General features: G+C 43.7%; 1 protein-coding gene across 6 annotated transcripts; it reads left to right on the forward strand.

The window, feature by feature from the left end:
• Positions 1–29,238: 29,238 nt before the first annotated feature.
• Positions 29,239–105,532, forward strand: HYCC1 (hyccin PI4KA lipid kinase complex subunit 1). 6 transcript variants are annotated; one of them, XM_090046782.1, is made up of 12 exons: positions 54,079–54,097; positions 71,958–72,037; positions 73,843–73,944; positions 75,561–75,740; positions 80,269–80,349; positions 81,411–81,526; positions 81,976–82,071; positions 88,345–88,461; positions 89,296–89,383; positions 89,906–90,065; positions 101,281–101,576; positions 102,471–102,606. In XM_090046782.1, exons 2-11 carry the CDS (start codon positions 71,987–71,989, stop codon positions 101,547–101,549), a joined length of 1,260 nt encoding a protein of 419 aa, XP_089902908.1. In that variant the 5' UTR covers positions 54,079–54,097; positions 71,958–71,986; the 3' UTR covers positions 101,550–101,576; positions 102,471–102,606. The 6 variants fall into 6 exon arrangements, with proteins under 6 accessions (XP_089902904.1, XP_089902905.1, XP_089902907.1 ...); XM_090046778.1 differs by lacking the exons at positions 54,079–54,097; positions 101,281–101,576 and adding an exon at positions 29,239–29,426 and having other exon boundaries at positions 102,471–105,532; XM_090046779.1 differs by lacking the exons at positions 54,079–54,097; positions 101,281–101,576 and adding an exon at positions 29,241–29,397 and having other exon boundaries at positions 102,471–105,532.
• The last annotated feature ends 35,688 nt before the right edge of the window (positions 105,533–141,220 follow it).

The following is a 141,220-nucleotide window of genomic DNA, read 5'->3' on the forward strand; positions in this document are numbered from 1 at the left end:
GTGCATCCCAGCAGCCTCCTACCAAGTTAGCTGCGCAAAGCAACACGTTTTATTTACCCTCGTGAGCAGTGCCGGATTTAGGCACAAGCTAAGCAAGCTACAGTTTAGGGCCTCACATTTTGAGGGGCCTTTAAGTGTCAGCTGCCGGACCGGAAGTGATCACGGATCAACAAACAGGAGCCCTGCAGAGCTGGGCAGAGAGGCCATGACTGACTCCTTCCGCGGGGCTCGCGGTTGAGGTTTGGCCTACCCCCTGCCCAGGGGGTGGAAGTACCTTTACCTGTGCGTAGTGGTCCGCAGTTTGCTGGGCGGCAGCATGGAAAGATTGGGAGCTTCTAGTTTAGGACCCTGCCCCATCATAATCCAGCCTGACTCATGAGATGACTGTCCATTTCATTATAAAACAGGAACTCTCTGGCATCATTGGGTGCATGGAGAGAACTGGGTCTGATTCGTCTTGACCATACAACTGCACTTCCCCCTCAGTTTTACCTTCCTGATATAGCACACCATCTAGTCTGCCTTAATAATGCAGATTCCAAATGGTAGAGCCACAAAGCAGCTGGTTCCAAGTTTTGCTGTTCCTTGGGGCCAAGATGTGGCCAGGTCTAGGATTTTCATTTTCTGGTCAGTGAAAACTCGGGTTAATGCCGGCAGCATGCAGTTTTTATCTACTTACATCTCACTTTTATCTGTCAGTATAAAGGACTGTATGCATAACTCATTTTTCAGTCTGGCCACCAAATGAAAAGACAGAAAAAGGATTCAGATCAAATGGAATTCCCCCCACCCTCCTGCCCAATAATTGAAACCTATCAAATATTTTTTTTGTTCGATACAATATATTTCTTTCAACTTGAAACAAAATGTTTCATTTTGGGCCTTGTAAGAAAAGTAAATAAAATAAAGAGACAGGTTCACAAAACCTCTGGGAAAAAAGTCTAAGTAGCAGTGATCTCAACCAGGGGGCTGTGACACCCTGGGGTGTTGTGAGATCATTTTCAGCGTGCTACGGTGTGCTGTTCGATATTAGTTCTGTTGGGTGTGCAGACCCCTACACAGGATAAACCCAGAGAGCACGTCCACACATGCAGGCATGTGTGCTTGCAGCAGCTCAAATAGCAGCAGCACTAATTTGTGCCAGAGATTTGTGCCTCAGCATGCCTGAACATGTATTTTGGTGTGGGTCAAGTTGTGCCACTTGGAAGAAACTGACCGTGCCCAGCTCCTCCTGGATCTTCAGCCAGGAGGAGCTAGAGCCTGGGGCCAGCACCAGTATAAAAAGTTGCCCTAGGGAGTAGCTTATGTCTACTTATTCTCAGGACCTTCTAGGTGAGGAGCTTCTGGGAGGAAGTTGGCCATGCCCCTTCCTGTCCCAGGCTGCTGCTGTTGCTGCAAGCTTGGTCTCAGGAGTTTCTGGGAAGAGGATAGCCAGACTCTTTCCTGCCTCTGGCTACTGCTGGCTTGGTCTCACAGCTTTTGGGAGTAAGTTGGCTGTATCGCTGCTGCTGCCCTCCATGTGGCTGCACGCTGTTGCCTCCCCTTAGGGAGGGTCCACTGCACTGCACCCTATCTTCTGCACCTCTGTTCTGGCCTGCTGCCTAGTCTACCACCAAGCTGTGGTCAGGGGACAGCCTGGGGAGGGAGCGTGTGCTGCCTGTGGACCTCTCCCCTACTCTCACTGCCAGAGCCTAAAGGTGCCTTGCCTGCCCCAGCTGCCTTGGCAGGCCACCCCTACCTTCACCTCCAGTCTCACCAGAAGCACACCCTGAGTGGCTGAACTGAATGGCTCTTACCATCACTGTTGGTGCCGTCTTGTTTGCTGCTGCCCCCTCTCAGGAGACGGGGAGATTCCCTGCTGCACCACCTTGTACCACTCAATACCACACCTGCAGTGGACTACTGCCCAGTTTACTGATTGCTCCTGCCCTCCCTCACAGCTGCCTCACTGCATTTGATCCTGCTCTGTTTCCCTACCTGCTGCACTGCTGCTAAGTGACTAGCTGGAGGCCCAAGGGGCTTCCGAACTGTTCTCCAACAAACAAAGCCACTCCACCGCTCCAGCCATCTTTTACATCTGCCTCAGCACCCTTCCCTGTGTGGTAAGTCCTGTGGTCCACTCCCCCTGCCCTGGTGTTTGTGTGGCTGAGTAAGTCAGCTCAAGTCTCCCAAGCCCTTGTTTGTATGTGTTCCCCCTCCCCTACATTCCCCAAGCATAGCCGTCCTAGCTCTTTTCCTGTAGGGAAGTAGCTCAGTGGGCAGTCCCTTTACCCAGCCTGCCCCTACTAGATTCGCCAGCCCCATGGTATTTTTTTTGGGTTTCTTTTTTGGTTTCCCCTTCCTGATGTGAAACAATGCCAGGGCAGGAAACTTCGGGGGGGAGGAGATTCCTCCATAGAACTTCCTTCAGCCCCCACTATGGGGGCAGATCCCAGCCAAGCCCCCAAGGGGATGCAGCCCACACCCAGTGGCAGAGTCCAAAACAACTCCTCCAGGGGTAGAGAAGCCTAAGACCTCTGCTGTGGGGGCAGGTGAGACTCCAGCAGGCCCCCAAAGGAGTTCCCAAGCTCCCTTCCCCACCATCAGGGGCAAGGGCAGTAGGAAGGGCTCCACAGCTGGGGGTGAGAAGGGCAAGGGCCCTGCCCCCAAGCCTAGACCTGAGGGGACTAGGTGCACCACACCAGGTGGTGCACCCACTCAGCCTGTCCCTGACCCTAGCCCCGGCCCCACCAATGGAGCCCCACAATGGGGGAACCACAGCTACGCACAGGTGGCTGCGGGGTGACCCACAGCTGTGGGGCCTCCACCCTGCTGCTGAAGCTGGAAAGGCTAGCAGTGGAGGGTCAAGTGCTAACTGCCCAGGCGGGAGACCCTGCATTTTGCAACCTGAGTGAAGGCCCTGGCTCGGGTAGTGGGGGGTCCCCCAAGATTGTGGTGGCCTCTAGCTTTCATGGCAAAGGGGTCTTTTTCCTCACCTCGGAGGCTGCTTGCACAAAAGGTGGTGAAGAGGGACAGCATGGTGGAGGGCGAATATTTCTCCTTCAAACCCCTAGAAGAGCTGAGGACCAGAGTGGTCCTCAGCTCTGTCCCACCTTGTATCCCCAATTGGGCCCTGCTCCCCCATCTCCAAACCCTGGGGAGAGTTGTCTCCCTGGTGGTGGCCAAGACCCCGGCCTCTGCCACCTGTATTCATTCCATCATCGGGTCATGATCCAGCTGATGGCAGGAGCACAGCTGGAGACTGAGGGCAGCCTTGTAATTACTTTTCAGGGGGGCCCTAGTGAGGATTTCTATACACTGGGGAACCTGGGGTGCTTTCAGTGCCATGCCCCAGTGCACTTGCATCATGAGTGCCCCATGGGTCAGGTGGGGAGTGTGTCCATAGGTCCCACTGGCAAAAGGGGTGCCCCTACCACCAGCCCCCCTCCATGAGCTCAGGGGACCCTGTCCCCCAACCAAGTTATGGCAGAGTCCTGGGGAGGGGGGCAGTGGCCAGGGGAAGAGGGAGAGGGCCCCCCCACCCCTGACCATCTCCCACTGTAACTGCCCCCCAACTCCAGCCCCTTCTACTGGAGCCTGTCCACCTGAGGACTGCCCATGGCTGAATGGGTGCAGGTCTCCTTCAGGTGCAAAGCCAAGAGTGGCCTGGATGCAGCTGGAGCCCTCTGACGTAGAGGACCACCCCCTCGCCCCCCAAGACCATCACATGGGGAGAAGGAGTGATTCAGCTTCTGGGGGCTTCCCCATCTGTGCCTGACACCCCACCCCCAGGGAATATTAAATGGGTTATCCCAGTAAAGGGGGCTTTGGGACTGCTGAACACTCCTGAATAGGGGCCCATGCAGGAAGGCTCTTGCTCCACTAGCCAGGGCCTACCCACTTTGATTGAGTGCTGAGGCTGACCCAGAGGAAGGTTTGGCAGCAGAACCCTCCCCCTCTGATGTGGGGGGGAAATGGGGGGGGGGGGAGGGGCCCTGGAGCTCACCCCCAGTGAGCCCTGAGGAGGGTCCCCTTTCCCAGGACCCCAAGGTAGACACCAAAGCCACCCCACTGCTTCATGGGTCTTTTTCCTCCCCCTCCCAGAAAACCTCCCCACCGGGCTACAGCTCTACACCACCATCTTGTCAAGGAGTCCCACCCCCACCGCTGTCCTAAGGGGCTGCAGAGCTCTCCCAATCCCAACCAGAGTCTGGGTTTGTAGCAGACCGGGGGGTTCAGATGGTGCCAAAGGAGCCCGTTGAGCCCTAGGACCAGGAGGCGGATGCCCAAGAACAAGCAGGCTCCATGGAGCCTGCAGATCTTTTGGTCCCAGCAGTCCCCAGGGGTGAACTACTTGCATTTCTTGACTGTGACTGCACAGGGCTGAGTTTTCAGCCACCCTCCACCTGATGCCTGGCAACAAGGTGCCAGGCATCGACGGGCTGACCATAGAGTTCTACCAGGCCTTCTGGGACGTCTTCAACCTGGACCTTGCTGTGGTCTGGGCTGAATCTGTTGTGCTGGACAGCCGTGCTGACCCTCTTGCTGAAGAAGCAGGATGCCCACAACCTGAGGTACTGGTGTTTCGTGTCCCTCCTCTTCACAGACTACAAGGTGGCAGTGAAGGCCATCTCGCTGCTCCTGCGGTCTGTGCTGACAGATGTGATCCATCCTGACCAGACATACACGGTGCTTGGATGTTCTATCTTCAACAACCTGTACCTGGTTTGGGACCTCCTGGAGCTAGCGCACTGGGAGGGCTTGTCTTTTGCCCTCCTGTCCCTGGACCAGGAGAAGGCATTTGACAGAGTGGATCACGGGTACCTCACAGGTATGCTGCAGGCCTTTGGCTTTGGGCCCTGCTTCATGCGGGCTCTCCAGATACTATACACCTCTGCAGAATGTTTGGTCTAGCTCAACTGGGCCCTGATGGAGCCATCCTGTTCAAGACAGGGGTGCGTCAAGGCTGCCTGCTGTCCTGCCAGCTGTACACTTTGGCCCTGGAGGCCTTCCTTGTTCTCCTGCAGAAGTGGGTGGCAGGGTTGATGCTTCGGGAGCCGGAGGTGTGGCTGGTCCTGTCAGCATATACTGACAATGTACCCCTCATGGTCCAGGACTTGAGTGACCTGGCACAGGTTGAGGCCTGCCAGACATTGTATTTGGTGGTCTTCTCTGCCTGGGTCAACTGGGTCAAGAGCTCTGCCCTGAGTGGTGCACGGGGCTGGTGGAGAACGGCTGGGACTGCAGCAGCTGCGCGAGGCAGCACAGGTCCCTCACCCTGCTGGGCCCTCTGCGCACAGAGCTATAGAGCTGACGAGTTGACGGGGCTGCATGAGGCAATGCCGGTCCACGTTCCTGCCCTAGGCAGGTTCCTCTTCAGTGCACAGGGGGGCTGAGAGAGCTGATAGGCCTCAGTGGCTGCATGAAGCAGTTGGGACCTTCCTGCCACGGGCAATGACCAGACAGGTCAACCACCCCTGCAAGGGAGGATGCTAGGAGTTATGAGTTACCCAGGGAAAAGGATTCCCACGGGGAGGAGGGGCCTTCCTCCCTGTGGGCAATCATTGGGAGGCTCTTGAGGAGAGAGGATGATTTGCTCCTGGACACAGAGGGGAGTCTAGAGCCCCTGTTCTGTTAGAAGGGGCCTGTAATCCTGGAACCACCTTTAACTGAGTGACCAGGGAGAGAGTAACAATGTTTTATTAGGTTAACAGGATCCTTCCACAGGTTGTCATTTCTTTGGGCCCAGCTCCTAGGCCATTGTTGTGTTCTGGTCCCTCATGCCATTAGGACTCTTGCTGTAACTCTGTGTCCTTATTGTTGTATTAAGAAAGGGGTTGTAAGCTGTTTTATATTTGAATCTATTGTATTCAAATGGTTATCTATATATGATGGTGAGTCTACTGGTGTAACCTGATTGTGTATGATCAGTTATTGTTCCATCACTGCTAGCTGTTACTTTCATTGATTTGTTCATTAACCTGTGTTTTGCCCTTAAGTCCTCCTTTGCAGGCTGCTAGAGGGCCCAGTCAAAGGTCAGGGGTTGTAGTTTAATCAGAAGGCCACAGGGGATAGGCCAGTGCCTGAGTTCAAGGTTGAAAAGAGCCTGTGTAAGTCTATGTAAATAACCTGTGTGTGTAATCTTACATGCATGCAAGATTATGGTTATAAATGTTATATTATTTTGGTATCATTAAACATGTACATAATTAAATATCATTGGGTGTCCTGGATCTCCTGCTCTGCTCTGTAGGGAAAGGGGTGAACTGGCCTACAGCTAGGCAACCATGTTCCCATGCACCCACTCTCACATCCCTTTGATTGGAGAGGGGGTACCTCTCCACATACCACCCAGGTTACACATGTATGACTTTTATAGTTCACATAAAATCTAGATAGGGACTACCCCAGAGTAAAATATTTAATTTTATATTTTAATCTCTATCTCTTTTTTGTTTTGTTTTTTACTGAAGTATAGATGTTTGCACACTGATAAGATACTGACAGAGATATTAGCTGGCTTTTCTCCAGAATAGATAAATCGGTGCATAACAGCATTGCCCTGGTAAGTCTGCCACCTCAAATCTTCGTAGTTACTATTATTGTTTTAGGAACAAGCCAAAACTGTGACTTGGAGTCAGATCATTTTTAACCCCAGGGTGTTTAGACCCAAACCTAGAGTCTAATTTTACATGTAAAACAACACCAAGAGAAACCTACCTTTTGGCTGGGTTTCAAAAGAACGGCAGTTCTTCCATATTTTGGTCCTAGATGGTAGAAATCTTACAACAGCATATGTTTTTGCATGATATTGATCACTCTTGGTAGAGCAGAGGTTTCCAACTTATCCAGCCCTGTGGTTGAGTGGCTTGGGGCTGTTTGCAAGCCAGATTGGGTCCCCAGACCAGTCCTTCATGCCAGATCCAGCACATGTCCCAGAAAGGGTGCCACATGTATTAGAGCAGCTAATCCAGGATCATCCTGCACATAGTGCCTCCTCCAGCACTCTGGACCTCTGCCACTTGTGATTCCCATTTCAGGACAGACCCACTCTATGCTGAATCCACTGCATATCCCATAGTGGCTGGAGCAGGTGCTGCACATATGGCTTTCTCTGGGACCATGCTACCTGCTCTGGGATTTGTCCTGGATCAGCATGGAGCACATGCAGAGAGGCTGGACTGGGTAACCCACAGGGCTATCCAGTGCCTGCTACCTGTGGGTCAACTCTAGAACCCATGGGCAGCACTGGGGGCTAGACGATAGGGTTCCATGGGACAGATCCAGCCTGAGGGCCATATCTTTGACACCTGTGTGGTAGAGGATCTAGTAAGACTGCTGTTTTGTGCTAAAATCTTATTGAAATAGCTCACAAGATTTGGCTATTGTTGAACTCCAACCTTTACTTTTGACCTGTGAATGTCAAATGTGAATCCTATATGGATATGAATAACATATTCTCTGAATATCTCAAAATATTATAGACACTTCCTTGATGATTTATTGTTTCTATACCATGACTAATATTCATAAGGACTACAAAATTGTCTGGCATACCTCACCTAATCTCATGAACTAAATTCAGTTCTTTTCTACTGGACTATTCATCTAAGTTCTTGTTTGGCCCTTCCCACCATAGTATCTGAGTGCCTTACACGTATTTGAAAACAGATATAAAAGTGTCTTTCTCAGTCCTTTTCAGAAACCATATAATTTAGATTGATTCTGCCTCAGGCTTTTTGAATGTCTTTAGACTAAGATTTCTTTTCAAAGCAGTTTAAAGAAAAGTATCACACTGGCTTTTAACACATTAAAAATATTTCTGTTACACTGGTATTTATGGCTGGTTGATACAAGTATTGCAATGTAATATTGGACAGTGCAGACAGAAGAGCAGCTCCCCGTTGTAACTCATGGTGCTTCAGTTCTAAAAAAAAACTCTCTCTCTTGAATTTGCACAGTTCTTATTCTACAGATTAAAAGTAATGTAAATGAGAAGATGTATCATATATAAAACAATCAAATGATACTAGGATAATATACATATCAGATGAAAGAATGTCAACATTATTCTATATTTTAATGTCAAAATGTGAATGGGGTTGTCTTTTTATAAAGGCAAGATTTTGAGTGTGCATAACTAGTAGAAGGTGGACAAGTGGCAAGAGAGCCTCCTAGTTTTTAATTTTTTTGGTAAGAGTTTTCCATTATTAACACATCTCAACTGTTTGAAAATTCACAATGATCTGATGGAAACTCTTTTTCTACTGGCTTAGCTCTATTGTGGCAACTACAGTGGCAATTTTTACTACCATTATATTTATTTTAGTATAATGGAAAGGCTGGGGTTGAGAAATTATTCCAGTGTGTCCAGAGGTGAAGGACATGGGTGAAGGCTCCACCTTTCCCCTAAAGGTAAGCGTGTGTTCTCTTCTAAGTTGGCGGACCTCCTCCAGCGGGCTTTAAACTAGGCTCGTCGGGGGAAGGGGAAGATGAGGGCGAAGGAAACATCAGACTGCCAGACCAAACAGCACCCACAACTACAGCCCAGCCCAGCCCAACGAGCGAAGCGAATAAACAGGTAAGAGATGGGGGCCAGGGTAACGCTGGGACTAGGGGGTCAGTACACATATCCACAGGAGGCCTCAAATGCCTCTACACAAACGCTCGTAGTATGGGCAACAAGCAGGAGGAACTCACCCTCCTGCTGGCTGACACTAGCCCGGACATAGTGGGGATTACAGAAACGTGGTGGGACTCGACACATGATTGGGTGGTGAATGTCAAGGGCTATAGGCTGTACAGGAGGGACAGGATAGGAAAAAGAGGTGGGGGCGTGGCACTCTATATTAAGGAGGAATACACATCTTCGTCAATTAGCAAGGAGTCAGGGGAGGGACACTCTGAAGTGCTTTGGGTTAGAGTACAAGGCAGTCAAGGGGAAAGAGACTTAACGGTGGGAGTCTACTACAGACCTCCCAACCAGGGAGAAGAGCTTGACCAGGAATTCTTGGGTCAGCTCACGGAGGTAGTGAAGGCTAAGGATGTGGTAGTCATGGGGGACCTGCACTTCCCGGGCATCTGCTGGGAAGAACAGTGAGCCAGGTCTGAACGCTCACGTAGGTTCTTGGCCAGAGTGCAGGACCTCCATCTAACCCAGGAGGTGCACAGCCCCACCAGGGGAGATGCCTTGTTGGACCTAGTGCTGGCCACGGGTGATGATCTGGTGAGGGGGCTGCGGGTGCTCGACCACCTGGGCAACAGCGATCATCGCCTGCTGGAATTCACCATCCAGCGCAAGGTGGCAAAGGCATGCAGTAAGGCAGCGGCCCTAGATTTTAGGAGGGCAAACATCAATGAGCTAAGGAGGATAGTTGGAGAAACCCTGAGGTCCCGGAGGGGAGGGGAGCCAGGTGTCCAGGGAGAGTAGTGGTTCCTTAAGGAGACGATCCTCCAAGCCCAAAGGAAGGTAATCCCAATGAGGATCAAAGGGAGCAGGAGAGCACACAAGCCTCTGTGGCTCACCAAAAGCATCCGGGAATGTCTCCTTGCTAAAAAGGAGGCTTACACCCAATGGAAAGAAGGGGTCATCACCAGGGAGGACTATTCTGTAGTTGCTCGGGGATGTAGGGGGGTAGTTAGGAAGGCCAAGGCAGAGATGGAACTGGGACTAGCTTCCCAGATTAAGGACAATAACAAGTCCTTTTTTAAATACATAGGGGGTAAAAAGAAGGTCCCGGGTAATGTGGGGCCCTTGCAAGATGCGTTGGGAAATTTGGTCGTCACACCAGACGGCAAAGCTAACATGTTTAACGATTTCTTTGCCTCCGTCTTCCTAAGTAGGGACCAGAACAGCCACCTCTCTGCTGGGCCCCCTTCGGGCCCTGGGGGGAGGCACACTTGGGCCATGGGTTAGCGAGGATTTAGTTAGGGAGCTTCTGGAGGGGTTGGACGTACTCAAGTCAGCCGGTCCGGATGATCTCCACCCTAGAGTTCTAAAGGAACTGGCCGAAGTCATTGCAAGTCCCCTGGCATGGCTTTACGAGCACTCGTGGTGCTCTGGTGAGGTACTGGAGGACTGGAAGAGGGCCAATGTGGTTCCCATCTTCAAAAAAAGGCAGGAAGGAGGACCCGGGAAACTATAGGCCGGTTAGTCTTACCTCGATCCTAGGCAAGCTGTTTGAGAAAATTATGCTGGCACACATCCAGGAGGGGCCAGCAGGGGACTGCGTGCTTAGGGGCAACCAACACAGGTTCATCAGTGGCAGGTTCTGTCAGACCAACTTGGTGGCCTTTTACGATCAGATCACCAGATCATTAGATGCAGGGGTAGCGGTGGATATAGTCTTCCTGGACTTTCGGAAGGCTTTTGACACTGTCTCTCACCCCATTCTGATTAAGAAACTGGGGGGCTGTGGTGTAGACACCCACACAGTCAAATGGGTTGCCAGCTGGCTGGAGGGCTGCACCCAGAGGGTGGTAGTGGATGGGTCCTTCTCAACCTGGAAGGACGTGGGCAGTGGGGTTCTGCAGGGCTCAGTCCTCGCGCCCGCACTGTTCAACATCTTCATCAGTGACTTGGACAACGGGGTAAAAAGCACCCTCTTCAAATTTGCTGATGACACTAAGATGTGGGGGGACGTGGGCACACAGGAAGGATGCAACAGGTTACAATCAGACTTAGACAGGTTACAAGGGTGGGTGGATGAGAATACGATGGGTTTCAACACAGACAGGTGCAAGGTGATGCACCTTGGGAGGAACAACCGGCACCATACCTACAGGTTAGGGAAGTCCCTTCTTGTCAGCACCGAGGCGGAAAAAGATCTTGGGGTCATCACTGACTCCAAGATGAACATGGGCCGGCAATGTGGGGAGGCAGTTAGGAAGGCCAGTCGTACCTTGTCATGCATCTACAGATGCATCTCGAGCAGGTCCAAAGAGGTGATCCTCCCCCTCTATGTGGCACTGGTCAGGCCGCAGTTGTAGTACTGCGTCCAGTTCTGGGCGCCGCACTTCAAGAGGGATGTGGACAGCGTGGAGAGGGTCCAGAGGAGGGCCACTCGTATGATCAGGGGACAACAGGGCAGGCCCTATGAGGAGAGGCTACAGGACCTGAACCTGTTCAGCCTCCAAAAGAGAAGGCTGAGGGGGGATCTTGTGGCCTGTTATAAACTAGTCAGGGGGGATCAGCAGGCACTGGGGGAGTCACCGTTCCCCTGAGCACCGCCAGGAGTGACCAGGAATAACGGTCACAAGCTGGCAGAGGGTAGGTTTAGGTTAGATATCAGGAGGCGCTACTTCACGGTCAGGGTGGCTAGGGTCTGGAACCAACTTCCAAGAGAAGTGGTGCAGGCTCCTACCCTGGGGGTGTTTAAGAGGAGGTTAGATGCCAATCTTGCTGGGGTCGTTTGACCCCAGTAGTCTTTCCTGCCATGGCAGGGGGTCGGACTAGATGATCTGCTCAGGTCCCTTCTGACCCTAGAAATTATGGAACTGTAAGAAACACCAGACTGCAGACACAGAGTTTAGCTGAATATGTTTGTTTATAACATCCTTGTCTCAGCATGTCCTGCTGCTTTCAGGTGTTTTATATACAGGAAGTGAGGTGAGGAAAAACTCTACCACACCATATTATTGTGTGCAGGGACAGTTAAAGTCTCTGTATGTAAGGCATGGTATCCTGACAGGTGCAATCCTCCAGTGGGGTCAGAGAATGGATGGGGCTCCATGGGGCAAAGATGGTTTAAAGCATTAAAAGAAGCAGGTGACCTATTGCCATTGCATTCCCTACTGTGCATCAGCAAAGTCTGGGAGCAATTCCCATTCTGGAAATCAAAACTCCACCTTTGCTTGTTATATTTTAGAATGTTGTAAAAAATTGCACAGAGGTCTTCTCTGGAGCTGGTTCTTGATGCATACCAGCTGTCCCTTCCTGTGAAAGAATGTTTTGCCCTACCTTTCTTGATCCTTTATGAGCCATGCCAAGATAGGACAGGAATTTTATTCAGATAATTCATTGGGTTCACACAACTATATTCCTTCATGAACAATATGTTATTTGAAAACTTACTGATTTCTTGATTTGACTTGGTGTTTTGTTAACTTGAATGGATGACTTGCTTATTATTTCTGTTTCTGGTACTGTGCCTTTTACCATTTTATTTTTTGATGACTTTTCTTCTGTCACAATTAAGCTTTAGGATCCCAATATCAATGACAAAAATGAAACTGCTGTTACAGCTCTGTGAGCAGCAGTTTGCAACGTAAGGTTGGTGCTAATATTATCTCTATCCCTAAGAGCTGTTCAATTAACTTTGGAGACTGAAGGATTTAACTGGAGGACAAAGTGGATTCATACTTTCCTAGCATTCCTTAGGGAAGGGATGGCTTGGTTCTTTGGTTTGGTTACGCTAGAAGAAAACCTGAATTCAACGTTTTTCTCTTTTTGCTTTTTATGTTAAAAATTCAGGATTTGTTTTCCCTGCTTTTTCCAAGAAGACTTCACAGTAAACAAGAAAACTACTGAGTTTGTGATGATAATGAGATACCATGTAAGTGACACTTGATGGACTGAGATATGAAGTGATTTTTATGTAGGCCCTATAAAGGCCTTTGTTTGCTGGTTGTTTGTACTCTCTTTGAATTCAAGTGCATGATTAGGAGCTGAAAGAAACATTCTTATTACATTTCAAGAATCCCTTTGCTTTTGGAGAGAAGGCATGTTTATGCCGTGGCAGCAGCACGTCCTGGCCTGGCTGTTCTCAAACAGGTCCTGCCAGCCTGTCATCTAGCACTTTCCTAACCAGAAGTTGTATTGGTGAGGTCATGCTGGGGTCCTTCCCAGCAGCTTCTCTCAGACACATAGAGGACTTGACAGCAGCTTCAGACAGATGCCTTGGAACAGCATCTGTGGTGTATTTCCAGGTCCTGAGTATGGGGTGAGGGGCATGTTTAGGAAAGCTAGGGACAGAAATTGCACATAAATCAGTTTAAGTGATCAGAAACTGGTTTAAACCTGTAACAGAATAGAAGTTCAGTGCACGTAAACCAATTTCAAAATGGCTGAAACTGGTTTAAGATAAACCTGGTTGAATGTCATATCAGACTTAACTGATTTTAGGTCACGCTGGTTTATGAAACTTTTGTCCCTGACTCAACAGTCCAGTTGGGACAAGGTGCTGCTGCAGTACAGACCCCAAGAGAGCTCTTATTCTATGTATGTAGCTCTGTCAGTAAGTCGCTTACCATTCCTGATATTTCTAAGATTAGGAAAAAAAAAATCAGGCAGGCTTTTATATACCATACAGAATGATGAAAGAAAACAGCCTAGCACCCATTCACTAATACAGTTTGGAACTAGCAAGTCTCCTCTTTCAAGTCCCTGGGCCTCAGTTTGTCTCAGGCTGGACATGCATCATCAGTGACTGCTGCTTCTTGATGAATGTAGAAACATCCATATTTTCTTTTATCTCATGGCACCATTTTGTATTGCACTCCTCTGCATTCTGCTGGTAGTAGTTGGGAGGCAGTTGAATGACTGACAGCAGCTTTCCTGTAACTGCCCAGTTCAGTATGTGCATTCTGTCAGGTAACGCTTTTATTTTCGTTGACTTCACTTCTGTTCTAGTTTGTGGTCCTGAAAAGAAATTATTCCACAACCCTGGGGTGGTAGCTGTGACAAATCCATGTAAATACTCTTAAAATAATCTCCTTTTGGGAATAGATATACAATACGGAAGAGAGAAAATCTGAATGCTGTTTGGCTGACCTCTTGGTCAACCAGCTACTGAGTGGGATGAAGTTATTGTTGCAAGAGTACATGTATACATTCTCTGCTCTGATCAAGAGTTTTAACTTGCATTAAATATTTTTGTTTAGTTTAGTTAGCCCCTAAGCTAGCCTGGGACCTTCCCTTTTTAAATTAGTTTGTTCACTCCCAGAGGAAGAACAAACATCATTGTCGGCTACCAGATTCCTAATCCAATTCCTTTCTGTGCATTCATCACAAGCAGAAAGATAACACATTAGTGGCTCTAAACCACTACAATAGTTATTCCTAGTTGTGTGTTTTAGTCTTATCTAATTAGCTGCAGCCAAATAAATGAAACAAATCTGCAATGTAAAGATTCTAAACCAGCCTAGCAGTCTACTGACAATACAACACAGAAGACTAATATGCAGGGTCAGTGTCAATTTTTTGCTTGCTGGACCAGTAGGATCAGGGTGGCCAACCACAACAATTTTTTTTTTTTCATATATTTTTTTCCTTACTGATAATTTGCTAACTCTTACTGGCAACCAAACATTTTTACTGACATATTTTTATTGGCACATATCTTACATAATGTAACTGCAACCCTTCTGCTAGACTCTGAACAAGAGCTGGGTTCAGATTTAGGGGTTTAACACCAAACACATTAAAAGTATTTGCTCATTGGTAAAAAAATTTGCAGATAATCAGTTAAAAAAAGTTTGACTTCAGAAACCCTGCTTGACTGCAAGTGATTCTATACCATGTTCCCCCATCCTCCAGAGGTCTCATATTTACCCCCAGACCTTGAAACCCCCTGACCACACCCTCCACCATGCTACTCACCCAGCCTACCCTCCACCTTTCCTCCTGTCGGTCCCACTCCCCTGTCTCTGCACAGAGCCCCAGTGAAGGACCACTGGTTGCCTACCTGTGAGATTAGTGGTATTACAGGTAAAAAGGATGCAGCAGCACACAGTTTAGGAGGGGGGCAGGGACCTAGAGAGCTACAGAGAGTCCTATAAGCTACAGAGCCCTAAAAAGAGCTCCCTTCAGAGCACTGCATTCTTGGATGGACAGCAGGTGGTGGTGTCGTGCTCTGTCTGTACTTCAACAGTGTGTCCAGCTTTTTTCCAGCTATAAAGCTTGACTGAAGCTCTAGTAGCTTTCTGTTTTTACAGATGGTAGTACAAACTATTTCACTAATCCACTGTAGCTTTAAGTGACTAAACCAAAGTAAGCTAATTTGCATCTAATTAGGTCCCAGGTGGGTATAACTGCCCCAAATGCATTTGAACTTGAGGAGATAAACATTAATAGACTCATCCTTCAAACAGAGATATTGAAGTACCATGTTTTTAAGAGGCTTGTTGAAGTTCACAATGGGCAGAACTACAAACAGGAATAGAGTACTGTAATGATGCTGAGGTCTGCACTGCAATCAATAGATTAAAGTGCATCATTACATTATAGACAGTGCCAGTCTCTCCAGAGTTAAGACTGCAATGTTTTCCATTATTTTCATCACAAAGACTGTTTTCATGCTTCCCTCTAGAAGCAAATCTATTTGAATTTCAAAGCTCATTAATTTTCCAAATGTTGAGGTTAATAATTCTCATGTTGAAGTACGTATTTTCCTGAACATTTGGAAGAAACTGAACAAATACTATTTCAGTGAATTGACTTTTAAAATAGATTTTAGTAATTTTTATGCAGTATATGATAGTTCTTTGTGTTCTTACCCATTGCAGATGGTGTTACATTTGTAACTCATTATTCACCTGATCATTAATTACCATCCTAATCCTACGTATAAACCTATTTTCAACCAGATAAATCTCATTAACTGAGCACTTTGGTCGGTGAATATTTTCTCCATGAATATGTAATCCTCAAGTCTTATGCTGTAGCATTTTTTCTAAGTCAGTAGAAAGGTATGTTCATAGAAATGAGAGATGATGATGTCTGAATCATCTGTTTGTGCTATCAGCAGCAAGGAACATGGAGAGGACTTCTGTGGCAGTTATTAAGTATGCTCAGCAGATTTTCTTGAAGCACACAACCTAGTGAAGTAAGGTATATACATTTTTATCTGATCTGGTTGGGTCTATGGTAATATGGTAACACTGTTCTACTACATGAGGAGTTTATAGAAATCAAAAAAATTGTTATTGTGTAAACTGATGTCTCAAAACCTGTGACACTCAGGCTAACGACAGATTCCCTAGCTAACCATATACAACATGAGACCAAGTCATTGTTAGCCAAGGGCTTGAATATGGCTAATTAAAAAGAACCACTACTACACTGTTTTCACTAAGACGACAAAAAAGTTTGTCTTTGGACAGAGATGTTGTCCCTTCAGAAGCTGAAGAAACTATCGCACACTCAATTGTTTCTGCAACAGATCAGAAGGAGAAAAATACGTTTCTAAGTGTACACTAAAGTATGCAACTGTAATTGTTATGCTAAATCTTTCCATTGTAATGCAAACAACAAACCCTTCTTTCACAATTGTGCATGGAATTGGAGCTGCAGAAAGCCAGTATAGGAAGAATGATAGTTTAATATTACTTTTTGTTTGAAAAGTTACTTAAATGTATTTCAAATGCTGTTTAAAATGTTTTATTTAATTTAAACAGAAATGTTTGTTTACCTAAATTCAGGAGGGTGGGACACAGAAGTCATGGATTTAACTCAGTGGAATGCTTGCTGACAAAGCTTGCAAAGACAGGATTCTGGACCGTGCTTCAACAGAGCTAAGTGACATGCAGGAAAGGAATGTAATAAGAGTTGCACTTAATTTGTAAAGCGAGATAGGATTATATTAACTCTAGCAAACATCAGATGTCAGCAAAAAAAAAGTGTGTACTGAACAGTTCCAGCTCTGTCCTCATGTTTATATTGCTCTCCTTAGATTTTAAAACCAGATGCATCCCTGAACTATATTTCCTTCTACCTGACCCATATCACAGGACAGTTCTTATTAAAAAAATTAAATAAAAAGGAAAAGAAATTTTAAGATGAAAATCTTAACTTTATTAGTTTCTCACAGAATAAGGATCAATTTATGTAAAGTCAAAGAAGATTCAGATAACATCTCTACTGACTATAAAGGTGTCATATTTCCATACCTATTGAAACCTCAGGCTAAATTAATTTTCTGCAGGTTCTTCATGAGCTTGGTGGGTAGACAATGCACATCATTCATTATTTCTCTGCCTTCCCAGAGAACATTTTTTGGATCTGAGACTGGTAATATGTGCTGTGAACTGGAGCTGACCTGCTTTTCTGGAAGAGCAAGGAGATCTGTGCATAGAAGGAACTTTCCATATGTCCTCCCCTCCTCCACAGATTGTTAGTATTGTATTCCTGCCAATCTGGCAAAGCTTTTCTTATTTTCCACTGCTGCTTACGAGGATAACTATGACTGGGCTGGGCAGTACAGATCACATCTGCCTGACTCTGCCCCTTCCTCCTGCAGGGCTGTTTTGGATCCAGCACATGCTAGTGCTGTGTGCACGATGGTAGAGGACTATGTGGCAGGGGTGCAGTGGTATGGCAGCAGTGGTTGCCAGCCCAGTTTTGGGGAGGCTAAGCCCCTTTAGCCCCAGCCTTCTGCTGCTTATGGTCATCCCTATAATAATTTATCTTATCTGTATTTATAAAGTATACCCTATGATCACAATTTCTAGAACAGTACCAGACTGCCAGTAAGTGGTATAAAGGGGAGGGGAGTTCAGGATGAGTGGCTGCTCCTCAAGGGAGTGATCCTGAATGCACAAGCAAAGTCTAGCCCACCTCAGAGGAAAGGCAGCAAAAGGGCATAGCAGCCCTCTTGGTTCTGCAGGGAACTAGCAGATCACCTGCTTCTAAAAAGAAAGACCTACAAAGGATGGAGGACTGGATCCACCTCCAAGGAGGAATGCTTTGCGCTGCTCTGGACCTGCAAGGAGCAAACCAGGAAAGCCAAGGCTGTTACTGAACTGTAACTAGCTATGAGTATCGAGGAGAAAAAAAAGTCCTTTTTTAGATATGTGAGGAAATGCAAGGGCAACATTGGACCTCTGCTAAACCAGATGGGAGAATGCAAGGAGATGGCGAGCATCATGGCTCAACTCCTGGCGCTCTGGTGAAGTGCCCGAATATTGGAAGAAGGCCAATGTGGTGCCTATCTTCAAGAAGGGGAGGAAAGTGGATCCTGCAAACTATAGGTCCATCAGCCTGACCTCTATCCCAGGGAAGATCTTAGAAAAGATTATCAAAGAGGCCGTTCTTAACAGACTGGCCAATAGCAGCATCCTGAGGGATTAGTCATCACAGGTAGGTCTTGCTTGACCAACCTAATTTCTTTTCATGACCAGCTGACTTATCCTGGACAAGGGAGAAGAGATTGGTGTTGTATATCTTGACTTTAAAAAAAGCCTTGATCTGGTATCCCATATGTTTTAAGTAAAACTGGCTAACTGCAGCCTTGGCCTCACCATGATCCATTTGCTAGGGAATTGGCTCCGTGGTAGGACTCAGAGGGTGGTGGTTGATAGAAGTCAATCATCATGGTGTGCTGTGACCAGTGGGGTCCCTCAAGGCTCTGTTTTTGGGCCTATACTATTCAACATCTTCATTAATGATGTGACATTGGTATCAGAAGCAGACTAGCCAAGTTTGCCAATAACACCGAACTTTGGGGTAAAGCATCCATACCTGAGGACAGGAGGGCAATCCAGGCTGACCTTGACAGGCTCAGGAAATGGATGGATGAGAACCTGACGGTGTTTAACACCAAAAAATGCAAGGTTCTCCACCTTGGGAAGAAAAATCTGCAGCATCCTTATCGGCTTGGCAGTGCTACGCTAGCTAGCGCTACGGATGAAAGGGACTTGGGGGGTCATGATTGACCGCAAGATGAACATGACCCATTAACTGCAGCTAGTAAAGCCAGCAAAACACTGGCTTGCCTCCATAGATGCTTCTCAAGCAAATCCCAGGACATCATCCTCACGTTGTACTTGGCCTCGGTGAGGCCGCATCTGGAGTACTGTGTCCAGCTTTGGGCTCCACAATTCAAAAAGGATGTGGAGAAGCTTGAGAGAGCCCAGGGAAGAACCACACGCATGATCAGAGGTCAGGAAAACCTTATGATGAGAGGCTGAGAGGTATGGGACTATTCAGCCTGGAAAAACAAGGATCAGGGGGATCTGGTGGCCACCTATAAGTTCATCAGGGGTGCTCACCAGGATCTGGGGGAATGCCTGTTCACCAGAGTGCTCCAAGGGATGACAAGATTGAATGGTCACAAACTCCTCCAATGACCGTTTCAGGCTGGACATAAGGAAGAACTTCTTTACTGTCCGAGCCTCCAAGGTTTGGAATAGACTGCTGCCAAAGGTTGTTCAAGCACCTACTTTGAATACCTTCAAGAGACATTTGCATGTTTATCTTGCTGGAATCCTATAACCCCTGCTGACTTCCTGCCCCTGGGGCAGGGGGCTGGACTCTATGATCTTCCGAAGTCCCTTCCAGCCCTCATGTCTATGAAAATGGAAAATCTTCATATTAATCATGGAAAACTACCATTACCATTATTTAAAGGTACATGTACATACTATCCCTCCTTTAATAAGACCCAGTGATATTTTTATATGTTTTAAACAAACCATGTTTTCCATAAAAAATGCTCTCTGTAATGGGAGGCCTCCAAGGAAACAATGATTGAGTCATTTCCATGGCACATACAAATGAGGTACCTACCTTGGAACAAAGTCATGTATATGAAACTAAAATATAACACTGATTTATTATTTAGATATTGCTGATGTGGTCGGTCAGTGGTCTAAAAAGTAGATGTATTCTTTATATTACAAAACTATTGCTGATGTATTTTTGAAGTTGAAGGTGAGGCTGACAACAAAACTACAGAATTGAGATTCAAATACAGATTGAAATATAAATTTTTGTAAATTTTCCTACTAGAAAAATCACTGAGGCATTAGCATTAGCTTGTGACCTGTCACATCAAGTATTACTCTAGTTTCCTGTCCAGGATGTCCTGCTTTAGTGCCTGTACATAAAGATGCAGTTTTTTGGGAGGGTAATTTTAGTTGGGAGCATCCAAATAGAAAATCATTCAGTGTGGTTTTGAGTAGGTAGGATGTATGGAATTTCAGCTATTGCCTTAAATCTTCCTTTTTAGCCTATGTCCCTTATTTGTATAATGAGCATGAAACTCAAGTCCAGTTAAATAAGCTTAATGCAAGAAACTCAGGCAGTAAGAGACTATGGAATTCTCACCTCCAAATTTCTGAGCAGGTTTTGTGGCTGCAGTGATGCTCTGCTACTGCTCACCTGGGACCTAACAAATCATGACTTTTTGTATTCCTAATGTAAGGTTTTGGATATCATACCAACATAAAGACAGAGCGAGCACATTGGGTGGCTTCTGCACAATCCACTTCATAGGTGATGCCTGCCTCCAGAGGTTGAGGGGCCACAGCAACCACCCACAGGCAGCAGTGGCAGTGTTGGTGGCAAGGGCATGGTGGTGGCAGGCAGTCCCCACTGGTGCAGGCATGGTGGTGGCGACAGCAGGCTGAATGGGGACCATCAGTGACCGCAGCGGTCCTCCATGGCACTTCTTGGTGGGAGGAAGGACACCAGTGCTCCACCTGTTCCCCTCTTCCTTCCCAGCCCATCGCTTAAGCTGAGAGAGCTTGCTCTTAGGGGGCACATATCCATCCCTACATGTCACCTATGATCCATTTAATAGTTCACTGGAGCTCATGTTTTGCCCAGGACCTTGTAAAGGTTCTCTGCTTCTGAGTGAATTTCATCTTGGACGTAGAAATACAGTGGAGTTGCAGAACTGGAGAATACTGTATGAGATGAACAGAGTAATTTGTACTTGTATCAAAGTTGTGTGATGGATAGTCTTGTCAGACAGTATCTAGTATCCACTTTTTCTAGAATCCCAGGATAAGTGTGGCTTTATGTTTGTAGCTAGAACCATTTTACCTGATGAGATGGAACTTTAGGTATCTGCACAGTTGGCATACATACAGCCTCTTGCTTTATTTTAGTCCCAGTAATTTAATTGGAGAACGTTTTTGGTTTCTCCTGCAGGGGTATCATATAAAGATATTCTGCATGGATATATTCCTGCCAAGGGTCCTAATACATTTTAATGCACAATGGAAAACTCCAGGGCCAAGTACAGTCAGTCAAAAAGCCCAAGGCTGATTTGATTCAATCTTTGCAGGTTAGTCTAAGCTGCAAAGATTGAACCAATAGTCAAATGAACAGACATTTACTAGTGATTCAGGAAATGTGGCTCAAGTCAGAAGCTGGGGGACATTAAAGCCAGCATGAGCTGTGTGTGTGTTTCCTCTTCCAGCTGTCCATGAGGTCTTTGGGATTTGCATTCCACACTCACAGCAGCAGGACTCTGAAGGGTTGCTCATCACGTCCTCCTCCTGCTTCTAGGTGCCTCCTGGATTTCTAGTCCACAGTCGTAGTCAGCACTAAGTAAGCTAGCAAGGCAGGGCAACTCTGCACTCAGGGAAAGGTGAATTTAACCCCATTCTCTGGTCCCAGCCCTCAGCCAGGTTTTGCCTGGGCAGCCAGGAGCTGGCCAGTGAGCCCAGTCCTCGCTGCTCCGGCTAGGGAGCAGAGGGGCGGGACTACCCCTGCTCTCTGGAGCAGACAGCACAGCCCAGCCCAGCCCAGCCCAGGGCTGAAAAGCTTGCTGGGAGACTGATTTAACTTGAATCAGGAAGGTATCTAGGACAGCAGTTTCATAAACTGGTTTGACCTAAATCAGTTAAGTCTGATACTACATTCGACCAGGTTTATCTTAAACCAGTTTTGGCCATTTTTAAACTGGTTTATATGCACTGAACTTATGTTCTGGTACATGTTTAAACTAGTTTCTGATCATTTAAACTGGTTTATGTGTAACTTCTGTCCCTAGCCCTGTAGTCTTGATAAAACTATGACAGTGTCAAGAAGAACCTGAGGGGCATGGTGAATCACAGACAAATGAATTGGCCATTCATGCAGTCACCAAAGGAAGAAAAAAAGGCAAATTCAGTTTTGGTTTGCATTAACAGGAATATTATATGTGAGACATGGAATTTGATAGTGCCACTCTATTTGGTGCTTGTTAAACCTCAGCTGAATTATCGAGTTCAATTCTGGGCTCTACATTTTAGGAAGGATGTAAAGTAACTGGAGAGGATCTAGAGGCAACTGACAAATACAGGCATGGGAATTAACTAGTTTAAAAAAAGTTAAAGAAATGGCTAACTTTTAACTTTAACTAGTTAACTATAGTGGACCCTACCCGTCTTAAAAAAGGTTAAAGTTAAGTTAAAAGTTTAAAAAAATTGAAATCTGGCTTTCCCAGAATTTTTCCTGACACAGCCAATTTCTTTATTGAAACTAGGACTTCTTGTTTGAGAGAGAGTAGTGTGCCTTCCTATGAGATATGGTCTCTTAAGAACTACAAGCTCCAGAGTTCCTTAGTTCTGCAAATGCACAGAAAATGCCAGCATGAAATCAACAGGGCAGCCAGCTGGCTGCAGGAGAGGAAACAAGCACAAGCAAGCAGAGACACTGATCCCAGTAGAAGTGGGAACAATTAGTGAGGGTGAAGCAGATGATGACTTTAAATGTTAATGAAGATCAGAACCAGCAGCCCAGGGCCCAAGAAATTGAGCATTACTTCTCATCTGTGAGAAACTTATCTGAGATGTCATCTACTATGAAAAAGCTATTCATCTGTTATAACACAAGTGTTCCCCCATCTGCCCATGTAGAGTAATTGTTCAGCAGTGGGGGCTTAATTTTGCAAGCCAAGAGGGAAATTGTCAGATGTAAAATTCTGAAATGCAGCTTTTGCTGAAGTTCAATTAGTAAGTTTAAACAGCTTCTGCTATGCAACTGAACATTCTTTTTCTCATTTAAACTGATTTTCTCACTTCAGTCCAATTTTGATTTTTAGACTCTCATTATTTCTAAATTCAGATGCATTTCATACCCTTTTGAGCAATAAAAATTGTAGCAACAGAAGTTTCATTTGTCACCTGGCTATGAATATCTCCTTTGTTATTCTTGTATACCTATGTGATGCATTGACTTTTATGAAGTACTTCACATGGAGAGGGTGAGAAGGATCTAACATTACATAGGTATTGGTAACTTGTTATTCCGAAGACTGTGTGACAAGTATAACATTGTTTTCAGATAAACCAGGGTAAGTTCCAAGTAAATTAGTGTGCTTCTGTGGGCTTATGGAAAAGAAACACGTGCATTGCATTTGAAAATGAAAAATGATGCTAAGAGGCAATTCACTGTGTTTCATACACTTCTCACAAATTAATTTAACTTTTAACTAGTTACTCTTTTTTTAACTTACCTTTTAACTACTTAAAAAAGTTAAATATTTCCACTTACGTTATGTTAAAAGTTAGCAGCCTTTAAAATTAACTAGTTACATTGTTCATAAACTTTTCCCATGACTGGACAAATATGAGAGAGGGGTTAGAATGCAAGTTGTATGAGGAAAGGTTGAGAGAACTAGGCATGAATGTTGCATGCCTCCTGAGGCTGGGGAGGCGTAGCAACCATCCACAGGCAGTGGTGGCAGGGGCATGGCAGTGGCAAGCTGGGAGCTTTTGCAGGTAGCCGTGGCAGTGTTGGCAGTGAAGGGGGGCATGTGGTGAGCACAACTGGCAACCACCCACAGGCGCTTCTGGCAGCAGCCAATCTTGAGGGGGGGTGGGGGGGCAGGAGAGCGGAGGGTGCGCGTGCCAGTGGAACTAGGCATGTTTAGTTTTGAGAAAAGTAGATTAAAGGTGGGCCATAATAGCAGTTTTCAAATATCTGAAAGCCTCCCATAAACAAGTGGAGCCATTTTGGCAATCCTTTGATAAAAATGACAACCCCCACCCCACAAACCTTGCCTTCTCACCGACTGGTCTGAGTCCCATGGCCTTTAGAAAGCAGCATGAAACTGCTTTATAAGTACTAAGCCCAGGGACAGACCAGCAGGAGTTTGGAGAAATCTGCACTCTGAGTTGCTATTAAGGAAACCATGCTTTTGTATTATGAGCATGATTGATATTGCATTCTATACAGCATGCAGAAGTAATACCAATGGTACATAAAAGGTCATGTTATGCTCTCATATCCGATGCAAATCTAGAATAATTCTGTTGCAGTCTATGAAATTCTCTGGATTGACACTAATGTAACTGAGACCATTATCTGGGTAACGTTTATTTTGAAAGAAACAGTCTTTAAAGCTTTCCAACATCCACATTAAATATTTTTGCATAGCAGCTAACTTCTTTGAAAAGTTGCCAAAGACATTGCTGTGGACATGTCAGAATAACAACATTTTCTTTCTTTCATCTCTTTGTCAGTCTATCAGCAGATATGCCTGCAGAGGAAAAAGTATTTTTTCCTCTTGGATGATCTTTGATACAAGCAAATTCATAGTGAACTTTGCAAATATGTAAGGTCCAGACAGTATCTGTCCACTATTGTCCTGCACTGGGGACACATGGAGCTGCTTCATCTGAGCTTTACCTCCTGGAACAGTTTTGTATGCAGAGAGCACATACTTGTCTATGCCCTGACCTGTGTCAGGGTACTCTGTGTGTACCCTTCCACCGATATGGAAAAAATGTGTGGTCATGGAAAATCCACATGCTTCAGGAAACAGTATAGATGATTATTCCTTGAGAGTAAACAACAAAGATACTGTTTATAGTTTGTTCAAGTTTGTAAGAGGCGGCATGATGAAACAGAAAACAAAGGTCTTTAGCTCTCCTGATAGATAAAGATGTATTTAAAACAAAACAAAACAGGGCTGTTAGACCTGAGGCCAAATTCATGTTGTAAACAAATGCAAATCCATTGACATTAACAGGGCTGCAGCTACTTGCATAAGATATTAATTTTGCTCCTGGTTTTTTGGCCAGATTGCAAGGGAGTGATTACATTCTGCTGGTCTAAAATTCCTCTGAGGTTTTATTTAGATGGACATGCTTTTCTCACTGTCTTAAAATGCTGCATAGCATAGCTGTGTACCGTCAAGCAGTTGTGTTATTTTAGTGGTATGTAAATGATTCCCTTCTATGTTAAACTTAGGAAGCAATTTAGAATATGTCTTGGGAAAAATGACTAGAGCATGGGAATATAAGATTGCAAAATGATGGGACTCATTGGAGACAGGATCTATGAGAAATGTGACAGCCTTAAATAGGAATAGTCCCTGCAAGGGCTTAAAGGAAGCTGCTTACAGTGATGTTGCAAAGAGCAGAAAAAGCTCCAGCCCTGATCAGATACTTAAAGTTAAGCATGTGCATAAGTGTGTATCATCTTGCTGTGCGGAGCTCAGTAATAGACTCATGTTCTTTGCATGCTGGGGAATCTACTTGTTTCTATTGGCCCAAGGGGAGCTGGACAGTATAAAAGGGAAGGGATGAGGCTGATGCCATCTGTACTGGCTTGGAGAAGGGTTTCACTGTGTTGGAGAAGCAGTGGAACAAACAAAGAAGATAGATTGTGGCTATGTGTGATTAAATTATCTGTGTACCTACTGTTCAAGGCTTCTCTACAAAAGCCACATTCTAGCTCTTAGGGTTTAGACCATAGGTATCTAAGGAGTTTGCATATTCTTTGTTGATCTGATAATTAGATACCATAGATAGATAAAGATAAATGGCCAAAACAATTGTTCCTTTAATTTACCATCAGATTAATGCGCTGATATTTATACATATATAATAAACATTTAGTAATGTCTTTATAAACTAAACCATGGAGCTCAAAACCCAGTAAGCCTGATGGTCTGAAGCAAGTAAATGGAAATCAGAGAGCGCTAGTAGGATTTTGACAGTTCTAATCCTCATTTAGATTATAGGGTGAAGAAGCATTTAAGGATTATGATGGCTGATTTTTCTAGATAAGCATAATACAGCATAAAAGAAGAAAGCACATTAAAAATGTTCTTTCATGTGGTCATAGTCACACACAGTCTGTTCTTTTATCTAAGGCAGTGGTTCTCAAACTTTTTTGCACCAGGACCCATTTGTAAATCAATGGCCAGTCCAGACGATGAACAGTTTATGTAGAAAAAAGCCCCCTGGCCCTGCTGGTGCCCCTCACTCCCAACCCACAGCCCCTCACCACCCAGCCCTGCTGGTGCCCCTCACTCCTGACACACTGTCCCCTGCCCCCAGGCCCCAACCCCCCCAGGGCATGGGGTGGGTGTGTTGGGCAAGTGAGGTTAGCATGCTCCCCTCCCCCCCAGTCTGTTATTTCTTGCACTGCTGGTGGTGCAGGGGTCCCAGTAGTAGCAACAGCAACAATGAGTGTCGCTGTTTCCACTCTCCCGTGCCAGGTCCTCCCTGATGATGAACCACAGATGCTGCTTCTGCCCATGCCAATCCAGCCAGACTATAGCCCTGTGCCAGCTGTGGGAAGTGCTCCCATTTCTCTCCTGATGTGTGCCCCCCTCCCCGATGCATCATCTGAGCTGCACTGTCTGTTCCATAGACTTACCTATGGGGAGTTGTGGGAGCTGCTCTCCATGCTGCCTGGCTGCCATGTGCATGTATGATAATCACCTTCCTCCCACTGCTCCCAGTAGCCTTGCAGGCTGGAACTCTACCAGCCTGTAAAGGGAAACCCCCAGTTGCTCTCAGCAGGGTGCTGAGATGTTCCTGGTCCTTTAAGGGAGCAAGCAGCCTGAGAGGCTGCTTGCAGGTGGCAAAGGTAGGTAATTAAGGACTCACCTGACTGGCAGCTGTATAAGCCCTGAGCCAGAGCAACCTAGGCAGTCCAGTCCTAGGAACCATACGGTGAAGAAGTTGTAGCAGCAGAGTTCCTGAATGCTGAAAGAAAACCACTCTGCAAGCTGGGGAATAAGGGAAGGTATCTGGGGTAGGGAGGGGCTTGGTTATATAGGCAGGTGGCCCTGGTTTATGTTAAGTCTAGAGAGGGCTTGAATGCCTGCAGATGGCAGACGTTTGTTATTAGGTTGTACTAGCAGTTTAGCCTGGAGCCCTGTAAGGGCAGGCAAGGCTTACTTAAAGGTCCAACAGCCCAGGAGAGGATAAAAGTGGAACCCGGCAGTGGGTGCAGGGGTCTAGAGAGTAGGGATCCATGAGCCCCAGTCCCATAAAGGGCTGGAATATGAGACCCAAGGAGGTCCTAAGGCAAGGAGTACCTGAGTTTGGGACCTGGAAGTTCAGGAGCCGATGGTTCACTGGCAATCAGATCAGAGGGTCCACAGGCCTAGTGACAAGGCAAGAGCTGGATGAGGGTCCACAAGTCTGGAGAGAGGGGCTGTGAGCCAGACCAGGGGCCTGGGAGGCAAGGCAGGGGCTGAATATGAGACCAGGGGTCTAGAGCCCAGAGAGAGAGGGGCTGTGCATGGAACTGAGGGTCCAGGAATCTAGAGGGACTGGGATGGCTGAAAGCTCTGAAGAAAGGCTGAGTTAAGGGTCTGGGGGTCCAAGGGCCCAAGGGGGACTGAGTGTGAATATAACATGCTTGGGGAACACCTGTGAAGCTTGGGGTGTAGTATAGGGAAAGAATGGAGCCATGCAATTTGCTTTTAAGGCTATAGGTGCCCTACGAAGTTGGGCCAAGAGGAACCTATCAGGCCTGAGGGCTGGATTAGGACAAGTGGGGTCCAGGAGAGACATGGTGTGGGAAGTGTTGGCATTAAGGCCTCTGGGCAGCCTCCCTTACTCAACTTGCAAAAGAACAGGACTTGGTGAGGGAGCAATCTAGGGAGAGCAACATTAGAGTTGGAGCAGGGCAGGAGCTACACAGGAGGCATCACAGATGCGTCTGTAAGCCTGCTGCATTTCTCAAGTTTTTTTCCTTTAAGGGAGAAAAACACATGTTTTTCCCCATGGCAAATGGAAAACCTAGATCCCTGTTTATTAGTAGGCACAGTGTTAACATATGGTGAAGCACAAGCAGCGTGCAAAATGATCCACTTTTAAAGTTTGTTCATGACCCTTTCATATATTCTTGTGACCCACGTTTGGGTCATGACCTGTAGTTGAGAGGCTGATCTAAGGGATGTGACCATAATGTTTTGCAATAATATTAGGAATGGGGGATAACCATAACAAGAATTAATTTTATGTTATGTATGAGTGCCAAATTGTAACAGCTTTATGAAAACTGTAAATGATTGGGCCAGTGAGGGGAAGTGATCATTGTATGGATATTAGATTATAAGAATTTCCTGTATTGATCTAACTTGCTCTGGGGAAAAAGAAACAGGAAACATGCACTTACTTTCCAGATGAGAGCCCAAGCACACATTAAAAAGACAGTATGCAAAGCTATCAGCTGCAAGGATGTTATGTGTAGTTTCCAAGAAAGATGCAAACTTCAGGCTGCAACTTGGAGATTAAGAGGTTGCCAAACACTTAAAAACATCTGAGAGTGGGTGGGGGAGATTCGTTAAGAGATGACCATGGAGAGAGGGTTTCTATAGGTAAAATAGTATATTTATATAATTTATCTACTGGTAAATATGCTCTATGCTCTACTATAGGTATTTCCTAGCCTCTGGGCTTGGCTAGTTGCCAAATGGGGCTTGAAAGGACTTCTTTTCTCTCCTGCTTCTATATGCTGCTTTTTTTGTTGTTGTTGTTGCCTTCCTCAGGAGTACTGTATATTGGCTGCAGGCAGGGCTAAGGATTTTGACTGTGGTGTGCCAGTGCTGCTGCTGGGGCTTAAACCTGGATAGAGGGTCTTGCCACCTCTCTCAGGGTCAGAGTAACTGCCATGCTCGGGATCCAGAGAATTTTACTCCGTGGTCAGACTGGGGTGGGGCCTTCTGTCACTTATGCACTGTGTAACGTAATTGCATGGTGTGAATTGGAAATGTATTATGAATGTGAACTAGAAGGGGAGACATGGTTCTTTGGGTAAATCTGGTATCTTTCATTACTCCAACTCAAATAGTTGGAGGGGGAAAAATTCTTCTCTGCTAGCTTTTGGGTACAAACACCCTCCTCGAGGCTGAGGGAGTCTGTGCTCTTCCTGGATGGAATCGAAGCGAGACCAGAGAACAGCGTTCTGTTCTGTTCTGTTCTCTTCCATCCCATCCAGGAAGAGCATATCCCACTGCAGACTTCCTCAGCCTGAAGAAGGGTGTTTGTACCCAAAAGCTTGCAGAGAAGAATTTCTCCCCCCCCCCGCAACTATTTGAATTGGTCTAATAAAAGATATCGGATTTACCCAAAGACCCTTGTGTGCCTGTGTCCCTAGACCAACACCTATGCTTCCCCATCTGTTAGGGGTAATCTCGCGGAGTCCTGCTGCTGTAAATCTGGACTACAAATCCCAGAGGCCTCTGGAAGCAGGAAGAGGAAGTGGTGACAGGCGATGAGCGGCGGAGTGCCGCCGGCTGTGATTGTGGACTACGAGTCCCAGAGGCCTCTGGGCGGAGAGAGGAAGTGAGCGGACGGTTCCGACCTGGCTACGTGCCTGGGAGCGGGAGAGAGCGGGGAGAGGGGAAGCGAGGTAGCGGCACAGCTGGAGCCACGGGCTGGATGCGTGTGATCCCCGACTTGGAGACCTGTGCAGAGTGACTCTGGACTGAAGGCTGGTTCCCGGGCACACCTCCAGAGGTGGGGAGAGGGAACTTTATGTGCTGAATGTATGTATTCTAGTGGCACTGACTGCTACCTGTTACTTACCCTTTGCCTGCACGGTGTTACACTGTGAGTGTCTTTTTACCTGCATTTGTTTCTCTCTCTTGGCCCGTTGGCTTGTGACCCTCGTCCCTAGGACTCTCCATATAGACGTGAGAGAACCCCTTTAGGCTGTAGTGCTCGTGCCGGACGCGGACGCCGCACTCGTGTCTCTCTTATAGTATGGGGAGTGGCCCTCTTCCTTGGATCTCTCGTGTGGATTTTAATAACCCTTGCAGCAGCAGGACGTTGGCCACTGTTGTTTACCTGTGGCAGGTGTTGTGCCTTGTGGTTGTGTCGGGGTTGATTCTGTAGTTTGACTAATAGGTTAGACAAGGGATTTGTATGGGATGGCTTGGATAAAGATGATCCTGTGGAGGGGGTGGGTGGAACTAGATGACCTCTGAAGGTCCCTTCCAACCTTGCTTTTCTGTGATTGCATGGAAATAAAGCCTTCCCAGATTTAGAAAGCGGTAAGCCTTAGGGGGGAAAAAAGATCTGAGTACAGTTTGTTTAACTCTCTTAAAATATAGTTTCCCTGAAGTACTACTGTTTGAAATAAATAACACCATGCTGTGAGGAAGTTGGTTGCTGTTTACTACTGCATTTGCTACCAGAGAGAACAGAACTTCAGCATCTGAGCCTGTCACATGAACGGAGGAAATCGCAACTGATAGTACCGTGGCCACAGCCTGGCTTGCAAGTGAAGGAATCGTGTGATTCCATCAGGAGGAACAAGTGATGGCTAGAGGCCTGGGGTACGGGCAGGAGTGTGCTCAGGGAGTCACAGGAGATGAGGTGCAGTTTGCATGATTACTGTGACAGTAACAACCTGTTGTTGTTTTCCTGCTACTGTAAAATGGCCATGTCTGTCTTTAACTGTTCTCCTCAGTGTTCTTGTTCCCTATTCACTGCTCCTTTTTTGTGCATATGAACCTCTACAGTGTGATCTCTAATATATGGCAGACATCCATCTGAACTGTAGTAGTTCCTTGTTGCTCCAGTTTATTAACATCTGTCTGAGAAACAGTGCTAGCATTTGCTAAAAGTGTTGCTTATTTAATTTTGCTTTCAGAAAAGAGGAGTTATGTGACTCTACTTTTGTAGAATACTTTGTAATAGGTTAAAAAATATTGCAGTAAGTAATGCAAAAAAAAAAGTTCTAGTGTATTGGGATGTATTTAAAAGGAGCATTTTGTGCAGATCATGGGAAATCTGTTTTGGTACTGGGAGAAAACTATATTGCAGTGGCAGCAGCAAGTGGGGTCTGAATAAGATTCCTGCACTCCCCCAAACTCCCACTCTCCTGCAGGATTTACTCAAGATATGAACCACTGGTGTAAACAGTAGGGTTTCTTCATATTCACCTTCCATTCTGAAAAGTGTCTGGTCTACACACACAGCTGCAGTATAGTAGTAGAACCTCTTTTTCTGCAGAAAACTAATACCACTTCACTGACCAAAAGAAGGCTTGACAAGAAGCTGGGTGTGGACATCTCCAGCTTTCTGCTGATTGCTTTGGGCCCTCCAGCAGCTGGTAGCTTCTTGAGCTGTACTGCATGTCCTGACATACTGCAGATTGGAGCTGTATGAAGCACTTGCTTGGCTTCTGCACAGCTGCTGCCCTGTGGTGCTAGAAGTTCTGCAGGCAACAGAACCAAGTATAGATGGCCTTTCATGTGTTGCCTATGCATGGAATAACTCCAGGGCCTTGTGCACTAAGCCTTACTCTCTGGCAACTGCAATTTCTCCCAATGATTCGTCTCCAGTATCTGATATCAGCCACATCCACCTGTTACTCCTCACAAATGGTTGTTTTATGTTGAAGCCTTCTTCTAAGGTTTCCAGTGAGTCTTGCCTCACCTGCCATTTAGACTGGGACCTTCTTCAACCACCAGGATTGTTTTATGTCTGTCTTGTTCAATGGCAGAATTTAGCCTTGTTTTCCCACTGTTTTCTCCCCTAAAAAAACAAATGCATAAGTTCATTCTGCAGTAATAACCAGGATCTAAATGGACCCTTTCTGCCTTCCCCCAAATTCATGTACTGACAGTTCCAGCAGGTGCAAATTTCCTTTGCCACCACATGCCAGTTGCTTCCAGGACACTAATCCCTGTTTCTCTGAACTCCCCAAAGGCCTTTCTAAGGGTTTGCGTGGAGGACGGAGGATGGACTGGGAACATCATCCCAGTAGTGTAAGCAGAGGTGGGTAGGGGGACACCAGCCCCAGGTGCCAGCTTGGAGGGGGTGCTCCCTGGGGATTCTTTGCCATAGTAGTAGCAGCTGAGTGCAGAAGCAGTGTGCACAGCTGGGGTGGGCAAAGAGTGACACAGCGGCAGCAGATGGAGTCTTTGAGTCCCCAGGGCAGGGAAAATAACAACCCTGACCATTTCCACCCTACTCTCCAGCAGGGTTTTGCCCAGGGCACAAAACTTGTTAGTTATGTCTCTTTTTTTTGTCTTCACTCCAGTCATTGGATCCCCTTAAGCATGGGACTAAAATATTTTCTTTTTGGAGCCACCAGGTACAATGAGTAAAGAAAGACAGCCTGTTAAGTGTTTCCAAGATGCATTCACATTCCTACAATGGCAAAAAAAATTAAGGAAAATCAGTAAAGACACAGAACAGTATTTTCCTTTAGAAATGTTTATTTCCAGATAACTTGTTCCACATGGATACATATTTCAGTACACTAATTTTACCCCAAACAAACTCCAGAAATACTCCACAGCCAACTCGGCAAAACATGTCTACAACACTGGGCCGAGAAGAAGATGCTAAAGTTTAACTGAGAACAACCAAAGATGTACTTGCATTCACCTTCCAAAACTATATATTTTTTCCTACAGTTAAAAACCACTGATTCTCATTAAATTATTAAATAAATAAAAACACCTTCAAGCTAGGATCTGTATAAACAATTTCTGGATTCTTGTTTCTTTTGAAAAAATCTACAGTTTGGTCTTATTGAAAAGATGTGTAACAGACACTTTTATAATACCAGTTTTATGTTGTGCTTTACTCTTAGATGAAATGGATGTTAATTGCTTTGACATGCTTGTTTCTTCATCAGCTAATAATTTTAAAAGACCTTACTGGGTAATTGGCACTTCATGTACCTGGTATTTCAACTGTTATTGAAATCTATTATTAATAAGTGACCCTGTGCCAAGAATAAGCAGGTTAGGGTGGTCCATTAGAAACTAACTGGCTCAGGGAGACATGAGGTCTTGTCGACAAAGTAGGCTGTTGCCTGATGCCAAACATACTGATGCAAAATGTTTGAAGCTAACAAAGAAATCTTCAGGTGTTTAACCCTGTCCCCACCAGTAGATGTCATTGTGGCAATGGAAAATGCTGTAAAGGATATAAATTACAGAAACATCATTTGTCCAAGGGAAGAAGAAGAAAAACTTACAATATGCATGTTTTTTTTCCCCTCACGATACCTAGCAGGGTTAAAGATTTTCTATTTTTTAGCTCTAATGAATTGGGCTGAATATTAAGTTTCTAGTCAATGTATGCATGCTTCAGTTTTTGCCAATAAATTGCTTTGTTCATGTAGGGCAATACATGCATGTATGCATTCCCTTTGCCACCTTCCTGCCTTCTCAGCTGTGAACTTTCATTCACATGGCCCCCTATGTGTAGCTTGGAACAGTCTCCTAAGTTTGTCCAGCATTCTCTTTTTCCCTTTAAAACTGTTTCTTCCAGAATATCCTACTTTTTCATAACAAGCAATCTCTCTACACTTTCTATAAACTAAGCTGTTCTCATGTATTTGTTAATCTTAAGATACTGATGGTTTGGAATAGGAAACATGTATTTCTACGGTTATTAAATGCCAATCCGCAGCCTCAGCTGGGAGTTTTCTGTGTGCAGGTAGTAAGAGATTTGTCCTGCATGTCTATAAAAAGAAGCCATCAGTATTTTGATATTGCTCAGTAAAATGGAGCTTAGTTGGCTGTAAAGGAGGTGTTCAAGTTCATGCATTTCCACCTGAAAAAAAGAATCAGAATTTTTTTTGGCTTGATTCTTTTAAAAATGCTGAATTGATACCTGATACAAGTATGAATAGTTGGTTGGGATTATCTGCTTTACATTTTGGTTAGTGCCACACATGTAAAAGAATGAATTCTGGCAGCACACGATCACACGGACTGTAGCACAAAGCAAGCCATATCCGTAAGGAAGCTGCTAAGCTAAAATATAAATGGCTTTTAAAAATCAACAGGGTGCTCACTACATCAATTTATAACCCCACATTTGAATTTTTTCTTTTTTGTAGAGTACAGCCCAGTGAATAATAAGGCTTTCTTCTCTGAAATGTCAGGCTTTGCGGGAAGTGAATGCTGAGAAAGCAGCTGGCCTGATAAAGCTAAGAGTCTGCTTCTCCTCCTTTGCATGGTCTTGCAGGCTGAAATCAATCCCTGTGCTCAAAATTAAAAACTCATAGATGGCCAAATGATCAGGTTCATGACCTTCCACAGTGAGGAAAGCAATTTTTTTAGGCAAGTCTTTTTATAAACTAAAAACAATGGGGGGAAATGTTGGCTGAGGTTTCATCCTTCAGCAAATGGAAAAGAGCTCTGTTGGAAGATAAAACAAAGAATCAAATCAAAGCAGCCGATGCTTTTCATAGAGGAAAAACAGACACCTGGTTGCTCATCAGTGTGTTCTGCATCAGTTTGTTTACCTCAGAGCTGGATATTTTTTTCTCTTATATTAGTCACAAGCATTTATTTAACTGGAGAGATGAATGGGGTGAGTGGAAGATGCTCACTTACATTATTACCACTTCTGCAAGACTCTTTCAAAGTTTCTGAGGCCTAAAAGCATGAAGAAAGGCTATATCTATCCTTGGCAAGTGCATGCTGTTTTATTACAGTTCATTTAAAAAAAAACAGGACATGAAGTCTGTAAGAGCTGGAAAAATCCATATATTGACTCCAAAACCAACTTCATAATAATGACTTAGAAAAGGTAAAAGTGTCAGTCATGCTTTTAATTTCCCATGTGTATTTTTTTTTTCTGTATCTATTTTCTCATAAGAACAGCAGTCTTGCTTCAGAATATGTCTAAACCCATTAAGACTGTTTCTATAGTTATTCTAAAAGCATTTCATGACAGTGATGTAGTGCTTTTGGTTTCATGTAGTTTTAAACTACTTAAAACACTTCCCATATACTTTTAATGTCACAACTAAAAAACAAATATAGTAACCCACAAAAATTAACTATTACCCCTCAAGTGATGCACCCCTTATGAAAAACAGGGCTGTCCCTATGGCTGGAAGCATGCAAAGGCTAGAAGCTGTGAACCACTGATAGTCCTTGTATGCCAGCAGACCTGATTAATGTATGGAGCTAACTGTAGCAAGATGATTAGCCAGCTGTGGGCCTGTTTGGAGCCCTGGTGTAGGTAATACACTAGTTAATACCTACTCCTACCTACCCCTAGGTACTTTAGCTCTGTGTTTGCTGTCTTGGCTTTTTGGGTTGTATCTGATACCGAGATATCTGCCTGACTTGTCAGCACACCTCAGACATAGCTCTGAGAGATGTAAACTCCAGGACCAAATGGGGTCCTAAGCTCAGCAGAGGAACTGAAGAGTGTAAGTAATCTGACCTGTCCACGTAAATACCTATACCCAAATGCTGGCAAAAGTATCGCAGAGCCATCTCATTGTTGCCCTTGAGCTGCTGCTCCTGGAATAGGAAAAAAAGGAACTCTCATGTGACCACCTCAGAGTTTTCTCCCAGATCATGTCAACTTGTTTTGCACTCCTGTGGGTGACATGTAATAGTTAATTTGCATATTTGTAGTTACTTTGCACATGACTGTGAACTTCACCTTAAAAACAGTATTTAAGGTCTGGTAAAATTGTCACCCTGTTTCCCAGTCCTGGCAAATGAAGACCCCTGTTTTTCCTATAGATAGCAGCCAGCCAACAATAGTATGACTCTGAAGTTGAGAGAGCAGTGAAACCTGAGAACCTTTGCAGATTTGTGACCTGAGCCGGTCTCCTCCATGTTTCCTCTCCCCAAATGAACTTTTCCCATTCTTGTTCCATCCCTTCTCTGTTCCTTATCTAGCAGCTCCTTTCCTCTGCTTCTGTTTGCTTTAACTGGTGGCTGCCACACAGTCACTGCTAACAATAGAGGTCATCAGAAGTTCCAGATTTTGTCTGTAGCTCAGCTGGATTTGTAAAACTCCAACTGACTTACAGCCAAGTATGAAAGGGCTGTCAAATGTAGGAGTATTGTGTGAAATGCTCGATGCCTGACAGCCCTGTTCTTCGTACTTCCTGGATAAGGTGATGGGGGTCCTTGTATTAGAGTGTGTCTGCTGCCCCAGATTTCTTTAATCCATTCATGCTTTCTAATGCAATCTTGAATGCTACAAGTTTTGCAGCACTGCTGCATAGATGCACTAGGTAGAAGAAGCACCTCTGTGTATACAATACACATTCATCACTCCCCTGTCCTATGTTCATCATGGGAGACAACACAGATTCTTACATGTTCAATTTCATGATCCAGATTAATCCTTTACAATTTGCTATGTGAATTGTTAACCTTGTAAAAATACTAGGGGTACACTGATAAAAGATTTTGTTTGGCCAGTCTGCCAATACTGATCCGGTAGCTGATATGCAGTGTGGCAGCTTGGAGAACAGCATCTGACTAGTAAGTCGGGAGGAGGGAGGGGGTAGGGGAGGAGTCTTGTGGGGCAGATCAAAGCCTCCATGGTGAGGGAGGGAGTGGGGCAGGGTCAGGGACATATGCTGTTTAGCTGAGCAGGGCAGTGCTGTGGGCAGCTCATCCTGGGAATGTGGGAGGGTGGGGCAACTCCCTGCCTCTGTACCCCCGGGGGAGGCATGGGGGGGCATGTATCCCCTAGTTTTGTGTGTGAGGTGGGGGCAGGCTGCCCAGTACAGGCTCAGGGCCAGGGGCTACACTGGCTTTTTCCCAGTGGGGGGCTGGGCAGGGGCTGCACTCAGGGTGGGTGGGGGTAGGGTGGATGATAGAGGTGCTGGGAGAGAAGGCTACAGGGTGGCTATAGTGGCTGTAGCCACCCCTGCCAACACCACAATCACCTGCCCTGCCCCCACCTGCCCCAAGCCCAGCTCCCCTGCTGAGAAGAGGCTGGCGCAGGCCCTGGCCCCCAGCCCTCAGCAGATAGCCTGACTTCACCCCATGCACAAATCTGGGGGGCACATGCTCCCATGCCTCCCCTGGGGGTGTGTGCAGCAACTGGGAGCTGCTCCCTGGACAAGCTGCCCATGGCTCTGTCTTGCGCCCTGCCCCTCCCCAGCTGGGCAGCCCCTGCCTCTGCCCCAGCCCTATTCCTTCCCTCACCCTGAGGGCCTCTATCTGACCCCCTTCACGCTTCTTCCTCCCCCCAGACTTACTGGCTGGACGCTGCTCTTTAAGCTGCTGGGCTGCATTCATGGCTGTGTGCATGCTGTGTCTGCATGCATGCACGTGGCATTTATCGTGACATTATCAGCTAGACCAGCCAAAATAAGCCAATTGACTATAATGTCAATTTTGCTTTTATCACTGCCGATCCAATATGGATCAGTATATCAGTGCACCTCTTTTTAAAAGTACATTTTTAATCTCACTCTGGCTCTATAATTTGTCCCAGTGCATTCTCTGAAAAGTTGGAGAGAGAGGCACCAATGGATTCTGTTGCCCTCATGAGATTATTCTTAATTTAAATATGTTGTTTTGGTTGCTGTACTCTTTGCCTTGTCACATAATTGTAGTAACATTAATAGCTTTTGAATTAAAAGCTTTTTTTTCTGCTATCAGATGCTTTATAATAGCTTCTCTTCAGTATTAAATCAAAATCAGAAGAGTTATTGCTTCCTGTCCTCTGCTGTTATGAACATTATCCCTTAATCACATTAATGTGAGACTGATATTGAGCATCTTGTTTAGACAACTGCGCTTTGGCATACTGCCAGGTCAAATTCAGCACATAATTTGGGTATGTGAAAAATAATGTTAGCAAAATCTCAGATCAATAGAAAAGCTTCTATTATTTTTTTTTAAATTTTACTAAATATTTATAAAAAAATATATAGTCCTCTGCAGCACTTATTGCTCAAGATATTCCAGCATCGTGCTTACATATGACATGGACAGAGAAACTGAATGCAAAAATTATATTTTCTTTTTCTTGGCCAAGAGAACTGCAAAAACTGGGCAAGAAAATAAGCATAAAAATCCAATTCCATTATTTGCAAAAATAATTTATTTTTTATTATATAATGTTATTAATTTTAAAGTTAAGGAAATGTCTTTCATACTGTTTTTTTAAGAAGTGCTCGATCACCAGTCAGATGACCATTACATTTTTGTAGCCATTTTCTTTGTTCAACCATTGTAATCTAAATATTTGATGACATTATAAAAAGTATAACTCATACTCTCTAATCTTAAACATATAAAGAACAAGAAACTGTTTATAAAGATAAGATTCTTCACTTTTCTGGAAGAGCTACTTTGAAATGTTTTTGATGGAACATTTTTCTGTCAAAATATACAATAGGAAATTGTTGAAACCTTTTGTTTAGCGTTAAGAAAGTTATTTTATAATCAATAAGTAAAAACAATGTTTTAATCTTATCCAGATACTTTCTTCCGATACAGCAGTTTCCCAAATTAAAATGCACAATGCTTGTTTTGCAGTAAATGATATTTCATTGCAGTTTGGGATGAAAACTGTGGGGCCTAGGGGTCTGGGAGCTCAGGTGGTGTTTTCGTCGATCCTCCCAGTCTCGGGCTATGGGCTGAGGAGGGAGAGGAGGATCCACGCGGTGAACCAAAGACTGCGGCGCTAGTGTTATCGGGAAGGTTTTGGCTTCCATAACCACAGCCCGCTCTTTGGAGAGAGAGGCAGCGAGCTGCTGGGAAGAGATGGCCTCCACCTCTCTCCCCTGGGGAGGAGGCTCTTCTCAGCCAGGCTGGCTGACCTGCTCCACCGGGCTTTAAACTAAGCCCGCTGGCGGATGGGGGGACTACCGCCCCTGCTGGCCCGCTGAACAGCCCTTGCAAAGCCAGCGGACCAAGGCACTTAAGGGAGCCCACCCCTGCCCCAGCCCTGGCACAATCTGTGGGCAAGGCAAGAGCCCCCAAGGGCACACTTGCCTGCCTGTACACTAATGCCAGGAGCCTGGGCAACAAGCAGGAGGAGCTCGTCCTCCTGCTCAGTGCAAAGAAATATGATGTCATTGGGATAACGGAGACCTGGTGGGACTCCACCCATGACTGGACCACGGGTATAGAGGGCTATACCCTATACAGGAGGGATCGTGTTGGCAAAAGGGGCGGGGATGTAGCTCTCTATGTGAAGGAAAGCTGCATGTCCCTGCAAGCTGATGTTGGCGACGAGCATGGACAGCTAGAGACCCTCTGGGTAAAAATTCGTGGGGAATTCGGCACAGGGGACACAACGGTGGGAGTTTACTACAGACCTCCCACTCAAAGTCCTGAGCTTGACCAGGAGTTCGCCCGGGAACTGACTGAGGCCGCTTGCTCCAGGACCTTGGTTGTCATGGGTGACTTCAATTACCCGGACATCTCGTGGGAAGATCACTCAGCTAAATCTGAGCGGGCGCAAAGCTTTCTCTCGTGCGTGGATGACCTCTACCTGACTCAAGAAGTCTATGGGCCAACGAGAGGCAAAGCACTGCTCGACGTACTGGCTACGGGGGACGACCTAATCGGCGACCTAGTGATGGATGGGAAGTTGGGTGACAGCGACCACGAGCTGATCACCTTCACCATCCGCTGTAAAGCTGGCAAGTCAGTCAGCAACACAGAAGTCCTTGACTTCAGAAAAGCCGACTTTGATAAGCTCAAGAGGCTAGTCGGTCAGGCCCTCAGGGACCGTGACCCCAGGGAGATGGGAGTTCAAGAAGAGTGGTTGCTTCTCAAGGAAGCGATCCTCAGTGCACAAGCTAAATCTATTCCAACACAGAGGAAAGGCAGCAAGAAGGCACAGCAGCCCCCCTGGCTCTCCAGAGACCTAGTGGACCTACTGTGGCTAAAAAGGAAAGCCTACAAAGGATGGAGGACGGGATTCACCTCCAAGGAGGATTACTCCGCGCTGGTCCGGTCCTGCAGGGACCAAACCAGGAAAGCCAAGGCTGCAACTGAACTCCAACTAGCTTCAAGCATCAAGGACAACAAAAAGTCCTTTTTCAGATATGTGGGGAGCCGGAGGAAAAGCAAGGGCAATGTTGGACCCCTGCTAAACCAGATGGGGCAACTGACAACTGACGCCCAGGAAAAAGCCAGCCTATTAAATAGGTACTTTGTGTCAGTCTTTCATCAGTCACACGGGATGCCCATGCCTGCTATGGGACAGGGAAATCTGGGTGAGGGGGATCCCCTACCCTCCATCAATGCTGACCTCGTGAAGGAACACCTTGAGAAGCTGGATACCTTCAAGTCAGCTGGCCCCGACAACCTGCACCCCAGGGTACTCAAGGAGCTGGCGAGCGTCATAGCCCAGCCCCTGGCACGGATCTTTGAAAACTCCTGGCGCTCTGGTGTAGTGCCCGAAGACTGGAAGAAGGCCAATGTGGTGCCGATCTTCAAGAAAGGGAGGAGAGTGGATCCGGCTAACTACAGGCCTATTAGCCTGACTTCTATCCTGGGGAAGATCCTAGAAAAGTTAATTAAGGAGGCCATCCTTGATGGACTGGCCCAGGCTAACATCCTAAGGGACAGCCAGCACGGGTTTGTTGCAGGTAGGTCTTGTTTGACCAATCTCATTTCCTTCTATGACCAGGTGACCTATCACCTGGACAAGGGAGAAGAGATTGATGTCATATATCTTGACTTCAGAAAAGCTTTTGATCTGGTATCCCATGATCACCTCTTGGCCAAACTGGCCAGTTGTGGCCTTGGCTCCACCACGATCCGCTGGCTGGGAAATTGGCTTCGTGGTCAGACCCAGAGGGTTGTGATTGATGGCAGTCACTCATCGTGGTGCCCTGTGACCAGTGGGGTCGCTCAAGGCTCTGTCCTGGGACCCATCCTGTTCAACATCTTCATTAACGATGTGGACATTGGAGTCAGGAGTGGACTGGCCAAGTTCGCCGATGACACCAAACTTTGGGGCAAAGCATCCATGCCAGAAGATAGGCGGGTGATCCAGGCTGACCTGGACAAGCTCAGCAAATGGGCAGACGAGAACCTCATGGTGTTTAACACCGATAAATGCAAGGTTCTCCACCTTGGGAGGAAAAACCTGCAGCACCCTTATAGGCTCGGCAGTGCTACGTTGGATAGCACTACAGAAGAAAGAGACTTGGGGTTCATCTTTGACCACAAGATGAACAGGAGCCTGCAATGCGATGCTGTGGCTAGTAAAGCGACCAAAATGCTGGCGTGCATCCATAGATGCTTCTCGAGCAAATCCCAGGACGTCATTCTCCCCTTGTACTCAGCCTTGGTGAGGCCGCAGCTGGAGTACTGCATCCAGTTTTGGGCTCCACAATTCAAAAAGGATGTGGAGAAGCTTGAGAGAGTCCAGAGGAGAGCCAGGCGCATGATCAGAGGTCAGGAAAACAGATCTTATGATGACAGGCTGAGAGCCATGGGACTCGTTAACCTGGAAAAGTGTAGGCTCAGGGGTGATCTGATGGCCGCCTATAAGTTTATCAGGGGTGAACACCAGGATCTGGGGGAACGTCTGTTCACTAGAGCGCCCCAAGGGATGACGAGGTCAAACGGTCACAAACTCCTGCAAGACCGTTTCAGGCTGGACATAAGGAAGAATTTCTTTACTGTCTGAGCCCCCAAGGTCTGGAACGGTCTGCCAGCGGAGGTGGTTCAAGCACCTACATTGAACACCTTCAAGAGTAAATTGGATGCTTATCTTGCTGGGATCCTATTACCCCAGCTGACTTCCTGCCCTTTGAGCAGGGGGCTGGACTCGATGATCTCCCGAGGTCCCTTCCAGCCCTAATGTCTATGAAATCTATGAAAACATATTTCACAATGTCTGAGTTTTTAGTTCCTGACTAGGTTTGCTTTGTGGATATTTTTCGGACAGTATCTCTTTTTTTTGTTTTTGAATTTCAGCTTTCTGAAAGTTGCTAAACTAATAGCCCTGAAGACTGAAGTCCTCTATCTTGCTATAAGAAAGTACATCATGGGTAGAAAAATATACTTTCCCGCAGTACCCCACTAGTGTTTCTTACCTTTTCCTGGAAAAATTAGTTTTAAAGGTAAGGGGAAGAGGATAGATCATTCAGACCCCAGTACTGAAAACCTTTGTGCCCAATCCAAAGCCCACTGAATTCGATGGAAATCTTATTGAGTCTATCTAACCTTTAATCAGCTCCTCAACAAACACAAGTAACTTCAGGCTTGTGATTTAATGGGATTACTTAAAGCAGGGGTATCAAAGATCCATCCCACAGACTGTATCTGACCCATGGAGGCATGTCAGCAGGCTTTTGGGGCTTCTGGAGGGGCTGAGAATTCAGGGGTGGGATGAGCCCACAGCTGAATTCCAGGGTATGGAGGCCTGTTTGGATGCATTTTGTCTGGAAGGTAAGCAAAGGCTGTTCCCATAGCCACCACAGTGCCAGTCTTTTCACTGCTAACAGTGTTCACTCTGCAGCGAGGAGCCCTGTGATCTGTCTGCATCCAGGCCAGAAGGAGGTCTGCAGCTGGGTCAAGGGGCTGGGGGAGTTTGACATCTCTGACTCAAAGGTTGAAGTGTCTGCAGAAATAGTCCTCAGCCCTCTATATTTCATACTGTTACCCAAGGTTCCAGATAGGGTTCGCATTGACTTTTGCTCTTTAATGTGGATGTTTTCTCACTGGGAACTGGGAAGTTACTACTCACTTAACAGATCACCTAGATAGCTGTCTTCGGTAGTAACTTACAGCTGCAACTAACCTGACCTAGATTGGCCCATGGCCAAGGAATGACAGGCTGCACATTCAGTTCAGGTCCCCCTTCCTCAGCTTTGTCCTCCATAGTATCTCCTATGCTGTAGATTTGGTATAAGTTAGTCATAACCAGAAATAGCTACAATTTTTCCATAGCAGAGGCTCAGTTATGTTATATTAATAGTGTGCTTCTGGTTAAATTGAGTTTTGAAGAGAGTCATATGACCTGTATAATAGTAGTTAAGTATTGAGTTGCCAAGGGTTTCTTTTCTTTCTTTAAAAAAAAAAACAACGAATTTACAGCCACATAGTTGTTTGCAATTGGAATATAAGTAATTAAAATGAAAACTTAGACCAAACTGATGTGGAATCAAACAAGTGAAGGTTTAAGGTTAGAAATTTTATTTCCATGGGCATTAACAATATTTTCTAAAACTCTGAGTGAAACTACTTTCTGGAAAACTCATTTTCAAGCCATCACTGAGCATCAGCTCTCAGGGGAAGTACATGCAAAGGATTTGGTTTTTATAGTCCTCATCAGCATGAAAGAAATCTTTTATGGAGTGGCTTGAAATTTGAATTTTATAAGTGATATAGAGTGACAACAAAAAACAGAATAGAAGGTAACAAATGCTGCTCACATCCATGCATAGCAGCACATATATATGATTACTGAAAGGAAAATAAATTTTACACCTTTGTGGGAAAGTTTAATTGGTTATTAATCGCATTACAAGGCCACTGTGATAAGAAAAGTCATTTAAAAGGCTGGAAGCATCAGGCATAGTTTAAGCAGCAGGGTAAAACCTGTTGAAGTAATACAAGTGAGACTATATTTTATCTTGACAACATGACTTAACCCCTCCTTTAGCAAACCTCAGTTCTTATGTTGTATGTGAGAACTGCCAGTCTTCTCAGTTGTACATGACTTGTAATACCGTTACATGTAATAACCATTATAATTGTAAGTCTTCAGTAACAAGAGGACTAATAATTAATGACTGTTTTTAGAATTGTGATCCCACTGCACCATGTTTACAACTAACAGGTCCATTTAAACTGGCTGCTTTTTCTATATCACATTTAAGCTATGTTATTAAAAGTAAATAAGAACTTTCTCACTTTATTGTAAGCAGATGGAGCTTCCATTTTGCTCCTAACACATGAGAAGGACTCCAGGGGAGCCTGATTCTCCTGTTGATCCAGAAGCTGAGGCCCTTGGCAAACATTAATAGTGGCCCTTTAGCCAATTAGCCGGCCCCCTGCTTCTAAGCAGGCAGGCTATTACCCTCTAATCCCTTGCAACTGGGCTGCAGCCTTTGAGCCGTGCACCTCATTACAATCTGCATCAAGAGTCCGGATGCATGTGCTGATGACAGACTGGTACATGTTGCTAGCTATCTATTGGTCAGTTGAATACGAAGGGTCGTGAGACACTCATTGGAAACTAGCATCTGAATAATAATCTTACTCTTGATGGCAAAGAAAGTGCTGTGGATGTGCCTGTCTTTTTGGAAAGACCAAAAAAAAGAAAAGAAAAGATGTAACCACCATTATGAGCTACTCTTTTCCTGCACATCTCGTTTCGCTAAGTGCAGCAAATGTTAAGCTCAAATCATGAAAGTTCTCTGGCCAGGAGTACTGTTTTTTGCTCTGGTTGGTCACTGTTAGGGTTGTCCAACAGGGTGCAGGTGTTCTTGGTTGCAAACTTTATTACTCAATTTGGGCAACAGATAGCGATCTCTCTGGATGCAATTTTTTAGCCAGGTGAGATGAAACTATGTTTAGGGTACCTTTTCTAGTCTCCTTCCTCATGTGAGGGAAGGATGGCTGAGTCAGGATTGCAATTACTGACTTGAACACCTGTCTCAGTTTCAAGTACAAAACGATCATCATGGACCATGTAGATTTGTGACTCGGGGCTTCCACGATTGACTAGCACGTGCTCCATTACCCATTGCCAAAGGACTTGCTATTGAAGGAAGATGTCTACACATCTTCTTTTAACATAGGGATGCTATTGTGCACAAGCAGTGAAACAGTACTTTGTGGGAAGGAAACTTTAATTCAGTGGCAAGGTAAACTTAGAAGACTTGAGGCTTCTATTCAGCTGCAGCCTTCATCTGCCTTTGCACTGGTTTATTCTTTTCTTATCTGCCTGCTCCACCTTTTGAGGCCTTTTTATTTTTATTTTTGGATTGTTATTCATCTTGAAACTCTCACTTCTCCATCTTGGTGCTATAGGTGACCCTACCAGTACAGAAGTCCTGGCTGCACTGCTTTTGGGGTCATGGGTAATGCACAAGCCTTTCCACCATGTCAAGGTTGTGATCCTTGGGAAGGAAATCCTTGGTAGGGAAATATAAGTCGAGATTAAAATCAGAACAGATGGACACTGAGCACACATGTGGCTCAGCAAGACATTAATACTATAACTAAATACAGAGATCTGCACTTGGGTAAATGTTGATGCAGTGAGCTCCACACATCAGAGTTCTGCTGAAGCCAGAGTTCTGTGTGATGATGGGTTTGCATTTATGCATGACTTCATGGATAGAGACCAATTAACATTGTACATGTAATGCATAAGAACATGACTTTTAATTGTTTGAGAGAACCTTCTTTGCAGGAAGTGTGGCAGGGCCTAACTTGGGGTTCTTATCCTTGCCCTGACATTGACTCTACACTTGACATTAGGCAAGTTACAACCCAGCCTTGCCTCAGTTTTGCCACATACACAATTAAACTAATAACACTGACTTGCGTCATCTTTATTAATCATTCAGATTGCAACATAGGTATATTTTATGGATTAACAGTTAATCCTTAAACCACTTAAACAATATAAGTACACTCTTTATTTTAAATTCATTCTTGATTGCAATCCAAAAGGAAACTCAGTAAAAATAAAATTATTGTGAAAGGTGTCTGGGGTGTAGAGGAGAAACTCTTTATTTATGATTCAAGCAAAGCTGAAACAATGAAAATATTTCATTTCTAGAGGTTTGCGATGCAGATGCAGCAAATATACATAAAAAGATGGCAAAAAATATTTAAAAAAATAAATGTATAGAAGAAATTAATGGAAGAAATTGATGGTGAATATTCCTATTAAGGTTCTGAAAACATCACTTAGTCTGCCGCTATTTCTATTATAAGAATTTTTTGTCACTGCCACGGATCTTGTGTGCTTCATATTGGTTAGTTAATAATTTGCCATTGCCATTATGTTGTCAACCTTGTTTTTATCTCTAAACAGTTATCAGAATTGTCCAAGGTACTTGGAAGCGATGAGACAACATGGTTGGTTCATAGTCTTGAACTAATTTGATTGAACTCTGACCTGGAAACTTAACTAGCCACACTTTAGACCTGTTGGTCGGTACTGTGTATACATCCTATATATTTGGGGGTTCTAGTTTTGGAAGAAAGAAATTCTTTTAGCTTTGAGTTAAGGTTTTTGATATGTTTTGTTTTGTTTTTGCCAACCTTCATTCTAAAATGAAAATATCTATCTTTAGAAGCCTGCTCTTTTCAGTGTGCTAATATTTTCGTGATATTTCCTAAGAGCCATTTTTTGGTTGCTATAGGAGTAAGAGATGTCTCCTAAACACCTGGTGACAGAGGTCAGGGAGTGTAGAACTACAAGGCAGTTATTAATCGTTTATGTTTCACCTGACCTGTGTTTTGTTAGCTGATGTCCTTGTTCTGCCTAAAGGTACAATGAAAAATCACAGCCACGTCAGATGGAAAGTAGAAGGATTGGAGTGTGGCCATAATTGTTGGACTATGACACAGAGAAGCTGCTTTTAAAAAATGATTATTGAAGGAGATGGAGTGGCCAGATGTCCATTCCTCTTTGTTGCACAGAGCCTTTAAATTGAGAGCAAGCAGGATCACTTGGTGGTTTGGAGCCTGTCCTGTTTCTCAGGATGAAGAGTGAGGCAGAGGTAGTGGGTGTGTTTCTATTCGTGCCCTGGTGTCTTCTGCACAGACTTCGGTACAGTAATAAAGGGACTCCAGGCTACCATTAATCACCTCTGGGTTGTGATGTCCCAGGCCACTGTTGCAGCATGTTGAAGACCCTTGACCCTGTGCTGTGCAGTCATCCTGGTGCCCTGCGCCTCCTGGGGTGAGAAGAAGCCCTTGCCTGCCCTTACCCCGCCTCTCCCCAGCCTTGGGTGGCACTGGGTAGGTCTGTCTGCTACCAATAATGTAATCCTGCAAGCCATGCCCCCCATGAGGATACCCCCATCCTTTGTGGGGGCTGGGGGAAAAGGGGTGGATCTCGTTCCCAGGTTCTACCTTCCTAGCACTGCCATTGGCTATTGTGACTGTCGCCTGGCAATTGGCTGAGGTGGTGTCAATCTGAGCAGTGTCGGCCCTTGGCTCTTCCCCACTAGCCCTTTCAGGCTAGTAAGTCAGTGAGCAGAGGAAATGGCTTGGGAGGGAGCAGCGTGGCAGTGATGGGGGTAGATGAGCTTGCGCTGGCAACTGCTTCCTCTGAGCAAAGTTTTTTGCATGGGGGGGGGAAAGAGGGAAGGAGGTGGTTGGCGTGGGGGGGGGAGACCATTGGGCAGGGGGGTCACCTGCTACCACCTCCCACCCTGGGTACTGAGGCTGGAGCCTACTTGCTGGTACACTGTCACCCACCTGAGCCCCGCTGGCACCTGCACATGGGTCCTGCAGACAAAGATTTGGAGCTGCTGCCTCCAAGGCAAGAGGGCAGGGTCGCCCAGGCTCTTGGGTTGTTCCATTCATCAGTGCTTGGGCAGAGCCAGCCCTGGGAGGGGGCAGCACATGCGACCCGGTCTGCAGGCAGGGCAGAGGCAGTTGCCCATGGGCAACTGGTCCTTCTGTTGGGCTGCGCTGGCAGTTGCCCATGGACTCTGCTCTGCCTCATGTCAGCCATGGCTCAAGTTGCAAAGAGTTGGTGGCCTTGCCTGCCATGGGGCATCTTCTGGTCATTTTCTAGTCCTGGTTCTGCCTGGACCAGTGCCAGACCTATTGGTTATTATGCCAAAGGGGGAGGGGTGGCTGCTCTGTTTTCATCCACGAGAGGATTTGGGCCACTTCCAGAGACAGACATGTGCTGAGCTGCAGAAGTTGCCTGTGCCCCAGGAAGCTGTCCTTTTCAGATGAAGGTGTTCCATTCCTGGCCCGTGAGCCAGATCCAGCCTGAAGAGCTGTGTCATCTGTATGGTGGTGGAATAGTGGTGGGATTTAATTGCCTTTTCACAGCTAGACATGGACCCCTTCTAATGCTTTTCTCTTTCCAGGTTAGTGATCTATTGTTTATGACCTCCAAACTCATTATAATAAATAATGGTAAATATGTTTTAGTCTACTTTTTACAGAGCAGCCTCCTCTAAAATGTCAAGTTTAGTTTTCTGGTGTTCATTTTATTGGTGGGGGGCCAATAAAATTAACATCATGTTACTGTGATATTTCTTATAGCAATCTTATCATGATCTTCAGGATATCTTTTTAAACTTGTCTGTCTAAACATATTTTACTGCTAATGTAATTTCAAGTTTATCTAGGCACTCATCTAAACTTCTTCGTTTCCATTCCTTTGGCACGGTTTTCCTCAAATGTGAGGAAACTGCATAGATATGTTTTTAAAATGAAGATTTTTTTTTTTGGCTAGCTTTTACTGAGGTAGGTTTTAAAAAGTAACTTATTAGATATAACTGTTAAAGGAATATAGTAGATGTTTTCTTGTTTAAAAGGGAAAACTTCAAGGGGTGATACATTTCTGGCCTAGCTACTTTATCTGGTACACCACATGCTCTGTAACATTTTTCTTTTTGCTGTGTGTTCTCTAATGGAAGGAAGTTCACAAATAGCCAGGATCATTTGGCTTAAATTGGGGGGTTTTTGTCTGCTTTGCAAAGGTGTGGGCACCTAACTGTATCTACTGTTAAGAAAATTAAGCCAAGTACATCAATAGTTTCTTGTCCCAATGGGGCTGGAAATAAGTCACAACTGGAGCTCCAAGGCGCTAGAGTTATACAAATGACCAATACAACTGTGTTTTTCCTGATGTATAGAATAAGTATTGTGGTAAGCCACTGAATTTAAGTGAAACTTGTTAGATTAAGAGCACTGTTTTGAACCTCACGGGTGTGTACATACTAAGAAAAATGTGTGTTTACCACAAGTAGGCTTATAGGTCCAGAGAGCCTGGTGTTTACTTCGGCCTGCAAGCATGTATTAAAATACAACTGTTTAGTTCATACTGATATGTTTACCTTATATTTAGTTACTTGTTTTACCATGCTAGCTAAATCATGGTAAAAATGCCACACTTTTTTTTTTAATTTCTCCTCCTTCCTTTCCTTTTTTTTTTTTTTTTTTTTTTTTTTTAAATGAAGACAAGGCTTAAATTACAGGATATAGCCCTAGATTAGTCTGTCATAACTGAGGATACGTAGTTCAGAAAAAAATGCTTAAATTGTAAGGTGAAAAAACAAGGTAAAGAAAACATTTCTATAAGGCAAAATGCAAGCATTGCTTTACAAGTTAGGGCTGGGGGGGACACTTGTGATTTTGAAATGAAATGAAACTTTAAATTTAAATGAGCAGTAATGTTAAAACTGCTGAGTGTATTTATACATAGTGTAATCCCAATGAATGTGAGTGGTGCTAACTGCTCTACTGACATATATGAAAGCAACTCTTGTCCTGAAAAAAAATTAAATTTGCGTTCATTAGTCTTCCATTGCAACCATTCTTAATGGGTTGATTCTTCGCTCTTCATATAGAAACTAGTGGGTGGAGTCAGTCTGACATTTTCCCTGTTTTTGCACTGCAAGTTCCCACAGAGCTTAGGTCAGAGCTTAAGTTTTTTATTTGTATATTCTTGTAGTTATGCTGGTAATCTGTATTAACAGTAATAGGAGTAACCTACTGTGTACTGGAGTGTAACACATGCATTAGTTCTAGTCAAGCACTCCAATCTTTTAATATGCATAACGTTTACACAGAAGATATCAACAAATCCTCCAACATGTGTGAAGCAGCATGATGTGATCTTTCATGTGTATGCTCTGTGTAGTATCTTATTTGGACACAGCCTTCCGTAGTCCAGTAATCTTTGGCATTTTTGTCCTTTAGGCTTGCAATGTGTGAGACTTGGCTAAAGTAATTTACTATGACTTAAGTAACTGAAATATATGTAGACAACTATTTCCAAAATATGAGTAGTGATTTCCACCTTTTTCCTTTTTTCACTGGGCAACTACTGTAAATCCTCAGTATTTCTTATGAACTACCAGGAATCTTAATGAGCAAACTTTAAATTGATAATTATAGAAGAAGGGCCTAAGGTCTGTAGACGCCAGTTTAGGAAACAAAACATTATGAAAATATATAATGAGAACAATTTAAAGTATAGGAGAAGCAAAATTTTATTTGCCAGTTTTAGTCAGATACTATAGATCTGAAAGCTTTATAGTATGCTGCTGGAGGTAAGCAATAGGACAGTATTGGCTTTTGATTTGATAATGCTATTAAAAAGTAAATGGGTGTCTACATATAATATGATCCAGTTCACAATGAATGGGGTCAAAAGAGTATTTGATCTTCCAGGTGCACTTTTGAATTGTCCCAGGCAGCTGTAAACTGCTTTAATAGGCTTGTACATGTGTTTGTTTCAGGTGTAAGCCAGTATCTGAGGTGATTTGGAGATGTTGGTAAAATGAAGGAACTAATTCTAATATTATAAAAGCCTAAGTCTATCTGTCTATCTGTTCATAATGCTTTATTTGCACTCCAACTGGCTGATGGAAACAGCCAATCGGAGTGCTGCAAGCATGGGGGAGTGCTGCCATGATTTCAAAGCCGTGCTGAGGACCTGACAGGGTGGGGGAGCTGGGGCCAGCATCACTGGCCTCAGCTCCCTGACCCCATTCCCTGCAGGGAGCAGAAGAGCAGCAGCATGGGGTGTTAGGTGATGGCACTCCATCACAGCCTGCCCCCTGTCATTCTTAATGGGCAGCTGCCTAGTTTCTATAAATAATGACTGTAATTCTACATCAAGGTTATTAGCAGCTGTAGGTAACTTGACTTCTAATACTGAGTTTGCTGCGATAGAATATTGCTAATATCAGATTTAGGCAGCGTCTCTGGCTGTAGTCTTGTTTTGTAAAAGGTGGCATGTGGTATGACCACCAGTGTCAAGGTTAGTTTTACATCTGATTTGACTTCACTTCCTTGACTATGTTGCCTTTTATTACTGTGCTGTGACGTTGTCTGTGGTCACTCAGACAGAATTGCCTACAGCAGGGGTGAGGTACAGTTTTGGGCAGGGTGCCAAAAACACCCGAAACCTTGACTTGTAAGATGTTGGTGTGCCAGGCACAGATGGTGGGAGAGCCCCGAGGGGCTTGATCCTCATGCCATCCTTCCGCAGGCACATATGCCAAACAAAATGCCTTTGCATGCCATGCTCTGGCACCTGTGCTGGGGTTGCCTACCTCGGGTCTACAGAGTCAGGTGTTTGCTGCAGCATCTGGATGTTCTGCTGAGAGTCTTGCTTTTAAATATAATCTAAGTCTGACCGTTTTTAACTGATGTATTCTCATATGTCTTGAGCTTTGATCCTTCTGAGTGCTGCACTAGCCTGATTGTTTAATTTACAAAAATAAAAGGTTCAAACTTGGTATTGGGATAATGTTAAAAACCAGTGAAATCTCTAACTATAATAAATTTTGAACCATGCAGTGTTAAGCCAGGTACAGACATTGCTTTTACTGGCATAAACTATTAGAAACTGGTCTTTACCCCTAACAGAACAGAAGTTTGTCACAAAATGAACCTGGGACTAAGATTTCCCCTGTCAACCGCCCCCCCCCCCCCCCCCGGGTGATTTTAAAGCTTGGGGAAGTGGTGGTGCTATTTTTGTGTCTCTATTTACCTTCTAATAACTTAATGTGGCACCAGAGGCATTACACTACATTTTTGGTCATTATATATCCAATTGTACTTTGGGTTGACTTGAGTAAACTCTAAAATGAGGAAAGAGTATTAACTACAGTTGTCAATTAATCGCTGTTAGCTTATGTGATTAACACAAAAACACATCTGTGTTAATTTTTTTTAATTGCCTTAATTGTGTACATTGTTTTGACCAGTGGAGCAGACTAGCCTGAACCCATATGCACAGCCTGTCCTGCACCTGCTTCAGACACACCCACCCATGCTGAGCAGTGGCAGTGGCTGGGCAGAAGCTGCTACTTGGCATGGAGAAAAAGTAGCCCATCTCCCTCAGCACTGCCAGGCCCTTCTTGCTGCAGCTGCCCAGAGCTTGCACCTGGGCTGCCCTGTGGCTCCTCTCTGCTGCTGTCACCAGTGCTTCCAGGCCACCCAGCAGGGCAGTGGTAGAAGTGCAGAGCCTCAGGGTAGCCTGGGTATGGGCTCTGGATAGCTGCAGGAAGAGTGGCGTGATATTGGTGAGGGAGAAGGGCTGCTTTTCCTCCGTACTAGCAGCAACTTCTGCCTGGCTTCTGCCACAGCTCAGTGTGGGCAAGTGAATCTGAAGTAGGCATGGGGCAGGCCAGGGTTGGGGCTGTGTGATGTTGGTGGTGGCAGGGAGAAGCTGCAGGGTGCATGGGCTCTTGGGTGGGAGGGGTGCTGATTTATTGTTGAACTGTGCTGTTTAATTGCGATTTAATTACAACTATTTTTTTAAATCTTGCAATTAATTGCAACTTATTCTTTTTAAATAGTTTGTCAGTCTTAGTATTAACATTTGGAGCATAGCTTACTCTAGTCACTTCAGTAATAGCAAGGTGCAGGTAAGTTCTGGTACTTTTTTATTTGTATATATCTAAGGATGGGGTTTATATTCAGTGACTTATATGGAGCTTGGAAATAGTGTGTGCGAACTTGAGAGTGGAACAGTTGCTAATTTATTCATAGTAACAGTTCTTTGGGTTGCCAGCTCTGAAGTAATAAGTGAAAGGTAGAACACTTGGCAGCAATTTGCCATTCTAAGTGCAGAGAGTGAGTAATGTAAAGAGACAGTATTAATAGCTACTGTAGATTAAGTGAACTGGAGGAAAGATTGAACATTTTCTGTTCCTGAGAGCATAGGATTCCTCTCGTATACACTTTCGTATAAGAGGTCAGGTGTCATTTGTGGTATTAGTTTTCAGTTTCAAAGAAAGAAGTAACGTTTTAAATAAGATAGTATTATGCACAGCAAGACACGCTTTTGATGGTGGACAACAGGCTGTCTCGAGGTTTTCTGCTGTTGGTTGTATAAGTAGTCATGCTTTAGCACGGCATTGAGTAACTTATTGGATTATTATTTATTTATTTACACAACATTTCAGCTTTTTTTAAAAAGTGGCATTTAGCATTATTATGCATGATAAGGATGTATGAGTGTAGTCTATCACATCTCACTCTAGCACAAGATCTCTTAATTTCCTATTTTAAATAAAAGGAAAATTGGAAACTGACTTAGTTCTTATGGATTTCACTATAAAAGCAACTGTGTCAGATTAGATAATGTAATAAGTATTCTGTAATTTAATTCCAAAATTTAGACTATGTAAACAACCTTTAAACCATTTTGAGTAGTGAGCATAGTTCAGTGTTAAATGAAACTTTTGTACAATTTGTGTGTTTGAAAATGAACACAGGACTTGAATCATCATGTTTCCATAGTTTCAAGAGAGAGCTTGTAGGGTAGCACTTGGTATTCAGCATTTTTGAGGCACTTAATGTCTTAGTTTTTAAACTGTGGCTCTGGAATGCTCCAGTAGTTGCCTTGTGTTAGAAGTATGTCAGACTTTAATTCTGCTTAATATGAAAGTAATTTGCCTTAGACATGTTGAATAGAGGGATATGAATTATTGATATTGATATTCAAGCATCTGTGAATCTCAGAAGATGCAAGCCTTATGCTTTATTAATATAGTCCTTTGTCAGTGGAAGGCTTGAGGAGGCAGGTGGAAGGAAGTACATTTCCATAAGCTAAAACAGAGAAGAGAACTTGCTTCTGTAATATTTCTTACTCATGACTGCTAGGTTAGCATTGGCCAAGGCTAATGTAGCAGTTAACTATAGTGGAGAAAATTGGTCATAAGATCAGCATCAAACATTGAACTGGGATTGGACTGGTGAGAAGTATAGAGGGGAAGACTATACGTGAGGTGAGGAGCTTTTAAATCAAAATTTTAAAAAAGGTCTTTCATCTCTAATGCATAAGTGCAAGACTGAAAATTAGACACATTTCTTATAATAACTTGGGAGTAGATGTTATCAAGGAGATTCTAAGCACCTCCTCTGTTGGGTATAGCAGCTTAATTTTGGCTGAGTAAATAGCATTTGCTGTCTGAAGGAGACACTAGGTTGTATATCTTACAATCTTTGCTGTCATAGCAGTTATCAGTGTGTCATTTTCTCTGAGGAGGAAACGTAAATTATTCTTAAAATATGTTCTGTGACTGGTCGTGTCTTATGCTCCTATAAGCAGCTGTAATTGTTTTCACTATAATGCTTCCACTTTCAACACAGTTTGCATTGTCTAAAGGACAGTTTTAATGAGTCATATTTCTTTGTGATCTGTATAGAGAAGGCCAAAGCAGTGGTATCAGGGCCAGAGATGGAGCTGAAGGCCAGGCGGGGGAAATGCAAAGAAGACAGACTGCACAATCTTCTCCATGCTCCCCCCCAAGCTATTCACTGCAAGTCTTTCTGTATGTATCCCACTGTACAGTCTTCCCCGTGTTCCCTCTGCCGCAAGCCCCCTCCCACACTGCATGAGCCACCCTGGCCCAGGGCAGGCAGCAGCTCATCTCTGGTTTTGGCTCTGGGCCTGGGGCCAAAGCTGGAGCCGAGCTGCCGTGGGTCCAAAGCCGGTTTTCAAATCTAGGACAAGGCTGGTTTTCTGCCACGTTGATTGGGTTGTGGGGAGAGAAACCTTGTCTTGCATACATACTGTATTTACTCAAATCCATTTGTAGAAGGACAGCATTTGCCTACTTGCATTGAGACTGGTGCTTATGTTTGTCAGCTTAGTGGAAGAGATGCTATAAAATACAGATTATGTGAAGGGTTCCCCAAAAAGTTTATGGCACGGGGGGGTGGGATCAATAGAGATGTCCCTATGTGTTGACAAGGTGTCTCCATTTACTGGAGAAAAGTACTTTTGTACACTGGTATAGCTGTCATGTTTCATAACTCTTACTTGGAATATTTCACAGTTTTCTATGGCAGCATCACTGCTTTTCTCTTATATGTACTTTGGGAGGAAATCGATATCAAATGTATTTGCTGACATGAGGATGCCTTCTAGGAAGCAACAGAAACCTTTATGTGACTTCTTTAAAGGGGCAGCCAAAGTATGACTAACTTACCTTTTAATGTCTGCATACGAAGTGTAGATGCACTTGACCTAGCTGTAAATTAGTTACCTTGGATACCAGTGACAGTCTAGCACATGGTAAACCTTCTGTTGTTGCTACAAAGCCCTGTCTCTTGTGGTCTTTGGTCAAGTCAACAAAAGTTGATCACTTACAAGGCCATAGGCATGGAATAGATTGGGTAAGAAAGCTTCTGGTGCAGTATTTCATATTTGCAGATGCCTAAACTTCTGTGTTCGTGATGCTTTTTGAAATGTATGGTAGTACTTAAGGGTTTTTTTTAATATGGATTAAGTGAATTTGGGAAGGAGAATAAGATTTCTGAGCAGCTCCTGCCATAGTATGTTTAGAAAAAATTGAAAAATGTTAGTTTATAGTAAGTAATATGTTTTTCTGAGAAATGTTACCTTATAGCCACGGATAACTATTTAGACAATTAAGTCACCAGTTTCTAGGAAATTGAATTAAAATGGCAGAATTCGTTAAGTAGCAGAACTTTTGTTTTGGGTGGATTCTACTGAAGTGAGATCCCTTGTGTAGATGCAATGTCATAGACTCTGGTTAGTTCTCAGAGTAGTATTCTTCCAGTGATACAATAAGACTCCCTTCCTTTTGTCATTCATTAAAGATATGGTGGCTCTGAAACGCAATCTCTGCTACTTCTTGGTAGGTTACTTTACAAATGAAGCAAAAGCAGATAGCTAGAATAGGAATGATAATTTGTCTGATGAAACAAATGTCTTGAAGTCTTATTTTTGGGCTATGTCAGAGATGAACTGTCTTTAGCTTCACTGTAATATCATCGAAGCTTACCAGCAAAAAGCCACTCTGATTTAGCTAGGTTGCCAACCATCTGACTCCATATTCCTGAGTTCACTGTTTCAGTGATGGCAGAAGTTAGGACTTTAACATAAAACCATCTTTACTTGCATGCTCTGGTGGTGGGAGGAGTTAGATCCCTTTCTTACTGTTGAATATCAGTTGGGAAATAGAGATTATTTTCACTCTTACAACTCCATTTAGAGGAAGTTTCAGTTTTCAAAATGCAAGCATTTGATTTTACATAATCAACATAAATATAATGTTGTGAGTCCTGCCAGTTGTTGTTTTTTGATGTTAACCATTTTCCTTATCTTGAGAGTTTTCCATAAACTTTACCTACTTAGTAACTAAATGCTAATTTAAGGAAGTTAGGGCTTTTTCACTCAGTCAAACTGAATAACCTGCCTTCTAGTAAAATTTGTCTCAGCAACTGAAGAGTTAAATTTAAATAACGAGCTTGTTTTTATCCACTTTGGGAAGTTGGCAGGATGAAGAGCTAGGGTTGCCAGTACTATTACAAAAATACTACTTTGTGCTATTGGGAAAGGCCTTTGGTGGATGACTCAAGCCTTTTGTAATCTGGGTTTCAGTATATTTCACTCCCTACTCTCTCCTTTGCTTATTTTATCCCCCTATTTTAAACTTCATTTGCCTTTTTTTGCGTTTTGGGTGAAATGTTTTGAAGCAATGCAAAGGAGAGATAATGGGGTCTTTCACCTTCTCAACCCACTGCCTTATAGTCTAATCGTATGTCAGAAATTTATGTCAGACCATCCTTATTCCACGCTCCTTGTTCCCTTGAAATGTTGTCAGTGGTATGATTTGAATGTTTTTTGTTTGGAGGGTCAGCCACAACTAATGTTCAGACTGTCCTTGAGTCCCTTTTGCCTCTGTCCCTCCATATCTGTAGATTCTAACTGTTCACTCGGTTTTTCTAGTGCTGTCTGTGGTGATCTCATTTCTAGCCTCTACTTCAGGCCCTGTCCTAAAGATGTCTTCCTTTCTGGGATTTTTTCCAGTCAAGAGCAGATGCCTGTAGAGCTTGCATCCTTTCAGCTTCCCAGTCAGTCCAGTTCCATTCCAGGCTTTGGGTGCAAATTGGACAAAAGTGGTAAAGTTGGACATTCAGATCTTAGTGACCATTGCCTACACTGACTAGATGGTTCTATTCCTGTGTGATGGTACCATAATCGCACCAAGGGAAACTTAACAATATGGGGACTCTGAAAATAAATTGCTTAAATTATTGCAAAGAATAAAAAGCTGTTTAAGGATTCATCCCACGACTGGGCAATTAGCATTAGGGGCTATAGGCTTTACGGGTGGGATAGAGAAGGAAGGAAAGATGGGGGTGTGGTGCTCTATGTCAAGGAGCAATAGATATCCTCTGCCAGCAAAATGGGGTCAGAGGGGCAAGTGGAAGTGCTCTGGGTCAAGATAGAAGGGGGCTATGGGGAGAGGGATCTAACAGTGGGGGTCTACTACAGACCCCCCAACCAAGGGTAGGAGCTGGACCGGGAATCTTCGGGTCAGCTGCAGAGGCACTTAAGGCAAAGGATGTAGTTGTCATGGGTGATTTAAATTACCCAGACATCTGCTGGGAGGAACAGTCAGCCAGGTCGGACCGTTCCAGGAGGTTCCTGGCTGAGATACAGGACCTCCACTTAATTCAGGAGGTGCACAGTCCCACCAGAGGAAATGCCCTGTTGGACCTGGTCCTGGCCACAGGTGATGACCTGGTAAGAGGCCTCCAGGTTCTTGACCACCTGGGTGATAGTGATCATCGCTTGCTGGAATTCACCATCCAGCGCAGGGTGTCAAGGGCCTGCAGCAGGGTGGTAGCCCTAGACTTCAAGAGGGCCAACTTCAATGAGTTGAGGAGATTAGTGGGAGAGGCGCTGGGGTTCTCGAGAGCAGGGGAGATGAGTGGTTGTTCCTTAAGGAGATGATATTCAGGGCCAAAGGGGTGACCATTCCAACAAAAAGCAAGGGGGGTAGGAGTGCCCGAAAGCCCCCCTGGCTCACTAAGGGTGTATGGAAATGCCTGATTGCCAAAAAGGTGGCATACAACTGGTGGAAGGGGGGTACTATCTCCAAAGAGGAGTATACCTCCTCTGCTCGGGCCTGTAGGGGGGCTGTTAGGAAAGCTAAGGCAGACATAGAGCTAGGACTTGCGTCCAAAATCAAAGATAATAAAAAGTCCTTTTTCAAATATATAGGGAGGATGAAGAAAACACCGGGAAATGTGGGACCCCTGCAAGATCCTCTGGGCAATCTGATGGTTGCACCAGAGGAGAAAGCAGACCTCTTTAACCAATTCTTCACTTCTGTTTTCTTGGGCAGGGACCGGGACTTCCCCACCGTGATGCAGGACAGACTCGAGGGGAATGCTTCCAGACCTCAGGTTGGGGGGGACCAGGTTAGAGCTTCTGGAGGGGCTGGATGTGTTCAAATCAGCAGGTCCAGATACTTTCCACCCCAGGTGTTGAGGGAGCTAGCAGGGGCTATTGCAGGGCCCTTGGCACGGCTTTACGAGCACTCGTGGTGCTCAGGCCGGGTGCCAGATGATTGAAAGGTAGCCAACGTGGTCCCCATCTTTCAAAAAGGGAGGAGGGAGGACCCAGGCAACTATAGGCCCGTCAGTCTTACTTCAATCCTAGGGAAATTCTTTGAGAAGATCATCATAGAGCACACCTGTAATGGGCTGGCCTCAGGGATGATGCTCAAGGGCAACCAGCACAGTTTCATTAGGGGCAGGTCATGTCAGACTAACCTGATTGCCTTTTATGATCAGGTCACAAAAGTATTGGATGCAGGTATTGCCGTGGATGTAGTATTTCTGGACTTCAGCAAGGCCTTTGACACCATCTCCCACCCCATCCTTATTAAAAAATTGGGTGACTGTGGCATTAATGCCTACACAGTCAGATGGATTGCAGATTGGCTGAAAGGTCGCGCTCAGAGGGTGGTGGTGGAAAGGTCATATTTGACCTGGGGAGAAGTGGGCAGCGGAGTCCCCCAGGGCTTGGTCCTTGGGCCTGCGCTGTTCAATTTCTTTATCAGCGATTTGGACAACGGTGAAAAGCAACTTGTTTAAATTCGCTGATGATACCAAAATTTGGTGTGAGGTGACCACACTAGTAGGGAGGGAAAGACTGCAGCCAGACCTGGATAGGTTACAGGGGTGGGTTAACAAAAACAGGATACGTTTCAACCCTGACAAGTACAGGGTGCTGCACTTGGGCAGTAGTAACCATCAGCACACTTATAAGATGGGAAACTCCCTTCTTGAGAGCATGGAGGCAGAAAGGGATCTTGGAGTCATTATTGACTCCAAGATGAACATGGGCCAACAATGTGAGGTCACGGTTAGCAGGGCTAACCGGACCTTGTTGTGCATCCAGAGGTGCATCTCAAGCAGGGCCAAAGAGGTGATCTTCCCTCTCTATGCGACGTTGGTCAGGCCACAGCTGGAGTACTGTGTCCAGTTCTGTGCGCCCCACTTCAGGAGGGATGTGGAGAACATTGAAAGTGTCCAGAGGAGGGCCACCTGCATGATCCGGGGACTACAGGGTAGACCCTACAATGAGAGACTACGGGACCTGACTCTGTTCAGCCTTCACAAGAGAAGGCGAGGGGGGACCCGATGACTGTCTATAAACTCATTAGGGGAGACCAGAAGGGTTTGGGAGAGACCTTGTTTCCCCTAGCACCCCGTGGCATAACAAGGAATAACGGCCATAAGTTGTTGGAGAGTAGGTTTAAATTAGACATCCATAAGAACTACTTCACAGTCAGGGCGGCTAGGATCTGGAACCAACTTCCAAGGGAAGTGGTGCTGGTGGCTCCTACCCTGGGGGTCTTTAAGAGGAGGCTTGATGCCTACCTGGCTAGAATCATTTGAGCCCAGTTTTTTCTCCCGCCCAGGCGGGGGGTCGGACTTGAAGATCTACAAGGTCTCTTCCGACCCTACTTCTATGATTCTATGAAAGTAGGGGTGTACCAATAGACATTTTGGGGGTGGATACAGATAGCTGATTTTTAAGGAGGCGTATCAGCTGATACCAATCTGATTTCTGATATAGCTGAGTCCAGCTGGTAAGCCTGTTGTGGTGAAAGGGGGAGGAGCAGATCAGTGCCCCCTGTGGTGAGGGAGGTAGTGGGGCTGGGACTGGGGTAGGCATTGCCCAGCTGGAGCAGGGCGGGTGTGGTACAGAGCCGTGGCTCATGGGGGGAATGGGGAGAAGGGGAGCAGCTCCTGCTACTGCACACTGCTCATCCAGTGGCTCTTGCCACTTGTCCAGAAGGGCCTGGGGAGGGCAGTGTGCCCCCAGATCTTCGTGGGGCAGAGCAGGGCAGGCTGCAGCTGTGGGCTAGAGGTGGGGCCAGTGCTGCGCTGCACTCTGGGCGAGCAATGGCAGGAGGGGGCTATGGCGAAATTTGGGGTGGCTGCAGTCCCCACACCCCGTAGCCCCCACCCAGTGCTGCCACCTCCCAGCCCAAGTGCAGCACAGAGCAGCCCCCAGCCCAGCCTGCAGCTGCAGTCCATTTAGCCCCCATGCCCTCCTGGACAGGCTGCCGGATGAGCAGTGCGCAGCTGTATCAGCTGCTCCCCACACACTCCCGGATGAGCCATGGCTCTGTTCTGTGCCTGTCCTGCCCCAGCTGAGCAGTGCCTACCTCAGCCCCACTCCCTTCCTTACCACAGGGGCAATGATGTGCCCCCCTCCCCCCACACTCCTTCCCTCTTCCCTACCCTTACACCGCACCAGACTTACCAGCTGGACGCAGCTCTCCAAGCTTCTGGGCTCTGTTCCTCACTGCCTGTGTGCTGTGCTGTGGCTGCACACATGCATGAGCATTTATCAGCCAAATTATCGGCCACAGCAGGTCTTTTTTTGATATAGTTAATTTTCTTTATATCGGTGCCTATCTGATATTGGACTGATGTATTGGTGCACCTCTGCTTGAAAGTGTTTATGTTATAGTTAAGAAAATTTTTCTGCAGCTCCTTTGGTACGAATTCTCTTACGTGCACGGTGGGTTAATGTATTGAGTCATGGCCTGTGGTTTTCAGCTTTCGGCACTGAGGAGGGCTGATGCATGCAAAATACACTTAAAACCATACTTCCTTCTACTTTACTGTTCATTTTCCTCCCATAATGGTAAGTATGAACCTCTTAGATGAGAACACTGGATCACAGGAAGCATCTTTATAGAGCTGACTACTTTGAACCAATGTGCCTTGAGAGAAAAATCAAAGCTAAAAAACTAGAGAGGTCACTTCCGTTCATAACTTGGGTACTGAGTCTCCATTTTATACTTGGGGTTTTGTTTTTAAGAATTTTGGTATCGCTTCTGGCATAATCAGTCAAGTTTGTGGATGCATGGCGACTAATGATTGCTGTCACTTAAATCTTTCTTTCTCCAAGGTTATATAACTTTTATTGTCACTTTAATATTACACTGATTTTGACCTATTTCTGTTAAACTATTTTATGGAACTTCCTTGTACTGTACCAGAATCCAGCATGACAGGGAGAGTTATTGTTTAACTGTCTAATTGTCCTTCTTAAGGGAACATATTATTCCTCTATTAACTTACCTACTTTTTTTTTAAAGATATAAGATATAATGCTCTCTTTAAGGAGCACCAAATACAAAATTTAAGCCACTTTTAGTTGGCACTTGTACAGAGTACAGAATAGAGGATGCTAATATACTTCAGCAGTTTTGTTAGACAAAACACAATGTTATTTGAAGTGTTGATATATTTCTTTTTATAGTCCAGTATGTCAATATTCAGACTTCACACTGTGTGAAGAGATTGGAGGATTTACTGATTCTGTAGTGGCTTGACTTATTTAGACTGGAGTAAATTCTCTAAAATGGAACAGCTTTTCTGTGTGCACAGATAGGTGAACAAGTTATTGGGAGTTAAGCTAGGGTTACTGGCTGTGCTCGTGCTTTTAATTGCAGTAACTGTGAGGTAGCTTGGCCCTCAGCATAAGCTGAATAAATACTCTGCATTCTCTGTAAGGCAGGAACATACACACAGGGCCTAAGCAGTGACAACAGAATAGCTAACATGCTGTGAATTTGCACTCCAGCTTATCTTGCAGTAATTTGCAATCATACCTGTGGGATATAATCAAGCTATATGTAACTGTTGGTTGCTAGCTTTGTCTAATCCTGTAAATGCCAGTGTTGCCATCCTCCTTGCAGCGCAAATTTAAAAAAATTCTCTTTTGAGTCAACTGTCCATGCACAAGGATTTTGCTTATGGTGCTTATGCTCTTTGCACAGGAATTTTGTTTTTTCACTAGCATTGAACAATCCCTAAATATACCCTCTTTTTATTCTTGCATAACCCTTCCCAAAGGAGTAAACAGAGGGGATGACACCAAGGGTGTTAAAAAGATGTCATCTGATTGATTGATTAATTAATTGATTTAAATTTGTGCTGCCTTCAATTTTTAAGGCAGCACAAACACAGAGCAAACAAATGTCCTTATACTTTGTTGCTCCACATGACCTGAAAATCAACCATGCAACAAAAGGTAATAGTAGACTCTGCTGCTTTACTCTAGTGGGCATCTATTACCTTGTGGTGCCTTCCTCATTCAGTCAGCCCTGTGGGGCCAGTTGAGCATGGAAGCACTTTTTTCACCACACCAAACTCCTGTTAGAGAAAGCAGGGAGATCATGTCCCTTGTCTCACACCATCAAGTGTGGAACAAAGAAGCAAATTAGCTGTGCTGCAACACATTGTGGCACAGCTGAATTTGCTCTGCTAATTCTAGCTCAGTAGCTACTAAATTCTTTCTGTTGCCCTTTAATCAATGTCCCTTATTATGGGAGACTTACTGAAAAAAAGTCAGTACAGGCAGTCCTCAACTTGCAGTGTTTCAAGTTACAGTGTTTTGCACTTACGACATTTATAAATTGACATCCTGTTTCAACTTTATGACGTCAGTTTCGAATTCACAACGCTTGATCTGCTATGTCGCCCACCCCCTTGGAGAACATCTGTTCAAACTTCCTTGGACATTTTCTTAAGAAAGCAGACAAGACTCCAGAAAAACCTGCAGCCAAGACTCCTGAGAAGATGCCAGCCAAGAACCCTTCAAAAAGTCCAACCTAGAGCCCGTCAAAAAGTCCAGCAAAAGTCACCTCAAAGAAGTCCTTCCAAATCAATATGATTGCTATTTACAATATAAATACATTAATGTAGCTATATTACTCATGTATAATTGATTGAGTACAAAATTCTGGGTTATTTTTGGTGTAAGTAGGGTATTGGGCCTTGGTTCAAGAACCAACCCCCCATTTATAACATTATAAAATCGGTTCCAAGTTACAACACTTTGACTTAAGACGTGGTTTTCAGGAACCAATTGTGTTGTAAATCCAAGGACTGCCTGTATCATGTCTGATAGTGTTTTCAGTTCATTTGAAAAAAAACCCAAAACAATCTTAACAATTTATATTGGACTTAAGCCTTGATCTCCAGGTTAATACATGGCACTGCACCACACCAGCTGCTGACACATTGTGCGAGTCCCACATCCAGCATAAACCTAGGATGCATTATGCAAGCCCCCCACACTCAATAGGCTCCTGATTCACTGTGTGAGCCTGCCCAGCTATTTGAATCCCCCCAGTCACCCTTTATGGGCTTCCTAATGTGCTGTGTAGTGTTTACAAGCCGCGCCTGGTACCTTGAGGTATGTAGAAAAAACATTTAAAGCAATGTCTATGGCTGAATCTCTGATTCTCCGAATCAAAATCAAATCTTCAGATTCGGATTCGGCCAAATCAAATCAGGACAGTGATCCAAATCAAATCACTGTCCCCTGAATTGGGCCAAATCCAAATTGAATATGGTCTGCTTTGAACATCCCTAGTGGGCAGTAGAAGCTGGAGGAGGGAGGAGGAGTCTAGGGATTCTTGTGGCAGCAGCAAGAAAGCAAAGTGGGGAATGGTGACTGGGCCAGGGGCCTGGAACCGATAGTTTAACACCTTGGGGCTGTATGCTGCCTGTGGGCTTGCCAGTTGGACAGCCTTGCCCTAAATGGTGGATGTAACAAATGTATTATAATGCTTAGGGTCAGAAGGGATCCAAGCAAATCATCAGTTCTGACTTCCTGCCCTGGGCAGGAACGGGTGTCGGGGTCATATCGCCCCAGCCAAATATCTGTCCTGCCTCCTTTTGAATACCCCAAAGTAGGAGAGAGTACCACCTCACTTGAGAGCCCATTTGAGAGCCTGACAGTCCTAACCGTAAAGTAACGTTTCCTGATGTCCAGCCTAAACCTTCTTTCTAATGATTTGTGGCCATTATTCCTAGTAACCCCAGGTGGTACCCAGAGGAACAGAGCTTCCCCAAATTCTCACTGGTCCCCCCCGGTGAGTTTGTAAATGGGCACCAGGACCCCTCTCAGCCTTCTCTTGTGGAGGCTGAATAGGTTCAGGCCCTTTAGCCTCTCTTGGTAGGGCCTGCCCCGCTGCCCCTGGACCATGTGAGTGGTCCTTCTCTGGACCCTCTCAATACTAGCCACATCCCTCTTGAAGTGCGGTGCCCAGAACTGAATGCAGTACTCCAGCTGTGTCCTGACCAATGCTGCACAGAGGGGAAGGATCACCTCCCCAGACCTGCTTGTGATACATCTGTAGATGGACAACAAGGTGCAGTTAGCCTTACTGACTGCTTCCTCGTATTGGTGGCTCATGTTCATCCTGGAGTCAGCAATGATTCGAAGATCCTTTTCTGCCGCAGTGTTGACAAGAAGGGTGTTCCCCAGCTTATAGGTGTGTGTATTTACTGCTTAGGAGACAGTAGTACAGGGCGGGCAAAATGTGACCTGCAGGCCAGATGCAGCCCACCAGGCCATTCTATCTGGCCTGCGGGGTCCCTAAAAAAAATTTTGAAAATTAATATTTATCTGCCCCGGCTGCCTGTCATGCTGTCCTCGATGGCTTGCCAGAGCTCAGTAAGCAGCCCTCTACCTGAAATAATTGCCCGTCCCTGCATAAGTAAAGAAGCACACACTGAAAAGAAGGCAGTCCTTGTAGAGCTGTGTCTCATGGTAAATGAGGATAGTTTCTCATTCAAACTTTCTTTAAAGGATTCCAAACTTCTTCAGTTAGAACTTCTGGCACAAATTTTCCAGTGAGTAGGACAGTTACTCTTAGCTTTGGATCACAAAGATCCCATCTGTAGCAAGGAACTTTGACTACATAATCAGTGCTATGTCAGTCACCTTTGCTAACCATAGAAGATAGAAGTATATGTCAAAATTGGCACTCATACTTCCTGGGAACATAAGGTGAAGAGAACTGTGAATCTCTCAAAAAAAACTTGTCCAAATTTGTGCTAATTCAAGTGCTAGTAAGTACTAATATGGGTTAATTGCCCAAATATCCCTAGATGTAGTTGATGCTACAGTCTTTCATAGCAACAGGAATTAGGAAGAAGTGTTCCAGCTCAGCAGTGTCTTGCCTTCTAAAGAAGATGCAGATGACCATTTTAAATCTTCCCTTTTAACGGACCTTTTTAATATGGTGTTATGAGGCAAGAAAATTCTAAAGAATTAAAATCAAAAGTCTCATTACAGAAGAGCTGTGAGTAAATTTTGTAGTAATTTGGGTTGCTATTGCTGCATTTCTACTAGTAAACCTAACTACAATAGGCGTGACCGAAAAATTCTTTGCCCATCCTCCTTTTTAAAGAGTCTGTATATTGTGGCATGCCAAACTCAAATGCAGGCAGAACTGGCTGAAGTTGGTGTGTGCTGTTGGGAAGACCATCCACTGGTCATGCCTATTATTTCCTCTCCTAGTCACTTCTGTCTGTGGTGAAAGGATCCAGTAAATGTTTTCAAAAGAGTTGTCTTCACCCCCTTACCTTCTGTGATGATTGTGCCATACTGAGTTGGACGCATAGACACAGGTTCTTGAGGCAGGTGTGCATGCTGGAGGTCAGGAAAGATGCAAAATGACACATTGTTAAAGTTATGAACAGCATTGCTTTTGTTCATGTTATGAGCAGCATTGCATTGTCCTCTATGGATGTAGAGATTACCATATGCTCTGTCTGACCAGGTCTCTGATGCCTAGTGTGGCATGAAGCCAGGCAGGATTTTGCTGATCTGATTATGTTGGTTCCAGTATGGCTGAGGCTATGGTTGTTCCAGACCTCCTCCATCTGTTCTGAATCTCTGAAACTTAGCTGATACTCCTGGACCTGTGTATTTTAGGATGGGTGATGCTGTACTCTACCCAGGCCTGCATTCCTTCTGTTGCATGGTGTTTCAGACCTTGGGCTGTCTGTGCAGCAGGTATGCAAAACAGTTTTATTTGGAGGCAGCAGTGCCTGGTTGAGAAGCACTCCCCAAACCTACCCTGCAGTCTGCTTTAAATATTTACATCTTATAGTGTATGTAAGGTCTAATGCATAATGCCACAGCCCATAGTTCTTCAGTCTAAACAACTAGTGATGTTAAACTATTTTTACTTCTTCCCTGCTTTAGAAAACTCCTGACATCTTTTATATTCCACAGGGATAGTGACATTAAACATGTAAACTGCCAAACAGCATGACTCTGAACAACAGGGCCTTCAGAAATGCCTTCATTTTTGGAAAATCTAGACCTGTCTGTCAAAGCAACATACACTCGGTACAAAACAAATTTCAGGATTAACTGGTTTAGTTGCCATGTACTGGCAGTAGAAGATAAATTAGATAATCCATTGTCTGCCAAATAGCTCTTTCATAAAGATCAAGGCCTCATCTGCTCTTAAAAGCTGCTGGCATAAGTGTGTAGGTCAGGGTTGAGATACTTTTCTGGGTGATATATGTTTGTAAAAGCTCTAGTGTGCTTGTAATTATTATAGGAAAAGTTCCTTTTACAGGTATAAATTATTATACTAGGATCCTGTTGCTAAACCAGTGCCCCAAATATAATTTATCTGTAGTAGTAATGGGGCAAAAGTTGCTATCTATATAGTAGCAAACCTCTTAGAGAAGGTATTTTAACTAACCTTTCAGTAATTCTCAGTGTTGTGCTGTCTTTTCTGACCATGGAAGATGGATAAATATTCTCTTTAAGATTCTCCTGCAGTTCAAGAATATTTGGGGAAAATAAGGTAGAATATCTGTGTGCCCAACTGGTCTTGAATATGCGCTCGCATGCCGCCTTAGCACGTGTGCTTGGTGTTGGGTGCTGCGTGGGCTCTTGTGACCTCTGGAGGGGTTCTCAGTCACCCCAGGGAAAGCTCAGAAACTCTCCTGCCAAAACTTTGATCGAATCTTCAGTGGTGGATTCCCCTGATAATGACTCCTAGGTAGGTCGCGCCTCCTGATGGGTATCTATGGGGCTCCACCTCCCCTACACCTCTTCCATACACCAGCCTCCAAGACAAGTCACTTGGTCTTTGTGCGGCTTGCCCGGTTGCATCAATCTTTGCTCCTCACATCACCTGGACCGTGACCTGGCTCTTCCCTGTCTCTGTGCTGCTGGGGCAGCTGGATTGCCCTGACCTCCCAGTGTTTCTTCATGGCCAGCTGGCTGCCTGCTGTGGGTCTGAGGCTGCTCCTGTCTCCTGGAGCTTTGCCCGTGCCCCAGCTGAAGCAACAAAAAAAACCAAAAGAAAAAAGGAATCACAGCACTTAAAAAAAACTAATAAGAGAAAAAGAAGGGAAAAAAAACAACTCTGAGGGGGTAGGCTAGCAGTCCCTCCTTCCTCACAGCCCCCGTGCCTGGGGCTTAGGCTGTCCCCTGACACTGTTTGTAGGTTCATAGATGTAGGGTCGGAAGGGACCTTGCAGATCTTCTAGTCTGACCCCCTGCCCTGTGCAGGAGAGAAAACTGGGTTCAAATGACCCCAGCTAGGTAATAGTCAAGCCTTCTCTTAAAGACACACAAGATAGGAGCCAGCACCACTTCCCTTGGAAGTTGGTTCCAGATCCTAGCCACCCTAACTGTGAAATAGTGCCTTCTAATGTCTAGTCTGAAACTACTCTCTAACAACTTATGGCCATTATTCCTTGTTACTCTGGGAGGTGCTCGGGGGAACAAGGTCTCTCCCATTCCCCACTGGTCTCCCCTAGTAAGTTTATAGATGGCCACCAGGTCCCCTGTCAGCCTTCTCTTGTGAAGGCTGAACAGGTTAAGGTCCCGTAGCCTCTCCTTGTCGGGTCTGCCTTGCTGTCCCCGGATCATGCAAGTGGCCCTCCTTTGGACCCTCTCAATTCTGTCCACATCCCTCCTGAAGTGCAGCACCCACAACTGGATGCAGTACTCCAACTGTGGCCTAACCAGTGTTGCATAGAGGGGGAGGATCACCTCCTTGGACCTACTTGTGATGCATCTGTGGATGCATGACAAGGGACGGTTAGCTGTACTGACCGTGTCCTCGCATTGGCAGCCCATGTTCATCTTAGAATCGATAATGACTCCAAGGTCTCTGCCACTGTGCTTTCAAGAAGAGTTCCCCAGCGTATAGGTATGCTGCTGGTTCTTACTGCTGAAGTGCAGCACCCTGCACTTGTCAGTATTGAATCCCATCCTGTTCTCATTTGCCCACCCCTGTAGCCTGTCCAGGTCCAGCTGTATCCTGTCCTCCCTTCTAGCATGCCCATCTCACCCCAAATCTTGGTGTTGTCCATGAATTTGAACAGCGTGCTTTTCACTCCCTCATCCAAGTCACTAATAAAGAAATTGAACAGTGTGGGTCCAAGGACCAAGCCCTGGGGGGCTCCACTGCTCACATCCTTCCAGGTTGAATATGACCCATCCAGCACCACTCTGAGTGTGGCCCCTCAGCCAATTTGCTATCCATCTGACTATGTAGGCACCAATGCCACAGTTGCCTCGCTTCTTAATGAGAATGGGGTGGGAGACGGTGTCAAAGACCTTGATGAAGTCCAGAAAGACTACATCCACCACGACACCGGCGTCCAATGATTTTGTGACTAGATTGTAGAAGGCAATCAGGTTGGTCTGACAGGACCTGCCCCTAATGAAACCATGCTGGTTGCCCCTGAGCATCATCCCCACTGCTGGTCCTTCACAGATGTGCTCCTTTATAATCTTCTCAAAGAGCTTCCCCAGGATCGAAGTAAGACTAACGGGCCTATAGTTGCCTGGGTCCTCCTTCCTCCCGTTTCTGAAGATGGGGAACACATTGGCCCTCTTTCAGTCATCTGGCACCTGGCCAGAGCACCACGAGTGCTTGTAAAGCTGTGCCAGGGGCCCTGCAATAACCCCTGCCAACTTCCTCAACATCCTGGGGTGGAGAGCATCTGGACCTGCTGATTTGGACACGTCCAGAACCTCCAAAAGTTCCCTATCCCTGACCTTACACCTGGAGGAGTCTCTCCTGAGTCTGTCCTGAATCTCGGTGGGGGAGTCCTGGTCCCTGCACAAAAAAATGGAGGCAAAGAAATTGTTAAAAAGGTCTGCTTTTTCCTCTGGTGCAACCACCAGATTGCCTAGTGTATCCTGTAGGGGCCCCACATTACCTGGTGCCTTCTTTCTACTCCCTATGTAGCCCTGTTCTGGGTCCTCCCTCCTGCCAAGGACCTCTCTTCCTTCCCTGCTGCCGGCTCTTCAGTTGCTGCCTGAGCTTGGTGTGGAGAGCACTTTCCTTGCCAGCTGTCTCCTCTGCTCTCCATCTGTCTCCTGGTGCCAGCTTTTATCCCAGCCAGGCGGCATTCTGTAATGACGTCAGCTGCCCAAGCCAGCTCCAACCGGAAGTAAGCATAGCTTACGAACTGTGCAGGCATCTCTCCCTGGCGCTGCTTGTTCCATGTTTTCTGGCCTGAAATTGGTGAGTTGTCCTGGTTTCAGGGCTGTCCTTGTAGGAGTGGATCACCTCCATCCCCCGTCCTGCCACAGGGAGGGTTCGCCGTTCTGTGGTGACTGTCTCCCTGGGACAATTTACAATGTTGATTGTGATATTTTGGCATCAAAGATCATAGATTGCCTGGTTTAAAAAGAGCAGTCGATGCTTGGAAGCTTCTCCTCCTCCCCTCTCCCCCTTTACCTTTTTTCCACCCCCACCCCAGATATTCCCGTGCACTACCTGCAGCCCTGGCCCACACTGCCATCCCAGTTGGGTAGGGTGGACCCTGGTGTGGGCAGCTGTGCCAGGCGCATTTGGAGCCCAGAGCACGCTACTGCATCAGTGCCAGCAGGCCCCACACAGCCGAGTTCCCGCGGCTGCCGGGGAGAAAGCTGCTTTTGCAAAAGTGCCCGGTACCCAGCAGAGTGGAATGTTTCCCTCACAGCCAATAGCCATAATGTCATTTCTCCTTTTATCAGTGCCGATCCAGTAGCCAACTGATAGATTGGGGTACCCCTAGTTTATGCTTCATTACACCCTTTCAGCTTCATTAGGTCTAACCAAAACAGGAAACAAAGTTTTAGAATAGCAGCATGCATATCAGCTTTACATCTACTCCTCTGGACAGTACCTGTATTGCAAAATACTTTGGCTAAAATTAAGTATAGAGAAAATACACAAAAAGCATTTTATTAGTTTTTCTTCTACTTTTAGTTGCAAAAATGAAATTTATGATGATCTTCTGGGAAAAGAGCACTGCTGCTTCATCAGTACAGCTGGAAAAATCTCATCTCCAAAGTAGATACAGAGGGAAAAAGCTTATTTTCCTTATTGTGAAGAATAAGACAAAAATCACAAGTACTGTCCAGATCCCTAGATGCCCTCCATTTGGTGGGAAAGAAGATTTACCTTTCAATTCTTTATTTCATCACAGAAAACTTCTTCTGTTTTTATATCTGACAGATAATTTACTAGCAGAAATACCACAGTCTCTTTGGAAAAAGTTATAAGCAAGCTTTAAAATATTGAGCTGGGTTGAAGCAAGTTTCATGCTCTTGTTTAGTGGGGGGCTTATTTTGCTTTGAGGAAAAACATCTGCTGCTCAATTAATATGTGCTACTCTTTTTTTTTTTTTTTTTATAACCAGAAGCATTGGCTTGTCTTGCTTTTCAATAAACACCTGTCTAATAGTAAGGCAAAAATTGCCTTTAAAGATTGCAGAACTTCTAAAAGCTTTGAAAGAATGGCAGTATTATTTTTTTATGGAGTGTTTTATTTCAGACACACTCACCAAAGTGTAGTAGTTCAACTAACTTGGCATTTGTACCTTTCCTAAATTAATAAAACTGAACTTAGCTATGAAAACCGATTTGTTTTTGTAAGGTTCTTTTTAATATCTGTTCTAAATGAACTATTTCTTTCTATGTATTAAAATTATGTCTGGTAACCACTTTTTTTGGTACATATTGACTTACACTAGTCTAGTTTTGATTAAATTTAATTTTTCTTCAGCACTTAAATTGACAGTATTCAAACTTTAGTGATCAAGTTCTTGCGGTCTGTAGCAGGATTTCAGAAGTGGGTTGGGTCAGCTGGGAGTCACTCCCAAGGCATCTGTAGCCCATGAAGGAACACTGAGCAAGCCGACTTAGAGTAGAAAAGCCCAACTCTGTGGTGGGGGTGTGGGAAGGAGGGAGACATCCAGTAGTTCTTCATTCCTCCTTCCTAAGTGGGCAGTGGAAGCAGGAGAGATAAAAACCCTACTTATTGCTTTGCCTGGAGAAAAAAAGAGAAATTTATTCAGACAATTTCTATAAGCCAGGCAGGAAGTGGTAAAGAGGTGGATAATGAGGAGATACCATGTTCTACCTGAGTATGATTTTTTTTCTGCATGATACTTGAACAAACATATCTAGAGAGAGACAGGATTTCAGGGGTAGGTTGTAGTTCCCATTCTGCAGCAAACCTGCTGCCATTAAACTGGGCAGCCTGCTTACTTGCTTTGCATTTATTTCCCCATCTATAAAAATTATATTCACTTTCAGAAAAGTTTGATGGTACTTACTGTACAGCTGCAAAGTATCCCATCAGAGTCAGCAAAATGTAACACATCTTATCGAATGCATTCAGGGTAGTCTGCTGTGATTACTATGTCTCCCAACATCTTCAAAATTCAGTATTACGCCTATTAAACATTTAAAGAAACTTGTAGAAATCGGGAGGAGAAAAAAAAATTGAAGGTTATGCTATCTTCAGAATCTTGCCCATTATTAATCATTTTCTCATGTAGTCTTTAGAACTTGGTAAGTTGCTATACCTGAAAATTTTAGCAGCAGGCATCAGGGAGGCAGAGAAATTCATACCAAAGGTATTAGTGAGTTAAAACAAGGTAAGGGAGAGTACATTTTATTAGCGTGTGCTAAGGCTAGCTGAGGAAATTTATTTTGACTTATGAATAATGCATTCATCTTTAATGAACCAATTCTTGGTTTTAACAAGCATTTATATTAATTTATTTTTCCAGGTTGCAGACTGCAGAACAGATGTGGGAAGATGTTGGCTGTGGACACGGGGCTTGTGGAGGAGTGGCTGTCAGAGTTCAAGGTAATATATTATTTGAGTATTAAAGTTTCAGCAGTAGAACTGACTTGTTATCAGAGCCTCATGCAAGAGGAATTTGATACAGATTTGCATACACTTGAAATCCATTTATGATAGAATACTATAGGCTGGGGGTGATCAAACTCCAGCATGTGGACCAGATCTAGTACTTTCTTATCTGGCCTGCAGAGTTCCCCATGGGTCTGTGGGAAGATTTGCAGGCTGTGACCCTGCATGTTAAGTTTGGCACATGGGATGGTACAGAGGCTGATCCCAGCGCAGGACTGAGTGGAGGTGGTACAGGGCCCAATCTCAACACAAGGAGCCTGGAAGAGGTGGCATGGGCTCCAGAGCCCCTGATTCTGGTGCATGGGAGGGACCCCAATCCTGGCACACGGAGTCCCTTGTTTCAAAGTAGGAAAGGTAATGTTCCCTGGTAGATAGAGCACTGATCAGGGATGGAGTGGGGTGGGGGGAGCAGTTGCACCGCCTCGCATCATATAGCAGAGTGATGTCTACTGACTGTGTAGCTTCTGTCCCCTGGCTAGTGGGGGAGACCTGGGGTGGAGCTGGGTAGGGAGCAAGCACAGAAGCAGGGATCAACCCTGGCAGCTGCTCCTTGTTCACCCTGGCTAGAGTGTGGCAGGAGACGTGTGTACCTGTTCCCACTGCCTGTTTTCTCCTGTGCCCTCTCCCTGGCACCCCAGCATACTGGTTGTGCCCTGCTTACCTGGGCACTTCATCCTTTCCTCACACCCATCCACCCCATGATCTGAGCTCAGTTCTTGCTGCCTGGACTCCATAGAGGACCCAGGTATCCAGGGGAAGGGGAGCTGCTGGTATGTCTCCAGCTCCATCCTGAGCACCATCCAGTCCCTGTGGAGCAGCTTAAGTTGGAGGTGGATGTGATGTGGATCAAGGTTGAGGGGCACTGAAAGCCAGGGGGCAAAGTTGCAGCCACCCCTGCAGTGCTGATTGCAGCTGCCATATCCTTCTTTCAAAATCCCAGATCTGCCTAAGGCAGTGACTAAGATATAATTTGAGTTCTTTCCCTGGCAGCTTGGTTAAATTGCATAAGTAACCACTCTGTCTCCAGTCCTTCATTTGTAAATTGTGATTATTTTTTTTGCTCAATTCTTGATAAGAAGCATTCTGTAACAAGCTGGGACAGATTGAGTTAGATGCAGTGGCTCTGAGATGTCTTTTAAACTACTAGAAATCTAATCTTGGCTTTTGTAAGCATTGGTAATCAGGTGCTAGAGAAACAGTGAAATACATGCTCAAATGACCCACATCGGTTGCCTCTCTTCAGAGTAGTAAAATATCTGTAGCTTGTTTGGCTACAAGTGGATAAAATGGCATTAGCTGCTTGCAGACAGACTTTGAAGACAAAGCTATGTTGTATTTTGTATATACACATACTCTGCTTACATTAATTTTAGGATTGTAATTCTGTTTTTTGGTTTGCTAAAACATTGTTCAGGGTGGGCAAACCTCTGATTGGTGGCCTTTAGCTAAATCTTCTATCCAATCTTAATTAGTTTTTCCATGAAACTGGAATGAAAAACAAAATGTAGGTTCTAATGTGTCTTCCAGCAGTTTGATTCGTGTTTTAAATGTATTGTGACTTCATTAGATTGCAGAGATGGTGAAATGTTATTTTTCATAGATATTTTTCTTTTACGATGGCAAAGCAGTTGTTATTATAGTGGGGGAAAAAATGTCACTTGATTTATCTATTTGTACCAGAAATGTTGCCTTCTTTTTTTTTTAATGTGTTGCCACAACAAAAAAAAATTTGATTTCAGATGCTGCCAGAAGCATCGATAGCTAGCTATGCTACAAATTTGAAAGATAAGAGTTCTTTGGTCTCATCTTTATACAGAGTTATTCAGGAGCCACAGAGTGAGGTAAGTATGCAGTTCTCTCAAATCATAATCTGATATGGTGGTAGAAGGGGGGAAACCCCCCTGCATAGTAATTGAAATAACAGTTCTGATACAAATTAAGATTTTAGAGTCTGAGTAGGACTCATTTAAAATGCCTCTCATTTTAGTTCAATGTAAAGATATGGGCATGATATAGTACTGTGGAATTTGTCAAATACCATTGCTTAAACTATAGATAACCTTACAGTTTACGATGGTCTTAGATGGAGGTATAAGATTAAGAGGTAAATTATTTAGACTTGCCAGGTGACTCTATATCAGTTCAGTAGTGGAGCCTACAATTGATAGGATTATTTCTATGAGACTGATTAGTATTTTCTCTTGCAGTTTTTATTATAAGTGTTTGCTTTGATTAACATTTTAATTTAGCTGAAAACATCATTATTCACTTAAGTGAAGAGGTAAAGACCGAGTGTTTTGGAAGAGAATTTGTATTTGTAATTCATATGTGTATTCTCCTGTTCCCTGGCTGGAAAGTAAAAAAAAAAAAAATACATACTGTGTTTTCTCACATAAAATACATTTTTTCATCAAAAATCAGCCTTCCAAAACTCAGATGTATGTATTAAGTGGGGAAGCCATTTTTTTCCTTGCCCAGAATTGAAGCATTTTGCTTTGATTTCCATTTACACTGCAGCAGCTGTGATATTACTAACCTAAGGGAGTCAGTTGATTTAAAGATTCATGATTTGTCTCTCCATTTCAATAGTTTTGATGTTCCACTAATCAGTTTAACTTTTCTTAGGGCAGTTTTGCTGTCTGCTAGCTGCCCAGTCTCCCCTCCTTTTTCACAGCCCTGAAAAATCTTTAGCTGTTTTCAAAATCCATAAATCTACCCATGGAGGAGCAGTCTTCAGCAGCAGCTAGGGTTCTGGCTTTAGTTAAGCAGGAAATGGTTGGTGATTTGACTATAAATTATGCTCTTTCCCTGCTCGATGTAGTCATGACTGGGAAAATCTTTCATCTTTCTGCCTCTCAGAATCAAGGTATTATACACTGGATTGTACTGTATGTGAGAGAATATGGTATGTAGAATATGGTATATAGAAGCTACAACAAAATTTTTCAAGTTGAAAAGCTGAAAATACATCAGACCTTCAGCTGCACATAATTGCTGTAATGACAGTTTGCATACAAATCTTATACAGTCTTTTGTTAGTTGTTACCTATTCAGTTCATATGGACTTTTCAGGACTAGTTTGTTGGAACTTTGGGAACAGTGGTGCTTTTTTGTGATGTCCTAAGTAAAGCAGTGATCTGATAATTGCCAGCATCCTCCCACAACCATCAGTTTGAGGTTGAAAAAGAGGGAAAAGGAGGAATTCTGTCCTCTTGTAAAGGTGGAGTCTTCTGTCCTATATATTTGGCCATGATGGAAGGTAAAGAAAAGTACAAGAAACTGATAACGTCTTTATCAAATGATTTGTAACAAAGGAATGTAAAATGTTATCGTAAGTCCATTTTTTGTGCTTCCAAAATTCAGTGTCAGTTTTGCTTTCACATTTGTTCAGTGCAAGGACATAATCTCTTGTAATACTATTTTATTCCCCTGACAATCTCTTTTTATGTTATTTCAGCTGTTAGAACCAGTTTGCCACCAGCTTTTTGAGTTCTATCGCAGTGGTGAGGAACAACTGCTACGGTTCACACTGCAGTTTCTACCAGAATTAATGTGGTGCTACCTTGCGGTCTCAGCCAGCAGAGACCTGCAGAGCAGTGGTTGCATAGAGGCCCTTCTCCTAGGAGTTTACAACTTGGTTGGTATAATAACTCAAATTTAAGAAATTAGTTGATTTCTTTAGAAACAAAATCTCTTACTGGGATAAAGAGAACAGTCTGTTTCCTTCAGGACAAAATGAACAGATGTATTCCAGTATTATAGTAATTGTGTATGGGTTGCTCATATGTTACTACAAATGCAATACTGTATTTTGTTTGGGCCAGTGCTTAATTTGCCAGGATTTAATTCATATGAAATCATAGGACAGAGTGCCAGCTTGAATCCACTCTCTGTAAAAGTTTCTTTAAATCTACATTATGTATCTACTCTGCTTTTATTTTCTCTTGCTCTCCATCTTCCTCTCCTCCCCTCCCCTTTCTTGGCTAAAGTTATTTAGTTGAAGTTGCTAGATGTATGCTTCTCACTCCTATTAATTCCATCATTTGTGCTTCAGAGCCCTATCTTGTACTTTCAGCTATTCTTGAGTGAATAGTATTCCATAGAAACTGCATTTAAGTCACTTGTTCAGAATTCTGGGAATGACCCAACTACTTTATGGAGCTTTTCTCTTGCTTTTAAAATCAAGAAACTGGAATTTATTGTCAGTTTGTTCAGACTTGGGTGCTTTAAATTAATCTGCTGTTAGACGGCAACACCTTTATCTAGAGATCTTATTCTTATCACATATGAAAATAGGAACATTTCTTAGTGAATAACTTCAATCTCTAACTAGATTATTTTTCTGCTTCTATTTGACACAAAGCTTGGTGCATTGTCACTGGTTGTGTTAAAGGCCTATTAGCTTTTTTTAATCTTATTTTGCTTTGTAGCAGCTGCGTATTGCAGACACTTTCAGGATTTCTGGTACTCTAGCTATTTGTTTCTTGGTAGAAGGGCAATGAAAAGATGAACTTTGGGAAAGGGTGAACCTTATTTCAAATACAGAAAAACTGAGGAAGACAAAACAATGCATGCCTTTGGTGACAAAAAAATGGCTCAAGCTTCATGCAGACTTTTTCAACCATTGTGTACAACTATCTCCAGTAGGCTAAATACATTCTTGCTAACATGTATGACTTAACTAAAGCAAAAAAAAAACCAAGCAGGCCTACTAACTCTTCCATACACACCTCACACCCAGTTTAAAAGTCCATAGGTCTTATTGCTGCAGTCACTTGATTTTGATCTTGCATTCCCTGATAACTGCCATGGAGGCCTTGGTTAAAGCACAGATTGCTAACCCCTTGTGTACTCTTGTTAATGGAAAGTGATTGACCTATTACATAAAACATCTTAAAGCCATACCTAAAATCTTTTATTTTAGAAGAAAGTGTGCAGGCTATTTTCAGTCTATCCTAGGTGCTTGGTGTAGTGAGGATTTAAAAACACGCTCGTGTGAAGATGACTGTCTCCAGGAGAGAGCCTGTGCCTGTGAATAAATCCTGTTTTTGGCTGTCTCTGTTTTGCTGTGTGTCTTATTTGGCCTGTATACTTTGCTTCCTCCCATCCCCCCTTGCTGTGCCCAAACCCTTTGTTTTAAGTTTCCCACCAGTTTTATGACACTGGTTACTCCACCAGGGGTTGCTGATGACCTTTTAAAAGGACTTGGCTACCTCAGTGGTGTTCAGCGGATGCTTGTTTCTGATTGGAACCAGGTGATGGTCAGAAAAGTTATTTAAGGGTCAGGTCACCTGGTTGGGGGAGGGGAGGGGGAGGGTGGTTCTTCTGGCAGGCATTTTGGAAACACAAACAGAAGCATGGGCTTCCAGAATCCTTTGGATATATATGTGAGTAGCTTACCTGAAATTTAGCCAATAGATTAGAGTTGTGTATCTTTAGCTATGTGTTAAAAGGGCCAACAAGCCTATTCTGTTTTGCTCAAGACATTTTTTATAATTCTCTTCTATCTTGTAGTCCTTCCCCGTTCTCCCTCTCTTAATAAAAACTATCTGTTACAGCACACCTAGCTGTGAATACTTGAGAGGAGAGAGAGGCCTTTTCGCTTTTAGCAGAGCTTGGCTGATTATTATCTGATTCTGTCCTACCTGAAAATATCCTGGGTGGCTCCAAGCTATAAGGGTCACCCAGAAATACTACCAGTGGGTGAAGCACCCCAAGAGCTGCAGGATTTGTGTACCCTGGGCTGTACAGAGCCCTAACAGAGACCAGAGCCTGGGTGGTGGCAGCAATTACCCCAGGCTTGCAGGTGTGCTTAAGGAAGGGAGTCAGCTGGAAGTAGGTGCCCCAGGGGAGATACCTGAACCATGATTTTGGTCGGGCAGAGTAAGGTGGGTGGCTCAGTGTAGTAGTAATTGTATTTGTAAATTATCTGGTGTGTTGAATCTTTGAACTAAGATTCATGGGTATTAGTCTAGTTCAGGGCCCAGTACATGCAGTGTATGGGATGCTGGTCCAGTCCAAGACCCATGGGCAGCACTGCAGGCCAGATGGCAAGGCTCCATGGGCTAGATCCAGCCTGTGGGCCCTATCTTTGACACCCCTGGTCACTGCTCCCTAAAGATCTAATGTTAGGTGAACGTGCAGCATAACGGCAGATGAAACAACAGGTGGGAAGAAACTATTTGAATTATTTGTACATCCTGATGTACAACTAGCTGTAATTAGCTGTTTGGAAACCTTTCCGTTGTCATAAAATGCTGATTCTCAGATGCAAAATTTTATGTGAAAACACCATGGTTTTTGTGGTTATAGTGACAGAGCACATGGCTATCTTCTGACCAAAGAACTGCCACTGTGAGTGTCTTGTCTTAAGTAGAACTACCTTGCTTTGACACTCCAGTCCATTGCAAGAATCGAACTCTAAGTAGCACAGAAGATTAATCGTCCAGCACTGTGATTTCTGAGATTACTGGATTCTAAGATTAGGTTTGATAACTATCAGGCTGCCTTGCTGATACCCAGTTTTTGGAAGCTGTGAACACTAGTGTTCAAGAGCTCAAGAATCTAAAGCTATGTGCTTTAGCTAGTGAATATTCAGAGTATGGAGCCTTCTGTCTCCTGAGTTGCTGCAGAAGCCACTTGTCTACATGCTGGTCCTGTGGCACAGGCTGTCGAGCCTCAGGTCCGATAGCCTCGCTGACTCTCATCCAGTCATATATAGTCTGGCTAGGCCACCTTCTCAATGTGGCCCAGCTGGACTGGCTGTCAGCCGAGGCTCTTGCTGCCCGGTTGGGCATGCATTCAGTCCCAGCAGAGGCAGCAACTGCCATGGAGGATTACCTCTGAGCACAGCGGGACATCCCTGCTCGAGACGTCTCCAGAGCACCTTTTGTACCACTGCCCATTGTCCCGTCCATGGATAACTATCTGGGCAGTGGGCTTGGCACCGTATTAACACTTCCTTTGCCTCCTGACAGCGATGCTGAGATTCATCTTGATGTGCTCCCCCAAATAGCCCTGTACACATAGGTGGTTTGTGTCTGCCACGCTCGTGTCTTTGCCACTTGACCCGACACGAGCATGGAGGTGGCATCTAATGGCACTGGCACTTAAGCTATTCATTGGCAAATGGACTGACTACCTCCAGTGGCGGTTGCTGCATGGAATACTAGCCACTGGCATTCTCATCTGACACACAAACCCTTTTGCCCAGGGGAGGTAGAAGAGGATTTATTTCATGCCTTCCTCGGGTGCCCCTGGCTGCTGCCACTTTTTTGCTGCCCTTGGCACTTTGTTTGAGACGCTAGACTTGGACCTCTTGGAGAGCACCTATTTTGTATTCTTTCCCATACTGGGTGGCAGAGGGTGGTGTCATTTGCCTGGCCAACTTTCTGCTTGGTCAAGCTAAGATGGCCATCCTCAAGGGCCTCAGGAACTGGCTTATTGGGGCAACTCTGATGATGCCCTGAGACTCTTTCAGTTCTTGGTCTGGGCACGCCTGACACTGGAATTTGGACATGTGGTCCTCCAGCAGAAGGTACCCACTTTCCAGGCACGTTGGGCTGTTCAGGGAGTGCTCTACAGTGTCGAGGGCATCTGTTTAGTCCTTGCGCTGTGATACTGCTTGCCCCTTCCAGGGTACTGGCAGGAGTCTGAGTGGGCTGCTGTTATATTAGCTGTTTTTGTGTGTTAGACTGTGAGGGCAGGGCTTGCTGGCCATATCTGTTGTACCTGGGCCCCTGTGTGGGCAGTATTATTTGTTTTGTTGGCTTGTTACCCCCTTTCCCCCTTTAATAAACCTTTATAAAGAGTCTGTCCTGTCTGTCATAATGGATAGTAACTATTGAGAGAGTGCTAATACAAGGTGAAAATAGATCTTGCGAGAGATAACCCTGTGTATTTGTGTTCATTGCTAAATTATTTGTGCATCAATAACATGATCATCAAATACCAATTAACAGTAAATAATAAAATATTTTCACATCAGCATTTTAAAAAGACAAAACCAGTGAATTTAGAGGAAAATAACTAAGTTTTTCTAGCTGTTTTACACTATAAAGTAACTGTGGGGATATTTAATTTGCTTTCTCTTGAAATATGAATGTCCCTGTATGTTAAACTTTTATATGATATAAACCCTTTGGATGTTTTTTAATATCTTCCAGGAAATAGTGGACAAAGAAGGGCACAGTAAGGTGCTGAGTTTCACAATTCCATCCTTGTCCAAGCCTTCTGTGTATCATGAAGTGAGTGACAGCACAGTACTGAAAATTTATGTTTACTCAGAAAATTTAATTTTGCTTTTGTTTTGAGGCTAGTTCATAAAGATAGAAATTGGAAAAATGAATATTTTTCATTAAGATGTAATGAAAGTTTTGACTTTTTTCCCCCAAACATTTTATTTTTGTCAGCTAGTGTCTTCTGAGACTATTGTAAACTTAATAGCTTTAATTAAGCATAACTTGAGACATGACAATTGTACTGTTTACTAGCTTTCTCCCAATCTTGTGTAATAGAACAGTTACCTTAGAAGAAGAGACTTAAGCAGCCAAATAACCTTATTTATGTTCAAAATTATTAATAAACACTAAGGTCTCTGGATGCTAATTTAAAGATGTAATGGGATCTGAGTCCCAATCTCAACAATTGCGCCTCATTGCCATGCCATGTGCGCATTGCAGAATGCACAGTTTTGGGATTGGGGATCAGATCCCAGTCGCACCCTACTTGCCAGTGCAGGGGCAGCCCAAGATCATGATGGTCTGCCTTCATGGCAAGTTGAAAATTGTATTTCCGGCATTCAGCTGATTGTTGGCTGGCTCTGGGATTTACTGGGGCTTGAATTGGCCCCTAAGTGGTCCCTGGAGCCTGCTGGGCTGATTGTCAACAGGATTAGGACTGGACCAAGACTTGAACCAGCCCCAATGCAATCCTGATCCAGCAGCGATCAGTTGATTGTCATCTGGCAGAGACTGCGTAGGATCTGGTTCAAGGCCTGGTGTGGTCCCAATCCTTCCAACAATCAGCTCATCGGGCAGGAACAACCAGGGCTGGTGGGAGATCCTGCGCAATCCTAACTCTGCCACATATTCAGTGTAAGGTGTGGTGGAAACCCAGCCATAAAAATATTTAATATTTTTGTGTAATATTTTATGTGGCTGGTTTCCCTTTTTGTGGTGCCATTCATTCCCTGGATATGTGGCTGGCTGGCTACTTAAGACCTGACATATTGTGTCTTGACTGCTTTGTAATGAAACTAGGAGGACAAATGTCTTGAATATTTTATTCAGTTGTCTGTTTACTTTAGCCTTCCAGCATTGGTTCCATGGCTCTTACTGAGGGAGCTCTATCCCAACACGGTTTGTCCAGGGTTGTGTACAGTGGACCTCATCCTCAGAGAGAGATGTTAACAGCACAAAATAGGTAACATTTTAACAACACTTTGCTTGAAAATTCTGTAAGTAATTTTGTTGTTCTACTATCTTTCATCCAATTGAGTATCTTATAGTTGTGGGCAGTTATTCTAGTTGCTTGATAATTTGTTACCAGTTTTTAGAATGTATATTCAAGTATTTTCAAGAGACGCTTTTAATACATAATTTTAAGATAGATTGCAAATCGTTCTATCAGGAAGAGGATGTGGCTTGCCAATGTAAATAGTTTAAGTGGCTGTGTCTGTGACTTAATGAAATGTGTTACTAAGTCTGGTTTGTTTTGGGGGGGGTTGTTTTTTTGTTTGTTTTTTATGCAGCATATTCTCTTGTGGTTTATTAATAAAAGCTTATTTTATACACTACCTTTTGTAAAGGGAAAGTTCTAAACTGATAACTTTAATTCTTAGTTTTTGGTAATCTTGATTTTTTTGTTTCCAGGTTTGAAGTCCTCACATTCCTCCTGTTGTGTTATAATGCTGCCCTAAGCTACATGCCAGCAATCTCTCTCCAATCATTGTGTCAAATTTGCTCAAGGTAAATTTCATATGGGCTGAATATACTTAAAAGGATGCAGTCAACTTTTAACCTAACACTAGTTTTAAATACTAGGTTCATAGGAGGATAAATAATCAGAGTGTATAGACTTTTTGAAAATATTTTATTTCTATGTTCTCTTTTTTTTGAGGATATTTGTAGTAGGTCTTAATTTTGTTGCATCTCATTAACATTTAATTTAAACATGGTGGTGACTTATTTTTGAGGGAGATTTGTTTGAGCGGCAGAGAAGTATATATCAGTGTAAAAAATGCAATGAAAAAGATTTAACTCTTGAAATCCTGAAAAATTGTCTTTATGGAGACCAGAACGGCTTTCTGGGTTCTGGTTCTTAGTTATAGCAGTATCACTGTTTCAGAGATTCAGCCTTATCACATCAACAAAAAGGACAGTTGTTGCTGTCAAGCTTTTTGACTTTTTCACTTCTGAGGAAATATGAGATTAGCAAGACATTTTTATAGGTACCTAAAATAATCTTCTATTGAGAGAAGCTTGCAGGACATCTGGCTAGATACCAGTGGTTTGAGATCTGAGGTGGTGGTTCCTGAAGTCTGTAGTAGTTTTGAACTGAGATTTGAAAAATGCCACTGGTTATCCTACTTCATTAAACTTTTGAAGTACATTTGAGAGTATTAGTAATAATAGGAGTTTCTTCAGCAAACAAAAGTCCATTTTTAAGTTGGAGTATGGAAGTGGTATCTGAGTAGGGTATGTCTTTTTCATATAAAACCTATAATTTTGAATTATCAAAACGGGACCTAAAGTGTCTTTTTACCTTCTCTTCCAAGCCCTTGTCTCTATAATCACAGAAGTAGAGACTTCCTGGTTGATATCAGTTTGGGGAAGCAGGGGAGTGGGAAAAAAACGTGTGTAGGAGGACCAGTATCAACCAGTCTCTAGGTCTGTGACTCTGGATCTCACTGAACTAATTTTAAATCTGTAGAACAGGTAGTGGGATTATTTTTGCTGTAGTCTTAGGTGAATCAGTTTGACCTAGTTAGCCTGGACAGTCTTAGTTTTAAATGGTGCTGCTGAAAAGAAAAATAATAATAAAAAGCATACTTATTTGGCAAATTGACCCACATCACTATGGTGCCATTGTTGTTGTTACATGGCCGACCTGCTGGGCTACAGAGGCGGGGGGGCGGGGGGCAGCCGGATGGGGAGCACTGAGCTTGCAGCCACCAGCCCTTCTGGTACTACTTTTGGAAGTACTAAATGACAGCGGAGTAACAGCCTGTATTACACTGCGTGCACGGTTATTTTTAGCTGTTATGTCACCATAACGATGCGCTATACTGAGGGAGCTTGTCACTATGGTGATGTAGCTGCAGCATCGCGGATTTTGCCTATGGATGCCATAGTGCATTGCTGTGGTGACATAGTGTCATATGTAGATGCACCCAGTGTCAAACTGATACCCTGTGTTAAGAACAAAATGTACTAAAATTTTAAATCAATTTAAGATTAAATTAGCAATTATTAAGCTTCCAATGAATGCTGATGACGTTTTACAGTCAAACTACTCATTTTGGCTAAGAGTCTGTTGGGTATAAACCAGTTTTGGATAGTAGCATTTTCTTCAGGTGCAGAGAATATTTTCTTTCAGTTAATTCAGGTAGTTTAGTTCAATTATTAGCTCATTTGGAACAAGAATCCAGTGGGGAGTTGTGCTTTTGAATCTCTGAATAAAACGTAGTACAAGAAGATGCATTCTACTTATCTAAGAACCTGAAAAATGTGTTGAATAAGTGGGAACTGTATATAGACAAATAATTTTTAGATAACCTACATGACTAATTAGTAATAAGTACCAAATTCATTGTTAAAGGCTACAGTTAGTTGTATATGAGCATGTTTTATGATTACCCAAGATCTGGGTTTTTCATTTCCCATGGAAAAAGGAAAAAAAATACATATTTTTCCCTTTTAACCGAGAAAAACATAGGTATTTTGTTTTAATGGAGAAACACATGGATTTTGCACTTTTGCAAAAGAGTTCCAGCCTGCAAGGGGCTGGGGAGAGTGGGAGAAGGACGGTCAGCATGCCCGTGGGGATGGGCTGACTCCTTGTCGCTGTGCACACTCCCAGGGGTTGGGGAGGCATGTGCCCCACAGATATGTGCATGGGGTGGGGGTGAGGGCGGGCTGTGGGCTCAGGGCTCCCTGCCCTGCTGCCCTCCCCACAAGGGCTCTGCGGTGGGACCCGGCGTGGCAGGGCAGAGCGTGACAGGGTGGGGAAGCTCCTTGCCACTGCAAGCCCTACATTGCTCTGGCAAAGTGCCCTCTGTCTGCTCAACAGCAGTGGGGGGAAGCGGCATAGAGTTGTGGCCCTTGTTGCGGCTGGGTGGGCTGGGGGTACGGGGCTTGCAGAAGCAAGAAGCTTCCATTGCTCAGCCTGATACTGCCCTGCAACTCTGGGTCCTACCTGCTGAACTCTGGGTCCTACCTGCTGGGCTGCAGAGGGCACGGGGGGAGGGCAGCACAGTGGGGAGCTCTGAGTCTGCAACTACCAGCCTGCATTTGCCCCACCCCACTTCCACCCCTCAAAGGCTCTGCTTTGGCTGTGCCGCTTGTGAGGAAGCGAGAGCTGGGTTCTGCACTCTGCTCCGTTGCAGGAGCCACCACCTCCCGTGGGTGGCAGTCAGGGCTCGGGCGCTGCCGCGGGGGGCTGCATGCAGGTCTGGGTCCCTGGCCCTGTAGCCCTGGCAGCTGGGGGTCCCCTCTGGCAGGGTGGGGGTGCTGTGGGTGGGGAGTGAGGGGCCTGGACCTATGTCCCAGTGAACTAAGGGGACAGGGAAAATTCCAGTTTTTCCATGATAAACCCCAAATCAAATACCAAAATGTATAGGTGCTTAGAATTTATCTTATTATAGTGATTGGGGCACTGGTAGGCTTCCAAATTGCTTTAAAATTGTAAATGTATTGATAAAACATTTTTGTTCAATTGATACCCATATATATAGTAGCTTTTCATTTTAATAATGGATTTAGGGGTTTTAATCAGGGAATTTTGTGTGTTTTATCAGATAATTTGCATTTTTTAAACTAAGAAAACCAGGATCCCTGATGATTACCAATGAGAATCCCTTTTGTTTAGGAGAATAAGTTAAAGCCAAACGAGCTAAATCAATTCACAGTTCTTAGCCTTATTTAAGAATATAATTCACTATTGATCTGGATAAAATCTATAACTATTATGCTATTGTTAAATACTCCCTCCTTCTAACTGTACTTCATTACGTACTAGATGTCCCAACTCATGATGCTTGTATGCACTTAACTCAGTAACATGTGGCTGATTGTCGGACAGAATCCATTATAAGCATGGGGAACTGTATGTATTTGAGGGTATGGGTGTACAAAGAAGTTCCTGGAAGGTAAGACAGGATGTGAATTTCCCCTCAGTAAAAGTGGGGCAAGATACCTCTTGTTTACCAAAAGGTAAGATCATACGCATGGATGGGTATTTGTCACGAAGTAGCTGACATATTGGAGGCTCTTTTATTTCCCAGTAACTTGTAAACTTGAGACTCCAAAATGTGTCAAGAAAGATGGCTGAATGCCAGTCAAGCTTTTCTACAGTGCCTTGCTAAAATGTCTCAGTCCTTAGGTTTGACAGACTTCCTGAACAGGAAAGTGGTACATTCTCCTGTCTGATCTCCAGTGGAGAAATGGAGGATGGAAACAGTTTGTTGAACCATGACCAATTTCTATAGATGCATTTCAGGCAGCTGTGGTGCTCAGGGGCCCCGTCAGGATTTTAAGATCTCGTGCAATTCAGTACAAATAGAATCCCTTATAAGAACAAATAAAATTGGGTGAGATGCATTCATTGAAGAACTTAAAATCTAATTTCAGTCCTATATTATACTTTTATGTCTATTAAAATAGTAGTCCTGAGAAGTGGTTTGCTCATCTGCTTGAGTTAAACGAACTGCTGGGTTTGGTTTCAAGAATGAATTTACCCCAGGGTCAGACTTGGCAAGGTCTTTTGGGTAGTCTACCTCCTAGGATTATTTGGGCATTTTTAACTTAATTCTTAGCTATTGCAGAGGTACAAAGCATTGATGGTCCCCTTGATCTCTCCTGCTCTCTTTTTGTGGCACATGGTAGTTCTAGAAGCCTTTGACTCTTTGGTCTAAAGATCCTGTCTGTGAGGGGGTATTCTGTGTGAAGGGCCATAGTACAGTGGTCAGCAACCTTTTAAGGCAGTGGACTGCATTGATCCAGTTTGAGTTAGAGGCAGGCATGTGGTAGGATCCAGCTGCTGCTGCTGCTTTTTCTCACGGCAACACAGGAAGAGCGCCTGCTGATTCCTCTTTTTTTCCTGTTGTGGCACGTCCACAGGCCAGAACATATAGCTCAAAGGGCAGGGTTCAGCAACCTACAGCCATAGTAGATGCTTTTGTAGACCCTTTTGCAATGATCATTTTACATGTTTGCTTGTGGCTACAGGGGGATTAGGTAGGGTCCTAATATTTTATGTGACTGTCTGATGTTCAGCTGGATGTTTTTAAAGTTTCTAGACTGGTGTTTCTCAGGCTGGGGAACATACACCCTTGTAGTGAACATACAGCATGTATGCCAAAAAAAAAGTTGGGAAGGGAAATTATAAATGGATCAGGGTCAGCTCTCATTCTCCTGGGAGCTGACCTCTACTGCTCCTGTTTAATTGCAGTAAGATGCTGTAGCTCTGATGTTCTGAGATTTAAGGTTCAGACTACTGCTGCATGATTTAAATATTATTACAGTAATATTTAAATACAGGTTGGGGGTTTTTTGGTTTTTATTTTTTTGCAAAACTCTAGTTGGTCTAATAAAAGATATCACTTCTACCACGAGTTCTGATTACAGCAGCACTGTATTTTTGCTCAAATGTTCTCTGAAGATTTGATATTCTTTGGTTTTTGTTGTTGTTTTTTCCTTGAGGGCTTCTTGTATTCCTGTCCTGCAGAACTGGGAACTGGGACTTTTGGCTCTGCAGCTGCCTTGAGCTCAAGCTGGGTTCTCAGTTTCCAGGCTCCACCCTGTGCAGTGACTCTTCAGTCTTCGAGCACTGTGGCAGGAAAACTGAGAGCCCTTCCAGGCTCCTTGGTGCAAAGTCAAGCTGGGGTGCTCAGCTCTTCATTAAAGCTTTAACAAATAGACTAACGTTATAGGATTCTGGGTGGATTTTAAATGGGATAAGTCTACTGCTTTGTTTAACGACTGCTTAAACTTTGTGCAGATATATAAACTGTGTGGTTAATAAATGCATAATGCATTTGGCCTATCTTAGTCTCAGGACTCCTGCAGTTTGTGTGTATGCATGCCGAGTATATCTAAAGTTTGATATGATCTTCTAACCTGGGAAAAATGATAAGTTGTTTTAAATGCATAAAGAACTGAAAAGCTTAATGTTTAAGTTGACAAAACAGGGTGTATGGTGAAAAGGAGACAGGGAAGTGATGTGCCCAGCAAATCAATAGCAGAACCAGGAAGAAGAAATCAAACTAGATTGTAAAATACTCTAACAGAACTATATTTTATATTCCTTTAGATTCTGAAAAGAGACTGCCTATTTGGAAAAACTGCAATATATATACAGTGAATCACTACACAAGATTGCCATCTTTGATCTCCAAAACTCATATAGGTTACAGGATCTGATAGGATTTTGATTGAAAACAACTTCAAAGTTATTTTTTTTCTACTGCTTCCATAAGTCTTTTGAATGTAGAGCTCATTCTTTTTTTTTTTCCTTTTTTTTTTTCCACACCAAAACTTCTCACTTCCCAAATATCTTTGTCCATATTAGTCATTTTTTTTTCTTATGTAGAGCAACATATATGAATCTGATTTTAGGAATCCTCATCTCAGTGACAAATGACCCAGCAGTTGTATTCAAGTGTTTATTTCCTTAGGAAGCACTTTTTCCCATTAAAAATATATTTTTGCTATCTAATTCAGGTGTATTTTAATTGCCAAGCTCAATCTTTTGCTTTTCCATTCAGTTGTTTGTGACTTACACTTCTTTTGTTTAGTGTGAAAGATACGTGCTCTGCCAGAAGAGGGCATTTTGAACACTTTTTCAAAATGGGTAACAGTGATATAGCTCAGAAAAGAGCTATATCTATGTAGTTGCTGAGTGGGTTAATTTTCTCCATGTGCTTTCTAGATTCAGCACTTACTAAACTCTTAGCTCTACCATATTATACAAAGCCTCACTTAATTGAAGTTGTACTAATAATAAATATGTGGTTTCTCTAGAATCTGCGTGTGTGGATATCCTCGCCAACAAGTAAGAAAATATAAAGGAATAAGTAACAGGATTCCAGTTTCTTCTGAATTCATGGTCCAAATGCTAACTGGGATTTATTATGCCTTGTAAGTTTACCATAAGCTTGTACTCTGTTTAGAAACATGATAGCTTAAGTTGCATGTGGCTATACCCTTTCAAAATTTAATTTGATTGGCAGACCTAATCAAATGTTCTGGAATATATATTCTTATCTTGATAGACATGCAAAATTTGTATACTGTTTGGTGTGATTCAGCATACCTAGGATGGGGAAAATACCACCTGGTAAACTTAATAAGATCAGAATATCTGTAAACAGCTACTTGAAAATGGTACTTATGCAACATTTCTCTTGCATGTGTTAACTTTGAGTTGACCAATGTGTGTATAGTTTTAGAAAATTAATCTTGCATTTTTTTTCATTTCCCATACTATTCCTTTTCTTACCATCAGTCCTGTTAGGATCTGTTAGTGGTCATGGGTAACTTGTAACTATTTTTGGAATTATTGTATTAACTCCTACAAACTTGATAATATTTGACCAATATTCGAAATGTGGTAGAGTACTGTTGTACCTATTGTGCTAAAATGCCACAACTTTATTGGATATGTACCTAAAACTAATTTGTTCAGGAGTATAAGTGGTTGAATATAAGCACATTTATTTTGAGTCTGCGGTTTGTTTGTTTATTTATTTTTTATAAAATTAAAAAGTCTATAAAAATTGTGCTTTGTTATACTACTTGTCTTTATAAACAGTAAAGTTAGGGATTCATCAAAACTGATTTCTGAAGGAAGTGTACTAAATGTTTGAAAAGAATATAATTAATAGAAAACTATACTCTACTGGAGATAATCTAACAAGTTTGCAGTCTTTAGGAAAAATAAATTCATATAGTGTGTGTGTGTTTGTTTTTTAGTTATAATGGAGAATGGGATCTGGCTCGTAAAGCTATGGATGATGTTTTGTATAGAGCCCAGCTGGAATTGTATCCAGAACCACTTCTGGTAAGTACCTGCCCACTCCTCCCCTCAACTCCCCTGTAATATTTTTAATTCAGAGCTGTTACACTCTAAGTCATCCCGATTATGCTTATGATTTAGCACTACAGTAGGGAATTATAAGCTTATAAAGCATCGCTTACACTGCCTATACTAAAGGTGTTTGGAAGCTTGTTGTGTGTGCATTTAACCATTATAAATAAAGCTTACAGCTTCAGAAGTTAGAACAGAAACACCCTGAAGAATATTTTTAGTTTCCATTTGAAAAAATGGCTGTTTATTGTCACAACAGTTACTTAAGGCATTGTGATGATACTTTTCAAATTTCACTGAATTTACATCACCTAAAGTAGGTATAATTGCAGCAGTTTTCTCTCTTCAGAACTTTGAACAATACAGTCACATGAACTCAAATTGCATACAGTTTTCCAAGAGTAGTAGAATACTTTAGGACCATTTACAATAAGTTACTTCTATTAGAATTCAAATCTTAATGTTAAAAACTTCACCCACATTCTTCCTCTCCAGGTTGCTAATGCAATAAAGGCTTCACTGCCTCAAGGTGCCATGAAATCTAGTAAAGAAGGTACTAGGTGCATTCAGGTTGAAATTACACCTACTTCATCTAGAATATCAAGAAATGCTGTGACTAGCATGTCTATCCGGGGGCATAGATGGAAAAGACATGGTAAGAAACATTGTTTGCCTTTAACTTTGAACTTGTATTAGGGCTGCATTTACCATTTAAAATAGCTTTAATTTTTAAAGCTGCGCAGGGAATTTAGATACTACATACTTTTGTTTAATCATTATAAGAAAGAGTCTCTTAAATCACGGTTGTTTCTTTCTCTTAAGAGAAGTACTGGCATTATTAATACAGGTCCAAGGGGATTTGCTGGAAACTTAATTAGGTAGTGAATGTTGTACACTTGGATGTCTGAATCATTATCCATTCTCTTTTGCTGCCTTGAATCTGGTTACCACCAGTTAACTATACCTATTTTTTCCTGACTCAGTGGTTTTCAAACTGTTCCATGGAACCCTGGGGTTCTGCTATAGGTCATCTCTGTAAATTGTGCTGGAAGTGCCCCCCACAGCAGCTCCTTTAATGTTTTTCATTTCACCACTTAACCCCTTGTTCTTGATTGGCAGAGGTGCCCCATGCCTGGGCCATTTGCCAATGATCACCGGGGAAGTGAAAACCACAGCACATTTAAAACCGCGGTTTTTGCTTCCCTGGTGGCCATTGGTGAACGGCCCAGCTGGTGGGGCTCCTCCAGGGCTGCAAGCAATGAAATGAAAAACATTAAAGGAGCTGCTGCGGTGGGCACTTCTGGTGTGATTTATGGAGATCCTAGTCATCGGGGGTGTCGCAAAGAGATTGGAAGTAATGACACAGCAGTCCAGGAGGCAGTGTGCTGCCATTGTTGGGCTGGGTCACCTGGCTCCACCGTGGGGTAGAGGTTTCATGGCAGATGTCATGAAAGATTTCTGTCTGTGACTTTAGGAAGTTTGAAAACCACTGTCCTAACTGTGGATGAACATATTTGATGCAGTTCTGGGGAAATTTTACAATTCTATTTCCAAGTGCTCGTGTTTTAAACTGAAAAATGGGATTGTATAAAACTCTTGAATCTGATAGACTGGTGACATACAAGCTCTTTGTAGATGCAGCTGTTAAACATCTGTGAAGTTCCACATGTGTCCAGTATAAAGTGGTTACACTTGCACTGACCTAAGTAATTTCTGGTAGATAATGTATTCCTGCAGAATCTTAGGTAGATGCTCTAAGGGTAGAGCAGGAGAAGGTTCATGTTATGATTGTATTAATTGCCGTGGATAGAATGAAAGAAATGGGTAAAAAAAAAAAAAAAAAAAAAGGTCACTGACCTGAAGTAGTCTTCCAGAAACCTGGACGCTTAATGAATGGCTGCAGAACCAGAAGCTTTAATCCACGCTCCATCCTCTGCCTGCTCCATTCTGAGGAGGAAGAGAAAATGGACCAGAGATCAGAGTTGCCAGTCAGTTGCTATATTGATTGGATTGTCCTTACCTTGGGTCTGAATAGGGTTGAAGTTCACCAAGTTACATTTTTTTTAATTATAATTGACATTTTCACTTGTATATGATGTGCTCAGTGTTGGTCTTACTATGAACATAATCATGAGCTGTTTAACTAGCAATAAAATTATGACCATTAAAAACAAACAAACAAACTGTAGGACTTGGATAAAAAAGCCTGGTCTCTCTTGCTGCTGATTTTTTTTAAATCTACAAAACACTTGCTAATGGCTATGAGTAACTAGAGTAACATTGTAAATTTGAACTAATACCTATATTAAGGTCTCAATGAAAAATATTAAAAAAAAAAAAAAGCAAAGCATATGTGTCAAAAAGGGCTGTTTATAGTCAAGACACGGCCAGAGGAGACACTAGCAGTTTTTTTCTCCTTTGAGTCCCAATAGCCATTGCTCACTCAGTAGGAATGGCTTTGGTATTAATTCAGATTTGGTGATGCAGCTGAATATAGACCAGAGGGCCTGGATCTGTTATCTCCTTCAAAAGGACTGAAGGCAAATGATTGTAGATTTAATGTGGGTTTTTGTCACTATGGGTAATATAGAATAAATATATGGACTATAGGACCAATATTGGGTCTTCATGCAGTTCTGATCTTTGCTGAAGTGTCAGCACCTTTAAAGATTGCAGTCTCTATGGAAATCATGCTTTGATATTGCCTTCTTTCAGGGGTCATGCTTGATGCAGATGGTGACGTTCAAGAGACATTGGGTGGGACATATGTGTGCTGCAGCAGATAACAGTAAGGCAAGAGGTGTTTGGTAGTGTCAGATTTTAGTAAAAGCTAGAAAAAACTATTTTCTTATGACTTGATGGTTCAGGGAAGCATAATTTTAACCTCATGCTAGTTGATTGGTATATTCAAAACAAGGTATGATAGCTTTTGTGGGGAGAAGGAGATAAGATGGACACAAGGATTTGTGGTGATGGTGATAGGGTTTGGGGGTTTTTCCCTTTTACAGGTGGGAGGCCAGCAATGCTTGTCAAAGTAACATTTGATTCAGTGAGGAGACTTCAATTTGGGGCTCCATGGGTGCTGGCAACCAGGGGGAAGAGGTTTAGTGGGGGGTGAAAACAACATTTCAAATGAGAGCTTTTGCACCCAAAAATGTTTTTTGGGGGCTGTCTGCGTGGGAGGAGAGGTACATTTGGATGGCTAGATGTTTCTTTGTTCCATATGCCAAAAGTGAGCCTACATTGTGTTGTCAATCAGTGTGTTTTGGTGGGGGGTTTTAATAGCATGGGCTCTATAGATTAAACCAACCTTTCTTCAAAAATCTTATTTTTTTAAATTCTATCAAAAAACTTGACTATTGTTGTCAATAACAGCTCCCTTTTCAACCATCTCTTTGTCTATATAGCCTGTTTCCTCCTCACTGTCAATTTTTGTAAACATTCCTTGAGAGAGCAAGTCATGGAGGCAAGGTGCCGTAACTCAGCAGAGAACTTGAGTAGCATTGAAAAGAACCAGACGCTGCAGACAGGGAAAAAGGAAATGAGCCGGTTCTTTAAGGAGTTGTGTAGAGAAGTGATCTGTAACCTATGGCGCACAGACTGGATCTGGCCTGCAGAACCTTTAGATCCCATCTGCAGATGTGGGGCCTTTCCACCATTCAGTAGCTGGGGGAAAAAGCAGAGAGGAAAGGGGGTTGTGGTTGCAAGTCCTTTCCCTGCCCCATTATGGGGACGAGTGCAGTGGGGTCCTAGCTCCCTCCTACCCTTTAATCTCTAATCCGGGGTGGGTCATTTCAGCCTTCAGCTGAAAAAGGTGTAGTGTAGTTTGAATTAGGATGGCCATTTGACCTGGTAGAGAAAATTGAAAAATTTGGGAACATTTGCCATCTGATAATTAGTTTATGCTTCTTGCTTAAGTGTAGAAAAAAAGGAGTTATGAGATTTAGCAATAACACAGGCCAAAGAACTTAATAAAGTGTTACATCTGTCCACTGGTAATTAGACAGGGATCAAACTTACTTGATACAGACCAACATTTGGTCACAAATGACTTGGTTGTTTTTGACTTGGTTTCCCTGCAGATGATAAACATTAAAGCAAATGGATTAGTTCCACTGTTGGTCTTCAGTATTTATGCTTAAGTGCAAGTTTGTAATAATAGTTCTAGCTCCATCCACAAATAGAAAAAGGAGGAAAATTCTATACTGGTTGTAAACTTTCCGAGTTTTTTAATTGGAGAAATAGGTATAGACCTAAAGAAAGAAATTTAAATAAATGTTATACTAATGAAGTATTGCCAGAACTTTTATATCTCACCTACAGAAGTGAACCTATTTTACGTAGAAACATCAATTGAAAGGTATCCTTTGTGTTATGAGACCCGATGTATATTTACATAAATGATTGAATAAAAACAAGCAAGTAGACGTTTGTGGAGCACCCAGCAAAAAAGATGGCATTTAAGTGGAGAAAAAATAATGCTATTCTTGGAATACTAAGCATTATAGCATGAGATAGGAATGGAAAAGTTTTTAGGGCCAAATGAATGTTTTGAATCTTGTGAAGTGAGGGGGGTATTTTCTCAGGATTTTTAGCATTTCTAAATACCACCATTCGGCTTTATGAATAACCTATAATTATAACCGTTTGTGGGAAACAGATGTGTATTATTACATTTGTGATAGCATAAGTTAATAGACAATTTTGCTTGTAAAGAACTCGAGATTCTACATGCTGCACAGTTTAGCACCTACTTGATTGCAAGACTGGCTAACAATAGTTGGGTAGTTTGCTGACTTACTGTATGTACTGGAATCTAAGATGACCTTGAATTTAAGGTGATCTTCCAATAATTAGATTTTATACGTGGAAAATGTATAGATTTTTTTTAATATATTTTTTCCATCTGTAGAATCTAATTATTGGAGGGTCATCTTTAATTCATGCCCCCTCTGCTGCAGGGGGCAGGTGACTTGGGGAGGTTAAGCAGCTTGCCCGTCTGCCATATCTGCCTCCTGCTTGCTCCATCTCACAGCCGCAGGCCACCCCGCCTTCTCCCCCCTTACCCTTGTTACGTGCTGGCAGGCTTAGTGGCCCTAGCCCGGCCCCTGTAGCAGCCATGCAGGCCATGTGCAGCTCCTGTGGGGCCAGGCTCAGTGCCCCAGGCTGCAGTGTGGATGGCACATGCTGGGGCAGAGCAAGGGTAAGCAGGGGGAGAGAGAGGGACAGGTGGCAGAGTGGAGTCTGTGTGAGGTGGGAGATGGGAGGGTGTGGAAATGGTGCAGAGGGAAAGGGCTGCAGCTACAGACCTGACCCTGGGTAGGGGCTGGAGCCTGACCTGCTGTGGCCACTTGCTCCTCCCCACTGACCTTGTACTCAGTTCTAAGATGAGGAGCTTTTTTCTCCATGTTAAGTGGGTAGGGCTCATTGTAGAATTGAGTAAACATGCTATATCTTGGGTATTGTTTACAGTATAACCCAAGTTCACAGAAACCATGAAAACACCCAAATTATGTGTTTTTTCACAGGTTTCTTGTGTGAAATGGCTGGAAATCTTGGAGTAGCAGGGTTGGAAGGGATTTTAGGAAGTCAAGTTAGTCTGCCCCCCCCCTACTCAAAGCTGATCAAGCCATACCAATGAAGCATCTGTCTGCACTGCTCTTAAATACTCTGCTCTTAAAAAAAAAATAAATAAAAAAATCCAAGGATAGAAATTCCACATCCTGCTCTGGGTAGCCTGCTCCATTGCTTGTCCACCATTATAGTGAGAAAGTTCTTAATATCCAACCTAAATTTTCCTTACTGCAGTTTAATACCTTTGCTTCTTGTCCTGTCCTCCTGTGGCAATAGTTTCATAGTTTCATAGTAGCTAGAGTCAGAAGGGACCTAGGTAGATCATCTAGTCCGACCCCCTGCCTTAGCAGGAAAGAGCACCGGGGTCAGATGACCCCGGCAAGGTGCTCATCTAACTTCCTTTTAAAAATCCCCAGGCTAGGAGCCTGCACCACTTCCCCTGGAAGCTGGTTCCAGGCCCTAGCCGCCCTGACTGTGAAGTAGCGCCTCCTAATATCTAATCTAAACTTACCCTCCGCCAGTTTGTGACCGTTATTCCTGGTCACTCCTGGCAGCGCACGGGGGAACAGGGACTCCCCCAATACCTGCTGATCCCCCCTGACCAGTTTGTAGCAGGCCACAAGGTCCCCCCTTAACCTTCTCTTGTGGAGGCTAAACAGGTTCAGGTCCCGTAGCCTCTCCTCATAAGGCCTGCCCTGCTGACCCCTGATCATACGAGTGGCCCTCCTCTGAACTCTTTCCATATTGTCCACGTCCCTCTTGAAGTGTGGCGCCCAGAACTGGACGCAGTACTCCAGCTAAGTGACTAGTCTATCTCCATTCTCCATATAACCACCCTTCAGGTATTTGAAGACTGTTATCAAATCCACTCCTCAATTGTCATTTCTCCACACTAAATAATCTTGTTGCTTCTAGCCTAGCTTCACAAATCTTATTTCCCAGGCTAGCACCCCTCTGCAACAGAGGAAGGCAGAAACTCCTGCAATCCATTTGAAATCTGACCACAAGTAAAATTTCTTCTTGATCTGAAATATGATGATCAATTTAACCATCAGTGAGGGGGCAAGAACATCTAAGTATGAACCTCTCGGGGGGGAAAAAGAACATTAGGGATCCCACAGTCTCCAACTGCCCTACGCTCCAAGGGCTTGAGGGGCCTGTGTATCCTTAGACCTTCTACATGGGATTGGGACCCTCAAACCCTGGGAGCACCTGCCTGGCTTTCACCACCTAGAGATGTGCCCCAGGGAATCTTGGGGTGCTTCTCTGTAAGTAGAGAAGGTCAGGTTTCTCTGCTTATGGAGACCCACCATAGTATCTCCAGGAGCATGTCTCCATAATCAGGGAAAGCACACATGGGTTTTAGCATGAGACATGGGGAATCCCTGGTACCTCATGCCTCCATGCCGAGACCTGTGCTGACCCATGCCTCCATGTGAAGCATGGGGAACCAGAAATTTCCCAGGTCCTGTGCTGTCCCTGTGCCTCCTTGCTGGAATCTGCATTAAACTGTGCTTCACATGGAGGCATAGGTTGGTGCGAGTCCCAGCATGGAGGCATGGGGCACCTGGAATTCCCCTAGTCTTGGCAAGGACGCTCAGGGCTGCAAGGGATGTGGTAAATCCCTGGGAAAGGGGAACATGTTGACCATTATCGGCATGGACGTGTCCCACCACAGCTGATCTGCTTTGTGTAGCAACCCTTGTTTTTACCCTAAGTCAGAGTTCTAAAGAAACGTGTAAAGTCTATTTTATTTAGGGCCGTCAAACAATTTAAAAAATCACAATTTAAAAAATTAATCACAATTAATTGTGAGATTAAAAATAGTTGTGATTAATCACAATTTAAATCACACTGTTAAACAATAATAGAATCCCAATTTATTTTATCATTTAATTCTTTTATTTATTTATAATTGCCAGTGCCCCATACTCTTGACTTGCAGCCCCCTGGCCCTGTCAGTGCCCCACGCTCCTGACCCATTGCCTCCTGCTTCCCCCAGCAACGTCTCGTTGGGCTGCCTGGCCCCCACAAGCATGGGCACCAGTCCCTGTGGCATTGGCCTGGCCACAGAGCTCCCCGCTGCCCTCAAAGCCTCCCCCTCCCCTCCCTCTCCCCCAGCCCTATTTCCTGTGTTGGATGGGAAGGCTGCCCTGCCGCAACCCCAGGGCTCAGATAGCTTCCCCTAGTCATCTGCCCCTCCGTCACAGACATACATACACCCTAGACAAGGGGTGGTCAGAATTACTGGGCTGGTAGTACTGGAGGGAGAGAAGAAGGGAGGAGGGCAGGCTCGGGATACGCTCTTCATGGGGAAAGCTGGAGTGCCGGGAGGTGTCAGGCTGCTCTGTCCCTTGGAGCCGCCTCAGGGAGAAGGGGATGGGGCTTTGGCCAATTTCTGGAGAGCCTCAAATACCATGCCGATGAGCTGCATGTGGCTTGCAAGCCACGGTTTTGCCACCATGGCCCTGGACAGACTCCAAGACCTGCCCTTTCCATACGCTTACCTGCATCCAGCTGCTAAATCTGCTGCCAGGACCCTGCCTGGCTGCTTGCTGACCACGTGTGTATGTGTAGCTCAACAACAGCAAGGGGAAGGGGCTGCTTTCCACCCAGCATCAGCAGCAATTTAACATGAGTTAAAAAAATTAACGCAAAAATAAACGTGTTAATTGTGCCCATTAACAACAATTAATTAACAGCTTTAAATTTTTATTATATTTATCTTTCCGAGAGCAGGCTCTTACGTTTCCCCAAATTGTGAAAAATGCATATACTTGCATTTAAAACCAGTTGGCAAATTCTTAACTAGAAATTTAAATATATGTTGTACTTAGTTCAGCTTCTTGGGACTGAGGGTTTTGGTACATTGTCACAGTAATGACTATGCACTTAAAATGGGCTGTATTACATGCCTAATTACTTTGTGTATTGGAGACAGTTAAAATACACCAGCTGCTTGTTTTAGCTATAGAGGGTGCATCTGCACATGCATTTACTCCAGCCTAGATTTACTGTGCAGTAAAATGCTGCACAGTAAGGGTTTTTGGGTAGGTGTCTACACATGTGGAAATTACGGAGCAGATTTACTCCATTCCCTGAAGCCCTGCAATATGCCTCTGTGGCCACCAGGGGAAGCTCTAGGCTCCCCCTGGGTGCTAGCCCAGAGGCTGGATGGGAGCACAGGAGACACCTGTCTTTGGGCCCCAGGGGGCTGCCTGCAGCTGGGGCCGGGAAAATATTCCCCTGCCCTGGCAGCAGGGAGCTCCTGGCCCTGGCTTCCCAATCAGGGGCATGGGGCTTGTAAACAGCTGCAGGGGAGGGGGAGATCCCAACCCCCTGCCCTGATCCACAGCTGCTCCACCAGCAGATCAGGGCAGGAGGCTGGGCTGCACTTGCAGCTTTTTCTAAGCCCCATGCCTTGATCATCTGATCGGGGTATGGGGCTGAGGTCAGCCCCTTACTGTGTCAGTTCCCTGTCAACCCCAGGCTGCCTGGGGAAGTCTGCATGTGCAGCCCGGAGGTGGCTGGGGACTGCCTGAAATGGGACAGTCCCCAGCCACCTCCAGATTGATGTACTTCCTCGTGCAGCCTGGGACATAGCTTCTTGTCCCCAGGAGCTGCTTCCTGCTGGGGCAGGCTGAGCTACAGGAGCCTGGGCAGGGACTATCTCACACCCCCTTGTGGACCGCTGACCAGAAGGAGATTTGGGTTTTAGTCAGGTGTCATGAGCACTATGGCACTGTTACTAATGCCTAGTAAATTTGCCACTTGCATTGAGAGGTAGCAAATTTACTCAGGATCAGGGAGATTTACTGTTAAGTAAGCATATGCACATGTGGACCCACATGCTTACTTCACAGTAAACTATGCTAGTTCACTGTTAAGTGTCTCAAGTAGATATGCCCACTGAGGAGATTCTGGAGGGGAATTTGGGGGCTTAAGCAGGTATTTACACTGCAACAATGGACCTGTGTGCTGACTTTACGTAAGTACAGTATATAGCCATGTGCTCCTTATGCTGAAATGCAGTTTGTTTCTTGACTGGTTAAGGTTAGGGTGGGCGGGTGTTGCCATCCAGTTATTATTGGCTATAGTATCAGCTTTACAGAAGGGTTCTATTACCTGCAATGATCATAGTAGCACCCTTTGTATGTAAACTTTGTGTTTTTGCATTTAAGAAGAATATTTTTCCATTTCAAACCCTTCTTCAGCTATTGAAATCGGACTTGCCTCTCTCTCTTCAAACCTCTCCATTGCTGGCTGGAACTTTGCTTTGAGTGCTTCTTTTTAGTAGTGATTTTTTCATACTCAAATTCTCCTCTCACTGCTGTAGTTACAAAATAAAGACACTTGACACACGAAGTGGCAGCCAGCCATTGCAAATCATGCAGAACTGTGCAGGGGAAGTTGTAGGTTTGGTCTCTGATACAGACAGCTCCATGGACTTTGTGAAAGGCACTGATTTTTTTTTTCATGGGAAACACAAGGGATCTCTTACTGTACAGTGTTTCTGGAAATCCTTTACCATTACAGTAAATTATTGCAATACTTAACTGCCCTAAGACATCTCTTCCAACAAATAGGATGATTCTGGGTCACAAAGATCCTGTCTTTTAACAGATGAAAATTTGCCAGGTATGGCTTAAACTTAATCATCATGTTTAATGGCAGTTCAAATTTTGTAGCATTTGTCATCCACACTTACAGAACTCTATTAATCTTGAGGTCCTGTACTTAATCCTGAACATTTTGAAAGATCCACTTACTTAATAAAGCATTAATTTTTATATCAAGATAAATAGGATGAACATCAGAGATTCTTCATAATTCTCAAAAGCATTATTCTACTGTGCATTTGTGTATAGAGTTTATTTTTCTTATGCTTATTTTTTATGGTATAGATGTGGCTATTCAAGTGTCAGTTTATACCTGGTGGCTTCTCTTCTCCCAGAAAGGCAATTCATGGCCAGTAGGTCCAGTTCTGAAAATGTTTTGAATTCTGAATCTAAAAGACTTAAAAATTGAATGTTTTGGAAAGCCGATGGCTCTTAAGAATTTCTTCTTTCTTCGTTTGCTTTCACTTTCTCTTCTCTCGACTGCTTTCATCTGTTTTGAGTGGGCCACTGTTTATCAGAATCTAACTTAACAATAAACTTTTAAAGGAGGAATTTATCTACCAAGTTTTCTATGCACAAACCACGCTTGGTTTTAAAAACCTTTCTGTCTCTTGTTTCTCAGAAGTAATGCTCCTTGCAATCTGGTTCCTCTTTTCCACAAATATGATATCTTGAACAGAGCAATTGCTATTTTCTGCTTTAGTTTAAAGCATGAAGACCCATATGTTTTTGCTGTGGTTTTCACAGGTTTTTGTCTTTCTGCGGTCTCTTCTACCCTACAAACAGGCAGTTAATCCTTCCTGAAACTAAGCTGATCACTTTTGCCTTAATCAGTCTCCATTCTTCACCAGTATTTCAGTGAACTGTTTCTATGTACAGCTTAATTTCCCCTGTTCAATTCTGCAGTGAGATAATGATTAGGTGTTTGACATGAGTCTGATGTGGAAGTAATGAGGACATTACAAATCAAGCTTGAATTTCTCTAAGCTCATGAAAGGAGGAAAGGAGCCGAGACAGTCAACACACATTGTACATGCAGTGTTAATAGGTGGCAAGCGCTGAACCAGTTTTTATATTAAGTGTATGGAAAAATACGTACATTTGATATGCTTGAAAGATTTTGTAATCGAATGCTTTACATTTGAAAGAATGGAGAGAGAACTAGGTGCTTTTAGATGGAAGTATTGCAGGTCACAACATTGAAGTTGTGGCACTTATCAATGCATACTTTTACTGAAAACAGAATCTGTGATCCTACATTGTAATGCTTTAGGATTATTTTTAAAATAGCTTTAGAAACTAAGTTTCCGTTATTGTATCTCTTGCATAAAGACATTGTCGTAAGAATGAATAGTAGAAAAAAGGGCATTTGAACTCAGTTTTGAGGTCTGAAATATTTGACTTCTGTCTATTCAATAATGATGTTTCAGGATTTTAATAAGAGAATGGAGAGGAGAGACTTTAGAATGTATGAGGGCATGCAACATGGGGAAAACTTTATTTTTTTTAAATGGACAAGTATCTCATACTCACTAATACTGCTAATTAACAAAAGGTTAATGTGCAAACATTTGGCTTAATTCATAACACTTCAGCCATCCAGTTCTGTATTTTATGTTTTTCATGTGTTTGTTTCAGACTCTTTTTTTTTTCCTTCTTATCCATCTCCCATTCTAGAACAACCAGAGAATGGTAATGACGCTACTGAATTGGGCAACTTTGTTATACCTGAGATTAGTGTCACAAATGTGGCTGGAGAGAGAACCGGGAATGGGGAAAAAAGCAGAGCACTAGCAGAGAATGATGTTCAGCATATACAGGGTGTGCAGGAAACAGCTACAGATCCTAGAACTGACAGCAAAGCCTTACCAGAAATCAGGAGGCAAAAATCTGTAAGAAAAATGATGGAGGATGGAATAAACTCATCTGGCAGAGTGCAGTTTTAGCTGAGCACTTTGTAACTGCACTCTCAGGTACCTTTGATTGAAAGGGTCACTGCTGCATGTTTTGAGAATTAAGGTATGCAGTTACTGTATGTGCATGTTCTAATAACCACAGGTGCATGTATTACACAGAACTTCTTAAAATCTCTGCCACATACAGTGATGACATGCTTGTTGCAAGCAGATGTATGTAACATGGGGAAACAGCACTGAGACCCAGCATTGGCAAAGTGTTTATTTCCTATTCTTCAAGCTTACTAAGCATGTTTTGTTGGATTTGAAGGATCCACCAATCAGGTAAATGAGGTGGGCTATTTCAAACAAATGCAAAAAATATATAGCACTCTAAATATTTGTTATGATCCTGGGACTTCCATACTACAGTGTGTACAGTTTCTAACCTAGTTATACCACCAGACTTATAATGCAGTGACCTTTCAGTCCTAAAACCTATTCACACTTTGGTTTGATAATTATGCAGGATCTTTATTGGGTGTTCTGGGGCATTGATCATCTACCTTCCTAATTAACTTGCTTTGCTAAATATTGAGTGGAAACACTTGCATGTAATAGGATTTAGACTTTTTTTCTTAGTTTTCTTTGTGGTGTCTTTCTAATCTGTTCCTAATCATTTGCATGAATAACAGTTTTTTCCCCCAAAATTAGTACAACCTGAGATTATATGGGCATGCATCTTGGCTTAGTAAATGTAGCTTTACTTGCTCTGATTTTAAATCATAATGATTCATTTTCTGCACTGTAATGGGTAAGTGTCCTACTTTCTATTTTGCTCAATACTCTATTGCTTCATGGCTTCATGCTTGAAAATAAATAAATCTAACAGTATATATCTTTTAAATAATCAAGGCATGGTTAGAAAACGTCAGGTATTTAATTCACTTTTTTCCTTGTTCCATTCTGCAGATAATACTGATCTAGCAATTCAAGAAGAACTGATAGAAGTATCTGAAAATGATGAAGGGTTTTACTCTAGGGCTACTTCTAGCTCAAGCCAGTCTGCCTTATCAAACAGCAACAACACCAGCAGCAAGATCCTGTTGGGGAAGAGCCAGCGAAGATCTGGAGGAAGCAAAGTTGGGGGAAAAGAAAAAGAAGGTGCTGGAGAAGTGTGCAGAGAACAGTTTTCTCGAAAACAAACTCAGCGAGCCATGAGCGAAAATCTAGAGCTTCTGTCCTTAAAGAGACTGACATTAACTACTAGCCAATCGCTGCCTAAGCCTGGCAGTCATAGTTTGGCCAGAACTACTACCACAGTTTTTAGTAAATCTTTTGAGCAGGTCAGTGGTGTTGCAGTTCCAAGTAACCGTGGTAGTGGTAGTAGTGTGTCTGGTACAGAAGTAAACAGGTTTTCTGCATGTAGTCTGCAGGAAGATAAATTGATTTATGGAATAGAAAAAACAGATGTCCCCAAACAATCAAATCAGCAGCGACCTCCCAGTATCAGTATAACACTGTCAACTGATTGATGTCTGACAAACTGGTCAGTATGAAAAAGGAATTTAACAAAATCTCTAATGTTGGTCCTCTCTACCTTGTGTGCTCCCCTCTTAAATACTAAACACCTACATTCTTTATGTTGTAAAGTTCAGCTTGAATTTGACAGTAACAAAGTCTAGATTCCAATCTTAGCTATTTTCTATTAAATTTTAAATGTTAATAGTGTAGAAATAGCTCTTTAAGTGGTTTGAGGGTTTTTTTTAAGTTTACACCCCCTATAGTTGCAATTGTTAACAAGTATCAGCAATTTCTTCTTTGCTACTCAGTTTCTTTTGGAAAGGTGGCTATCTTGGAATGAAAAGTTTTGAACCACATTGTAACACTCCTGTATCATAACACTGCCACAAGCCAAAACATGCCAGAGAAAGTGTTTTAGTGTGAGAGGGGTACTTTTGATGAAAAGCTATAATACTGTTGCATGGAGTATGGCTGCTGTTGTAACTGTGGGCCACATTTTAAAAACTCTATTTCTGTCTTGCGCACGCTGAAATCAAAATCGAAAAATGCAAATTGGATTTTTTCACACATGATGCTTCTTTGTAAATCCCATCTTTGAAATGTGGTCTAAAAAGTCATACAATGGAAGAACAAACTTCTGGTGGGCAGGAGTGTTCTGTAACCTCCAGTATTGCCATCATAAAAGTGACTTAGTAGCATAGTGAATTTCATGTTTGACTTTCAGTGACTTCCTTACAGATATGTTTGATCCAAAAAACCAAAAATTTGTTGTTCTGTTGCTTCAAAGTGGACTTTGAGGATAGGGCTTTTATTTTTAGCTCAAGAGTTTTTGGGGGATTTGGGGGTTTGTTTGGTTTTTTTTTTAACATATCCTTTATATAGAATTCCATCACTTTTGATGAGTGAGGTAGAGATTTCAGCTGCTTCTCTGGGTGACAGTTACAGTCTCTCACTTTTTACTATTGCCACACTTGAACATCTGTGTGCAAAAAAGGTATGTTTTTCCTTGTCGTTTGTGAAAGGAGCAAATTGTTCTCCCTTACCTGCTCTTCTGCCTTCTTTATGTCCTCCAGCCTAGTATGCTTTAGTATGCAAGGTTATTGCACATCATGAAGATTAGGCACTAAGCTGCTGCTTGGCATCATTGTCATCAGACCCTTTTTTTAAAATAACTGTGGAGAAAACGTTCATTAATAACAGTGTCAGCATTTTTACATTGATCTTGATAGCCTTTGCTTTTAGTCAAGCAAACCAGTTAAAGGAATTAAAGTGCTTAAAAGTAAGAATACTGTTAAAAGGTGTGCACAAATTAAGTATCTTGCAAGCACAAAAGCAAATTTATATTGTTGCTGGTTAGAACTTTGAGGCTTCTGTGTCTCCATTATTTTCCTAGTTTAAAGTATAAAATAGCAATGTGCTTTAAGGTAACTATAGTAGTAGTGAGAGGTAATGTTAAGATAGCTTTAACAGCGCTGAATAATTACAATGTATATGCAAGTGAGGAGAAGAAAAAACTGGCAATAATTGCTCCTTGTAGTTAAGGGAGTATTTATAGTGTAATGTTGTGGTCTTCCCCTCCTCCCGCCTCCAGGTAAAATGAAGGAATAATTCATATCATTTTCACTCAGCCAGATTTCTACAGTCAAGAATATAAAGGGTGCTGATATCACAGAGCAAGTTCCAAAGCATTAGTAGACTTTCCCTAGTTGACTTTTACCTTGTGATGCCACTCTCTTGATTTGAAAACTAAAGCAAAAATTTAAGCAGGCCCAGATTATACTGTCTTTCTCCTGAGCAGCTTTTAGGAAGAACAGGTGAGAGGATGTAGGGGGAGTAATGTAGTATGAAATGTTAGTTGATCTTTGGTCATAGCACTCGAAGCACTCAAACCACAAGTTTCTGAAGTGTAACCGGAAGCCAATCAGAGGTTCAACTAGTTAATGCCTACTGAGTTGGAATTCTACTTTTTAATCAGAAATTTCTTCCAGGATGTTGAGAAGAAATCTTCTTGTTGGAAGTTCTAGTGATCCTTTGCTGGCTCTTATAGGTAGAACTAGCTGTCTTCATCTGATTTCCTAGCTATAGGGTAGTTTTTTGTTTCTTTTTTTAACATTTTGCTTGAAATACCTGTTTAAGTTAACTTTGTATTTAATTTCCTAATGCCAAGAAAACTCTGTTTTATGCTGACAGTATTACTTAAGAATTAGCTTTGAGAAGACGATGGTATTTTAAACGGTATCTTCTTTTCTATTTTTTAGAGACTGATTTTGAATTATCTCCATAATGAAACTTTTTGAGATTCAGTATTGATAGAAAGGCCAAAAATTATTGTACTGGGAAAACATAGTAATTTTATTGGAAAGTTTATAAATTAAAAGAATCAGTTCTCAAATTGTGTCTAAAATGCCATAGGATACAAGTGGGTAACTTAATGTTTACAAAGCTGTTGACTATTATTAGCACTATGGATCAGGTGGTATTTGCTTAAAATAAAACCAGTTTATTCCTTATTTTGCACACCCAGTTGTTTTTATCTTTGGCAGTTTTATTTAATGATAGGAAGAAAAAATATTAGAATAAAATGATAAAACCCACGTCCCTATTTACACAACTGAATTTACATCAGATTTTCTGCTTTTCCAGTAAGTGTGATGATGAAAGAAGAGGTTTAATTGATGAAAGGGCTATTGTTTCTACATGCACAAACATTGTCTTCATAAACATGTGCCCAACACCTGCTCCAAAACATGCTAATTAGCGTCTCATATTCAGCTCCCCCTTGCTTCAGAATGGCAGAGATGATTTAACTAAAGTTTGTCAAACAAGCTTTGTTAAAATGCCCCCAGTGTCATTTTAAAGTGTGGGATGCTGAATACATGAGCTGCTGCAGGCGTCCCAAGAACCGCTCTAATTAAAGCCAGGGCGTGTGTAAAGATACCGTACAAGGCTTATTCATTTATCATGTTTTATATAACTCCAGAACCTAACACGCAATAATACTGAAAATGACCCTAAGAATCTTTTATTGTTATATATGTTTAAAAATAGAACTCTCACATGGGTTGGTTTTTTATTTTTTGTTTTTAATGGAGCACAGGGAAAGTAGGAATAACTGTTCTTTAACATTGTATATGGTTGTTAAAATATGCATTAAAACTTCTTTTGTAGGGAAGTGTTAGGCACACTAATATGTTACAGCAAGTTCAAAGCGGGCAAGGATTTTATATATGTCAGAAGTTCCGTGCTAAGTGGTCCTGTGCATGGTTTTCTTCTGGGGTAAATGGAAATGTACCTCAGTGAAATGGGGCTAAGCTACTATGGGGTTAGCTTCATGTACTGTCAGGTAAGAGTATGCCTGGCCTGTGAAGCAACAGAAACATGATAAATTGCCACTCCTTCTGATACAATAACTTGCTTGTGTTTTCCAATATGTTTAGTCTTCAAAGTAGAATTTAAGTGACAGTGGCTCCCTTTGGATTAGCAGTCTCTTGACGCATTTAATTATGAAGCCATAAGCAACATTTGCTCATTTTAAATTTAGTATATGTATTGCATTGAAGACAGTTGTTGAGGGGTTTTATTTGTGGGTTTTTTCCCCTGAGGGGAAGGACAGGGGCTTACCTTAGCTTTAAGGGATTACTTGGAAAATTTATTTGAGTTTTATTAGCTTTTGAATAACTGAAGCTAAAGAGAAAATGTCTAATGCCGACAGTTAAATGTAAACTCATTACATAAAAACAAAGGGAAATGTTTCCAGTGCTGGTTTAACAAAACCTAAAGTATTTTATGAAAATAACGTTTTAACATAGGAAGTATTTTATTTAATTCTTTATATAGAAATCAGGTATTTGTTTTCTGGAACTTCAGGACATTTTTATGCAAAGAACATGTACTTTCTAACTATTTTGTCTTGATCTGTTTTGTGGTGTTTTTTCTGAATTAAGAAATGCTAGATTGTTGGAGATCGTACAACTGAAAAGTACAGTAATATCCCAGTGGTTTTTTTTAGCAACCTTTCTAGAGGCAAGCAGGCTCCTTCTGAGTAGTATAAAGATTTTACACATTTTTAACTTAGGTTTGTCATATTTCTCTTGTCCACGTTTGAGGTTTTAAATGCTGTATGTAGATGTATAATATATTGCCTTTTGTATTTGTGTAAGTTTTTATTTCCAGAAGACTGCAACAGTGAACTACATGTGTATTTTTAGTAACACAAGTCTGTGTTACTAATGACTGCATCAGTTCATAGTTGGTTCAGTCTTCACTTGAAAGCCTGGATTTAAATGATCATGCCACGCTTATGTTTTGCATAGTTTGTTGTGTGACACTTCTGTTTTGGTAATGCAACATTTCACTTTTTTTACTTAGTAAACTGTGTTTGTTTCATTCTACAGTAGAGTTTACATTCCTAAAGTATAAACCATGAATTTACATTGCTTTGTGTTTACTATTTTGGTTATTGAAATAAACTGGAATTTTTTTGATGTATATTTTTCATAAATACTATAATATTTTATAATGTGTTTATCTAGTATTTCATTAACAACTATAGTCTTGGATATAATTAACAGACTTTTAAAACACTGGCTTCCTTATATGGGTAAATAGTTGATTTAAAAAATCACATTTGGACCATTCATATTGCTTCCAAGTATATTCAATGTCCTAGACTTTTGTGCATGCATATGCTCCACTCCAAATAACCTACTTAATTGTAGGTCTGTTCTCTTAATTACACTTTGAATGTGCAAGTGCGCGTGCATGGAAGCATATTGGTACTGGCAAGTGTGTAACCCGGTCTGTGCCATGAAAGCTTAATTTTGATTTTTTTTTAACTATCAGTGCAGAGTCACTCTTCAACTAAGCAGCTTTACAATATTGTTTACCTATCATATAGGCTCCTTTTGTTAGAGGTTCACTTTTAATGATTGTTTTTAGTTGACTCGGATGTGATTTACAACTTCTGTACAGCTATGGCACAAAAAGTTGTGTGCCCTTGCAGCCTCCCTGGATTAGCTTGAGCAGGTAGAGTCCTTGGAATGATGTACAGGTATGAGTTTAATAAACTTGAATGTGTATATTACTGGAAGAGGGGACAGAGGCAGTTCCTTCCCTACTGCTGCCTTCAGAAAAAAAAAAGTTTTGTTTTGACTTTCCCATGCAGGATCTATAATTCTGTCCCTGTCCTTCCTTCTTGGTTACTTCCTCCATCCAGGGTCTCTGTGGAGGGACTTTTACTTTTTAGACCCAGTCATTAAAATAGTAAGATCCAGATAGCAAGGAGGTAGTCCAGTCCCAGTTAGTCAGATTCTAGTTCTTCATATGCATTTCTTGTCCATTTTTGTTATGATATAGCTGGGGAAGTAGAGAGCTAGTAGCTTGAATGGGAATGGCAATAAAACAAAACACTTAATTTAGGAGCTGGTTATGTTGTAGGGAAAAGCCCCAGCTACAATGATTGAGTTGGGGATGGTCCTGCTTTGAACAGGGGGTTGGACTAGGTGACCTCCTGAGGTCCCTTCCAACCCTAATTTTCTGTGATTCTAAATGAGTGTTTAGAGAGAACGCTTTTTTAAATCTTGTGCACTGCTTGTGTCTTAAATTTTGGGCACTTTATGATTTTTCTTTATATCTACCTGGAAACAGATTCCTTTTTTTCTGCTTCACTGGGCTGGGGAAAGAATATAAAACCATCAGCCATTACCACATCCAGTGAGAATACTTGTACATATGGACTCCTACGTACGGCCTTGATCCCTTGACTGTGGAACAAAGCACAAGTTTTGCAGTTATGTTCCAAATCAAATTGAAGGGAATGAGAGCATTCAAGCTCTGATTCACAGTACAATAAATGTACCACAAACAACTTGATTTTTCTGAGTTGATTGCTAAATGTGCTTAGTTGAGTGTTGATCGTGAGTCATGTCTGTAAAAATTTTTGCTTTTAGTCACTGGGTTTAACCAATCTCTAATGTTGCAAAAGCAAGCGCGTTTTATTTTCTTCACATTAGGCTTTCACAGATGCTTTAGTTCAAATACATTTATGACAGTATTGTGCACCATTACAGGTTTATTTATCATAGAATCATATCATAGAATCATAGAAGTAGGGTCGGAAGGGACCTTGTAGATCTTCAAGTCCAACCCCCCGCCTGGGTGGGAGAAGAGACTGGACTCAAATGAGTCCAGCCAGGTAGTCATCAAGCCTCTTCTTAAAGATCCCCAGGGTAGGAGCCAGCACCACTTCCCTAGGAAGTTGGTTCCAGCTCCTAGCTGCCCTAACTGTGAAGTAGTTCTTGCGGATGTCTAATCTAAATCTGCTCTCCAGTAATTTGTGTCCATTGTTCCTTGTCATGCCAGGGGACGCTAGGGGAAACAGTGTCTCCGCCAAACCCTTCTGGTCCCCTAGTGAGTTTATAGACAGTCACCAGGTCCCCCCTCAGCCTTCTCTTGTGAAGGCTGAACAGGTTTAGGTCCCGCAGTCTTTCAGTGTAGGGTCTGCCCTGTAGTCCCCGGATCATGCGGGTGGCCCTCCTCTGGACCCTTTCAGTGTTGTCCAACTCCCTCCTGAAATGGGGCGCACAGAACTGGACGCAGTACTCCAGCTGTGGCCTGACCAGTGTCGCATAGAGGGGGAGGATCACCTCCCTGGCTCTACTTGAGATGCAAGCCCTGCCAACCGTGACCTTGCATTGTCAGCCCATGTTCATCTTGGAGTCAATAATAACTCCAAGATCCCTTTCTGCCACCGTGCTCTCAAGAAGGGAGTTTCCCATTCTATAAGTGTGCCGCTGGTTTCTACTGCCTAAGTACAGCACCCTGCACTTGTCAGTATTGAAACGCATCCTGTTTATGTTAGCCCACTCCTGTAACCTATCCAGGTCTTGTTGCAGTCTTTCCCTCCCTACTAGCGTGCTCACCTCACCCCAAATTTTGGTATCATCAGCGAATTTAAACAGGTTGCATTTCACACTGTCGTCCAAATTGCCGATGAAGAAATTGAACAGCGCAGGCCCCAGGACCAAGCCCTGGGGGACTCCGCTGCCCACTTCCCCCATCTTTTGTTGTTGTTGTTGAGATTTTGGGGAGACAGTTGCTTCCATTTACAAGTGGCAAACTTGGATTGAAGGAGTGCGTTGTTGCTGTGGGGACTAGAATCTAGAGTTTTCTAACAACTATTAATATTTCTATAAAATACTTTCACCTTCCTGCTTTCCCTCCCCCAATCCACATGTGTGAGATTTGGCAACTATGATACAATTTTTCAAGTCCTGCTGTGGTGGTGCCTTTACCGTATTATGTATCCTTTGCAAGTACTTAATCCCTTAATGTGCACTAGACTGCCAAGTATTTCTACAGATCAATGTGTAGCTTAATGCTCCAAAACAAGACAATAAATGGATTGGAATGCAAAGTCCAGTTCAAGGATAAATGCAAGTTTGTCAATCATACCTTCTCAAAAAGCAATAACTGATGTCTGAGGGCAGACTTAGATATGAAAAAATGGCTTTGGTCTTGCCGAGGAGGGATTTTGAGATAGTCAAGCAATTTTCCCTTTTTATGAAAAAGATTGCCATGTTTAGATTGGATGCCTTTCACTATAACATTTCCAAAATAGGACACAGTCTAGAAGCTAGGAAAGTAGGGATAACATTTTGTATGAAATGTCTCTGCCTCAGTTTAACGTGGCCCAATATATTGGAGAACTTTAAGTGAAAAGTGTGTGCAGTTCAGTGACCACATTTTTAAGGAGATGATTGCATGGTGGGAAAGTAGGTAGGGGAATCCCCAAAAGGTCTGGTATACAACAGGTGTGTCTACATGTGCCTGTTAATGCACAGCAATGAAGTCCAGAGTGTATGGCTCCTGGGCACATGTCTTCACATGTGCCTTAGATTACAGCACGTTGAGCTGGGGCAGAGCAGCTGTGGCTGGCAGGGGGCCCTGGGGGTCAGCCTGCCAGCCTAGGGCTGCTCCCCTTGGCTCAGTGTGCTGCAGCTGGGGCACAAAGGTGCATCAGTGTGGGACTAGCCAGCAGGCAGCCCCTGCACTGGAACACGGTCATGCCCCAGCCAGCCAGGGCAGCATCTACATGTGTGCTGCTGCAGAGATTTTTACTCTGCTGCAGGATAGTACTTGTATTTACTACACAGCACCATAGTATTTGTAAATTGGTTTACTCCAACTTAATAGGGATGGATGCGTAGATGGCAAGACATTTACTGTGCAGCTAATTAGTCTACTGTGAAATAAATGTCTTGTGTAGATGTGCCCAAGGCTTCCCACTCCTGTACTGTATTAGTTGTGGATAATTTCCCAAAACAAGACACTTAACACCATATCTTCAATTTGCTCTGTAAGAACACCTTGACTCTCTTCTGCATTTATAAATGGCAGTAGGATGTTTCCCATAGCATTTGGATCTCATATGTTAAAGGTAAAACAATGAGAAAGGAAACTCCCTTTAACACTTTCTTCCTGCTTTAAAAATAAGATAAGGAACTAAACTTTGTTAAAAAAAAAATTGGTTATGTTTTGGGGGTTTTTAAGCACTTTTACCATCTACTGGTTTTGGTTCTGCATTGAGCTACTTTACAGTAAGCGCTGCTTAAAACAGCATCATTACTTGGCCAGTATGAGGGCTCCTCCGTGGTATTTTAACAAAGAACAGAACAAATGAACCACAATCACTTCGCTTATATATACACTTATTTTTTCTAGCCATAATCTGACTTTTGTATAGTTGGACTGTGAGGCATCCTTTGGGTACCTACCAAAATAGGCTTGTAATGTTGATTTTGGAACTAAGCACCAAAGGAATATAAATAATTCCACATATTTTATTACCTTTGTTTCCTTGCTTTGATGCAGGATATTTAGTTTATTCATCCAAGCTGCTCTTTTCTAAAGCCCAGAAGGATTCAGTAGGTCATAAGAATATTTGAAAGGGTTGTGAGCAAGTCCCAGAAAAATGCATGAAAGCATGGGTTTCCCCTTGTAGGCTGGCAGCTTTCCAGCCTGCAAGGGGCTGTTTGGGATGATTGGAGGCAGTGTGCACGTTTATGTCTGCACGTGTAGACGTGGCCAGTATACAGCGAGGCTGGGTCATGCGAGCAGCCCCGGCTACTGGATATGGGTAAGTGTATGAAGAGTGGGGCTTGGGGGACAGCCCCAGGGGACTGTCTGGGGGGGCATGTATGTATGTGTGTGCCTGCCAGCGCTGGAGAAGATGGCCAGACACAGGGCTGTAGCTGGGCAGGAGGAGTTTGAGGGTGGGAAAGGCACCTGGCCCTTCAGCAGGGGAAAGGGACGGGGGTGGTTCTTTGCAGTGGGGAGCTGCATGCCTAGACCAGGGCACAGGGCCAGTGCCCATACATGAAGGGGCTCACACTTGCTGCTTGGGAGGCAGGATTGGGGCAACACTTACTGTTCACGCTCTGGACCAAGCAGGATGGGGGCAACTGGAAGCCCACTCTGGTAGGGCTGGGGTGGGGGCAGGGGACTGCAGGTTGGGAGTGAGGGGCCCCAGCATGGCCTGGTGGGGCAGGGGCTGTGGGTCATGCACTGGCAGGGCCAGGGGTGTATGGGTAAGGATGAGCCATTGATCTTCGCAAATGTGTCCCAGTATGAAAAAGGCTGAGAACCACTGCTTTAGAGCATAGGCATAACTACTGGATCATCCTTGACCAATGCTTGTCTAACCACCTGAAGACCTCCAATGATATCCAATCTAAACTTAATTTGCTGCCATTGGTTCATGCCCTGATTCCTGCATTGAGAGAGAGAGGGTATTTTCCCTCTATGGCAGCCCTTCAGATATTTGAAGACTGTTATCCTGTTCCTCTTAAGCACCTTTCCCATAAGCCAAACATCCCTATACAAATACCCTGTACATGTTTTTGTCTAACCTATTATTAAAAGTACGCAGTCAAGGAATGTTGTTGATTGTTTGCTGACCCTCTGTTTTAGTATCCGTTAACATGTAGAATCAGGAAACAGTGTGACAAATCCTATCCTTTTAACAGGGCTGACAGGGTAAATGAAGTGCAACTTGTTTTCAATAGTAGTAGTGATTTGAGTAGTAGTAATTTAATCCTATTAAGAGCCAGGAGTATGGTTTTCACATGGGAAACATCAATCATGCACGATTATTTTAGTGTGAAAACACTAATGTTAAGGGTCTGAGCTTGCAAAGCACTGAGCACCTCCTCTAAAACTTCCATTCAAGTTATCCCACTTCTACCTTGTTGACTACCTAACAAGAATGTTGTGATGGGTAAATCACAATGTGGAGAGAAGCAGGGCAGGAGAATGGCCCTGACTACATACGTTCCATAAAAAAAGGTTGTCAAGTGTCTGAATTTGTCACTATACATCACTATCTCCTGGTGAACACAACATATGTGCCTTCTCTTTCTGTACTGAATCCAAAATATATATATATACATATGCTTTTAAACCAGTTATTATTTCAGCATACCTCTGAACGCTGTCAGCTGTTGTCCTATTTTTACCTAAAGCTCTACTAGTTGGGAAGTAGAAGTCTAGGGAGAATGGATTCTAATTTGGTAGTTATGTTGCTAGGATTTAAAGATCAGCTTGAAATAATAGGAACAGGCACCAGGGAGTACAATTTAAATGGAGTATTTTGTTTGCTTAAATTACGTCAGAGTAATCGTACAGTAAAGGTTCTCTTCTAAATCATGGAAGAGATTAAGAACAGGAGCATAAGCCTCATTAAAACATGTCAGATTAGAGCTAACATTTATCTGACTCCAAAATCTTATCTATAGAAAAGTGTTTTGTAACTTAATTTTGTGTTCAGATTAGGCAGACAAGGTTCTTTGGGCAAATCTGATATCTTTTATTAGACTGACTCAAATAGTTGGAAAAATTCTTTTTTTTTTTGCAAGCTTTCGGGTATAAATACCCTTCATCAGGCTGAGGAAGCATCTGAAAATGGTGTATCACATGCCAAAACTCCCACTCTGTGTACACCTATCTCACCTTCAGAATAACTGGATAGACAAGCTAGGCAGTCACTTCCTGAATCATAACATGAAGGACTGTATATGTCAAGATATCTTTTGCACTTGTTCACAACTCTGATAAGAAGAGACAAAAGTTTCAGGGCTTTTAGAGCAGGCCTAAACCCAGTTCCTTTTATGGATGACAAAGTAAGTATAACTTATTCAGTCTCTGAATCCCAAGCCCCTGCCACACATTCATATTATAGCTAGGTAGAAACCATCTATTATGTTATTACACATTTTCAAGCACTAACTTTGTAGCTGGTTGGCTCATTTTATAGCTAAATGGACATTTTTTGTGGCATGATAGTACTTTGCATGTGTAGTTGGTTTAAATTCATTGTGAAATTAACTAGTTAATTGCATAATATGTAACGTGTCAGGGTCCCCAGAGTTCTTTACAAACCCGATGTGATTGGGAAACCAGCCATTCCCAGTCATTCCCTTGTGCTTCTGGATGTTTTATCCCAGTACAGAAGAAAGATTCTATGCCCAGACCTGAGCTTCTTCCACCTCATGGTTCTTGAGCTTAGAGAGGTCTTGCTCTTCTCCAGTTCGTGACATCTTGGCCTGTAACAGGAAAACCTCAACCAGACGGACTTCCTTGGCAAAGAAGACAGTCTTTTGGTGCAATGTCAGATTTCCAGTTCTGTATGACACGTTGGTACATTCATAAGATGTTACAGTTTCTGAAGCATAGATTGGATATTGTGTTCAATTACTGTTCTACAGATCTCAACTCTGAAAGGACTAGTCATTACTTTGGAGTTACATGTGGTCAATTGTATGTAGAGACAGCAGCCGCTCCACCTTGCAATGTCTAGAATTACTTGATGTGCTATCTACATGCATGTGGTACAACATGCCTTCTTTTCCCCCACTTTTTTAGAGTCTGGCTTATCTAGGTTTCCATTGTCAAAGGGCATGATGGATGTGCTCTGCCCTTTATGTCCTTTGGTGTGAAATATGAGGAGCAGCTGGGTGCAAGAATGCTATCTGAATACTGCTGGCCAAAGATGTCTCCAGAGTTGAGTGTATAAGACCCATGTGCCCTTTAGGATACTTGTTTTTCTCAACAATCAGTTACTATAGGCACCATTTATAAAACATATGAGGTCATAACTTATTTTTTGTTAGAAATGCTGCACATTGGATTGAAATGATTTATTCTCTTTTTGAGATATGTAATAGTTTGAGTACTGAATGCCAATGCATGTTACATTCATAATCCCTACAATTACTCCCCCCATCTCAACTAAAAGCATGTACTGTACAGCATAAATATTAAGGGTGGGAGGGTTTTGTTTCATTGTTGAAAAGGTGACCTGTATGTTCCTTGTGGGAAGAAAGGGATGAATGGAAGAATAGAACAAAAGCTTTGAAAGTAGTTCAAAATGTCTGCCATCCCATATCTATCTATTTCCACAGACAAAGATGTATTATGTTTTGGGGAACCCGCTAAAAGAGGCAGAGCTTCCAAAAAAACCGATTTACATAGGTCCTTAAGGTGTGTGTGGCTAGACAGCTTGAGCTAAATCAGGTTTCGTATTGTATATCAATTCTTTGAATCTTAGAACTGGTTCTTTCCTTCTTCCATACAACTGTAGAGCTCTGCTCTTTTATTCTAGTGTGCCAACCCCACAGCCCCAGAAACTGGCACAAGAAGCAAGCGGGATTTCCACTTTTATATAGAAAATCATAGGGGTTAAGGTCGTAAGCCAGTGGGCCAAAGGGTGGGAACTGGTAAAAGGTAAAGAAACATCAACACGGTGGTAACACACTCAGCACCTTAATTCCCATCCCCCCCACCCACCCACACACACACACACATCTCTATAGAGGTGTCCTCAAGCAAGCCTTTAGTCCCTAGAGCACTCAAACAGCAGCTTGCAGCTGCCCCCAAGTCTGACTCCAGCTCCTTCAGTCTGCAGTCCTGGCTGACTGAACTGGTGAGATCCTGAGCTCCACTGTGCAGTACTCTGTGTAGGGCTGACCAGGTTGCACGTGTACACCTTTCTTTTCCTGCAGCCTCGAGCTTCCTTTTTACCTTGCCTCCCCTCCTCCCAGTCCCTGGGGGTTTCTGGGAGTTGCAGTGCAAATTAAGTCAGCCCAGCTCAGCAGACTGCTCCAGTTGCTCCTGATGTTATACACATTACAGTCAACATTACGTTTCCCTTACCCCTTTTAACTGAATGCACCCCTGCATCCACCTGAAGTTAGACCATGCAGCCCCTAAGCCATGTGGGAGGTCTCTGTGCTCACTGTGGTTTGCCTGGGGATTCAGGGGTGTGAACCGTCACTGGCTCTTGTAAGTTTGGGGTATGCCTGTTGTACCCAGCCTTGATCCTAAACCAAGTACTTGTTTGTTTTCACTGGGCACTTCTACATAAGATGTTTAACTTTGCATTAGCATAATTTACTACAAAGTAAGTATGTGCATCTACATGTGTACGTGCTTACTTTGCAGTAAACCTCCCTAATCCCAAGTAAATTTGCTATCTGCAAATGCAAGTAGTAAATTTACTCGGGATAAGTAATGGCGCCATAGTGCTCGTGTAGACACTTGACTGGGAGCAAAATCTGCTCCTGGTTAGCTGTCCACCAGGGGGCAAGAGATAGCTCCCTGCTATCTGGGGTGCATTCTGCCACAGGATCCCAAGCAGGACTATAATCCCTGGCCCCAGGAGCAGGGCACTCCAAGCCCCCTGCTCCACCATCATGATATAGAAGCAGGGGGCTGGGAGACCCTTATCTCCCAGAGCTGACTCTGCAGTCACAGAGCCAGCACTGGGAGGTAAGGGGCTCCCAGGTTGCAAAGCTCAGACTGGGAGAAGTCTCCCAGCCTGATCCCTGTGACTGTGGAGCTCAGACTGGGCGATAAGGATCTCCCAGCACTGGCCCTGTGGTTGTGGAACCAGTGCTTGGAGCTCCCTGCTGACAGGGGCTGGGGAGCTTGTTTCCCCCTAGCTCCGTGCTTCCAGAGCTGGGCAGGGAACAAATTCTCCAGCTCCCACCTGCATGCCTGGGTGGGAACTGGGAACAAGCTCCCCAGGCCTCACTTTGCAATTGTGATCACAATCATGGAACAGGGGCTGGGAGCTCCCTGCATGGGGACAGTTCCCCACCCAGCCTGGAGCTGCTTAAGACTTGCCCCTGACTAGGACAGTTCCCAGCCAGTCCCAGGCTGTGCAAAGCATGTGCAGCCTGAAGGTGGCTGAGACTCTCCTATTTTGGGTAGCCCAGCCAATTCTGGGCTGCACATGCAGACTTCCCTGTGCAGCCCAGGGCTGGCTGGGAACTTTTGTGGTCAGGGGCAGGTCCAAGATGATTGAGGCCCAGGGCTTGAAAAAACCTGCAGGAGTGGGGTAGGTCCAGGGTATAGGGGAGCCAGGGTCAGGAGCTCCCTGCTGTTGGCATAGGGAAACAGCTGTCTCCTGGCCTAGTGCTTCCTGTCAGCTACTGGGCTAGCACCCAGGTGGATCCTGGAGCTCCACTCATTGGTGGCAGGGGCCCATTGTAGGGCTGTAGGGAACTGGGTGCAAATCTTCTCCCTAATCTCTGCTTATGCAGACACCTACCAGAAAACCTCAGCTTAGTTTACACTAAAGTAAATCTAGGCCAGAGTAAATGCATGTGTAGATGCACCCACTATCTTCATTTCCATTGGGCCATGGATCCCACCCTTCTTCTTGATCCAAGATTATCCTCTGGCAGCACTTGATTGGACCTGTTGGGGGCTGTATTGGTGAGGGTTCTGTTGTGAGGTGTGTGTCAACATCTTGACTGGTGATGAGCAGGCCTTCCTAGCTTGTCTCCCTTTGTCAGGCCAGAGTTTCTGTCTTGTAAACTAACGTAAGCTTTCATCTAATTATAGTAGACTACAAATGTTTGTCCACTTGGCCTGCTTGCCAGCTCATATAACGCTTCGGACAATTTCCTAATGACTGTATAAGGACCACTGAACTTCTTACATAGCTTTTGGCACTGATTCCACCTCCTGGTTGGTTCCATACCCACACTAGCTCTCTCAGTTCATATACCCATTCAGTGATCTTGAGGTTATAGTACTCTGCTTTTGTGTGACTGCAGCCTGATGTCTCTTAACAGTTTGGCTAACTCAACTGAGGTATTCTGACATCTTTGTAACATATTCAGATGGATTGTTAAATTCTTTTGATATACTTACTTCAGAGACCACATCAATAGGTAGGCAAATCTCCCATCCAAACAACACCATGGATGACTGCACACTGCTACAGTAGGCCACCATGACATATATGAGAGTATCCCGTACGTTGGCAATGTAAAATCTTGCCTTTAAGATATTGGTCTGCCAGGGGCAGATGGCAGGGGAGCCATGAGGGGCCTGCTCCTTGTAGCATAGCCCTGGCCCCTTATTCACTGTCCACCCCGAAGTGCATGCCAAGCAAAATGCCTTTGTGCCACGCTTTGGCACACATGCCAGGGGTTGCCTACCCCTGGAGTATCTCATCCCACTCGATCTGATTGTCTTTAATCAGAAAGGAAAGCATATCAACCAGAATATGGTTGAATTGTTTCACTAATCCATCAGATTGAGGCTGATAAGGTGCGTGCATGTTTTGTCATATACATGATAAAATAGTTGAGATTTTAAAATTTCTCCTTTAGTCAGTGTGTAGGGATTGAGATGCACCATAGTAGCACACACATCTCTCAATGAACACCTTTCCCACAGTTTAAGCCTCCTGCTCATGGAGAAGGTATGCATCTGTCCACTTGGAAAAAATAGTCACGTACTACTAAAACATACTTGTTTCCACATGGCGTAATGCATACAGGACCCAGGATTTCTGTTGCTATCCTTTCCAGGAGTCATCCAGTCTATGTGGAGACCATGGGGGCCCTGGGATTACTCTTAATTCCTTTTCAGGCACTACACACTAGAGCTGTGTGAAGCTTCAGTCCCTGATTCAATTCAGTGGCAAAATCTCCAAATACGAACCAAATTAGTTCCTTTAATTTCTCTGAATCAAATTCCTTTAATCTCTTTTGAATCGATTTGGAGATTTGGATATAAAGACAGCTTTTAAATGTTTTTTCTACCTACCTCTAGGTAGCAGGGACTCGTGAGTGCTGTGATGCTCATGTGTGGGGCTCATGGAGTGTCCCACAGAAGCACGGGGATCTCCTTAACACGCTTGGTAGCAGACCCAAAAGTGGACCAGAAGCATAGTTTCATAGTTTGTAGGGTCAGAAGGGACCTGAGCAGATCATCAAGTCCAACCCCCTGCCATCGCAGGAAAGAGTACTGGGGTCAAATGACCCCAGCAAGGTGTTCATCCAGCCTCCACTTAAAGACCCTCAGGGTAGGAGCCAGCACCACTTCTCTCGGAAGCTGGTTCCAGATCCTAGCCGCCCTGACAGTGAAGTAGCGCCTCCTGATATCTAGTCTGAATCTATCCTCTGCTTGCTTGTGATTGTTATTTCTTGTCACTCTTGGGAGTGCTTGGGGGAACAAGGACTCCCCCAGTGCCTGCTGGTCCCCCCTGACTAGTTTGTAAATGGCCACTAGATTCCCCCCCTCAGCCTTCTCTTGTGGCGTCTGAACAGGTTCAGGTCCCTTAGCCTCTCCTTGTAGGGCCTGCCCTGCTGCTCCCTGACCATGCAGGTGGCCCTCCTCTGGATCCTCTCCATGTTGTCCACATCCCTTTTGAAGTGCAGTGCCCAGAACTGGACACAGTACTCCACCTGTGGCCTGACCAGTGTTGTATTGAGGGGGATGATCACCTCCTTGGACCTGCTTGAGATGCATCTGTGGATGCATGACAAGGTGTGGTTAGCCTTCCTGACCGCACCCCCACATCGGCAGCTCATGTTTATTTTGGCATCAGTAATGACTCCAAGATCCTTTCTGCCTCTGCACTGATGAGAAGGGAGTTCCCCAGCCTGTAGATATGCTGCTGGTTCTTCCTCCCCAGGTGCATCACCTTGCACTTGTCAGTGTTGAAACCCATCCTGTTCTCATCTGCCCACTCCTGTAATGTGTCTAGGTCTGATTGCAGCCTATTCATGCCTTCTAGCCTGCCCACTTCCCCCCACATCTTAGTGTCGTCAGCAAATTTGAGCAGGGTGCTTTTTACCCCCTCGTCCAATTCACTGATGAAGATGTTGAACAGTGCGGGCCTGAGGACTGAGCCCTGGGGGACCCCACTGCCCACATCCCTCCAGGTCAAAAATGACCCATCCACCACCACTCTCTGGGTGTAGCCCTCCATCCAACTAGTGACCCATTTGACTGTGTAGGTGTCAACACCACAGTCCCCTAGTTTTTTAATGAGAATGGGGTGAGAGACGGTCGAAGGCCTTCCTAAAGTCCAGAAAGACTAAGTCCACTGCTACCCCTGCATCTAAGGATTTTGTGACCTGGTCCTAGAAGGCCACCAGGTTGGTCTGACAGGACCTGTCTCTAATGAACAGGTTGGTTGCCCCTAAGCATAATCTCCCTTGCTGGCCCCTCATGGACACGCACTATGATAATTCTCTCAAAAAGCTTCCCCAGAATTGAGGTAAGACTAACTGGCCTATAGTTTCCTGAGTCCTCCTTCCTCCCTTTTTTGAAAATGGGAACCACATTGGCCCTTTTCTGGTCCACGTCTAGGTCCATCAGGGTGTGCACTGGGGCCCCCCTTGCCCCCGCTAACTTGGTAACTGGATCTGGTGGGCACCTGGGATCCCCCTGTGACCAATCGCCAAGGTGGGAGGGCATGGGGGGGGGGCCAGCGCACTCCCTGGCAGACCTGGAAGTGGACCAGAACTACTTCCAGTCTGCTTCCAGGTTCACCGCTGAGCATGTGGAGGACCTCCCTGCACTCCTGTGGGACTCTCCATCTGCCCCACCATCGCAGCATTCATAAGCCACGCCTGCTACCTCAAGGTATGTAGAAAAAACTTTTAAAGCTGTGTCTGTGTCCAAATCACTGATTCTCTGAATCAGCATTTTATCTTCAGATCTGGATTCGACCGAACCGAATTGGGGGCAGTGATCCAAATCAACTAATCGAATCACTGTCCCCAATTCAGTCCGAATCCAAATTGAATAGGGCCTTCTTCGTGCACCCCTACCACATACCTCACATGACCTGCACCAGCCCTTTAACAGGTTTCCTCCAGCCTAACCAGAAAGACCAAGACTGGCTCTTATAAGAGAACTTCTCCATACCCAGTGTCCCCCAGTCTTGGAATCACGTACAGCTTGCAGAAATTTTGGTATTTCCTTATCTGGTACAACTATTTGAATAAGCTCAGGTTTTTGGGCAGATTCTGGAAGTTTTTGCACCAGTATTCCTTGCCTAATTCTTAGCTTGGGCCACACTGTCTGGTACATCTTCAGGCACAGATGATGTTGCCCTTCTTTGAGGAACTCCTCAATATCAATTTCCTTCCACCTTATACATTTTTCAATGTTCCATTGTCTTGTATGCAATCTGCCAACCTTTTGGCTTCTTCTGTATTTGGGGTTGGTTCACCCCTGGCTCTCTACTTCTGAGAGTGATTGCATCTCCCCCGCTCCAGCTTTAGATTCAATATCTGCTATATGAGGCCTATGAGAAGGCATCAGCATTCTGGTACTGTCTCCAGGGTGATTGGAAACTGTAGCCACCAGAGAGAACTATGGCCTATTTTTAATATGAAGCATCTTCCCAGAAGGAAGTGTTGAAAGTGTTTGGTAAAGGTCGCCACAGCAATTTCTTTCTTGTAGTTGCATACTAACGCTCAGCTTTGTTTATGGCTTGGCTTGCATAGGCTAGTACCTTTTCCTGGTCTCCTTCAACTTGTGACAAAACAGCTCTGATGCTAATGTCACTTGAATCAGTGTCCAATGGGAAGGGTGACTGAGGATTGGGATATGCTAAGATAGGAGATGTCATCAACCACTGCTTTAGTGCTATAAAGGCATCTTCATAGATTTCATAGACATTAGGGCTGGAAGGGACCTCGGGAGATCATCGAGTCCAGCCCCCTGCCCAAAGGGCAGGAAGTCAGCTGGGGTCATAGGATCCCAGCAAGATAAGCATCCAATTTACTCTTGAAGGTGTTCAATGTAGGTGCTTGAACCACCTCCGCTGGCAGACCGTTCCAGACCTTGGGGGCTCGGACAGTAAAGAAATTCTTCCTTATGTCCAGCCTGAAACGGTCTTGCAGGAGTTTGTGACCGTTCGACCTCGTCATCCCATAGGGCGCTCTGGTGTACAGATGTTCCCCCAGATCCTGGTGGTCACCCCTGATAAACTTGTAGGTGGCCATCAGATCACCCCTGAGCCTGCGCTTTTCCAGGCTAAAGAGTCCCATGGCTCTCAGCCTGTCATCGTAAGATCTGTTTTCCTGATCTCTGATCATGTGCGTGGCTCTCCTCTGGACTCTCTCAAGCTTCTCCACATCCTTTTTGAATTGTGGAGCCCAAAACTGGATGCAGTACTCCAGCTGCAGCCTCACTAAGGCCGAGTACAAGGGGAGAATGACGTCCCGGGATTTGCTCGAGAAGCATCTATGGATGCACGCCAGCATTTTGGTCGCTTTACTAGCTGCAATATCGCATTGCAGGCTCATGTTCATCTTGTGGTCAATGATGACCCCCAAGTCTTTTTCTTCTGTAGTGCTAACCAACGTAGCACTGCCGAGCCTATAAAGGTTCTGCAGGTTTTTCCTCCCAAGGTGGAGAACCTTGCATTTTTCGGTGTTAAACACCATCAGGTTCTCATCTGCCCATTTGCTGAGCTTGTCCAGGTCAGCCTGGATCACCCGCCTATCTTCTGGCATGGATGCTTTGCCCCAAAGTTTGGTGTCATCGGCGAACTTGGCCAGTCCACTCCTGATTCCAATGTCCACATCGTTAATGAAGATGTTGAACAGGATGGGTCCCAGGACAGAGCCTTGAGCGACCCCACTGGTCACAGGGCACCACGATGAGTGACTGCCATCGATCACAACCCTCTGGGTCCGACCATGAAGCCAAATTCCCAGCCAGCGGATCGTGGTGGAGCCAAAGCCACAACTGGCCAGTTTGGCCAAGAGGTGATCATGGGATACCAGATCAAAAGCTTTTTTGAAGTCAAGATATATGACATCAATCTCTTCTCCCTTGTCCAGGTGATAGGTCACCTGGTCATAGAAGGAAATGAGATTGGTCAAACAAGACCTACCCGCAACAAACCCGTGCTGGCTGTCCCTTAGGATGTTAGCCTGGGCCAGTCCATCAAGGATGGCCTCCTTAATAAACTTTTCTAAGATCTTCCCCAGGATAGAAGTCAGGCTAATGGGCCTGTAGTTAGCCGGATCCACTCTCCTCCCTTTCTTGAAGATCGGCACCACATTGGCCTTCTTCCAGTCTTCGGGCACTACACCAGAGCGCCAAGAGTTTTCAAAGATCCGTGCCAGGGGCTGGGCTATGACGCTCGCCAGCTCCTTGAGTACCCTGGGGTGCAGGTTGTTGGGGCCAGCTGACTTGAAGGTATCCAGCTTCTCAAGGTGTTCCTTCACGAGGTCAGCATTGATGGAGGGTAGGGGATCCCCCTCACCCAGATTTCCCTGTCCCATAGCAGGCATGGGCATCCCGTGTGACTGATGAAAGACTGACGCAAAGTACCTATTTAATAGGTTGGCTTTTTCCTGGGCGTCAGTTGTCAGTTGCCCCATCTGGTTTAGCAGGGGTCCAACATTGCCCTTGCTTTTCCTCCGGCTCCCCACATATCTGAAAAAGGACTTTTTGTTGTCCTTGATGCCTGAAGCTAGTTGGAGTTCAGTTGCAGCCTTGGCTTTTCTGGTTTGCTCCCTGCAGGACCGGACCAGCGCGGAGTAATCCTCCTTGGAGGTGAATCCCATCCTCCATCCTTTGTAGGCTTTCCTTTTTAGCCACAGTAGGTCCGCTAGGTCTCTGGAGAGCCAGGGGGGCTGCTGTGCCTTCTTGCTGCCTTTCCTCCGTGTTGGAATAGATTTAGCTTGTACACTGAGGATCGCTTCCTTGAGAAGCAACCACTCTTCTTGACATTCTCTGTTTCACATGAACTTCCATTTATCTGACAGCTTATGTAAGGGGCTTCCAATGGTAGCAAAATCTGCCAGAAATTTTCTATAATAGGAGACTAAACCCAAGAAACTGCAGTTCTGTTGCATTTCAAGGTGCTGGGCAGGCTTTAACCACCTCTACTTTCTCTGGATTTGGACCTATCCCCTCCATGTGGAGATCTCATGTCCCAAAAAGTTCACTTCCCCACAGAAAAGCTGACATTTGGCAGGTTTAATTTTTTTAGTTGACTTCCTTCAGCCTCTTAAACACTGCTTTCAATTTCTGCAAATACTCCTGAAAGATTTGACTTTTCGCAATTATATCATCCAGGTACACCAGGCAGGATGTCCCTTGCAAATCCACTAACACAATATCCATCAGTCTCTGAAATGTATTAGGAGCATTGCATAAACCAAAAGGCATGATATTAAGCTCAAAAAGTCCCTTCTTAGTGAAAAAGTTGTCTTAGCTCTGTCCTCTGGGTATACTTCCACCTGCCAGTACAAACTAGCCAGATATAAGGTAGAGAACCATTGAGCTTTTGCCAGGAGGTGTAATGCTTCTCCCTTTTATGATTTTCTTTAACTTGACTCCTTTGATGACTCCTTGCTTTTGGATTGGTTTATCTACAGTCAGCATATTGTTCATATTTTATCCTGTCGGTGTATTCCTTTGTTTAACATCCCCATTACGAGCACACTTCTTATTTTGTCCTTTTTCCAGTGTCTTTCTTTAAGCATTGTCCATTGGTCTCCTTTATCACCTTTCATTAACATATCCAATTGTTTAATCCCTCTGATTCAGCTGATTAGTGCCAAGTTCAGTTAATTTGAGCTAGTAACACAACTATTATTATGTTGTGTTAGAAAACCTTTTCACAGTGATAGAAAAAGGAAACATACATCATGCAAGCAAACTCAAGGCCATAAGCTGCTTGCAAGAAGCAAGGCCAGCTGATCTTGCAAACATCAGCAAAATGAAAAGTTCAGAACAATGAGACTATACAGAACTTTAGGCTGAATGTAAAGAAAACTTTAAACAATGCTATAATTTACCACTCTAAACAGGTGCAACTTTAAAGCATAAAATATGACAAGCTACCCTAATAGTCCCTTCTGGCCTTACAATCTATGATGCTATATGTTGTAGAGCTGCTTTTGCTGCTGAGGCATGGGGATGGATGGCAATTCCAGCGCTCCTCCCACTCACCCCTAGTTATGCTACTGTCAAATACTAAAGTGTCGAGGTCCATAATGTACGTAGATTGCACTGGGGTGGCCTGGGTGTAGTTTTTGTCATGGTCTCCTGCACTTTTTCTGAGTAGGCAGGAGAATTTCTGAAATTGCAATTCCTAGGAAAAAAGGAATGTTTTCAAACATGTTAGTGTAATAATATCAAGAGCACATAGGGAGTCAGTGGGTATAATTGGAAGCCAAAGGGAAGAACAAGGATATAAAGCTGGCTTTGATCACTGCATACATGCTCTTTTCTGACATAGGATAGGCTGTTCCTGGTACACAACAGAAAAATCAGCTGGAACACACTAAGTGCCCTTAATTAACACTATAGCCCTTGTTGACACTGCATATCTTGTTCACCTTTAGGTACTAAAGAATTATTTTTCCTAACTATTTTGCAGCTAGTTGTGCTCCTGGAGACTCTGGGAATTTTGCTCTGGAATATTACTCTAATGGTTGAATTTAAACAGAATGAAATCCAAAGATACTTTATAACAAAATATGCATTATAGTAACATTATTGTTACAGGATCTTTCAATAGTTGGGCTTACAGCAGATCATGCTCTGCGATGTTATAGGTGGTCAGGCTCAACTTTATTAACAAGGTGCAAAACAAAACAGAATCAATGGTGTTGTGCCCACCAGTGAGCACACACTCACCACGTCTCATGCGCCTTAGCGACACGTGAGACTGCTGTTGTATACTGGCGAGGTGTTTCCAGGATAGGTCGCCGGGATCAGGCGGGTCTGGTGTTCTCCCCTCCAGCTGGCTGGGCCGAAGGTCGCTCCGAGTTCGAATCGATCCGGGAGTATGTTCCGTCGGGCGCGCAAAAGACCCCAAAGTTTGTAGTGCAATGTCTTTTATACCCTCAGTGATGCAGGGCGGTCTAATCGCGTGTGGCACTTCTTCATTGGCTCGGAGCGGTGACTGTCACCTTGAGAAACCCCGTGTGGAAAATCCCAACCGCATGTTTCTTCTATACTGCTGCCCTAGAGTCTCTTATTCACTTAGCACCTGTTACATAAACACTATGCAAACCTCTAGTTGGCGTATGCGAACATGGCCACCTATTACAAAAGGTTATAACACATAAATGCAAAATGATGACAATTATTTATTTATTTATTTATTGGTATTGTTTTGGAGACTGTTGATCAGGGCCCATTTTTCTAGGCATTATATACACACACATAACAAAAAGTTGGTTCCTATCCTAAAGTGCTTACAATATATATATGTATATTTAATATTTTCCCTCTTTTTCCCATCAGGTAATATTGTGCCTTATTTTGATTAGCTGGCTAATGTCTTCCATTGTAACATGACTTCAGTGCAACATGGTCAAACTGAATATAGAACACAAAGCATGGCAAACCATAGACAACTTTTTGATTTTTTTTAATGTAATCCTCTGTTCATTATTAGACTGTAGTTGACTTGAACCTCACCTTCTGAAGAAGTTTCTGAAATCATAGTAAGGGGCAGCCAATGAGATGCAGAACTCCACAGGTGACCTGAGGAAGGGCATGTTTGCCCAAAAACTTGCCTAATATCTATTCAAAATATACAGTTGGTCCAATAAAAGATATCACCAAAAAAACCTTGCTTCTCGCACATTTCCTGGACCAGAATGACTACACAAACACTCCAACACAATTACCTGCTGAACATTGTGTTATTTTGTTTGGTCTGAACTATTGGCTTCAGCAGTTTGCACTGCTTTTTGTTTCCTTGATGGGATTATGGTCATTTAATGTGAGGTAATGGGTTTATTAATGGTTTGCTCTTTTCCAGCTCCTCTCCTTTAGGGATCTTAGTGCTTTAAGCACCCAATTTCAGCTGTGTTGTGGACCTGTGGCAGAGGTAAGAAATGTTGAGCAGACCTTACCCTACCACAGAGGCAGAACATTGCAGGTATAAACAGTTAACAATGGACTTTACAGCTTACCACAAGAAAGAAAAAAAATACTACCGTATCCAACTGCAGGGGGAATTTAGAAAGGGGAAGTCTGGAGATACTGGACTTACTTTCAGGAAAGACAAGCCATCTTTTAATAATTACAAATGGACAAGACCTCTCATGTCTCATCTAAAAAAATGGTGTTTTCACTAGGAAAAGAGCCCCTCACCATGTTAGGTATAGGCTCTGCAATGACTGGGCACATGGAATGCATCAACTGCATCAAATTCCACTTCCCAAAATGTTTTGGCACTTCTTGGAGGCCTTCCTGCATCAGTAACACAGTCAAGACTAGAAAGCTGAAGAAGCAAGGGAGAAGTGATCAAAAAAGAATATCCAAAAATATTCAGACAAAGAAGTACCCACTGTGTCCTCAGCAATTCTGGCAGCAACCATCACTTCTTCTGGTACCTTGCTTGAAGCTTTTACATTCTGTCTCCTGCTTTTTTTTTTTTCACTTCTGGTTGGGTTTTTTTTGCCTTGGATTGAAAACACTTTGCAGCAGGGACCTTTTAAGAGTTCATGAAGTGTTTTAAGGCTTTTTTTTGCATGCAAGATTAATTATTGTTTTAACTGCACAATAATTGCTTTTTGCTTCTGTTTAATCTATTTTCCAGGCTGATTTGAAAATGCCTTAATGGTATTTTAATTACAGTTCCTCTTAATGAGCTGTAAAACATTTTTAAGGATCAGCTTCTGCTGCTCATGGGGACTCCCAAGCTAGCCACCTCATTTGGTGGGCCAGCAGCCAACTATGGTTTCCTTAGGGACTGTTTTTTAATGAAGAGGTTGGAGAATTGAGAACACAGGGAGCCCTTATTTCTGGGATGTCTTCCCAACCTCTCTGCTGATTCACTTTGTTGCCGGCACAAGGTGCCCGAGGGAGGCAACAATTGGGTTCGTTGCCCAGTGTGCATCGCGCCAATAAACACACTGGGGGGAGAAGTAGACAGAGTTTATTTGAGCTCAAGTAAAAGGCACAGGGAGACTGTATGGTCTCAAATCCTGTGCCCCTAGCCCTGCAACAGTGTATTTTTATACCCCGGTCACTCCCAGCAGTAATTTTCCACTAGTTGGCTTCCACCCCTTTCCCACCTCCCTTCTCTCTCCGAGCAGTGCCCTTGCATTCCACAGATAACAGTTTTAGCTCGCCTGTTTTGCAGAAGGACAGGAGATTACAGGCGCCAGAGAAAGGGTTACAAAGGTTGGGCAAGGGGGGGTCCTGGCTCGTCTGAGCCCAGAGCAGAAGGACTTCATCGACACTCGTGGTCTTCCATCCCTCTGCGTTACCTAGGGTTATGCCCAGTGACACCAACAACTTGAGCAAATTTATATGTTTAGTCAAATGCAAATGATTGGGCTCAATAGAGAATTACTCAGCCTGGGTTATACAGGATGTCAGAGGAGAACAAGAGATCGTCCTGTTTGGACCGAAGTGGTTTCATAGTTTTAGATTTTAACTCCCTCAATGCCTCTTTCTGCTTACCTATGAAATGGATCTGATAGAGCTTCTTGCAAATAAGAGTATTGTGAGTGAGTTTACCATGCACAGATTAGTGCTTTCAGATCACTCATCTTACTGTTTGTCCTGCAGCCGGCAGAACCAGCAGGCAGGGACTGCTAGAATCTAAGGGGTCTCTCACTTGAGCTTGATTTGTAAGGGTAGAGTAGGGACTATATGTCTTTTGAGATCATCAAGAGGTTAGTCTCTTCTGGGCATCTTAATCTATTTGGGCTTTGTTAATGAGGAGATGCGTGTGTCCATCTCCCTAGACTAAAAATGGTTCAAATCTCCAGTGGAAACCCACCTGTGGTGTCAACATCAAGTTAGTATGAACCTAATGTAAAGTGGTTCTGCAAATATTGTTCTCATTCGGATGAAGCCAAAGCCTTTTCCATAGTGGTTCTGCTTAGAAGAGAGAGGCAAAGAATTACAGGGTAAGCCGTTGGGTCCTTCTCTGATCTTGACTGGGGCACCAGATTCACTTTTCCTTATACTTTTACCAAATCAGCTAGAATACTTGAGAATTGCTGGAAGCCTCCATTTTACTTGTTGCATTCTGCTCATGCACTTGGGCTGCCACTATATTTCAAAGTGATACAAACACACGTTATGTTTAGACATTTTGCCTTGAATGTTCATTTTGACCGCTTGAGTTTTGGATGTTTAGTCTGCTGTCTGTGGCTGACACCTAGGTGTACTAACCACCCACAACTTCAGTTAAAGTCCATTTGAATTACTGCTGCTCAGTGCTTCCGGAAATCAGACCTTAAAAGTATCAAGGTGAAAGCCCAAACATGAATAGACAATAATAATCTACACTTACTTGCCAAGATAATTCTGCAACTATTTCTCTTCATGACCATACAATTTTGTAACTTCTGGTAAACTTCCAGAGTTCTATTGATGTCAACAAATATATATTTTTAGTCTTATCATGAATATTTTTTCAAAGAATATGCTATGAGATTTGTTATGTAGAAGCTAAGCGTCAGGATTGTAGCTCAAGCAATGCAGGCCTGCAGCAAGTTATCAAATCACTCTCCTTTTGTTTTCTGATAAAAACTGAAATCACATGGTGCTTTGCACTGAATACTTGGAATCTGATTCTGAAGTATTGCCATAAATACACCCCTTAAATGGGATACTACAGTGTTAAAGGATCATGTAAACTCTCTCCTGAGGTCTCACTGAAGAATGCAAAACACTGGGGTGGGTATTTATCTGCTGTAAATTATCACAGCTCCATTGAAATCCAGCCCCTATCTTCTGCATCATTCTTGAAGTGAAGTACATAGCCACAAATAAAGCACTGATAAAGCTCTATGTTTTGTCATTTTCTTTACCAAACATGAGAGGTAGCATGTGTCCAGAGTTTGCCTGATGCAGTCTTTTCCCTGTGGACCTTGCACAGAATGACCTAAGCATAACACATTGAACCAATATGCTGCATGCTTTCCTCTAACATCCAACATGAAACATGTTCACCTCCAGTATATTTCCAATAATGCAGTAGCTCAGTGGTGCTCAACATTTTTGCCCAGTGGGCCATGTTGGGCTGCAACTCATTCAAGCCCTACTTCTCTGTGGGCAAGGAGAACTCTGTGATTAACTACCAGCACTCGTTCAACAGTCAGAAGTTGTATTGACTATAAAACATCTACTATGCACAAAGCAATTTATCACCTGGGGTTGCCAGAATACAAGTAGTCAACTCTACTGGGACTGTCAGAATATAAGCAGACAGTTACCAAAGACTGAGCACGTTAATGTGATTCTTCACCGCTTCACAGTCTGTCTAGAGCTGTTATGCCGGAGTTACTTCCCTCAGCTGTCCGTTTTGGGAAAGCTTCCTGGGTTGTGCTGCTCCCATCCAAAGACTTGATCTTTCCTTAGACATCCATGCAGACCTCTCCCTCAGAAATCCAAACAATGAACAGCAAACATTGACTTCACTTGCTTAGGCTATTTAACCCTTTAGTGATGTCACCATCATCAGTGTTAAGCTGTTTATATTTTAATTGATAGATTCTAAGTAGACAATAGCATATCCTTACACACTTGAAATCTTTTCCTATTATGTCTCCTGTTATTATCCTGTTCTTGCATTTAGTTAGTCCCAATGGTCACCACATTATAGTCCTATTGTTTTGTGCAGTCAGCATTTTATTGGGGTTAGCTTCAGGCCATAATCATTGCCAATTCTAAATCATCTCGAAAAGGCTTGTGGGACTTCGGTCAACTTGACAGGACCAAATTTAATTTTCTTTGCAGCAGGCCAGATTGGCAGTGTCCAATATGTTCATGGGCTGGATCCAGCAGGTGTTTCTGATCCGGTGGCCCAGAGGGCATGGCAGGCACCATCTGGCTGTGTGGCAGGGGGCAGGCTGGCTGCAATGCAGCCCTACAGGGGACAGGAGCTTGATCCGGCTTGGTGGAAAAGGAAGGAAGCATGGCCCAGCCCTGTGGGGGGAAGGAGGTATGGCCCAGCTTGTGGGGGAAGAGGGCATGGCCCAGCCCACCCTGTTCTCACAGGGGGAAAGGGGTGTGACCTAGCCCTGGGGAAGAAGGGGTCACAGCATGGCCTAGCTCTAACTGGCTGCATGGGGCTAGGGTTTTGGTAATTTGGCAGTGAGGAGGGTGACTATTAATGGCCACCACTCTTGCACTGCCAAACTTTCTACATCATGGGGTGCCCCACGGGCCAGATGCAATGGCTCTGTGGGCCTCATCTGGCTCATGGGCCAGAGGTTGAGCACCCTTACTGTAGATATTAGCAAGCACAAATTTGAAGTTCATCAATCTAACACCTTCCTTTTTTTGAACTTCATCTTGCTGCAGAGATTTATAATAGGGGCTGAATTAACAGAACAAAAAATCTAGGACACATGAAAATCTTGGACCTATTGTTCATGATTGATAAGTGAAATAAATGCATAATTGACTTTAAGGGTGCTTTTGGTTGCATTCAACTTTGATGGCATGTTAGCTGGCCAATCTAAAATAATATTTTCTAGCTTTTTAATGCTGGTGTATTAAATAAAATAACGGTTTTCCTTTCATATTTAATTTGTGTTAATTATAGTGACCATAATTAATGTTTGTAGAGAATGATTTTTTAATATGCTAATGAAGAAATGCTTAACAGTTACTGCTGGGATGAAAAGAAATCTAGCTCATTTAGTATAAACATAGACTACCCCTTTTTGTGGTAAGTTAAAATGTTTAATTACAGTGTGCAAATGCTTACTTATTTAGCCACATACAATTTGTTCCTTGATAAGGGTATTTTGGGAATTTATTAGTACATGTCCATGTATTGATGATTGTTGCACTAACAATAAATGTGTTTTACTAGATCACATATATAATTTAAGGTATGATTTGCTTAAAGGCATTATGTAAAAATAGTTTTTATTCAAGTCTTAATAAGACCTATTTCTATTAAAATTAGACCTCTGGATGAAATCTGCACATATTTTTCACTGTGTAACTTTATTTGCAGTGAATGGCAATGATGGAAAACTTCCAGTAATGAAAGTGCTCAATGAGTAGTCATAAATGGCTCGATATCTGGGTCAGAGGATGATTGGGTGGGGTTCAACCAGGGGTTTGTCCTGGGTCTGGTCTTGTCATTTTCATTAATCATTTGGATGATGGGATTGAGTGCATATTTAGCAAATCTGCAGATGACGCCAAGGTGGGTGGAGCTGTAGGCACTCTGAAGAGTAGGGGTAGAATCCAGAATGACCTGGATAAATTGGAGAAAAGGTTCCAAAAACAATCAGATGTAATTCAACAGGGACAAATGCAAAATCTTGCACTTGGGATGGAATAATTGCATGCACAAATAGAGACTGTAGATATGGTTGGCCAGACTGTGGTACTGCATGGAAGGACTTGGGGGTTACAGTAGACCATAAAATGAATGAGAGTCGAGAGTAGGGTCTTGTTTCCAACCCCCTCTGTCCTACCTCCCAAAAAACCAAAATGCAGCATATTGGGTTATATTAACAGGAGTGTCACTTTCAAATCCAGGGAAGTGATCCTTTGGCTCTATTTGGCACTGGTGAGGCCTCACCTGGAGTATTGTGTCCAGTTTTGGACCCCACAGTTCAAGAGAGATGTGGACTGAGTGGAAAGTGTCCAGTGGAGAGCAACACAAATTATTAGAGGCCCGGGAAGCATGATTTAGGAGAAAAAGATAAAAGAACTAGAATTATTTAATCTGGAGAACAGAAACCTCAGGTGGGATTTAATAACAGTCTTCTCAATATTCAAAAAAAATTATAAAGAGAATGGAAATAGCTTTTTCTCTGTGGTCATAGGGGGCAGGATGAAGATAAATGGTTTCAAATGGCAGCTGAAGAAATGTAGGTGGAGATTAGGAAGAACTTCTTCACTATGAGGGGTGATTAAGCATTGGACAGGCTACCCAAGAGGTTGTGGAATCTCCATCTCTGGAAATTTTCAACAGCAGGTTGAGCAGACACTTGACTAGGGCTGTTTGATCAGAAATGATCCTGCCTTGAAGAGGGAGCTAGATTAGATGACTGCATGTGATCCCTTCTAGCCCTACTAGCTTATGTCCTGAAGACTTAAACCTAAATTGAAAAGACTCTGGAAATTGGATCAAGTGGATAGAAACACCCATCAGGAGAGAGAGATTTAGTAGTTAGTTTTCTAAGGGCAGGCATCATTTTTGTTTACATTTTCAAAATCTTGTCATGTTTTTAACCAGACTTTTTCCAAAAACACAGAAAGATTATTTTACCAGGAAACCTGACACTTTAAATATAGTAATTTTGGCAGTTTTGTATGTCCACTATGAACTGCTTTTCTTAAGTATTTAGTAATATGACATGCCTGACTTTAAATGCTGGTAAACAAGTTAATCTGTTTTCCAAATTTGCCCTTCCAGTATTTCACAGGCTACTGACAGGCATTCATTTAAAGGCACAATGAGATCTGATCCTTAATACTAATAATCGTGCCTCTAGTCGGGCCACGTGCACAGCAGGATGTGTTGTTTTGAGATCAGGGATCAGATCCCAATTGTGCTGTATTTGTCAGTGCAAGGGGAATCCAGGATCATAATCTCAGGCTCTTCCTGCACTGGTAAATTGAAAGCCAGGTGCCTGAAGATCAGATGATTGTCCCCTGGCTCTGGGGACTCTACCGGGTCCAGCTGGAGCCCTGGTGGAGTCCCCAGAGCTGGTCAATGATTAGCTGATCATTGGCTTGATTGGAACCTCATGGGTGCTGTGACTGGCCACAATGTGGTCCCTGATGGCTGATGATGATTAGCTGATCTTTGGCTGGCTCCAGAATTGCACTGGGGCCATTTCGAGCCTTGATGCAGTCCTGGAACCAACCAGTAATCAGCTGATTGTCATCTGGTAAGGTCGTTAAGGCCAGTTGAAATCCTGGTGTGGTCTGAGCTCTGTCATATGTTCAATTTAAGGTACAATAGAAACCAGATCCAAAATTATTACACCTATTTGTGTTGATAACTGGTTAATCATTTCCTAAGTGTTCTGTCTGTCAGGGGCCATATGGAAATGACTCTTCTGCCTCTCCAGACAGAGTCTTAAGTCAGAAGGGTGATCTGCATGATTGTAGATGTAACATCGGAGTTTGAAAACAGAGATCAAGACCTGTGAGGCCTGATGGCATAAGGATTACTTAATCAGCCCTTCTAACTGCTGATGCTGACTTTGATTATGAATTACTGGTAGCAGAGCTGATGCATCATATTTAAGGGAAAAAACCCCAGGAAAATATGACAGATGGGACACATCTACACATGAAATTACTGTGCATGAATGAACTCCACAGTTTATTGCTTTTGGGTGCACACCATTATATTGCTCCAGTTTATTCATTCACAGCACATTGAGCCAGGTCAGAGCAGCCCTGGCTGGCAGGCAGTCCCTCACACTGAAGTACCCCTATACTCCAGCCAGCTGAGGCAGCATCTACATGTGCACTGCTGTAGAGCTATTTATAAGTACTATCTTGCTGTGGAGTAGTTTACTCCGGCCTAGTAGGGGCACATGTCTGATGCTTACTGTGCACTTAATTAGTCAACTGCGCAGTAAATGTCTCATGTACATGCACCCATTATGTCACTAATTATCTGATGCTGTGTTATCTTGCAACTTCTGTGAGAGTGTTTATCCAGGCAAAGTGCATATAAAACACCTTTTTGCAAGGTTAAATCCAGGAGCCCCCATTCACAAAATAGACTGTATCTTCTGTTTTATTTTAAGAAATTCGGAATTGAACATCTTTTGAAAATCTGGGGTGGTGAGATGGGAGGAAAATTGTTTATTGTAATTTTTTGTTTAGAGTATACATCCTGCAGTTTGGAAATGTAATTATGTCAGTTAGAATACATTTTGAACTGCACTATCTAGCATTACCTTGAAAATAAATATGAGACTTTATTTTTAAAAACAGCTCCTAAGATTGCTCCTTTAGTTGACTGTAAGTTCAAAATTCTAGACACCTCGAACTGCTAGCAAAAGCAGAAGACTTAGACATCCATCTCTTGGTCTGGACATCTCTCTCAAGTCACCCTTGCTCCTTTGCCTCTAACACGGTACATTCCTTATCTGAAGCTGAGAATCTGGACTTCAGTGTGTTAGGGATCCTTCATATGCTTTTTCTTCTAGTGTTCATATGTAATTTGTGTTGCAATTCTGAACAAATCAAGTAGATTTGAAGTCAGCAGATTGGCTCTTCTAATTGCAGATACTGAGTACAGAGCCAAATTCTGCTCTTGTTTATCTCTCTCTAAATCAAGAATAAATCAACTGATGGCAATAGGATTGGTCTGTTTTTAGGGACATTTAAATGGGAACAGAATTCTGCTTGCAGTCTGTGGGGAAAGACGCATTGGAATCCTCAAAGTTAACAAAGATAAGCTCACTCCAGTTCCATATTCAACTGGTCTCTGAATGCTTCTGTAGGTATAAGACTAATACTGCTAGCCAGCAATAGATGTGTAATTTCAATTCTTGGATTACAACCTCTGTGTTTATTTCCCACAATGTGGTTTGTTATGCAGTGCTAATCATTTTAGCAGATCTGGCAGTCCAGAACCCCCACTTTTATCTTGGGTGATGACACGTCAACTTGCTGGTGATGTACATATAGACTGCATGTTTTACATAGAAGATAGTGCTATTCTTTAAATAACAGTAGAAACAAAAGTATGCATCTATTTAGAAACAAATTCCTAATCTCTTTCTCTAATAGGAATCTAAAAAGATTAAGTGGAGCTGAGTTTAGAATAATAGCTAGTGCTTAATCCTCTCTTGGGAAAGCTTTTGTAATTTATAGGCACTAGAGGGATGTCAGTTTAATTGATTTCTGGGCAACTGGATCAAGAATAAAACTGTATTTGGCACTAAATGGGTGCCCCATAATACTAAATATGTTGAATGAAAGTGCTAAATATAGTTCAAGTGAAGAAATGGAGAATGATATCTTTTTTATCTGGGAGCCTGTTGAGCATAGTGAGCTTGCTACCTTTGCCTTATGCTGTGAGAGACCTGGCCCAATCCTGACATAGATCATGAAAGGATGTGTCCAAGTCTTGATCTGTGAAAATCACACCACTATTTTGTGTTGTAACTGAACATTACTGGCAGTTTCTGTATAGCAGCAGTGAAAGGCTAGACAAGAGAGGGTTGTTTTACTCGAGATCAGAATGTGTTGCCAAGTACAGCTATTGAAGTCTTTCCCTGACTCAGGCCACAGTTCTGAATTCTTCACTTTCATGAGTACTTAGTGAGTTGCAAGCATATTTATCTTTCCCACACAACCCAAAACATTACTCTTCCAATGTTCTTCATTGAAACATCTTCTTCCTTTAGAAAGACACATGATCACTTATTATTTTTATCTTGGTGGCACTTAAAAGCTCTGACTGGCAACCCATCTGTAAGATGAGATGCTGTACAAATGTATGGGAGAAGAGAATTCTTCTCTGTTGGAAATCTGGGCATGGAAGGTCAGGGAAGGGCACTTGATAATCAGGCGCAGTCCAGGAACTGGATTCAGAGAGGTTGGGCACCAAAGCTGGGGTTAAAGCTGGGGCTAGAGGACAGCTGGGCACTGAAGCTGGGGTTGGGGTGACCAAATCCAGGAACTGCAGTGGGATCAGGAGCAAAGTCTTTGCCTAGACAGTATGCAAAACCCATGGTCTAGGGCCAGCTTCTAAAGGTGGGATGGGGAGTATGTGGTTCCTGTGGCCTCAGAGGATTGGGACTGGCTGGGCCTTGGACAGTGCTGTTGCCAGCCTTGGCCATTTTCGAGGGGCTGAGACCAAGCTGTAGAAGTGTGGCTAAGCAGAAGACCCAGAGCCTGTTTCTGGGTTTGCTGCAGAGTAAACCTGTGCAGATGCGAGAACCAACTTGGTCAGCAAAACAAAGGAAGCAGTTGACATGTCCAGCTAAACCAGTAATGATATTTAATTAAAAAGAACACAATACCATAATTTATTCCAAATATATCTTAACTTAATATTCTTAGATAAGTTGTAAAAACAAAGCAGCAGCATCAGTGAAGACTATAACCTAAGGTAGAAGAAGAAACAGGACAGAGCTTAACAGCATTCCATAATGGTGAAGGAAAGGATCTCCTTCCATTGGTGGGAGAAGAGCAGATCCTCCCTTTTTCCCAAGGACATAAATTTAAATTAAATGAGATCTTCCAAGTCCACAGGAGACCTGGTTCAGTCCACCCCCCCAAAAATTCAGTGAGACAAATAAATTTAAATAAAACCTATAATAAATGTATTTAAGTTTAAACAAAAATCAGAGAAGATTTATTAGAATATTTAGAATAAGCCACCTATAAATATAGCTTTCATAGACATTTGGGCTGGAAGGGACCCCAGAGGATCATCGAGTCCAGCCCCCTGCCCCAGGGGCAGGAAGTCAGCAGGGATTTAATAGATTTCATAGACATTTGGGCTGGAAGGGACTTCGGAAGATCATCGAGTCCAGCCCCCCGCCCAAAGGGCAGGAAGTCAGCTGAGGTCATAGGATCCCAGCAAAATAAGCATCCAATTTGCTCTTGAAGGTGTTCAGAGTAGGTGCTTGAACCACCTCCGATGGCAGGCTGTTCCAGACCTTGGGGGCTTGGACAGTAAAGAAATTCTTCCTTATGTCCAGCCTGAAATGCTGTTGCAGTAGTTTATGACCATTGAACCTCGTCATCCCTTCAGGCGTTCTGGTGAACAAAAGTGCCCCCAGATCCTGGTGGTTGCCCCTGATAAACTTATAGGTGGCCATCAGATCACGCTTGAGCCTGCACTTTTCCAAACTGAATAGCCCCATGGCTCTCAGCCTGTCATCATAAGGTCTGTTTTCCTGACCTCTGATCATGCATGTGGCTCTCCTCTGCACCCTCTCAAGCTTCTCCACGTCCTTTTTGAATTGTGGAGCCCAAAACTGCACGCAGTACTCCAGTTGCATCCTCACCAAGACCGAGTACAAGGGGAGAATGATGTCCCTGGATTTGCTTGAGAAGCATCTGTGGATGCAAGCCAGCGTTTTGGTTGCCTATATCCCTAACCTATAGGATCCTAGCAAGATAAGCATCCAAATGTGTCTTGAAGGTGTTCAAAGTGGGTGCTTGAACCACCTCGGTGGCAGTCTATTCCAAAACTTGGGGGCTTGGACAGTGAAGAAGTTCTTTCTTATGTCCAGCCTGAATCGATCGTAGCGGGGTTTGTGACTGTTCAATCTTGTCATCCCTTGGGGCGCTCTGGTGAACAGACGTTTCCCCAGATCCTGATGGATGCAAGCCAGCGTTTTGGTCGCTTTACTAGCTGCAGCATCACATTGCTTTTCCAGGCTGAAGAGTCCCATGGCTCTCAGCCTCTCATCTTAAGGTCTGTTTTCCTGACCTCTGATCATGTGCATGGCTCTCCTCTGCAACCTCTCAAGCTTCTCCACATCCTTTTTGAATTGCGGAGCCCAAAACTGGACACAGTACTCCAGCTGTGGCCTCACGAAGGCCGAGTACAAGGGGAGAATGATGTCCCAGGATTTACTTCAGAAGCATCTATGGATGCAAGCCAGCATTTTGGTCGCTTTACTAGCCACAGCATCACATTGCAGACTTATGTTCATCATGATCCCCAAGTCCCTTTCATCTGTAGTGCTAACCAGCATAGCATGGTCGAGCCTATAAGGATGCTGCAGGCTTTTCCTCCCAAGGTGGAGAACCTTGCATTTTTTGGTGTTGAACACCATTAGGTTCTTGTCTGCCCATTTCCTGAGCCTGTCAAGATCCAGGTGATCACCCTCCTGTCCTCAAACGTGGATGCTTTACCCCAGAGTTTGGTGTTGTTGGCAAACTTGGCCACTTCTGACACCAATGTCCACATCATTGATGAAGATGTTAAACAGTATAGGCCCTAGGACAGAGCCTTGAGGGACCCCACTGGTCACAGCACACCAAGATGATTGGCTCCCATCGACCACCATCCTCTGGGTCCTACCGTGGAGCCAGTTTCCCAGCCAGCGGATCATGGTGAGGTTGAGGCAGCAGTTAGCCAGGTTAGCCAAGAGGTGATCGTGGGATACCAGATCGAAGGCTTTTTTTAAAGTCAAGATATACAATGTCAATCTCTTCCCCCTTGTCCAGGTGCTAAGTCACCTGGTCATAAAAGGAAATGAGATTGGTCAGGCAAGACCTACCCGCAACAGTCCCATGCTGGGTATCCCTCAAGATATTGCCTTCAGCTAGTCTGTTAAGAATGGCCTCTCTGATAATCTTTTCCAGGACCTTCCCCAGGATAGAGGTCAGGCTGATGGGCCTGTAGTTAGCCAGATCTACTTTCCTCCCTTTCTTGAAGATAGGCACGACATTGGCCCTCTTCCAATCATTGGGCACTTCACAAGAGCACCAAGAGCCCTCAAAGATCCGTGCCAGGGGCTGAGCTATGATGCTCGACAACTCCCTGAGTACCCTTGGGTGTTAACCCATCAGGGCCTGCTGGATTGAAGGTATCCAGCCTGTCATAGTGTTCCTTCACGAGGTCAGCTTTGATGGAGGGCAAGGAATCTCCCTCACCTGGGCCTTGCTGACCAGTAGTGGGCAGGACTGTCCCATGGAACTGGTGAAAAACTAATGCAAAGTATCCATTTAGCAAGTTTTGCTTTTTCCTGGGCTTCAATTGTCAGTTGCCCCATTTTGGTTTAGCAGGGGTCCAATGTTGCCCTTGCTTTTCGTCCCACTCCCCACATATCTAAAAAAGGACTTATTTTCCTTGATATTTGTAGCTAGCTGGAGTTCCATCATAGCCTTGGCTTTCCTGATTTGTTCTCTGCAGGTCTGGACCAGAGCAGAGTATTCCTCCTTGGTGGTGGTTCTAGTCCTCCATCCTTTGTAGGTCTTCCTTTTAAGACATAGGAGGTCCACCAGTTCCCTGGAGAGCCAAGGGAGCTGCTGTGCCTTTTGCTGCCTTTCCTCCGAGACGGGATGGACTTTGCTTGCACATCTAGGATTGCTCCCTTGAGGAGCAACCACTTGTCCTGAGCTCCTCTCACCATTGGGTTGTGGCCTTTTAGGGCCTCTCTGACAAGCCTCTTTAGCTTGTCAAAGTCAGCATTTCTAAAGTCGAGGACTTCTGTGTTACCGACTGACTTGCCAGCTTTGTGGCAGATGGTGAAGGTGATCAACCCATGGTCACTGTCACTCAGCTTTCCTTCAGTCGTTAGGTCACTGATTAGGTCATCCCCGGTTGCCAGTATGAGGTCAAGCAGTGCTTTACTACCTCTTGTCGGCTCATAGACTTCCTGCATCATGCGATGCTGAGGCTAGTAAAGCGACCAAAATGCTGGCTTGCATCCATAGATGTTTCTCAAGCAAATCCTGGGATGTCATTCTCACCTTGTACTCGGCCTTGGTGAGGCCACAGCTGGAGTATTGGATCCAGTTTTGGGCTCCACAATTCAAAAAGGATGCGGAGAAGCTTGAGAGAGTACAGAGAAGAGCCACGCTCATGATCACAGGTCAGGAAAACAGACCTTACAATGACAGCCTGAGAGCCATGGGGCTCTTTAGCCTGGAAAATCACAGGATCAGGGGTGATCACCAGGATCTGGGGGAACGTTTGTTCACCAGTGCCCCAAGGGATGACGAGGCCGAATGGTCATAAACTACTGCAAGACGGTTTCAGGCTGGATATAAGGAAGAATTTATTTACTGTCTAAGCCCCCAAGGTCTGGAACAGCCTGCCATCGGAGGTGGTTCAAGCACCTACTCTGAACACCTTCAAGAGCAAATTGGATGCTTATCTTGCTGGGATCCTATGACCCCAGCTGACTTCCTGCCCTTTGGGCGGGGGGCTGGATTCGATGATCTTCTGAGGTCCCTTCTAGCCCTAATGTCTATGAAAT

The sequence above is a fragment of the Crocodylus siamensis genome, chromosome 5 (assembly GCF_052110815.1).
Source record: "Crocodylus siamensis isolate JL-2025a chromosome 5, ASM5211081v1, whole genome shotgun sequence".
Taxonomy (NCBI): domain Eukaryota; kingdom Metazoa; phylum Chordata; order Crocodylia; family Crocodylidae; genus Crocodylus; species Crocodylus siamensis.

Coding starts and splice junctions, on each gene's coding strand:
- HYCC1 (XM_090046777.1), top strand. CDS start 54,004: ATGGAGCTGAAGGCCAGGCGGGGGAAATGCAAAGAAGACAGACTGCAC. Junction 72,038..73,842: donor AGTGGCTGTCAGAGTTCAAG/GTAATATATTAT, acceptor ATTTGATTTCAG/ATGCTGCCAGAAGCATCGAT. Junction 73,945..75,560: donor TTCAGGAGCCACAGAGTGAG/GTAAGTATGCAG, acceptor ATGTTATTTCAG/CTGTTAGAACCAGTTTGCCA.